The 144,179-nt window shown below is 36.4% G+C and overlaps 8 protein-coding genes, 2 long non-coding RNA genes and 1 pseudogene across 21 annotated transcripts; 6 read left to right on the top strand and 5 right to left on the bottom strand.

The window, feature by feature from the left end:
* Positions 1-17,916: 17,916 nt before the first annotated feature.
* Positions 17,917-20,657, bottom strand: LOC110779159 (B3 domain-containing protein LOC_Os12g40080). Its single transcript, XM_021983689.2, has 5 exons — positions 20,250-20,657; positions 19,847-20,120; positions 19,672-19,761; positions 19,000-19,464; positions 17,917-18,323 (listed from the first exon to the last, which is right to left on the bottom strand). The coding sequence occupies exons 3-5, from the start codon at positions 19,711-19,713 to the stop codon at positions 18,075-18,077; spliced, it is 756 nt and encodes a 251-aa protein (XP_021839381.2). The 5' UTR covers positions 19,714-19,761; positions 19,847-20,120; positions 20,250-20,657; the 3' UTR covers positions 17,917-18,074.
* A 1,602-nt stretch (positions 20,658-22,259) lies between these two features.
* Positions 22,260-31,841, bottom strand: LOC110779158 (eukaryotic translation initiation factor 3 subunit A). Its single transcript, XM_021983688.2, has 14 exons — positions 31,687-31,841; positions 31,262-31,319; positions 29,945-30,426; positions 28,262-28,477; positions 26,747-27,115; positions 26,613-26,642; positions 26,264-26,491; positions 25,989-26,150; positions 25,205-25,426; positions 24,927-25,124; positions 24,641-24,847; positions 23,633-23,713; positions 23,173-23,374; positions 22,260-23,010 (listed from the first exon to the last, which is right to left on the bottom strand). The coding sequence occupies exons 2-14, from the start codon at positions 31,305-31,307 to the stop codon at positions 22,649-22,651; spliced, it is 2,805 nt and encodes a 934-aa protein (XP_021839380.1). The 5' UTR covers positions 31,308-31,319; positions 31,687-31,841; the 3' UTR covers positions 22,260-22,648.
* Positions 31,842-58,718: 26,877 nt separating this feature from the next.
* Positions 58,719-61,399, top strand: LOC110779017 (B-box zinc finger protein 24). The gene is made up of 3 exons (XM_021983546.2): positions 58,719-59,238; positions 60,504-60,818; positions 60,945-61,399. The coding sequence occupies exons 1-3, from the start codon at positions 59,056-59,058 to the stop codon at positions 61,164-61,166; spliced, it is 720 nt and encodes a 239-aa protein (XP_021839238.1). The 5' UTR covers positions 58,719-59,055; the 3' UTR covers positions 61,167-61,399.
* Positions 61,400-63,625: 2,226 nt separating this feature from the next.
* LOC130469705 (uncharacterized) lies at positions 63,626-68,462 on the top strand. Its single transcript, XR_008930062.1, has 3 exons — positions 63,626-63,790; positions 65,918-65,987; positions 66,692-68,462. It is a non-coding gene; the product is annotated as an uncharacterized lncRNA (long non-coding RNA).
* Positions 68,463-76,195: 7,733 nt separating this feature from the next.
* LOC130469522 (protein FAR1-RELATED SEQUENCE 5-like) lies at positions 76,196-80,640 on the top strand. The gene is made up of 7 exons (XM_056838867.1): positions 76,196-76,313; positions 76,872-77,280; positions 77,374-77,462; positions 77,929-78,052; positions 78,268-78,445; positions 78,741-79,299; positions 80,576-80,640. Exons 1-7 carry the CDS (start codon positions 76,196-76,198, stop codon positions 80,638-80,640), a joined length of 1,542 nt encoding a protein of 513 aa, XP_056694845.1.
* LOC110779016 (uncharacterized) lies at positions 80,094-83,722 on the top strand. 2 transcript variants are annotated; one of them, XR_008930061.1, is made up of 6 exons: positions 80,094-80,430; positions 80,576-80,642; positions 81,169-81,576; positions 81,685-81,784; positions 81,950-82,021; positions 83,394-83,722. XR_008930061.1 is itself a non-coding variant. In XM_056839134.1 (5 exons), the coding sequence occupies exons 2-4, from the start codon at positions 80,640-80,642 to the stop codon at positions 81,781-81,783; spliced, it is 510 nt and encodes a 169-aa protein (XP_056695112.1). In that variant the 5' UTR covers positions 80,094-80,430; positions 80,576-80,639; the 3' UTR covers position 81,784; positions 81,950-83,048. The 2 variants fall into 2 exon arrangements, 1 of the variants encoding a protein (XP_056695112.1); XM_056839134.1 differs by lacking the exon at positions 83,394-83,722 and having other exon boundaries at positions 81,950-83,048.
* LOC110777917 (60S acidic ribosomal protein P2-like) lies at positions 81,827-86,872 on the top strand. Its single transcript, XM_056838866.1, has 5 exons — positions 81,827-81,907; positions 81,950-82,021; positions 82,162-82,263; positions 86,051-86,290; positions 86,398-86,872. Exons 1-5 carry the CDS (start codon positions 81,827-81,829, stop codon positions 86,422-86,424), a joined length of 522 nt encoding a protein of 173 aa, XP_056694844.1. The 3' UTR covers positions 86,425-86,872.
* A 3,803-nt stretch (positions 86,873-90,675) lies between these two features.
* Positions 90,676-94,941, bottom strand: LOC130469701 (uncharacterized). Of its 11 annotated transcripts, XR_008930050.1 has the most exons (7): positions 94,573-94,941; positions 94,331-94,381; positions 93,212-94,242; positions 92,927-93,034; positions 92,597-92,770; positions 92,405-92,488; positions 90,676-90,945 (listed from the first exon to the last, which is right to left on the bottom strand). It is a non-coding gene; the product is annotated as an uncharacterized lncRNA (long non-coding RNA). The 11 variants fall into 11 exon arrangements; XR_008930052.1 differs by having other exon boundaries at positions 92,927-93,126; positions 94,331-94,941; XR_008930054.1 differs by having other exon boundaries at positions 92,927-93,126; positions 93,276-94,242; positions 94,331-94,941.
* A 19,253-nt stretch (positions 94,942-114,194) lies between these two features.
* LOC110777915 (uncharacterized) lies at positions 114,195-118,919 on the bottom strand (annotated as a pseudogene).
* LOC110777914 (probable inactive leucine-rich repeat receptor kinase XIAO) lies at positions 114,439-115,683 on the top strand. Its single transcript, XM_021982494.2, has one exon. It carries the CDS (start codon positions 114,439-114,441, stop codon positions 115,681-115,683), a length of 1,245 nt encoding a protein of 414 aa, XP_021838186.1.
* Positions 118,920-130,820: 11,901 nt separating the features above from the next.
* Positions 130,821-132,532, bottom strand: LOC130469521 (uncharacterized). The gene is made up of 3 exons (XM_056838865.1): positions 131,823-132,532; positions 131,524-131,735; positions 130,821-131,464 (listed from the first exon to the last, which is right to left on the bottom strand). Exons 1-3 carry the CDS (start codon positions 132,530-132,532, stop codon positions 130,821-130,823), a joined length of 1,566 nt encoding a protein of 521 aa, XP_056694843.1.
* Between the last annotated feature and the right edge of the window lie 11,647 nt (positions 132,533-144,179).

Here is a 144,179-nt window from a genome sequence, read left to right as displayed (position 1 = left end):
TGCTTAGTTCTTCAATGATTTTAGGATCTTGGAATCATTTTATTCACACCTGCCGGAACACATAACTTGAATAAAATGCTTAATAAACATTGAATTATGCATGTATGCTAGAATTTAAGTTTATTAAGAGAAACTGTGAATGGTTATTTATTTGTTTATTCTTTTCAATTGTAGTTTTTAATATGGCAAACAACAATTCATTCAACATTCGATCAATTCTCGAAAAGGAGAAGTTGAACGGGAAAAACTTCCTTGACTGGCAAAGGAACTTGCAAATAGTTCTTATGCAGGAAGAAAGGAGTATGTCCTAGAAGAGGCGATGCCCGAAGCCGCAGGCGACGGGGTCACTCAGGCAGCCCTCAATCGTTGGATTGATGCCAACAAGGATGTGAAATGTCTAATGCTCGCAACCATGAGTGCGGATCTGCAGAAAACGTTCATCAACTCAGATGCTTTCACAATCATCAGTGAGTTGAAGAACATGTTCCAAGATCTGGCTCGAGTCGAAAGATTCGAGACTCATAGGCAAATTCTTGAGACCAAGCTTAAGAAAGGCGAGCCCGTAAGTCCACATGTTCTCAAAATGATTGGACTCATTGAGAATATGAGTCGGCTGGATCAGCAATTTTCTCAGGAAATGGCTATAGACACCATCCTCCATTCTCTTCATAGCGGGTATGATCAGTTCAAACTGAACTACAGTATGAATAGTCTGGACAAAACGCTCACTGAGCTTCACGGTATGCTGAAGACCGCTGAAAAGACGCTCAAAAGTGATAAGCAGGATGTGCTTATGGTGCGTGGGGGCAAGTTCAAGAAATCTGGAAAGAAGAGGAATGCTAAGAAAGGTGGCAACAAGGCCAGCCCAACTAAGCAAACTGGCGCCAAATCTGTAAAGAGGAAGGTCAGTGAACCCACTTCTGAATCCAAATGCTTCTACTGCAAGAAGAAGGGGCATTGGAAGAGAGATTGCTTGAAGCTAAAGGAAGATCAGAAGAACGGAACAGTCGTTCCATCTTCAGGTATTTTCGTTATAGACTGTATACTTGCTAATTCAACTTCTTGGGTATTAGATACAGGTTGTGGCTCACACTTATGTTCCAATCCACAGGGACTAAGAAGAAGTAGAAAGTTAAGCAAGGGTGAAGTCGACCTACGAGTGGGAGATGGAGCACGGATTGCTGCATTAGCTGTAGGAACTTACTATTTGTCGTTGCCCTCCGGGCTAGTTTTGGAACTGGAAGAATGTTTCCATGTTCCAAGTCTTACTAAAAACATCATTTCAGTTTCTTGCTTAGATTCTAAGGGATTTTCCTTTTTTAATAAAAGACAAAAGTTGTTCGTTTTATTTTAAAGAGATGTTTTATGGATCTGCTAGATTAGTCAATGGACTTTATTTATTAGATTACGACAAACAAGTATATAACATAAATACCAAAAAGGCCAAAAAGGATGATTCAGATCTCACCTATCTGTGGCATTGTCGATTATGCCATATAAACTTGAAACGCTTAGAAAGACTTCAAAAGGAAGGAATTCTAGAACCATTTGACTTAGAGGATTATGGTAAATGCGAATCATGTTTACTTGGCAAAATGACAAAGCAACCTTTCTCTAAAGTTGGAGAAAGAGCAAATGAACTATTGGGTTTAATCCATACAGATGTATGTGGACCAATGAGTACAAATGCTAGAGGTGGTTTCAGCTACTTTATCACTTTCACTGATGACTTCAGTAGATATGGTTATGTCTACCTAATGAAGCATAAGTCTGAATCCTTTGAGAAATTCAAGGAATTTCAGAGTGAAGTAGAGAATCAATTAGGCAAGAAGATTAAGGCACTGCGGTCAGATAGAGGCGGTGAATATCTGAGCTATGAATTTGATGACCATCTGAAAGAATGTGGAATTCTATCAGAATTGACTCCTCCTGGAACACCACAATGGAACGGTGTGTCGGAACGGAGGAACAGAATCTTGCTAGACATGGTCAGGTCAATGATGGGTCAGGCCGAACTTCCATTAGAATTTTGGGGACATGCACTAAATACAGCTGCACTCACTATAAATAGAGCTCCGTCTAAAGCTGTCGAAAAGACTCCATACGAATTATGGTTTGGAAAGCCTCCAAATGTGTCTTTTCTTAAGATTTGGGGATGTGAAGTATACGTCAAACGATTAATTTCAGACAAACTTCATCCAAAATTTGACAAATGTATCCTTGTGGTCTATCCAAAGGAAACAAAGGGGTATTACTTCTACAATTCATCTGAGAACAAATTTTTTGTTGCTCGAGATGGTGTCTTTTTGGAGAAAGATCACATTTCCAAAATGACAAGCGGGAGAAAAGTAGACCTCGAAGAAATTCGAGTCGAACAACAAACTCTAGAGAATGCTCAAGATGACATTCAGGATGAAACTCAGAGATCTTTAGAAGAATCTGGTGAGAATCATGGTCAATCTAGAAATGTTACCCCGCGTAGATCGCAAAGATATAGATCTCAACCGGAAAGGTACTTAGGTATTTTGACGAACGAGAGCTATGACGTTCTATTACTTGAAAGTGATGAACCTGCAACTTACAAACAAGCTATGACGAGCCCTAGCTCCAAGCAATGGCAAGAAGCCATGCAATCTGAATTAGACTCCATGTCTGAAAACCAAGTGTGGGATTTGGTCGATTTGCCAGATGGCTACCAAGCCATTGGAAGCAAATGGGTTTTCAAACTGAAAAGGACAAGGATGGGAAACTTGAAGTTTTCAAAGCTAGATTGGTTGCAAAAGGTTACAGGCAAGTCCACGATGTGGATTACGATGAAACCTTTTCACCAGTTGCAATGCTAAAGTCTATTCGGATAATGTTAGCAATCGCTGCATATTACGATTGCGAAATATGGCAGATGGATGTTAAAACTGCTTTCTTAAACGGCGTTTTAACAGAAACTGTGTTTATGACACAGCCTGAAGGTTTTGAGGATCCAAAGAATGCTAAAAAGGTATGCAAGCTAAAGAAGTCAATCTACGGATTGAAGCAGGCATCCAGGAGCTGGAATATACGTTTTGATGAAGCAGTCAGTGACTTTGGTTTCATCAAGAACGCAGACGAATCTTGTGTATACAAGAAGGTCAGTGGGAGCAAAATTTCTTTCCTAGTATTATATGTCGACGACATATTACTTATCGGAAATGACATTCCTATGTTGATCTCTGTCAAGATTTGGCTTGGGAAATGTTTTTCGATGAAAGATCTAGGAGAAGCACAATACATATTGGGCATCAAGATTTACAGAGATAGATCTAAAAAGATGATTGGACTTAGTCAAAGCACTTATATCAATAAGGTGCTTGATAGGTTCAAGATGGCGGACTCCAAGCGAGGCTACCTACCCATGTCTCATGGAATGACTCTAAGCAAGACTCAGTGCCCAAAAACACTTGATGAGCGTAGACGAATGAATGGGATTCCATATGCATCATTGATTGGTTCAATAATGTATGATATGATATGTACACGCCCGGATGTTGCGTATGCACTCAGTGCTACGAGCAGATACCAGTCAGACCCAGGAGAGGCGCATTGGACTGCTGCCAAGAATATTCTGAAGTACCTGAAAAGGCACAAAGATGACTTCCTGGTCTATGGTGGAGATGATGAATTAATTGTTAAAGGCTATACGGACGCAAGTTTCCAAACCGACAAAGATGATTTCAGATCACAGTCTGGGTTTGTCTTCTGCCTCAACGGAGGAGCAGTAAGCTGGAAAAGTGCTAAGCAAAGCACCATTGCGGATTCTACAACTGAAGCGGAGTACATTGCTGCACATGAAGCAGCAAAGGAAGCTATATGGCTAAGGAAGTTCATAGGTGAACTTGGTGTAGTCCCCTCCATTAAAGGACCAATAGCCCTGTATTGTGATAATAACGGAGCTATTACACAGGCAAAGGAGCCTAGACACCACCAGAGAGTCAAGCATGTACTTCGTAGATTTCACCTTCTACGAGAGTTCGTTGAAAGAAAAGAAGTCGAGATAAGCAAAATTGGAACTGATGACAACATATCAGATCCATTGACTAAACCTCTGCCGCAGGCGAAGCACAACTCGCACACTGCAGCTATGGGAATCAAGCATATTGGAGAATGGCTTTGATGTCTCTGTTTAATGTTTTAAAGTTTTAGAGTTTAAATCTTTGTAAAATATTATTGGTTAATCATTCACAATAAATGAATAGAATTCATTTTTCCATTTAATTTGTGGTTTATTAAATGATGAGTCCCTTCAATTTGACGATATATTCAAGATAGACTGTCAGGACCAGTCCTGTGACTAAGAAATGTCTATCAAGTGAACTTGAATGTCAAAAGTTGAAAATGGTCCCTAGTCGGAGTTTTCTATAAAATTGGACGCATAGAAAACGTTAGACGACTAGAATGCAAGATGACTAGTAGTTCTGTTTCTTGAACTATGTGGACATGGCAATGTCATAATCATTTGCATAGATACTTACTTTGGGAAGACTAGTATCGGACAAGACCTATGAAACTTTACTGTAAGAGATGAAAATCTGTCATAAGTAAATTTCATTAAAATTATTAGACACTAAATCCTCAATACCTGAGTGATTTGAGATTACTTGTTTGAGAACTGGTTGCTTTGACGTTGACCAACCGTCGCACCGTAAAAGGAGGCTATAAAGGCAACGCTCAGGTAATCACCTATCAAACTAAGTCTAATCTCAAGATCGCAAGATTGGGATTGTCCTCCCATAAATCGGGATGAGATGCTTAAAAGTTGTACAAGGCCACTCGGAGAGCTAGAAACTGTGAAATGCATGGCCGTGCTCGGATGAATCATAGGCTATGATTATCTGTTTATTTGATCAGTTGAACTCTGAAACCGAGGAACACCTCTGGACATAATAAGGATGACAACTCTTACCTTATGTTCAAGAGCAAGCATCGAGCGACAAAGGAATTAGGAAATGCACACTTGTCCCTAAGGACAAGTGGGAGACTGAAGGAAATAATGCCCTTGGTCCAAGTATGCATTCAATGATAAGTCTAATAAATGCGGTTCAGTATTAATTAACAAGTTAATAATTCAGTGAGATCAAGTGAGCTGAATGCCTAGCTAGAGGCCGCTTCAGTTCAAGTGGAATTAATCCACAGCTTACTCTTGACTGAACCCGTAGGGTCACACAAATAGTACGTAAACGGATCAAGTATTTAATGGCATTAAATACTCCATCTATGGATATTCAGAATCGACGGATCTTGGTTTCAGTGGGAGCTGAGATCGTCACAGGCAAGAAATGAATACTCCGGAAACGATGATATTGCCGGAAACGGAAATATGGATCGTATCGGAAATATAAATATTATCCAAGTCGTAGATGTTGCCGGAAACGGAAACATGGTACATATCGGGAAATATTATTGGAAATAGAAATATTGCCGGAATCGGAAATATTGTCTGAATCGGAAATATTATCGGAATCGGAAAATAATTCCGGAAACGGAAATATTAAATATTTGTTCGAAACGGAAATTAATTCCGGAATCGGAAATGTTAAATATTGTTCGTATCGGAAATGAATTCCGGAATCGGAAAATTAATCGGAAGCGCGTCGTACGAATTAGCATCGGACGAGCTTGCTAGACGAAGGCCCAGCACGAAGCCAGGCCCACATCCAGCAAGGGAAACGCGCGCCACAACACGCCAGCCCAAGGCTTCGCCAGGCCCACCGCAAGGCAGGCCCAGCGCGCGCCCAAGGCTGCGGCAGTCGTGGGCTGCGATGCTCAGGCTGTGCGCGCGCGCGCATGGCGCCCCTCGTGGGCTGCTGTGCGTGCGTGGGTGTTTGTGTTCACATACGAAACCTAAAACGTACAGGATTCGTTTAATGATTAAATTCCTAATTCTATTTGATAAATTAATTAAATAAGAGTTTCATTAGGATTCTAATTTAATTAATTCGTATCCTAATAGGATTCCAATTCTCTTTCCATACCCCTATAAATATGTGGCCTGGGTTCACAATTTATAACGAGTTTTCAAGTATTCAAAGTGAGTTTTTGAGAGAAAAATTCAGTCACATATCTTGCTCAAAAGTGCCGAATATTTTAGTACCTTAAGGGCGATTCTAGTTGGTCAATCTTAAGGTGGATCCGGACGTGCTGTGGACTATCTACGGAGGGACGACACTTGGAGTCCTAAAGACTTGTTCTTGTTCGGTTCGGGCGCAGCTAGGGAAGGCACGCAACAAAGAGTATGCATCTAAATTATGCTATATGATTATGTGTAAATAATATGTATTCCTGGTTAAATGGTTTTTCCGCATGATTTATGAATTGTCATATGTATCATAACCTAACAGTGGTATCAGAAGCCTCTTATTATTTTCATAATCTAAATTGCATGAACATGGTTAAATATTACAAATTTGCAAGAATTAAAAGGGGTGATTAATTTTCGTAATTGTTAATTAATTGCAAATTGCGTTTATTTAATTATACGTACGCAGTTTTTCGGCAGTTTCTTCGTTACTCATCCAATTGTTCATGTTTCTAAATTATTTTGTGATTAGTTTTGAATTTCTGAATGTTTAGGTGATTAATATCTGACTTTTTTAATTAATTTGTGAAAATTTTCTATATTTTTGGATTTACTGATTTTATGAATTAATTCATGATGTTCTATAACTTATAGTTATATGTTCTGAATGTTTGAACAGAGAAAATTCAAATGTCGGAAATGAGATCAAACGCGCCCAAACAACAGAGTTATATCGCACTGGTAGTTCTATTGCCGAACAAGCACTTGTGAATGACGTCCTTGTAAATGTTGGGTAATATTTTATAATCTCAATTCTTTAGAACATGAAGGTTCAACATTTAGAACATGAAGGTTCTCTATTTAGAACAAAAATGTTTAATGTTTAGAACATGAAAGTTACCTTTTATAACACCAAAATTTAGGTATAGTGATGGTTCAATTATTGAGAAATGAAAGATATTTGAAAGAATTAGATCTTATTTGACTACATTTACCATATTTGAACCTTGTGCATGACTATGTCATCAAACTAACTATTTTTGGCTTTTGTGTCTAATAATAAACGCGCCAAATCTACGGAGCCTATTGTCCCTCCATCACTTCTGAACGACATCATGAACAATTTAGAGTAATATTTTATACTCTCAATACTTTAGAACACGAAGGTTAAGAATGTAGAACATCATAGCTCACTGTGTAGAACATCATAATTTCATATGCTCTAATTATAAGTGCACATGTTCTGAATTTGATGAGAATAATATTTCTCCCAAACATATTAACTTTTGATCAAAGGATTTTCATATATTCTTCTTGCCTCTATGTCAAACTTGAGTTTCGTTCTTGAGTAGCTACTGCATTCCCTAGGACTAGTAGTCTAACACTCCTAGCATGGAGGATTACTACTTAAAATTGTTCAAATCTATCATGTATTTAGGATTACATTTCTTCATTCTACTCTCTCTATTAGGACCATGAACCCAAAGCATGTAGTTGTAAGAATTCAAAAAGACAAAATTCTGAATTAAAAAAGTATGTGAGTGAGAAGCTGTTGATGAGGTATGCCTTGAATTCAAAAAGTAAATGTTTAGTTGATGAGGTATGCTTTGGATAGGTTTATAGTTTGTTGATTACTGGGAGAAGTTGTTGACAAATGGTGATTTTTTTTCTCGAATTAGGCTAAATACTTTAAATTTGTTTGTGTTTGCTTAGGATTGTTAGGTTATTGATGAATAGTACCCCGCATTGCCAGGCATCAAATCCTTGATCCCATTCTTATGCATTTTTTCTAACTTTTCTTTGGATGTTAAGAATTCTAGATGCACTTTCTTGTGAAATTTCTGCATGATCTGCATTGAAACTATTAGTCATAGAAAGTAGAGAATTTTGTGTAGATTCTCAACATATGTTAGTCACATGCTTTCTTAGAAGTTAAGGTGTTTCTTTCATGTACAATCTCTTACTTTTCATGACAATAACAATTGAGGTTACGTGGGTTAACTGATTGTTGTACGTATATCAACTATTTGAGAATTAGAAAGTAAAGAACTGCCACAAAGAAAATTAGGTCATACTTTCATGTTCTTTGTTCTTAGGAAACAATTAATTCCTTTATCTGCTTCAATTTTATCTTTTACCAATTTATGAAAGGTGAGATTAACAGAAGATAATACTCATAGTTCATTGGAAAGGACAATTGTTCATTGCTCAAGCCTTCTGATGTACAAACTTTGTGGTTCTTTTTTGAAGTGATTATGCAATTAGTTATTACCGTCATTAAAGTTCTCAAGTCTAAACTTATTTATTTGGTTTTCCGAAGGAATTGCCTACAACAATTGAAATGGTCATGTTATGCAACTTGTTTTGTTTGCAAAGATGTAAGCTCATGTTTGATGCTTCTAATGCATTTGTTATTATCAGTGGTTATATTTTTTGTTAGAACATATAGTTGAACTGGTAAGAACATGTAACTTAACCAATTAGAACATATAGCTTCATAGGTTGGAATATATAAATTCAATTGTTAGAACATATAACTTATCTTGTTAGAACATGTTGGTTCACTAGTTAGAACATATAGTTTCATTGGTTAGAACATGTAACATATGTTGTTTTTGATATAATATCCATATTATAAACATAACTAAATTTTGGTTGCGTTTGGTTTAAAGGAATTACCTTCTATGTTGATATTTGGTTATGGTTGTTAGCTGCTGTGATCTGTGCAATTGAGCTTTAGGTTTGGCTAGCAGTTAGTCCGAAAGTAAATTAAATCTCTCAAATAGTAAACAAAATCTCTCTAAAAGTAAACTAAATAACAATGAAACATCATCTCTCACTGTGTTAGAACATATAGCTTAACTGCTTAGAAAATGTAGCTTAAATGATTAGAACATATAGGAATAATGTACAATGGTAACAATCCAAAGAAAGGCGAGAGAAGCCATTAAGGAACATTAAGCCTATTGTATTTTTTTCAGTTTTCCTTTATGTTGTGTGTCTTTTTTAAGGGATTTGTAATTAGGGGGGGGAGTGAGTATGCAGGCATGTTGATTGTATTAGGTGAAAGTGGGAGAGTAGAGAACCTCTTGAACGTTCTCAAGCAATACATGTTTATAAGCTTTAAGCATTTATCAATACAAATTACAATCTTTCATTTAAATATGAGTTTGAGTGAGTGAGTTTGTTGCATGATGACAAAAAGAACCACCTGAACATTCCCATTTTGATAACAAAACCAGGTTCATAAGACCATTATCCATTTATTGCTCATGTTAGTAACCAATTTGGGAAGAAAAATAAGTGTATCAGTGTAGATAAAGGTACAAAAATCTTGCAGGACAAGTGCAGTGGTCTGTTTTTCTGTATTCTAATGGGCTAGTTCCCAGATGAGTGTAATGGATGTTCAACAACGTAACAGAACATGTACTTTGTTAATGCAGAACATGTCCCTTAACTAGTTAGAACATATTGCTCAACTTGTTATAACATATAAGTTTAATTGTTAGAACATATACTTTAGTTGTTAAAACATGTAGGTTTAATTATTAGAACAATTAGATGAAATGCATAGAACACATGGTATTGGTCCTTGGTACTTATATTAAATGAGTTCAGAACATAATTTTAATTACTGCAGAACAAAAGATAAGTAACTTAGAACATATATACTTTGTTAATGCAGAACATGTTCCTTAACTAGTAGAACATATTGATCAACTTGTTAGAACATATAAATTTAATTGTTAGAACATTATATGCATTATTTAAGAATATTTCTGTTCTAAATTTCATAACAAGATGTTCTGAAACTAAAAGGATATGTTCCAATATTATTTTCTTGTATCTAATATGTTCATGAAGTTGCTTTGGGTCTGATTTTATGCCTATTTTTATGACAATTTTGGCCAGGTTAGCTATGTTGTGTTTTCATGTGCGACATTATGGGCTAGTATATTTGTTTCAAAGATTGGTGTTGGTCTTAAGTTGTTGCATAGTTGCTGGTGTAGGCTATTTGTTTTGCAGGGAGGGTTGTTGCAGGTCAGTCTAGGGTGGGAAGTGGTTCTGCTCTGTTTGGTTGTTGCTATAAGCTTTGTGTGTGTGGTGCTGTTGTAAGTAATGGTCGTCAATGCTTGATGTTTTGGGACAATGCCTATTAGCTCAATTCGTAGAGCTTTGTGCAGTTTCACAATGATGTAGGTTCAAATCCTACATAGGCAACTCGTTTCAAATCACGGTATTTATCCATGAACACATACGAGATTGTGATGTCTTCAGTTATGTGTTGGGTGTAGTTATGCATATTGTGTTTGTTACTTGCATGTGTCTGTGCTCGGTCTTTCATGTGTATCTGCGTCAATTCATAACATTTAGTTTCCGAATTCATAAAGTTTAGCTTAGGAATGCAGAACATTTAGTTTGGGAACTCATAACATCTAGTTTAGGAAGTCAGAACATTTACGTTGGGAATTCAGAACATCTAATTTGTGAATTCAGAACATCTACTTTGTAAATGTAGAACATATGATATTTTATTGTTTCTAATATTCAAAATTTAATTCACTGCAGTTTGAGCAAATGAAGAGATTGAGGCTTGAGTATTGTGGCGAGATATTGGCACACAAGAAAAATGATGAACATCATGTTATGGTTCCGAGTTAAGGAAATGGGAAACAAAGAATCAAATTTAACGGGATCATAATGTCTTTGTAACATCAAATGTTGAATTTCTTGTAAATACTTTATGTTGAATTCGTAAAATTAGTAAACCATCAATTTATATTGGATGGTTTTGATCAACTTGTAATAGATTCATTTGCTTGAAGTTTAATTTGACTAATAGACTTGTAATGTGATATGCTAATGAATCTATTAAAAAAGAAGTCAATTACTTCACAAGTCTACTAGCTAAACCATGTTCAAAAGATCGGTAAAAAATATATTCTATTTTTCTATGTAGAACAAAAGATGTGAAAATTTAGAACATGATCAACAACACGTAGAAAAAAAAGGTGTTTAATTTTAGAACATGGTCAACAAAACCAAAATACGGTTATAATAAAATATATAAAATTTATACAACAATTTGAACCGCAACACTATGTCCATCCAGAATGATAATTAAAATGTAACACTAAAAATAAGATATAAAAAAATAATGTAAAAAAGAGTACAACGTACATAATTTTTCAAAATTAAAAATACAAAACATGTAACAAATAAAATCATCAACTCTAACTGCACGACAAATATTGAAATCGAGTTTTGTTTGAAGAAAACGAATCAATGACAAAGTCCTGAAAATAACAAAAAGGATTAGTGTCAAGACAACTAAACAAAAAATAATAAAGCTACTATACAAATTAGAACATTATATATGTATATTTTTTAGAACATGATGTATATTGTTTAGAACAGTAAGCATGTTGTGTAGAATACAATGAAAAGTTTCCTAGAACATGTTGTGTAAAGTTTAGAACATGTTGTATATTGTTTAGAACATGTATATTTTTTAGAACACGATGTACATTTATTTCGATCATGAAAGAAATAAAAACAGTTATTTAAATATTCAAATCATATTATAAAAAAGTTATAAAGTTCACTTCACTTTTTCCGGGAAATTTCGAATATCATGGTAACCAAGATCCTCACATCCTCTATATAACCGAATCTATACAAGAATGTGAGAAAACAGTTCATAACATATATAATAATAACATAGAACATATGAATAAAAGTGCAGAACAAAAAGAGCAATTATTCAGAACATCAACATTGTCAGTTGCATTGTAGTTCAGAACAAAAACATCGGTTATTCAAAACATTTAAAACAATCATCCAGAACAAAATGAACAATTATTCAGAACAGTAATCTGGAGAAATATTAATAAGAAAACGCACCAGATTCAGTGATTGACGATTGCGGACTATGAAAACTTCTAATTACATAGCACAAATAGATAGCATAAGGATTAATGTGAAATTAAAAAGCATGAAAAACACAACAATGATCAGACAATATACATAATCGAATCAAAGAACAACATGATTTCGAATATTGCACAATTACATGAATTCACAAATCCATGTTTGAAATTCAAACAATACGATTTCGCAAAATATGATCGAATTCAAATAAAAAACAAAAAATTAAGAAGGAAATTGAATCAGAGAACAAATAATCTTTCCAAAACACAATCCAATTCAAAAAAATCGTTCTAAAATCATAAAATTAATCACAGATAATCATGAAAATAAAATTTGAAAAATTAAACAAGAAAATGAAATAATACCTTTAAACTCATGAAATCTGGAAATTTGGTGAATATATTTGAGAATCTGGAGTGAAATCGCAGCTATTAGGCCGAAAGTGAAGTGAAATTCGACCTTGATTGAAGCTCTAATGGTGGCACAATGAAGAGAGAAAATAGAGGTTTATAGTTTTTTAGAGAAGCAGTGAGCGTGAAAAGGGAGGAGAATGGCTGGGTAATAGTTTAATAAATTTATAAATATGCCATTACTAATCCCTTGATTTTGAGCTATTAGATTAGAAAAGATCCAAAGGCTCAGATTAATTCTCACATAAGATTGTGTTCTCACATAGAAGGGGTGTTCTCACATGAGCCTTCCTCTATATATATATATATATATATATATATATAAAGGAGGCATTTTTGTTGAACTATTAGAGCGCCACGTAGGATTACTAATGGTTTAGGCCAATGAAAAATAAGATTCCTAATTTATTTTTGAATTAAAAAATTGAGTACCACATAGATATTTAATTAGGTGTCATGTATATATATTTTAATTAATTAATTAATTACTAATATATATAACTCCATCCAAAATCAAACACTCTAATAATTTAAAAATAAATCTAAAATAAAAATCATCCAAAATCTAATATATATATATATATATATATATATATATATATATATATATATATATATATATATATATATATATATATATATATATATATATATATATATATATATATATATATATATATATATATATATAGAGAGAGAGAGAGAGAGAGAGAGAGAGAGAGAGAAAGGCATATTTGCTGAATTATTAGAGCGCCACATATATAGGATTACTAATTGTTTCGGCCAATGAAAAATAAGATTTCTAATTTATTTTTGAATTAAAAAAATCGATTGCCACGTGGATAATTAATTAGGTCCCACGTAGATATTTTAATTAATTAATTACTAATATATACAACTCCATCTAAAATCAAATAATATAATAATTTAAAAAATAAATATAAAATAAAATTCATCCAAAATCAAACAATAATCTAAAAAAAAATCAATTTAAAATCAAACATTAATCCTATAGGCATATTTGCTGAATTATTATAGCGCACGTAGGATTAATAATGGTTTCGGCCAATGAAAAATAAGATTTCCAATTTCTTTTTGAATTAAAAAAATCGATTTCCATGTAGATAACTAATTGGTACCACGTAGATATTTTAATTAATTACTTACTAATATATAAAACTTCATCTAAAATAAAAAACTCTAATAATAAAAAAATAAATCTAAAATAAAATTCATCCAAAATCAAACACTAATCTAAAATAAAATAAATAAAATTCAATTTAAAATCAAACATTAATCCAATATTAAAGCACCATGTAGGAAATCTAATGGTTTCGGCCAATGAAAAATAAGATTTCAAAATTAATTTTGAATTAAAAAAGTTGAGTGCCACGTAGATAAATAATTAATTTCCACGTAGATATTTTTATTAATTAATTATTAATATTACGCATATACTATTTCATCCAAAAACAAACACTCTCATAATTAAAAAAAATAAATCTAAAATGAAATTCAATGCAAAATTAAAAACTAATTTAATCTAATACGAAGTATATAAAATTGGTATATACATAGGAGTTTTATTTAAACATAACAATTTAATAGAAATCGTGCATCGCACAGGCTAAAATCTAGTCAAACACTAATCTAAAATAAAATTCAATCCAAAATCAAACATTAATCCAATATTATAGCGCTACGTAGGAAATCTAATGGTTACGGCCAATGAAAAATTATATTTCTAAATTATTTTTGAATTAAAAAATATCGAGTTCCACGTAGATAAATAATTTGGTGCCATGTAGATATTTTTATTAATTAATTATTAATATTACACATATAAAATATATTTCATCCAAAATCAAACACTCTAATAATTAAAAAATAAATCTAAAATGAAATTCAATTCAAAATAAAAAATTAATCTAATCTACTACGTAATACATAAAATATAGCAGTTGGTATATATAGAGGAGTTTTATTTTCACAAAGATCTTTTTATTAAGTAATTATTAATATTACGCATATACAAGTTCATCCAAAATCAAACACTCTAATAATTAGAAAAATAAATCTAAAATGAAATTCAATAAAAAAATAAAAAATAATCTAATCTAATATATACAATATAGTAGTTGGTACTCCCTTTTAAGGGATACACTTGCCTTTTTCGGCCGTATTTATTTAAGAGATACACTTGCCATTTTTAGTAACTTATCAACCCCACCATTTAATTAAATAATATATCTAATATATCTTATGTCCCACCACCATATTAAACAAATAATTTCAAAACTACACCCACCCCCCACCCCTCTAAAACGACATGGTCTCATTTGTTTTAGTTATTAAATATCTACCATAACCCCACTTGTTTTATTACTTTATTTCATTCAATTTTTTTTCTTAATATCCGTGACCGGCCAAGTGTATATCTTAAATAAATACGGAGGGAGTATATATATAAGAATTTTATTTTAATTTAACAATTTATAGAATCTGTGCATCGATTTGGAGATTATTTAACAATTTTAATTTAACAATTTGGAGAGTATTTAGAACGTCCACGTAGGATTTACACGTCATTATATATAATTGATTAATATTTTAGGTTTATTATAAAAATAAAAATATAATATTAGAGTTTTAGCATGTTTACATGATAAGGGGGTAGATAATTAATATCATAAAAGATAGATTTCAACAAAAAAATTATCCTAACTCTCTTCTACCTTTTTGTTAGTATATATATACCTATAGGCTCACGGCCACCAAAAACCCTACTTCTCTTCGCTTCGATTAAATGTCTAGAAGCAATTGTAATCTTTAGTCGTGGCATGCAGTCCTCATTGTCATAGAGTTTGCAATAACGAGTAACGGTGGTGTGTTGGCATGTTGGGCAACAGCTTTGATTGATGCAACACTGCATTTGCAGCAACAGTGGAAAGTGGAAAGTGGTGTTAGAATTAGGGTTGATGTAGCAGTGCATTTGCAGCAACAGTGGAAAGTGGTGTTGAATTAGGTTATTGCTTCAAGTATGATATAATATGATATGCTTTATGAAAATGCTTCTCATGTGAATTTAGATGTAAATGTTTAAAAATGTTGAATTAAGTTATTTCTTCAAGTTTGATATAATATGATATGCTTTATGAAAATGCTTGTCATGTGAATTTTATGTGTTAATGTGCGTTGCAAGATACAACTAATGTTAATTGCTCATCCATAGCTCTAAAACTGAGAAAACGAGCAAAAATAATATCCTTGATTGTACCATATATAAGCTCATAATAATTATAATTGAATATTGAAGCTTTAATTGATAAGTGAGTATCATACATATCAATTAAGCTTCTATCACCGTATGATACTCACTTATCAATTAAACTCATACAACTAACTGACTAAGCTTCTATCACCTAAAATAAAGATCGAGTACCTTTTTACTAGGCTATATTCCAAACTCAATTTTAGCCCTGGAATTATGTAAGGTACCAGTTTATCTTTAAAGTATAAAGTAAAAAGAGTAAAAATGTACTCTTTATTAGACTATATCTTAAACTTATTATTAGACTATAAAAACCTCCGAATTTTGGAATGAACAAATGAAAAAGCGGGCTAAAATTGAAAAGAGATCTCAGAGCATTTCCGGCAAAAGATAATAAGAGATAAATTTTGCTAGGAAGTAAAAAAGATAAATTAAACTTTATAAAAGATAATAACAGAAAAAATACTTATTCGTTTTAAAAAATAAAATATAATTACAAATGTTATCAAATCGATCCTACGATAAGTTAAGTATTGGGATTAAAAGACTACACGTATTTAATTCTCATATACATTCATCTGGGTTTATTATCGCTTAAAGTTGAAAAAAAAAATCTCAAAAAAGAAATTTGAAAAAAAACCGTGTATCGCACGGGCTTTAAATCTAGTATTAATATTTCTCTCTTTTTTGTGGTCCCAACATTTAATCACATATAATAAATAATTCACTCATTACCTCACTTTCATCTTATTTTAATAATTTTTTTTTTTGACGGAGAAGAACAATTTCATTAATTCAAAGAAAATACATAACTGTTACAATCAAAACAATTATTATTCTGCATCCTAAAGCACATCTCGTACTCCACCGCTTCTAGCTTAACGCGAGCAGTGATTTTCGATGTTTTCGCATCTTTCCAAGTAGAGCCCTTCGCAATATGCGCACGAATTGTTCTGATTGACGAGTTGATGATAAACCCTAAACCTGTATGAATCCAAATCTCCTTCCCAATTATTGAAACCCTAAAAAAAATTCCCATCCATGGATGAGAATCAAGAAACTAGAAAACTCTAGGAAAAATCCAAATAAATTGGGACCAACCCAAGAATAAATTGGGAACAAATCAAAAAGCAAGGAGGTCAACCTCTTTCAAATATACAACACAGATTCTGGCGAGTCAAAGTGAGGTACTGAAGAGCACCCCCAACAGAAAAAACAAAACAAGACAATACATAAAGAGAAAACAATGAAAAAACAAGAATAAGGGTCGGAATTAGACAATTTTCGACCTAAACGGCAAAAAAAATAAAACCCAAAAGGATAAAAGAGAAGAGAGAAAAAGGGAGAGAGAGAGGAACATATTATTTTAATAAATTCAAGTCATTATCCTAAAACTATTTTAATTTAACTATTTAAAGCAAATGTGATAGGTAGGAGTATTTGAATGTATGAGCATGTGAGAAAAATAGATGCTCGGGGTAACAATTTCGTGTTACGCATCAAATACAATCTAGCAAATTATACACCAAAAGTTACACACACAGTTTTTCACAAGTTGCTGAACAACGTAAGCACCAAGTATTTCACGATGGACAACAAGTGGCGATGCCAGAAAATTCGTACTAAGGGTTCGAAATTCAAAATCAAGCCATCTTTTTATATAAAATATTGAACAGTACTTTTGATACCGTACATAAGATACATTAAAAATTTAACAACACAATTTATAGTCTAAAATACAATTAGAACGCAAAAAATGGGAAGAAAAGATGCTATAGTTGCATTTAGCAAATTTTCTTATTTTAAAAGCAACTTTATATAGGAATTAGTATAAAAAAATATATAATGTTTTAGGAAACCAAATAAAAAAGAGAGGAGGGAAAAAACAGGAATGGGATTCGATCCCCTGACCTTTAGTTTGGTTAGTAAATCAAAAACCACTACAACACCTCTTTTGATTATGTCATAAACTGGGTTTACTATTAGTTGACTTTTTTTTGTTTTGTAAAATCTGCCAGTTTTTTTGTTTAGCTAGTAAGGGTTCAGTTGAACCCACTGAACCCTTACTAGCACCGCCCCTGACAACAACACGATGCGATTGGCTCGGCTTTAGGCAAGTCTTTCACACATTACAGAAAATACTGTATAGTGATAAGAGACACGAGATTAGGAGTAAACGACTTAGCCAGTCAGTTCCAAAAAACCGGCCTCCGGTTGAAACATTCAAGACCGTCTAAAGAACTGACAATTAGAAATAGACAGAGAACAAAGCTACCAAATTCCAACAAGTTAATTCGATTACAACATCAAATCTAACTAAATTAAAGGCTGAATAACATAAGCACCAAGTATATATTTCATGATGCGATTAGCTCGGCATTTGTAAATTGTAATGGGTTAATTAATAGTAGCATTAGCGAAATACCAAGACTTTCAAGGTATTTGGAACATTGTTGACGAGCTCGAACACACATACGTCTCCTTGTATGATGGCGTTGTCATGAAAGAACTTTGAAATCCCTCCTGTTAGCTTGCAATGAGAGCCTGTAATGTGGCGGTATATAATCAACTTGGTATTCAAGCTTTTCTTCCCCCCTTTTAGCGTTATATTGCGCTTGTCACTTCCTCTCATGTACGTCTCCACCCAACGGAGTGGTATGTTCTACAAAAACAAACAAGTTACCCAGTTAATTACATTTTATAAATAAAATAAATTCATACTTTCTCCGTTCATTTGTCCTCGCAACGTTTGTCACTTTCACGCATGTCAATGCACAATTTTGATCATTATTATCTTTAATTCCCTTTAAGCAAAAATTATAAAAAGTTAATATTTTGAAAATACGCATTAAGACGAATCTAACAAGATCTCACATGACTATGTTTTATAATACGTATAAATCACCAACAATGGTCTAAGTATACTACTCCCTCCATCCCTTAATACTCGCACCGCTTTTCTTTTCGGACCGTCCCTTAATACTTGCACGGCTTCTATAAATGGAAACATTTACCAATATTATATTATTTCTCACACTTACCTACTAACCCACCTACACCCCTACTCCCTACAAAAAAATCATTTAAAAATTCACATCCCCACTCCTCACCTCTTACACATTTCCCACCAACTATATTAAAAAAAAATACTTCACTATCAACTAACGCCTATTAAATTAATAAGTCAATTTAAGTGTTTTAAACTCCGGTGCGAGTATTAAGGGACGGAGGGAGTATATGAAGAGTGTAGAAATTACAAACGTTGCGAGTATTAAAAATCAGAGGAAATATAACATAACATAAGTTCAAAAAACAACTAAAGTAAGATAAGATTATACCAGTATGTTGTATTTCATGTAACCAGAAGTGATAGCGATTGAAAATGATGGATTTCCAGCAAAAGCACTTGTATAAGCTTCAGCTGCCATAACAGCTGCATCTCTGGGATCCCTCGTTGGCGGCCTTGGCTGTTTCGGCCATGAATCTATGTCTTCTGGTTGAGTACTCGCACACGCTTTGGCTGGCACTTTGGATGGTTTGATGATTTTTCTGGGATCGCTTGAACTCGCACGAATTATGCAAACCTTAAGCTCTTGACAGGCGATCAACTCAAACATGCATATATCACCGACTTTCAACTTGTTATCTGATGCAAAAACTTCCCATCCAGTGCTCAACTTGGCATGTCTACTACCACCACCGGTAAAGCTCACTTCCCAAGTTTTCTCAATATTGTCAGTTAGTAGCTTGAGCGTGCAAGGTGACTTGTCCAAGTATGTCTTTGCAAATTCACTAGGTATAATCTGCTTAATTAATTCACCAAAGTATACTTAATTAGCTTGATCGATCACTAATTATTGTTTTGGAATTCCTAATTCGTAGTAGATGACAACTTGACAAGCAATGTAGGTGAAATATGTATGCAACAAACATTTTGTAACAACTAACACTAGGCATCTTTAAATAAGTACATAATCAAGAATTAACGAACTACTTAAGCGAACACTAACCACGCCAGCAGTAAACTCGTGATTGAGAAAGGTCGGCTCCATTTACCATTTTAATCGCCAAGGATGGACAAGAGCTATCCGTCTTCATGTCTACAACCATAAGTTAAGCGAATATAAAGCAAGTCAAGTTTATTTTAAACAAAACGAATTAGGATTAAGTAAGTTCTGCTCGTACCTCTGTTTGAGTTTGATTGAGGGTACTCAATCTCGGAAGCGGTGATGTTGAAAATGACGACGTCGAATCGGTGATTCCCTTTGAATTTGAACATAATGCAGTCCCCATGAGACAACGAGTAGTACTCAACGAATTCCGGCCAGCCCTTTTGCACCAAATACTTGTCATTTGCTCTTACTAATTCAAATTCCCATATCTTACCGCTTGGATCGTCTACGTATATCACTTTCCACAGATTTTTCCCATAAACACTCACAAATTTCCTTGGAATTTCCTACAAACAAATTAAACCCGCGATTATTCATGATTATCAAACTTTAAATAATTCAGATGGAAGCAAATAATTAAATAGTACGAAATAGTATAGAGAGATTAGAGTAGAGAGAAAGGAACAAATACATACCAATTTTTGGAGATCGAGCCGATGTTGGAGTATCAACTTGAAGAAACAAGCAATCTCTTCGCCCGCCATGAAATTATCCTTGCCAGTTTTTTTTACCTACTGAAAAACTCTGTTTTATTACTTACTGGAGTACTACTTGGATTAAAGCTAGCTCTGTGTGAGTTGGTAAAAATTTTGCTATTTTTTTTAAGTGGAAATATTAATGATTAGCTATGTATAGTACGAGTATTGCAGGGATGGGTGTTAATTACTACTCGTACTAGTACCTTATCTATTTCATTATTAAGGAAAAAAGTTGTGCAAAAGAATCAGCAAAAAGATTTTGGCTACTTTTGATAAACACCAAAACATAAAATTTATCAGGTACACTATGTATCCTTCTTGAATTTGTCTGCCAATTAATTGATGTATCTGTTTGCTTCAGCTAAAGATTCTTCCTCTGTTTTTTTTTTTTATTGTAATAATACCGAATACTCCGTCCGTCACTAATTATTTGCAGGCCAATTAACAAAGGAGAGTACCTCCATACCTTAATACTCGCACCGGTTTGATTGTTGTGGAGTTTAAGACACTTGAATTGACTTATTAATTCAATGGGTGTTAGTTGATAGTGGGGTATTTTTTTAATATAGTTAATGGCAAATGGGTAAAGGGTGGGAGTGGTGAGTGAGGGATGTGAACTTTTAAATGATTTTTTGTAAGGAGTACGGGTATAGGTGGTTTAGTAGGTAAATGTGAGAAATAATATAATATTGGTAAAAATTTCTATTTATAAAAGCAGTTCATGTATTAAGGGACGACCCGAAAAGAAAAGCGGTGCGAGTATTAAGGGACGGAGGGAGTATTTAATAATGTTCAAGAAAGAAAGAAGGGTAACATCCCAATTTTCTGCGAGTTTTCAAGCAAATTTGCTACGGATTGTTTGTTGGAGTTAAAGCATGAATTTATCTAGGTACTTATCAGTTATCACTATCATCCTTACAAACATTATTATAAAATTAGGAAAATGACCAATAAATGACAAAAATTACACTCATCCTGTGTTTGTGTAGTTGAACACATAATTTTAACTAATCAAACACTTCTAACTTCTAAAACCTAATAACTTGCAACAAATTTGACAATATTATTATTACCATTAACGTATACATGATGTGTCTATCAGTCTATGTAGTACCAATGGGGTTTTGACCTAGTGTTTAAAACTGAGACTTGTGTATAATAGGTCTCCGGTTCGAATCTTTCGCCCCCATTTCCCATTTGTAATTTGTAACACACACACAAAAACAGTGTAGTATGTTTTTTATTATTAGGTAAGAAAAATCAACTCTACTAAACCAGCATCTATCACAAGCTAACCAACTCAGCTACACAGATCTACGTTTAGCCACTTTCAAACATTTAACAGTTGATGGGGTCAACCCTGTGTCTAGGTAGTACTTGTACTTTGTATTTCATGTACATTAATTAGCTTGTACTTTGTATTTCATGTACATTAAGTATCTTGTATTTCGTAGTTGTGTAGGATTAATACGAGTACCTTACAAAAAAATTGGCAATATTATTAGTACCTTTATGAAGAGGATGATCACGCTAATTTCTTTGCACAGTTTTGAAGAAAAACTGATGATATAAAATTATAAATTATGCTTTCAAGAAAATGAGTTTAATTACAAGAGAAATTGGAAAAGAGATTATTTTGGTTTATACAGTAGTAACAAAAAAAAAAAAGGATCTTTTCCACATTTATAGTGCAAACATTTTAAATACAAAGTTTTAACATCAGCAGAATTGGAGAATGTTGAATTGTTGATGGCTCCTTTTGGTTTACAATTTATGGCTCCTTTTGGTTACAGAAGATTGCCTTAGCTTTTCCGGACTATATACACGTCATTGGTCCCGTTATTCTTATCAAGCCTAACTCCAACAAGATTTTTAGTTTGAGACTACTTCGACTTACATGTTTGAACTAAACGTAATTAAAAAACAAATCTCCTTTACAATCACTCATAACATCTAAAAATAACCATATATAATAATTATTTTAAAAATTATCCATCAAAAATTACTTCGTAATATACAAAGTTAAACGAAACATGTTAAAATTTACCAAATGCTGATTACGGATTAGAAAAGTTAACTTGATGTTACAATGTTGCCGGGCAAAATTCTTCGAAAAAGGGAGAATTGAAGCCTCCCTTTCATCTCATTGAGAGTTTCATCAATCATTTTAAATGCCTCACACCATGTCAAAAAAAAAAAAAAAAGGTTCTCTCATAAATAAGATTACATATAACTCGTAGATAACTAACTATCCACAAGCGAAGATTTGGATGATAATTTGTGATCTTGTGCCTTTGTGGGCCTTGAACAACCCACATCCTTAACCACGGTGATCATCACCAAGTTGGCCTTGAAGCACCCCCAGCTGGACCACGGCGATCAGAACTTCGCCACCTATCAGTGGCTGGAGCTGGTGCCGACCCAGCTGGTTTCTCCCGCAAGTGCCTGGGAACATATTTTGTAGGTGCTGGAGCAGCAGAAGCAGCAGCAGCAGTAGCAGCTGCTGCAGCAGGTATGGCCTCTGCCTGAGGCCTGGCAAGAGGAGTCTCAGAAGACCGAGCAGCCTCACCAGCAAGGATCTGATGTCTTCTCAGCTTCTCTTTTTCTTCAAGCTCTTGCTCTCGTTGCCGTTGTTTTTCTGCCATTTCATCTAGCTTGGCTTGACGCTCAGATTCTTCCTTTCTTCTTCTCTCAGACTCTGCGTGTTTGAACGCCCAAAAATGGTAAATATATAAACATAATAAGTCGTTCAGATTACATGTACTGACAAGGTCTTTAAGTTAGCAAGAAACTTAAGAATTTTAAGCTGAGAGGGAATTGGAGCTGGTTAGTGGCATGAAAGCAGAGGGTGTATGCCTACCTTCAAGCTTCCGTGCTTCTTCCTCTTCCCGCAGCTTGTTTAATCTTTCCTCTTCTGATCTCAAATAGAAAATCATCTTCCGTTTAGCTAACCTTTCTTGTTTACGTGCCAGGCGAATTTGATGGAAATGTTCCTCGCGTTCTTTTCTCAATCTTTCGAATTCAGATTGACGGTGGCTCATTAGGGATTCTTGGAAAATCCTCTGAGAATAAGAATGGTCAGACACGATCATAAACCAATGTTGATCACATTAATAAGAGACAAGCACCGTGTTATCTATTTCAATTATATCTAGCAAGAGCAAAACCAATGTTGATCACATTAATAAGAGACAAGCACCGTGTTATCTATTTCAATTATATCTAGCAAGAGCAAAACCAATGTTGACCTATTTCATATGTTTCTGATAACAAGCAGAGAACAAATAAAGCAATTGCATCCCTAATGAGGACTTGCTAACCTTGTTTTCCATTACACGAGCTACTCTCTTCTTTTCTTGAAGGTCACCATCATGACGTTGCCTGCTGAGCTCAACCTCAAGCTGTAATGTTATATTCAAGACTGATTAGACTTTCTGAAACTGGTCAAAACAGGACATGCACTTTGAGCAAGGAATTTAAGTTTACAGCAGGAAAGAAGAATAATAAATATGAAGGCAATTAAGTTACTTCCTGAGCATCTTAACATATACATAGTAGATATGAAGAGTCTCAGAGCCTTGTGTGGCACACTGTAAATAAAATTTGAAGATATGGACTGAAAAGGCACAGTCGAATGTCTGTCCCTTATTATACAGTATACATCCCCATGAATCCCGGGTTTGTTTAACCAGAATAAACTAATAAAAAGCAGTGCTTTCAAGGAATAAAGAGAACATAAGCATTTCATATCTATGACTATCACAAACAAGTGATAAATACTGCAAACAGGCACAAGCTAACCAAATTGTTTGTTGCCTATGTACAAACTGCCAAACTGCTTGCAGTCTCTACAATTCTCAGAAAATAAGGTTTAAAAGTAATTATATGAGAATAAACAATAGAAAGTTATAAAGAGTATACTTATATTAGAGAACAACATAAAAAGAAATGGTGTCCCCGAAAAAATAATTTAAGAAATGAAGTCAAATTATTAATTTTGGAAACAAAAAACAAGATACCATAGGTTTAAAAAGTTAAAGTTATCAAAAGATATCTTGATGCTAAACATGTACATACACGTTCTAAAACCCTAATTAAAAATAGTTTGACGGAACATTGCTTTTAATAGGTCTAAAATTATTAAATAAAAAATTATTAATTCGCAATTGATTTCTCATACTCTGCTTCATGTCATGCTAATTTTTTAAAGGAAAACCTGTTAGCTAATGGGCAGTTATTTACTTATTTTTAAACAGTAACAGTGGGTGTACCCTGTATCTACATACTATAGTTCCAAGTACGTAAAAAGAATTCGAGTTTAAATCAACCTGTTGCTCATGCTCATGCAGAAGCTGTTCCTCAACCAAGCGTTGTTGATATGCAGATTCAATTAATGGAGCTGCCTCCTCTCTCTTAGCTCTCTCAAGATAATCCATTTGCTTGCTCAACTTCAGCAGTTTTTTCTCCATTTCTTGTTTCTCCCTCAGCTGCTCGTTGAGAGCCAACTCCATCAATGCTTGCTTTGTCAACTTATCCTGAAATGAAGTATATAACACACTTTATAACACCAACACGCAAATACATCAAGTAGATGTTCAAAAAATAAACACTCACCCCTTCTATAAGTGGTTTCTTCTTATTTTTGGAGAACTTTTCCTGAAGTAGGGCTTTGGCTTCTTCAATCTCACGTTCTTCGATTTCCTTTTGGATGCGCTGAATTTTCCTCTTCTCAAGTTCAGAAGCAAGCCTTTTCTGTTCAGCTTCCACATTACTTTTCTGTAGCTGTAATCTCTTTGACTCTTCCTCACGTTCCTTTTAAGACACCAAAGCAGTCAAGTCTCTAAAACGGGAACAACTGCCTGAATTAAAGGTAAAGCAATGAGTGAACAAACCTTCTCTAAAAGCTGGCGTTCTTGTTCCTCTTTGCGCTGTTCAATGATTGTTTTACGAGCAAGAAGCTTCTTATGTTCCTTCTCCACAAGCTCAGCTAAACCAGGCAAAGTATCTTCGATTTTTGATGCTTTGTTAAGGGGAGGATATATCATGGACCTTGCTTTATTCAAAGATTCAGCAAGCGCTGTAAGGTGATTTCTCACGGTATCAGATTCAAGATCCTGCATCAAACATCATCATTGGTCAAACTACTTTACCTGGTGACATCAATATATATTCAAGATCCTGGATACCACAATCTTAACCGACGCAAAAGACGTAAAAGACCATCAATAAATCCGAATGTTTGACGACTTAGAAGCCCTTGACTCAAGAAAACAGTAGCTTTGAACATCCTGAAAGACTTCTCTTAATAATGGTGATTCATAAAATGGTAACATAAAATCACATAAAACCGATCAGAGAAAAATTCTCTCTGTATATGGTTATTCTAACTCTCCCTTGGTAGAAAAGTCAGATATAGTAAACAAACACCAGGTATAAAAGCAATTACGATAACAAAATATGAAATTGATGTGAGGCTGAAAGAATGTCCAATAACTCCTAAAGATATAACCCAGCAACTAAAATATACACACCAAAAGAAAGAGACAATGAGAGGTGGAAAAAACACTAAAATCTACTGAAAACGTCAGGATATATTGGACAAACTTTAGGACAAAACCAATGTGTCAAAAAAAAGTTAATTTACATAATGCATCGGCGCCAGACACAAGAGCTTACCAGAATACTAAACGAAACAGCGCCATTCATATGGTCAACCTTCATCGTTAAGAACTTATGTTTGACAGCATCTACAGAAATCTTTTCCACAACAGAAAAATCAAAAAATGGAATCATCTGGGACAAGCTCTCAATGGTCATCGTCTGGTAAACTTGGGACGCCTGCAATGTGAAAAATAGGATATCAATGACACTGAGGGTAGCTATAGCAGTGTACCAAGGTACACTAACAAAATACACTTGGTAGAGATGCAAAAAAGAGCAAAACATTGCACCTGTTGCAGCAATCTAAGAGTTGCTAGCTTTTCCAAGGCAAGAACATACTTTGACAATTGCACTTCAGGTACAGAAGAAGCTGAAGCGAGTTTCCCGCCAAGCTTAGAAATTTTGTTCAACAAGGGCTGAACTTTTAAAGACAAATCCAAGGGCAGAAACTCATGCTCTAGGAGATGATAGAGATCTTTAACTTCTGGAAGTACACAAGACATAACACCTTTGGAGACCTGCCAATTGAATAAAGAATAAAGAGATTAGATGACATGAAAGAGACCAAATTTCTGCCTCGAAATCTTTCAAGTTTTCAACATTGATTATCTAAAACAATGACCAGTTGGAAGGTCATACCAGTTGCGAAAGAAGAGCTGAGCGTGAGAGCTGTCAGAATTAGAAAAACAATAGAGCTATCAGATTGGGAAAAAGTGTATATAAACACAAAAATAATAAGCAAAACAAACTAATGGGTGGACAACCTAACTTACCACTTCTCTGCTCTCAGGTTTGGGATCAAGATTAAAATTAATAAGATTAGACATCCTCATATTCCGCTCTTTCTCATTTTCCAGTTCCAAATGAGATGCACCACGTGTATGATCATAAGGAAGAACTGAGAGGGCAGCCAAAACCACAGATGATGCTATCGTCTGCAAGTCCTTCTGGCTTAAGTTCTTGTTGAAGTTCTTTTGAAGCAAGAAAAGCTTCAGCCAAGCATATGCATGATACAGATGGCTTCCTGAAGTCCAAAAGATTTCAGTGAGCTTAGCATAGTAAACGACCATCAATGAAGGCTTTGGGGTCTTCTTAACCATACACATCAAGCCATGGATATCTTCAACAGAACGAAACGCTTCCTGAAGGAGGAAACAATGTCTTAAAAGAAAGTAAAATATTCGTAACCGACCAAAATGTCAGGAGAGCACACAAAAACAAAAATTAAAGCAAACAACATTGCCTGGTATGAGGGTCATTATTCTTTGTCTTTGGATTATTATGAACCATATTAAAATGAACCTTCACAGTTTGTTTGGTAACTTAACATTAATGAGGAAAACTAAGTTAAAGTGTAGAAATTAAATAATTCCTCAATTTTACCAAGTTTGTTTATTAGGAGAGAAAACTATGGAAAGTAAATGTGTGGAAATATGTGGAAATCTTTTTAGTTAAAATTGAGTCATTTAGTTTTCCATAGATAGCCGGCCCCATCATTTTGGGACTAAGGCTTAGTTGTTGCTGTTGTTGCCGTAGTAGTTTTCCATAGTTTCCTTTCCAAATCGAAAAACCTAGGAAAATCTAAAATTCTCCTATTAATTTCAACAGTTTTCTTCATTTAACTAACCAACGATGGAAAGCTAGTTAAAAGCTTTACTATTCAATAGTTTTCCTCATTAAATAATCACGCAAGTGTAAACTAGGGAGTAGTACATTTCTTAAATTTTGCATTTCCACATATTTCCATAGTTTTGATTTTCCACGTATTTCTCCACTAATCGAATTCCCAAACACAGCATAAAACTGTATGCACTTCTTGTTCATTGTGAAGTACAAAATTGTAATTCTAGTTCGCTCAATGACCTAATAAACACAAATTTCTCCATTATGGCAGGGCTAAAGTTGCATTCTTGCATACATCTGAACCTCTGTTGCCTAACCCTTGGTACCAGCCCCAACAGAGGCAGTGGTCTAATGTTGATGATACCCAGAAATCATTAATTACTGATCTGGAAAACATGGAATGACATTCATGAATTTATAAAACCACCAAACATGAGTCAAAATTGCAGAAGTTTTGTTTTTATGTAAAAATAATGTTGTACAGAAGCCAACATGATTTTTTTAAAACCTCTAAATTTACATCAAGGCTTAAAGGGACCAGCAAATGTGCATGTTTAACATTAACCACATGAAATCGTGAGTCAGAAAGGAGGCATATAATTCTTAAAGAGATTGGTAGCTACAAAACTTTTTTGCAACAGAAAATTGCTTGGACATTGTCCTACCTGCCAAAGTTCAAGTTCAGTGGCAATCTTTAGCTGCTCAAACCTCGTGTCGAGATACAATTGCAAGCTTTCTGGAGCTGTCAGATCAGTCCTGTCACGTTGGTCCTTGTATTTATTCAGATTTGACAAATGGTTCCTGATTATTTCACAGAGTCTACGAAATTCTGTGGTACGTTTGTATTGCTTGCAGAATTGAAAAGCACGATGTGCCGTCATCTGCAAAACAATAGAGCACAATTTAGCCCTTAAGTACTTTATATAATACATAATACAAAGGCAAATTTGTTAAAAAGGACCTTTTATAACCCAAATTTTGCGAGAAAGGACCTTATATAATTTTTTTTGTGAAATAACACCTTAATGTAAATTTTTTTGCGAGAAAATGACCTTATATAATTTTTTTGTGAAATCACACCTTAATGTAATTTTTTTTTGCGAAAGACAACCAAAAATAAATTTCCGGCATTGACTGAGCTTTTTCGGCCATTGACTTGCACAGTAGAAGCACCTGTGACTTAATTTTGCTAATCACACCCGATTTTCCTCCAAAATTCTAAACTTTAAAACCTAAAGTTGAAAAAAAAAATCGAAATAAAATCAAGTTTGAAAATTCAAGACTCGGGAGAATCAATGTCTTTAGCCAACGTAAGCCACACGTGCTGCTCACGAGCAAGTCAATGGCCGGAAAAGCTCAGTCAATGCCGGAAACTTCCCTTAGGTCTTTTCTCGCAAAAAAAATTACTTTAAGGTGTGTTTTCACAAAAAAAATTATATAAGGTCCTCTCTCGCAAAATTTGAGTTATAAAAGGTCCTTTTTGGCAAATTTGCCTAATACAAATCATAAAATAACTACCATAACAACTGTGACATTTTAAAGTCAGATAGAGAAAAGCAAGGAATGCCTACTTATAATCATAACCCAAATAATAGAAATGGATCAAGGAGAAAACATCCTTGTTATGTTTTGGGGATAACAAAGTCCTTTATTGAAAGGAATCAAAGGATACATATGCATAGAATACAGCAATTGTGAAAATGCATCTTCCCAGAGAAGTGAAGCGTCAAAAACAGCAAAAACAATTTTCAATACATACGCACCTTATGAGGCAAGCTGGTCAATTATAGCACACTAACATGAAATAACAATTACCAAGCCCATCCTTCATAAAATAGATGTAATTTCGTTCTAACAGCAAGAAACTGCAGGTCATCCTGTAAATAAGGGATTTAAACCATAATAACCCCATGTTAAGACCTTTTCTAAAATAACCCCTATGTCTGCACCCCTTCCTAAACTAACTTTATGATTCAGGGAGCTTCGCATCAAGAGACTGTAGCACAAATGAAGAAAATGAATAAGTAAAAATGGGAAGGGAGGGAATAGCACCGCATAACTATGTGCAACAGTAAAAGCCACTATTTTATACTCAGCTAATTCTGCATTGAAGTCTCGGAATTTGAAGATTGCTCAACATATATCAACCTTATCAAGATTCAAAAAAAAATCAAACCCTTAATCAGATTGATGGATCTATAAACAGGAGTCTTATAAACCCAACAACAACACTGCAGTGATATGGTTTTTTTTTTTTTAAAGCATATGAAGTATTTCATGAAACAAGGAAAGCATAAAACAATGTTGATAATTGGAAATATATTATAAAAAATCAATAGGAAACTTACAGCATAAAGATTCTCCAATTTAGAATTGTTACGTAATATTTCCAAAACAGTTCTGTATGTCTCCCAGAGAAATTTGAACCAAGGTGTAACAAGTTCACGGTCAGACCTGTCTTTTCCCTTCTCTCCACTAACATAGCTTAGCATTAGATCCTCAGGACGCTTATCTGCCTCAAGATCTTCAACATCAAGTGCTTCTTCTAATGCTTGAGCTTCAGTACGAGCAACCTCAGCCCTCTCAGTTGACAAGTGCATGAAATGCTTAATGACTTCCTCTAAAGAGTTCACATTCACTTGTTGGCAAACAATGCGGTATTGGATTAAACCATCTTTGGCATACCTACCCTTCCTCATGTCGACACAAAGTTCTATGTATTTAAACATGATCTTTTCCAATGGTTTCTGCCATGCTCTGTACCTTTTCGAGGTAATAAGGTCGTGAAGCGCCTGCAGCGCATCTTGCTTCTGACCAACATTGATCAGCTCTACATAAAATGAAAGTAAAAGGATATAAGACGAGAGAAAAACAGCGTAACACACCAGATAACCAAAACACAGTTTGCACTTTAAGGGGAATGTAATAAGTTAATAACATCCCAGAAAAAAGATACGCATACACATGCGGCAAAGAAAGACGAAAGGAAGCCCATAAAAGTGTCAATTTAACGGCGATAAGTCAATCTGTAAATGAGATTCCAAAGAAGATAAAATATTAAATAGTAGGGAGTATACACAAATGTAGCAAATGGATTGACAATTGGCGACCAAAGTATCAAAAAGGTTTATAGATCAGTGTGGAGAGAATGAATTGATTGTCAAATTTCATTACGAAAAGCTAAAGAGATCATCAAATAACTAAAACAATAAACTCTTTTCTGATGGTAAGTGTTCATTTTTTAATTCACCAGCTAGAATATGCTATTAATCCCCTAACTATCTATTATAGTGAATTCGCAAAAGAAAATAAACTTCACAAAACAGTAACAGTAAATTCCATCAAGATAAATCAAATCCAGCAGAAGAAGGCAGATGGACAGTTGAAGTTAAGCTATTGTAAGTACTTGTTTGATTATATGTAGGAAGCTGTATTTCATCCAAAAAAGTTGCAATGCAAATTATGTTTTACCTTATGTTTTACCTCTTAGGAATTGCAAAAAAGGGACTAGAGAAGTGACTTCATAGGTTAGTGTCAACCAAACCATTGCACATAATTTAACTTCTTAATAAAATCGCCTATCTATATGCCCATCAAAAAACCACTAAATTAACCCACGGGTACATGTTTACATTGCATCTTATCAAAGAAGAAAAAGTACTCACCTTCGGCTCGCTTTAAAGCATTTTCTGGTTTCGCAAAGGTAGACATATTGATCAACTTCTGCAAAGCAAACTAATCGCTATGAATACAATAGAAACTTCAAGCTAAACTCAAACATATAATCATGAATGTTTACAAATAAGCTAATTTAAACATCTACATTGTTAAACACATGCTTTCAACATAATGTCACTCCCAAACTTTCTGAACAATTAACCCTATGTTCTACAAAATCAATCCATCAAACCTAAATTATAAACATCATCAATTTGAAGCATCAAACGCATAGCTTGAACAACTTACTAATCAATCAAGGAAGTTTATCAGAAAATTAATTCTTCTAAAGCATGAAGATTGTAGAACAGATTTTATTAATAATTATTATTACTACCATGAAAAAGGGAAAAAAAAAACTCATAAAACTTACCTGCGAAGAAACGGAGAGGTCGCCGGAGTTGAAGAGAGAGAAAACTAGAGTTTACAGTAGAGAGAGAAAGGATGCAAGAGAATTTTGGGCAGGCTAACCCTAAATCTTGAAAAACCCGTTTACGTTTTACTACCGCCGAGAAAAGGAAATAGTGACCCGTTTATGAAGGCTCGGATAGTCGGATCTATATCAAATCAGTTGGAAGTTGGGCTGACCCAAAACATATACTCCATCTATCTATTATTATTTTATTACTACTCCCTCCGTTTCTTTTTGTTTGTTACCTATTCTTTTTAGGGTGTTTCATAATGTTTGTTCACAAATTCTTGTTTATAATGGGTGTACAATAAATATTGTACACCGGAGTAAAAGTTGACTCAAAATGCTTAAAAGTTACATTTATATAGGTAAAAGTTATCTATTTTTTAGTGATAAATTTTTTCATTTGAATAAATATTATTTCTTCAAAATCACCAATAATGTATAAATTAATCATTTAACCCTTTAAAATGTTTATCTATCAACTTTTTTATTTTATAATATAAAAGTTACAGAAAAATAGGTTAAAGTTATGAAAAACTGCATAAAAGTTATCTGGGTGTACAATAAATTTATTGTACACCTTGTGCGCGCAAGACCTTTTGATGTTTGTTACATGAGAGAATATTTCATTTTTAAACTTATTATTGTTGTCATTTTTTGTGCCAACTTTTAATTTTAATTGGTCCAATTTTTTCAACACATTAAATTTCTTTACAATTTTTCAAGTAGGTTAAGTTAGCAATCTGTGTGTTTTTTCATTATTGGTTCATTTTGATAAATAAAACAATCTTATTGGTTGTTGTAATTGTAATACCCTGAATTCTTAAAACTAGATTAATTATGCTTAATCATTTTTATTTAGCTTAAAATCGTTTTAAATCCTAAAATTCGAACTTTATTTTTAATTAACGAAGTTTTATTTCGCTTGAATTTTTAAATATTGTTACACTATTTGTTAATTTTCAGATTCTATGATTTAATTTCAAATTTACGAGTTTAAGCTACTTTTTAAAATATTAGTTATTTCGTAATTGATTTCGAATTTTTAATAATTTCAAAACGTTCTTATTTATTCGGAAACTAAATTCATTTTTCGTTAACGATATTTATATAAAGGATTATCTAAAACTTAATTTTTATTTAAACAATTCTATTCAAATTAATTTCCTAAAAATAGAAATCAATTTTCTGAATTTTTTTTGCCTAACTAAAGTGAAATGACAAAACAACAAAATGCTTAAAAAAAAAAAAAAAACAAAAAAAAAAAAACAAAAAAAAAACTTCATTTTTTTTCCCTTTTCTTGCTCTTCACGTGTACCAGGAAGAAGGAAGCAATTCCTTCCTTCCTCTCTTTCCCTCAATTCGGTCTACATTCAACCTTGAGCCCCAAGCAAATTCAACTTCTCACTCACTCTACCTATCATTATAATCAGCCAATTTCTTTTAATTTTCTCAAAAATCAAAATCAGTTATCAAAACCGATTAACACCTCCCATTTGCTTCCCTGCTTTGTTCGAACAACCACCACCAAAGCTTCCCTCCTTCTTCCTTTCACGGCACCACCGTGCTGCAACCACCCAACCACGCAGCCCCATTCCCGACCACCCAACACCGCACGCACCACCGTCCCCTGCTTCCCCTCTCCTCTTCGCAACTCCCCTGCTTCCCCTCTCCCTCTTTTCTCTTCGCAGCACCACCCCCAACAACCACCACCACCTCCAGACACCTTCGTCACCTTGCCAATCGACCACCGCCACAAAACAACCCGGCGAGCCTGTTAGGTTATGATACATATGACATTTACATAGATCATGCGGAAACAACCATTAACCCAGGAAACATATTATTTACACATAATCATATAGCATAATTTAGATGCATACTCTTTGTTGCGTGCCCTCCCTAGCTGCGCCCGAACCGAACAAGAACAAGTCTTTTAGGACTCCAAGTGTCGTCCCTCCGTAGATAGTCCACAGCACGTCCGGATCCGCCTTAAGATTGACCAACTAGAATCGCCCTTAAGGTACTAGAAAATTTCGGCACTTTATGAGCAAGATGTGTTTTAATTTTCTCTCAAAAAACTCACTTTTGAATACTTTGAAACTTGTGTATAAATTATGACCCCTAGGCCTTTATTTATAGAGTTATGGAAAAGGAATCGTAATCCTAGTAGGATGCGAATTAATTGGAATTAGAATCCTACATGAATTCTATTTAATTAATTTATCCAATTAGGAATAGAAATTTAATCATACACTGACTCTTGTAGATTCAGGAATCACGCATGAGCACAAACTCACACACACACGGCAGCCACAAGGGCTGCCCATGCGCGTGCGAGCAGCAGCCCGCGCAGCACGGCCCACGCAGCCGTGGCCCTTGGCGCGCGCTGGGCCTGCCTTGCGGTAGGCCTGGGCGCTGCCTTGGCTGGGCTTGTGGCGCGCATGCTTGCTGGGCGATGGCCCCGGCTTCGTGCTGGGCCTTCGTCCGGCAAGCCTCGTCCGATGCTAATTCGTACGATACGCTTCCGATTAAATTTCCATTTCCGGAATCTATTTCCGATACGAACAATATTTAATATTTCCGATTCCGGAATTAATTTCCGTTTCGAACAAATATTTAATATTTCCGTTTCCGGAATTATTTTCCGATTCCGGCAATATTTCCGATTCTGACAATATTTCCGTTTCCGGCAATATTTCCGATTCTGGTAATATTTCCATTTCCAATAATATTTTCCGATACGTACCATGTTTCCGTTTCCGGCAACATCTACGACTTGGATAATATTCATATTTCCGATACGATCCATATTTCCGTTTCCGGCAATATCATCGTTTCCGGAGTTTTCATTTCTTGCCTGTGACGATCTTAGCTCCCACTGAAACCAAGATCCGTCGGTTCCGAATATTCATAGATGGAGTATTTAATGCCATTAAATACTTGATCCGTTTACGTACTATTTGTGTGACCCTACGGGTTCAGTCAAGAGTAAGCTGTGGATTAATATCATTAATTCCACTTGAACTGAAGCGGCCTCTAGCTAGGCATTCAGCTCACTTGATCTCACTGAATTATTAACTTGTTAATTAATACTGAACCGCATTTATTAGACTTAACATAGAATGCATACTTGGACCAAGGGCATTATTTCCTTCAGTCTCCCACTTGTCCTTAGGGACAAGTGTGCATTTCCTAATTCCTTTGTCGCTCGATGCTTGCTCTTGAACATAAGGTAAGAGTTGTCATCCTTATTATGTCCAGAGGTGTTCCTCGGTTTCAGAGTTCAACTGATCAAATAAACAGATAATCATAGCCTATGATTCATCCGAGCACGGCCATGCATTTCACAGTTTCTAGCTCTCCGAGTGGCCTTGTACAACTTTTAAGCATCTCATCCCGATTTATGGGAGGACAATCCCAATCTTGCGATCTTGAGATTAGACTTCGTTTGATAGGTGATTACCTGAGCGTTGCCTTTATAGCCTCCTTTTACGGTGCGACGGTTGGTCAACGTCAAAGCAACCAGTTCTCAAACAAGTAATCTCAAATCACTCAGGTATTGAGGATTTAGTGTCTAATAATTTAATGAAATTTACTTATGACAGACTTTCATCTCTTACAGTAAAGTTTCATAGGTCTTGTCCGATACTAGTCTTCCCAAAGTAAGTATCTATGCAAATGATTATGACATTGCCATGTCCACATAGTTCAAGAAACAGAACTACTAGTCATCTTGCACTCTAATCGTCTAACGTTTTCTATGCGTCCAATTTTATAGAAAACTCCGATTAGGGACCATTTTCAACCTTTGACATTCAAGTTCACTTGATAGACATTTCTTAGTCACAGGACTGGTCCTGACAGTCTATCTTGAATATATCGTCAAATTGAAGGGACTCATCATTTAATAAACCACAAATTAAATGGAAAAATGAATTTCTTTCATTTATTGTGAATGATTAACCAATAATGTTTTACAAAGATTTAAACTCTAAAACTTTAAAACATTAAACAGAGACATCAAAGCCATTCTCCAATATGCTTGATTCCCATAGCTGCAGTGTGCGAGTTGTGCTTCGCTTGCGGCAGAGGTTTAGTTAATGGATCTGATATGTTGTCATCAGTTCCAATTTTGCTTATCTCGACTTCTTTTCTTTCAACGAACTCTCGTAGAAGGTGAAATCTACGAAGTACATGCTTGACTCTCTGGTGGTGTCTAGGCTCTTTTGCCTGTGCAATAGCTCCGTTATTATCACAATACAGGGCTATTGGTCCTTTAATGGAGGGGACTACACCAAGTTCTCCTATGAACTTCCTTAGCCATATAGCTTCCTTTGCTGCTTCATGTGCAGCAATGTACTCCGCTTCAGTTGTAGAATCCGCAATGGTGCTTTGCTTAGCACTTTTCCAGCTTACTGCTCCTCCGTTGAGGCAGAAGACAAACCCAGACTGTGATCTGAAATCATCTTTGTCGGTTTGGAAACTTGCGTCCGTATAGCCTTTAACAATTAATTCATCATCTCCACCATAGACCAGGAAGTCATCTTTGTGCCTTTTCAGGTACTTCAGAATGTTCTTGGCAGCAGTCCAATGCGCCTCTCCTGGGTCTGACTGGTATCTGCTCGTAGCACTGAGTGCGTACGCAACATCCGGGCGTGTACATATCATAGCATACATTATTGAACCAATCAATGATGCATATGGAATCCCATTCATTCGTCTACGCTCATCAAGTGTTTTTGGGCACTGAGTCTTGCTTAGAGTCATTCCATGAGACATGGGTAGGTAGCCTCGCTTGGAGTCTGCCATCTTGAACCTATCAAGCACCTTATTGATATAAGTGCTTTGACTAAGTCCAATCATCTTTTTAGATCTATCTCTGTAAATCTTGATGCCCAATATGTACTGTGCTTCTCCTAGATCCTTCATCGAAAAACATTTCCCAAGCCAAATCTTGACAGAGTTCAACATAGGAATGTCATTTCCGATAAGCAATATGTCGTCGACATATAATACTAGGAAAGCAATTTTGCTCCCACTGACCTTCTTGTATACACAAGATTCGTCCGCGTTCTTGATGAAACCAAAGTCACTGACTGCTTCATCAAAACGTATATTCCAGCTCCTGGATGCCTGCTTCAATCCGTAGATTGACTTCTTTAGCTTGCATACCTTTTTAGCATTCTTTGGATCCTCAAAACCTTCAGGCTGTGTCATAAACACAGTTTCTGTTAAAACGCCGTTTAAGAAAGCAGTTTTGACATCCATCTGCCATATTTCGTAATCGTAATATGCAGCGATTGCTAACATTATTCGAATAGACTTTAGCATTGCAACTGGTGAAAAGGTTTCATCGTAATCCACACCGTGGACTTGCCTGTAACCTTTTGCAACCAATCTAGCTTTGAAAACTTCAAGTTTCCCATCCTTGTCCTTTTTCAGTTTGAAAACCCATTTGCTTCCAATGGCTTGGTAGCCATCTGGCAAATCGACCAAATCCCATACTTGGTTTTCAGACATGGAGTCTAATTCAGATTGCATGGCTTCTTGCCACTGCTTGGAGCTAGGGCTCGTCATAGCTTGCTTGTAAGTCGCAGGTTCATCACTTTCAAGTAATAGAACGTCATAGCTCTCGTTCGTCAAAATACCTAAGTACCTCTCCGGTTGAGATCTATATCTTTGCGATCTACGCGGGGTAACATTTCTAGATTGACCATGATTCTCACCAGATTCTTCTAAAGATCTCTGAGTTTCATCTTGAATGTCATCTTGAGCATTCTCTAGAGTTTGTTGTTCGACTCGAATTTCTTCGAGGTCTACTTTTCTCCCACTTGTCATTTTGGAAATGTGATCTTTCTCCAAAAAGACACCATCTCGAGCAACAAACACTTTGTTCTCAGATGTATTGTAGAAGTAATACCCCTTTGTTTCCTTTGGATAGCCCACAAGGATACATTTGTCAGATTTTGGATGAAGTTTGTCTGAAATTAATCGTTTGACGTATACTTCATATCCCCAAATCTTAAGAAAAGACACATTTGGAGGTTTTCCAAACCATAATTCGTATGGAGTCTTTTCGACAGCTTTAGACGGAGCTCTATTTATAGTGAGTGCAGCTGTATTTAGTGCATGTCCCCAAAATTCTAATGGAAGTTCGGCCTGACCCATCATTGACCTGACCATGTCTAGCAAGGTTCTGTTCCTCCGTTCTGACACACCGTTCCATTGTGGTGTTCCAGGAGGAGTCAATTCTGATAGAATTCCACATTCTTTCAGATGGTCATCAAATTCATAGCTCAGATATTCACCGCCTCTATCAGACCGCAGTGCCTTAATCTTCTTGCCTAATTGATTCTCTACTTCACTCTGAAATTCCTTGAATTTGTCAAAGGATTCAGACTTATGCTTCATTAGGTAGACATAACCATACCTACTGAAGTCATCAGTGAAAGTGATAAAGTAGCTGAAACCACCTCTAGCATTTGTACTCATTGGTCCACATACATCTGTATGGATTAAACCCAATAGTTCATTTGCTCTTTCTCCAACTTTAGAGAAAGGTTGCTTTGTCATTTTGCCAAGTAAACATGATTCGCATTTACCATAATCCTCTAAGTCAAATGGTTCTAGAATTCCTTCCCTTTGAAGTCTTTCTAAGCGTTTCAAGTTTATATGGCCTAATCGACAATGCCACAGATAGGTGAGATCTGAATCATCCTTTTTGGCCCTTTTGGTATTTATGTTATATACTTGTTTGTCGTGATCTAATAAATAAAGTCCATTGACTAATCTAGCAGATCCATAAAACATCTCTTTAAAATAAAACGAACAACTATTGTCTTTTATTATAAAGGAGAATCCCTTAGCATCTAAGCAAGAAACTGAAATGATGTTTTTAGTAAGACTTGGAACATGGAAACATTCTTCCAGTTCCAAAACTAGCCCGGAGGGCAACGACAAATAGTAAGTTCCTACAGCTAATGCAGCAATCCGTGCTCCATTTCCCACTCGTAGGTCGACTTCTCCCTTGCTTAACTTTCTACTTCTTCTTAGTCCCTGTGGATTGGAACATAAGTGTGAGCCACAACCTGTATCTAATACCCAAGAAGTTGAATTAGCAAGTATACAGTCTATAACGAAAATACCTGAAGATGGAACGACTGTTCCGTTCTTCTGATCTTCCTTTAACTTTGGACATTCTCTTTTGTAATGGCCTATTCCATCACAATAAAGACAGCTTGATGTGGACTTGTCCTGCTTTGATTTAGCATTGCCCTTGGACTTTCCACCTTTCTTGAATGGTCTCTTTCTAGCCTTGAGTAAATCTTTGGCTTCACAGTCCAGTACTATTTCAGCCTTTCTGACAAGGTGAATAAATTCTGCAACTGTTTCTTCTCTTGGTTCACTTAGGTATAGTTGCTTGAAGCGACCAAACCCACTGTGTAGTGAATTGAGCAAGACAGAGACTGCCATCCTTTCGCTTATTGGTGTTCCTAGTAGACTTAGGCGATCAAAATATGAACACATAAGATCCACATGGAACCTCAGTGGGACGCCTACCCTCTGTTTAGTGCGAAGGAGCTGAACATGTGTTTCTTGGACCTCCATCCTATAACACCTGTTGGGAGAACTAACCTTTAGCCCAGACATTGATTCAATCAACTCATGGACGTTCAGGTCTCTGTCCTCCGTACTTCCACGACAGATATCCCTCAGATTCTTGATGAGCGTAAAAGGTTCATAAGCTACAAACCTTCTAGCCCAATCATCAGGGATATTGTTCAGCATGAGACTCATAACCTTTTTGAGATCCGCATCCCAGGCGTAAAATCTCTCAGGGGTCATGTCTCTGGCATAGTAGCTTGGCATGGGATGTGATAGTACATACTCAAGTCCATTGAGTTTGACTATTTCAACTAGCTTAGCTTCCCATTCAAGAAAATTTGTCAGGTTCAGCTTGACCATAAGCTCAGAACCCATGATGATGTTTTGATTGTTGTTTGCCATATTAAAAACTACAATTGAAAAGAATAAACAAATAAATAACCATTCACAGTTTCTCTTAATAAACTTAAATTCTAGCATACATGCATAATTCAATGTTTATTAAGCATTTTATTCATGTTATGTGTTCCGGCAGGTGTGAATAAAATGATTCCAAGATCCTAAAATCATTGAAGAACTAAGCACAGTTTGTCGACTTAATCCTAGAACATCTTAGGTAAGCAAAAGCCTTTTGCTAATAGTCTAGAAACTATTCTTGGTTGATAGGTACGTCTAAGAACTTATTAGGTAAACCTATCGAATTTGCCACGACATAAAAGGACTCCTTACTTATATCGTTGAGTTTCACCAAAACTAACATGTACTCACAATTATTTGTGTACCTTGCCCCTTTAGGACCAATAAGTAACACCTCGCTGAGCGAAAACTATTACTAGATTGATGTAAAGGATATCCAAGCAAGTGTATATTTTGGCATGACACCTTTTAACTCAATTTTTAAGTTTGGAACTTAAGGCTCTTACTATGTTGGTTAGATTTTAAGTGAACTAAAATCCTTAATCATGCAACATAATCAAGCTTTTGATCTCATGCATTTTAAGACATATTTAAAGCAATAAATAACTTAAAACATGCATAAGATATTTGTGATCTAGTATGGCCCGACTTCATCTTGAAGCTTTGACTTCAAAGTCCGTCTTGAAAATCTCCGTGGGAGGCACCATTTTCTTCAAATAGGATAAGCTATAACTAATTACAACTATTTGATGGTACGCAGACCATTTTGAATTGAAAAATAACTTTTGATGCTTTAGACCAATTACATTCAAATTAATGGTACGCAGACCATATTTTCTATCCTATTTGGGCCATACTAGTCACTTCATAACCTGCAAAACAGTACATATACAATATATACCATTCACCCATTCATTATCATGAATGGCCCACATAGCTGGTTAGTAAAACACATTATGCATCACGTAAACATTTGCAGCAATTAATCAAGGGCACCAATAATCTACCAATTATTCAGTCCTTATTAATTCTAATCAAGTTGTTTTAACCTTAAGGATTTGTAGACCTAATCAAGAGTTTATGACTAAAAAGCGCTCCCACTCAAACCAATAAATTCATATGCTTTACTAATTTTAAACATAAAATTGTATTTCTAGTCTAACCGGAAACATACAAATTTAATTAAAATTTAAAGCTCATATTAATTTATAATTGAATCCAAAATTTAATTTAATTTCAGTCGCATTTAAATTAATTCATGATTTTAATTTTAGTAAAATAATTAGAATAAATTCCATTTATTATAATTATAATATTCAAAATTAAAATCCAAGAAATTAATTCAAATTATTAATTTTAAAATTAATTAAAATTACGTGAACTGACATTTTCAAATTAAACATTCAAGACGATCTAATCGTAACGCAAACACCCTACGCGTTGCACGCCCATGGGCCGTACGCACACAGCCATTGCTGGCCATGTGCGCGCAGCCCATGCGCTCGTCGCATAGCTGCTGCTGTCCTACCGCAAGCCTCCGCACAGCGCCCCATCGCACGCGAGCTATCGCTCGCAGTGCGCGCGCGCGAGATCGCTCGCTGGGCGCGCTGGCTCGCTCGCTGTGCGCGCGAGCCATCGCTCGCTGGGGCGCGACATCGCTCGCTGGGCGGGCGACATCGCGCGCTGAGCGCGCGAGCCATCGCTCGCTGGGGCGCGACATCGCTCGCTGGGCGAGCGACATCGCGCGCTGTGCGCGCGAGTAGTGCTGGGCGCAGCGCTCGTGGCACGCGAGCTTGCGCTCGCTGCGCGCGAGGCTGCGCGCACTTGTGCGAGGCAGCGCGCGTTGTGGCGCAGCTCGCTTGCTGCCCACACGCGACTGCCTTGGCTCGCCCCTCGCCCATGCCCATTCGTTCATTGCTCGTGGCACACGACACAAGGCAGGGCTGCTGCCTTGTGCTCGTGCACTACGCCCTTGCTCATTGCATTCGTGCCGCACGGGCGACGAGCTCCCTTGCTCGTCGTCGCATGCCCGCATTATACAACACCCCTTAAGGGTAACACGAAGCGTCCATTGCTTCGTGCGTGCAAGTTATTTGAACGAATCGCATAAAAATTTAAAATTTATATTTAAAATTAATGACAAATTAATAAATAATATTAATTTCATAATTTTAGGGCGAAAAAATCGAAAATTTATTATCCAATTGATTTCCGATTGATATGGATTCAAGTCTAGGTCATAAAAATTTAAAATTTATCGTAAATTTACAATTTTTTATGGTGGTTTTTAATCATAGGTTTCTAATTAAATTACAATTAATTATGAAAATCAAATTAATTCTAAATTATTCTAATTTTCAACAAATTAATCATAATTACAAATTAGATTGCATAATTAACAAGACTAGGCATTCAAACTTGTTAAACATATGCAGTAGGTCAATCAAAAATTCAAGATTTATCAACAAGAATCGCAAATATTTAATTTAACATCTTAAATTTACGAAATTTTGCATTCGAAAAACTAAAACCTTCGAAAAGTCATAGTTAGGTTTCGAATTTGAGAATTCTGGGTTCGGCAGAAAAATACTTTTTTTGTCAAAATTTTAGAATGCCTTTTACATGCGGAATTGACACAAAAATCACTCAATTCGGATGAGTAATGAAGAAACTGCCGAAAAACTGCGTACGTATAATTAAATAAACGCAATTTGCAATTAATTAACAATTACGAAAATTAATCACCCCTTTTAATTCTTGCAAATTTGTAATATTTAACCATGTTCATGCAATTTAGATTATGAAAATAATAAGGGGCTCGTGATACCACTGTTAGGTTATGATACATATGACATTTACATAGATCATGCGGAAACAACCATTAACCCAGGAAACATATTATTTACACATAATCATATAGCATAATTTAGATGCATACTCTTTGTTGCGTGCCCTCCCTAGCTGCGCCCGAACCGAACAAGAACAAGTCTTTTAGGACTCCAAGTGTCGTCCCTCCGTAGATAGTCCACAGCACGTCCGGATCCGCCTTAAGATTGACCAACTAGAATCGCCCTTAAGGTACTAGAAAATTTCGGCACTTTATGAGCAAGATGTGTTTTAATTTTCTCTCAAAAAACTCACTTTTGAATACTTTGAAACTTGTGTATAAATTATGACCCCTAGGCCTTTATTTATAGAGTTATGGAAAAGGAATCGTAATCCTAGTAGGATGCGAATTAATTGGAATTAGAATCCTACATGAATTCTATTTAATTAATTTATCCAATTAGGAATAGAAATTTAATCATACACTGACTCTTGTAGATTCAGGAATCACGCATGAGCACAAACTCACACACACACGGCAGCCACAAGGGCTGCCCATGCGCGTGCGAGCAGCAGCCCGCGCAGCACGGCCCACGCAGCCGTGGCCCTTGGCGCGCGCTGGGCCTGCCTTGCGGTAGGCCTGGGCGCTGCCTTGGCTGGGCTTGTGGCGCGCATGCTTGCTGGGCGATGGCCCCGGCTTCGTGCTGGGCCTTCGTCCGGCAAGCCTCGTCCGATGCTAATTCGTACGATACGCTTCCGATTAAATTTCCATTTCCGGAATCTATTTCCGATACGAACAATATTTAATATTTCCGATTCCGGAATTAATTTCCGTTTCGAACAAATATTTAATATTTCCGTTTCCGGAATTATTTTCCGATTCCGGCAATATTTCCGATTCTGACAATATTTCCGTTTCCGGCAATATTTCCGATTCTGGTAATATTTCCATTTCCAATAATATTTTCCGATACGTACCATGTTTCCGTTTCCGGCAACATCTACGACTTGGATAATATTCATATTTCCGATACGATCCATATTTCCGTTTCCGGCAATATCATCGTTTCCGGAGTATTCATTTCTTGCCTGTGACGATCTTAGCTCCCACTGAAACCAAGATCCGTCGGTTCCGAATATTCATAGATGGAGTATTTAATGCCATTAAATACTTGATCCGTTTACGTACTATTTGTGTGACCCTACGGGTTCAGTCAAGAGTAAGCTGTGGATTAATATCATTAATTCCACTTGAACTGAAGCGGCCTCTAGCTAGGCATTCAGCTCACTTGATCTCACTGAATTATTAACTTGTTAATTAATACTGAACCGCATTTATTAGACTTAACATAGAATGCATACTTGGACCAAGGGCATTATTTCCTTCAGAGCCACCCTGCCTCCGCCCAGAACCGCCCTCAACTCCCCTGTTTTGTTCGGCCATTTCGTGCCCTTTCTCTCTCTCCCTCGACGTTCCGCCACCACCAACCACCTATCGCCACCGCCTCACTCACCAGCCCAGCCTCCGACACCGAGCCGCCCAAACCCGAGCCCATCCGCCTTCCTTTTTCCCTTCTCCCCTGCTTCCTTCGAGCATCCTTCCCCTGCTTCACTTCCCCTGTTCTTCGTACCCAACTTCAAAAAAAAAAGGACGAGTTCCAGTAATTTGGAACTTTGTTTTTATTTCTGAAATTAAGCCCAACCCCTTTGTTCTGGCCCAATATCCCAAAATAAGCTCTTTTTATTTATTTATTTATTTATTTATTTATTTAAACACTCATATTAATCAATTGTTATCATATAAATTTCATGATAATTTCAGATTTATGTTTTGACTGAAAATTTGGATTTAAATAATATTTTCGTTAATTAATGAAATTAAATAAAATTCATGTAAATCGATTTATGAAATTTTGATTGAAATTTCGTTTAATAATATTTTTAAGAAATTATAAACATTCATATTTTTATTAAATTCATCATTTCAATATTCACTATTTATAAAATTATTATTTATAAATTTATCAATCTAAATGTTTTATGGAAATAAATAGTTACTTAAACATTTAAATAAAATAAATTATTAATAAGGATTTAAAATATAATTTGACAGATTTTTGGGAATAAATAATATTTCATTAATTCCGAAATTATAAAATACATATTCATTATTTTAAATCATATTAGTTTTAAAGAAATTTATCGTTTTAATAATTAATTCAATAATTTGATACTTTGAAAGAAATCGGACTCGGAGCTCAGGACGAACGAACCAAGGAAAAAGGCCTAGCAATCATGGAATTGAGGTAACGGTTATTGCTAGTACCCGCAATCCCTTCGAAATGTATTTATGAATAATGTTGTGAATGATTGATGTTTAATAATGATGTTCTATGATTTGCGGGATTACAAGTATGATTTGATTGAATTGTTATATGATAATGCAGCTTTATGCAAAGTATTGCTTTAATGAATTATTATTCCTGAAAGTAATGATTTTATGAAATAACGAGATTTAATGGTTTTATTGAACCACCCTGAATGAATGAGTTTTTCCTGATTAATGTTCAACTAAAAGAAATGTAAACATGATAAATGAAAGTGTAAGAACTGGTCAAGTTCCCCTGATATGGAGCCCAGGCTCCCCCTGATAAGAAGCACTGGCTTCCCCTGATATGGAACCAAGGTTCCCCCTGAAATGAAGCACTGGCTTCCCCTGTTATGGAGCATTGACTCCCCCTGTTATGAAGCACTGGCTTTCCCTGTTCGTAGGAGACGTCCTACCATGTTTTCCTGTAAAGTCATGACGACCAGAATAAATACTATTAAAAGGAAAAAGAGTAATGAAATGACGTTCCTGAAATTAATGTTCCTGAAATGATGTTTTTGAAATGATGCTTCTGAAATATTGATTTATTAAATGTTTTACTATATTCTATTCTCCCTGTTTATTAAATAAAATGAATTGAAATGATGTTACGATGCTAGGGTAACTTGTTACCGAGTCTTCGGCTCACCGTTTTATTTTCCGTTTTAGGTACTGCTGGGGACCACGGAAACGAGTAGTGGCGAGGATTTCACTATTACCAAGTTCACCTAAGTTAATGTTAAGTTGTAACAAGTTTAAGTAAAGATTCTTGATTAAGTTTCGTACTTTTATTAAGGAATTGAGAAGGATGATTATGTGAATTTTGGAGTTTAATAGCTTATGATTGATAGTTGCCTTGTAATTCCCAAGAGGGAGTTACGGCGGGTAATGTCCCGACCGAATTAGGTTAATTCCGCTGCTAATTATGATTAAATAAGTGATTTAGAGGTCGGGTGTTACAGTAATGATTAGTGGATTGTGGTTTTACTTGGGTTTATTTTTTTAATATAAATGATGGAATCTAAAGCATTTAAAATAAAAATAAAATAAAAAAATATTTATTATACGTTAATAAACGTGCAAAAGTCCAAACGTAACAAACAAAAAGAAACGGAGGGAGTATATACTAAAAGAACACACAAGGAATGACACGTGTCAATTCCCGGTGCGATTTTTTTCCGCCAAAAATCACTTTCCAAAAAAGTGTATCTGTTTTATCTTATTTTTATCCTCTACCTTTTTTTTATAAACAATTTATGTATGGAAACAAAATTTAGTTTATAAATTATGGCAATAATAGATATGACGTAATAACAATTATTTAAAATTGGTAATATTTTAGTCAAATCGCTATATTAGTAATGAAAAATATATCACTCAATATTTTGGTCAAATTACCATATTACCATTTTAAATATGCATATTAGATGAATAAATTTAAACGAGTATGTTAAAAATGTTATAACTATGCAGTAGTTTGATAGATATTCAGTTAAATATTTTTGTGACAAAAATGGTCAAAATTCGTGTGTGCACGAGATCTAATCTAGTCCGTGCCTAAATGATTGTCGAAGTACAATTTTTATGTCATTGATTCTCATTATCCTATAAGAATTAATATAGTCATGTAAGATCATGTTATATTAGTTTCACTGTATATTTTTTGGATATCAATTTTTTTTTTATAATTGTACGCGTGTAGAATTAGATATGTCTACGTTTTAAGTCGTGGTCTAGGAGACCGTGAAAACTCAAATGGAACAATCTTTTAGGAACGAAGGGAATATACTTTAGAAAATGAATCGAAACGATGCGTCCATGCATCCACGGAAAAAATAATCGGGTGAGTTTAATTAATTCACCTAATTTTCACTTATTTTTTTCTAAAGTTCTCTTGTTTGATTTTATCCAATCTTATTGAATTTACATGAACTTATATAAACTTATTTAGTTATAAATTATACATGAGTAGCCCATATTTAATCTTCGCGTGAGCTAATATTTTATTTTATTTTGAAATACTGAAAATAAGGTGAACGTAACATATCCTCGCGTGATCAAGTTTTAAACTTGGGCTTCGTTGACATGGTGTCCCACTTAGTATTAAAATCAAACATAAAAATTAGTACTCCAGTGGGTTAGTCTTGACAAACCAAGACTCAGCTTAAGATCAAATTTGAGTTAAATAAAATACGAAGTAATACAATGGTACTTCCTCTGTTCCGTAAATATTGCACCATGTTGATTTCACGCTTCCCAATACATGACTTTAACTCGTTATATTTAGAATTATGTATAAAGTAAAAGTTATAAAAAAATAATACTCACTTATTACGTATATTTTACAAAAGATAGTAAAAGGCACAACGTGAATAGTGTAAAAGTCAACATCGTGCGATATTTCAGAAATAGATGAAGTATTATAATTGTGAAGTCTTAACGTACTTTGAAGGGAGAAGAAATAATGTTTTCTTAGTCTACAAAAGACTTAACAATAAATTTAATTATTGAATGAGTTTAATGTTGACATGATATATGAAAAAGGTCTTAACACGAACACCCCTTAAAGATAGTAAAAGGCACAACGTGAATAGTGTAAAAGTCAATATCGTGCGATATTTCTGAAATAGATGAAGTGTTATAATTGTGAAGTCTTAACGTACTTTGAAGGGAGAAGAAATAATATTTTCTTAGTCTACAAAAGACTTAACAATAAATTTAATTATTGAATGAGTTTAATGTTGACATGATATATGAAAAAGGTCTTAACACGAACACCCCTTAATTTTGTTTTTATGTTTTACACCTTTATTACAACAAGAACAGAGCTAAGGGAAAGAAAGTTAAGAATGGCTCATGTGATTAGTTATACTTCAATCACCCACTTACACATAGGGGTGTTTGTGGCGTGCTAAACCCTCATGAAACTATGTTTTGGTTCAGGAACCAGAAGTTTTGATTCATTATTTCCATGAACTGCAATCGTGCCATTTAAATTGGTTGTCGTTAGAAGTTTTGATTCATTATTTCCATGAACTGCAATCGTGCCATTTAAATTGGATCGTTAGAAAGGTTGACCGTGATTTCGATACGATTACCCTGATAATCATGAACGAGTAGTCAATTATTTGTAATTATTTTTTATCGATTTTATCTTATTTTAATATAATATATTCTTACAAAAAATTAACATTTTGAAATTAAAGACCATGTCAACCAAAAATAGGTCGAAACAAAAATTAAAATTACACTTAACGAAAGTTCATACAAAATTTCAAAAGTCCCTCATTGTAATGTTGTAATAGGATAAGAAACACTTACCTAATATGGTATTGGCCTATCACAGACAAAGTAGTTTTATACTTAAATAAAATGTTGTATGGTCTATAAACTATCATAATTTTGTCATTTACACTTAAATTATATTAAATAGTTTAAATCAAAAAAATATTTTGGTTCTTTCGATTAACATTCTTGTCAAAAATTGTAACAGTTACAGACTCGTTTAACCACTTTTTACGGTTTGATTACAAAATCTTTTAATTATGCGATTTTTTCGGTTTAATTACCTAATGTTAGGGCTTTCTATATCTGTTCCAATCCGATAAAATCCGATGTGATCATAAAATATTCATGTTCAATCCGCATGAGTACAATGATTCCACACAAAATATTATCCGTTTATATCTGAACCGATTTATACGATTAATACTCGATACGTAATCATCCAATGACCCAATTTTGACAACCCTACTACCGCTTAGTCCGATATTTTGATACAATTCCGCGGTTTTTTTAACTGGAATTTAACACCTTTACTTGCACCCAGTTTGTAATAAAAAAATAAGCATTCTAAATAGACAAGTGTTGCAATTTTAAGGAAACCTATGAAGTACAAAGCGGAGTATATTGTTCCACACATTTATATTTAGAGGTGTTAAAGAGTGATTCGAGTCAGATATTAGTCGGGTCTATTTAGATCATCCATGATTTGGTCAGGCGATTTTTTGGTAGTAGCTAGTGAGATTCATTATTTTATAAGGAGTGCAAGAAAGAATAATTAAGAAAACAGATAAAGAGCCCGAAATTTAACGCAATTCACTAACAATGTGTTAACTACACCCACATGCAAAGGAGAGGCAACCTGTTGTGGGTTTTTCCGATCAGCTGATGACAAGGAGGTTTCCGGTATGACACAACACGATCTCAGCTCCGACCTGCAAAACAATAATATTCCTCTCGGAATATTCCCTCCGATGCCTAAGTAAGTGTTGGTTTTTAGAGAGAAAAACTAGAGAGAAGGCAGAGCATAAAATATTTGTGGTTGTTGTGAATTGAATGTCTTTGTCCTTGGGATTTAGTGCTTTATATAGTACTCCCTCCGTCTCTTTTTGTTCTTTGTGTTTGGTGTTTTTCACGCGTTTTAACGATTAATTAATTTGCATCGAGATTCCTCAATTTTTTTATTTAAACAAGATAAAGTACGTTTATTTATAATGTTTTCACTTCAATCAAAATTCTGATATTGGAAAATGAGAAAAAATTAATGTCCCAATGAAAAAGTGTGAGAGATTAAATGACCCAATGAATTTAATTGGTTAAAATAATAGTTGGACACAAATTTTGATAGAATACTAAGTCATTTATGTGATAATATAAAAGGAAATGTAAAGAACATTTTGAAATACAAAAAAAAAACGTAATGAACAAAAAGAGACGGAGGGAGTACTAGGTTAGGAAGGAATGACCTAGAATCCTTTCAATGTGATTGGCCGAGCACTTAGGGGCTGACACGTGTCCCTAAGTATTAAGGCATCCAGCCTAATATGGACATAAATGGGTCTTTGGGCCTCTGTGCCACTAAGTAAGCAAATTAGTCTTTTCCCTTTATATTAACAATGAGCAATTCTAACTAGATGTGACAGTGGGCTCAGGCCTGGTGCCGTGGAGTCAGCCCCTCTGTTGTGTAAGGTCTGCCACGTTACATAACCTTTAGCAGCCCATGTAGGACTACCAGGTGGCATAATTCGGGCCACGTGTCACTCTTTTAGTGGCACAGGTGGCATAGTAATTTTGCCTACAACACAACCTTTATTGATAATGCAACTAGCTTTTGAGCCCGTTCTTTGAACGGGCAAAGTGGTTATTAAGCCATCTTTTAAAGTATTAATTTTATTGAGGGTTTGTGATTTTGATTAGTGGGAATATAAATTTATATATGAGTTAAATTTAAATTGAAAACTATATAAATTAGATGGTGAAATAATATTGAGTGTTAAAGAGTGGGATGGAGTGGAACAGGTTGAATGAATATATGAATTAAATGGTGAATTGATGTTGAATGAGGAAGATGAAGGGGATGAAGTGTTGATTCGTTGACGCTACAAAATACTTCGTATAACAAAATGAAAAATTGGAAAAGAAAATTATTGACGAAAAATGGGGTGACACGTGTCATTTAATGATCTATGAAATATGGGTGAGTTTTTTAAATACTAGATATAGTTTTCTGGATTATGTTTGTTTACGTAATAAAGAGTTTTTGTGTAGATTACGGCTCTGTTTGACAAGCATTTTCAGTCATTTTGAATGATTAGGTGCTAATGATATAAGTTTTCTTAAATGATTAGAAGTGTTTGTCGAAGAGCTGAAATGCAATTTAAGGTGAATAAGATGACTGATCTTGAAACGTTTCAAGATTAGTCACCTGAAACTTTTTTTAAAAATAAAATAATTAATACACTAGTCTAATATAATCACAAGCTTAAGCATATAATTGTATGGTTGATCCTTATATAGATCCCCAGATACGCAAGAAACCCCCAAAGAGTCACCGACTCGAATCGACAAAGATTGATAGCAAGCCGTCCTGGAAGCAATTGTGGTGGTTTCTAATAAAAAAAATTGGTTGAGTGTAGCAATGGTGCGATGATTATTATTACGGGGGAGCAAAGGGGGTTAATGGAGTGTAGGAGAAACTCCCAGAAGAAGAAGAAGATGGTGCTTGGTGATGTTTGGGACTTTGGCATATAGTTATGCGTTTGACAGAGGATAACAAACAAAGAAGAAGATTCATATTATAAAAATACTCGTATTTTTCAATTAAAATAATAAAATCTTTTTTTGAAGGTAAAATAAATAAAATTTGGGACCGAGTAAATTTGTTTAAAATAGGACACTTTCTCTATAAATAAGTAAATTTAAGTAGGACATTTGGCCCATTTAACTTGAAGAAAAGGTGATTTTTGGTTAAAAAATGTTTATGAAAAATACCTTCTAAACAAGAGATTGTTCGTAGTTAATCCAAAGATGGGATGTTTTGAGAATAACGAGTAAATGTAATCCATTTTTCTGACACATATATATACGGGGTATATCATATTTGTAATACTATTTTTCAGAAATGTTACACTCCGTATTATATTTGTAGTTGTTCTTACAAAGAAAATACCCCGTATCTAGTTAATTGTGAAAATGCATAGAACATTAATTAAAGTTACTACTCCCTATTAAATTTCAGATGCTTAAAATATTAGTTTTGCCAAACAGTTGATGCAAACACCTACCTTATCAGGTTCAACACCTTATCAGTTTCAGCTAACTTATCAGTTTTAGCTCAATTTCAGCTAGTGTTGCCAAACATAACCTACATTATTTGAAATCCCATTTGTCTTGTAGCTGATTGGTAACTTTCTGAGGGATGCAATTATGTTATATAAAATGCTTCCAATCAAATCCAAGAATCAAAAGATAAAAAAAAAAACTATTTAAACTGCCACATTACTGCATTAGATTATTAATCCACGAATTAAATCCTGTTTTAGTTTGACAAACATAAATTAAATTAATCTTCTTTATAGAAAAAAGTTAGTTGTTCTTGGGTGCAACAAACGCCACCAATACTTAATTGACTATCAACATTCTTTCTTTTGTTCAACCACTTTCAGTATGCTATACCTGCTGATATAAATAAACGTTTCAAAAGCTAACAGTTCTGTTATATGATCCTCTTATAAGTTAACGATAATGCAAAATCCTAGGAGTGGAGAGGTTATAGAGTTGAATTTACTCGAAAACTACGAATTCATCGAAGAAACCGATGTATGGCAGATCGTAATTCATCCTATGAACGAGGAGTATGGGAATCGATCATGTAAAGACCCTGAGTTTTGGCATGCAAGGCAAGCATTTCTTAGCAGCTATCATTTCTCTGAAGGAGGGGATAATACTACAAGGTACAAGGTTCGAAGATCAGTAAGGAAAATAAATGGGGTTGTTAAGGAATTTTTGTTGGGGTTTTACCGTCGAAAAGTCGTAATGCAATTGAGGAAGTTTCGGACTAAAACATACCGTGCTAGCTTGGTTCGTCCATCTTTACTTTTTATTACATGCTTTATACCTTGGAGGAGTAACAAGGAATAGTTGTTACTTGTTAGTATGGCTTGTTATAGTGGTTACCTAGAAGTTTCAAAATGCTTTCTTTTACAATTTTCCTAATTAACCCCCGCTCCCTGTTTCGTAGGGGTTTTGAGAGGGTGAGATCGTTGTACTAGAAAGGTTCGGCTTGTTTACTTTTTCTTCACTATCTCATCCTAAATGTGACTGTTGCGCGCATAAAACTGAAAAAGAGATACGTATTATAACTTGTTCGCGTTGTTGGGTACCTAAGCTATATCTAGTTTGGTTACTTGTCCTTTATGTTCTTTCTCATATGTTTCTTACTGTAATATTTTACTTACAACAACCATCGATCTTTGCTTTTTTTTTATTAGTATCCAAGTATTCTGTGCTAACCCAAGACACTGCAAAGGAGAGGACCATTGACGACGGATGTTTTTGATCGAATAAAAATCGAGTCACTATTTTCCATATTCAGTCTCTACAAGTCTACTTGGTTACTAATAGCCTTCCATCGTGCCAAAATATCCTACAAGACTAAATTGTGTAAATTTTTTGTTTTTATAGTCCCTCCGTTCCTAAATAAGTGTCACTTTTTCATTTTTGACGTTCTCTTATAAGTGTCACATTTCTATTTTTGAACATGTACTTTTCTCACTTTTCCATTCACTTTTCACACTTTTCCATACATTTTTCCCACTTTTCTATAAATCATAATTAATTTTACTTACACATTCTACACTTTTCCACTTTTCAATCCCCACATACACTTTTATTTGTACTTTATTCAATTAAACAATTACGGAGTATCTACTTTATCCTTTCCCCCAAAAAAACATTCTCAATCATTAACTCTTACCCACTTTACAATTTTCTTAAGCACCGTGCCGAAGCCTAAAAGTGACACTTATTTAGGAACGGAGGGAGTACTATTTACACTAAATCTTTGGTCATCTTTAGTAATTCATATATAAGAAAAAGTCGAGTGCCACGCAAAAAAAAAATTAGGTGACACATAGATATTTTTATTAATTAATTACGCATACTACATATATACAACTCCATCCAAAATCAACCACTCTAACAATTAAAAAAATAAATCTAAAATGAAATAAAATAACAATCTTATTTTAACTTAATAATTTAATAAAATCCGTGCATTGCACGGGCTAAAATTTAGTACTTCCTCCGCTCATTTTTATTCGCAACGTTTGTCACTTTCACGCATGCCAATGCACAATTTTGATCATTAATGTTTTTAATTCTCTTTAAGCAAAAATTATAAAAAGTTAATATTTTGAAAATACATATTAAGACGTATTTAACAAGATCCCACATGACTATGTTTTAATTTACGTATAAATCACCAACAATTAAGGGTGTCAATTCTCAATCCGACCCAGTGAACCCGATGGGTTTGTCCGATCGTTTAGAATCCGAACCGTTTAGAACCCGCGAACCGAGATCCAAAATCCGATCCAATCCGATTATATTCGACCCGAATCCGACCCAACCCATTAATATTGATCCGATTAAGACCCGAATCCGATAACAGACCGATTGGTGACAATCCGAATCCGTTTAATCCGAACTGAAGCGATTTGAAACTCGTTTATGATCCGATCCGTTGAACCCGAATCCGTTCCAACCCGAGGAAAATCCATATAATCCGATCCGTTTGCCCCGTTTAATCCGCCAATTTCGATCTGAACCCGTTTAACCCAAACCGTTCACGACCCATAGGAGAACATTAATTATGTTGCACTACCAATTAAGCGTATGACTATTAGTTATGTTGTGTACTTGTACTTCATTCACTCTTCATATACTCTGCTCAAATGAAACTAGCTTGTAATTGATGTAGATTTAAGGCGTAAAGAACTTTCAAGAACGGATTTAGTATTAAACTAAGTTATATACTATATACTCAATAACTTATATTACTGATCTTACATTCTTATTACTTTTAAAAGTTAGTTATCGTTTTCGTCCCCTAATTAATATATAAGTCATCGGCATTATAATTATATAATTTGGACCAAATGGATCCGACTCGGATTCCAACCCGCTACCGAATAACTCGATCCGATAACAACCCGAACCGATATGAAACTGAATCTGATGAAACCCGGCTAAATCTGTTTCAATTCGACCCGTGTTAGTCCGATCCGATATGAATTCGACCAGATATGAATCTGAACCCGTTAACAATCCGTCATGTTCCAATTAGATCCGACCCAACCCGACTACAATACGCCCGTGCATAAAAAATCCGACCTGATCCGATCCGTTAAGTTTTCAATCAGATCCAATCCGACCCGTTAGCCAAATTAATCCGTTCCAATCCGATCCGTTAGCCAAATTAATCCGTTCCAATCCGATTCGTTTCAACCCGGATCTGATGAGTCAGACCCAAATCTGATCCGTTGATCCGATTTGAAACCCCTACCAACAATAGTCAAAGTATGATATGTGAATCACAAATTCTTATTTACAATGGGTGTACAATAAATATTGTACAGTACACCGGAGTAAAAGTTAACTCAAAATGCTTAAAAGTTAAGCATATATATGTAAAAGTTATCTATTTTTCAGTGATAAATTTTTTCATTTTAGTAAAACTTATTTCTTCGAAATAACTAATAATGTATAAAATTAATCATTTAACCCTTTAAAATATTTATGTATTAAATTTTTTTTACTAATATAAAAGTTAATCAAAACTAGGTTAAAGTTACAAAAAAAAGGTTTAAAGTTATCTTGGTGTACAATAAATTTATCGGTTTTTTCATGAAATACCCCTGAGGTTTCACGAAATGCACCAAATACACCTGCGCGTTTCAAAATACATAATATACCCCTATTTAAACTTATTTGCACCAAATGCCCCTAGACTTAACGGAAGTCTAACTCCGTTAACATTAACTCTTGATTAATCTAGCTAATCCTAAATTAACCCTAATTAACTACTGATTAGCCTAATTAATCCTAATTAACACCTAATGAACCCTAATTAACTCAAAATCCCCTCTCTCCTCTCAATCTCACATCTCCTTTTTCTGGGTATCAAAATGGTGAACCCATCTTCATCAAACTTCAATTGCTAACTCAAATCCCAAAATATTTGAACCCAGATTTTCGAATAAATTGAAATTGTGATTTGAAGTTTGATGAAACCGTGCACCCGTATCAATTTCGTGCGGCCGCACATGAACATGGTGCTGCCCCTATTTCTGGGCTGATTTTTTTTGCGAATTTGGGGGGTTGGATTCGAAGGACGAAGAACAAAGTTGCACAGCAACATGGAACAAACAACCCCTATTTTTCTGGGCTGATTCATTTTTGCGATGGGGCTGTTCGGCGGGGGGAGGGAACAAAATAGGGCAGCGAGCAGCACATAGGAGGAGGAATATGAGCTCCGATTAGGGAGGGGGATGTAGCGCAGAGAAGATAGATTAGAGAGAAATTAGAAATTGGAATCGGTAGCTAGAATTTCAGTTTAGAGTTGGGGATTTTTCTTGCTTCTTCGTTCTTCTCATTTTTGATTCTTGAGTATTCTGATTTTGTTCAAAAATAGCAGCAACATCGTATGTAAAGGGACAACAGCAATTGTTAAGGTAGATTAGAGCAATTTGGAGTTCAAATTTGAGTTGGATTTTAGTTTTCTGGGATTGGAATTCAGAAACTTTCAGTTTCTTTTTCTCTCTCCCTCAGTTCTGTTCTTTATTTTCAGAATATCAGTTCTTCAATTTTGGGCTTCAAATTCAATTATTAATAGTATAATTAACTCTCTCTTTTATTATTTAATTCTCTCTTTAATTGGTTGTTTATAGTTTTTTATTAGTTTATGCTTGATTTTGTGATTTGAATTGTAATTAGGTTATTTGTTAGCTAGAGTTAATTAGAGGAAATTAGAGGTTAATACTAACGGAGTTAACAGCCATTAGTCATTAAGGACATTTAAGGGCATTTGGTGCATTTTTTTTAAAAAAAGGGGTATATTATGTATTTTGAAACGCGCAGGTGTATTTGGTGCGTTTCGTGAAACCTCAGGGGCATTTCATGAAAAAACCGTAAATTTATTGTACACCTTGTACGTGCAAGACCTTTTGTATGTGAATAGTGTATAAATCACAAACGTTGCGAGTATTAAAAATATGAGGATGTATTAGATATAACAGGGGTTGAAGTTTAATCATACATATTTTTTTTTTTAATTTTTTATTTTTTATTTTTTTTTATTTTTGTCAAGTGTGGAGACGTATGATTCCCCTTCTTATACGATGGAGCACGGTCGATTACTTCGTGCCAATGCCGTTCTTTTTCCGTGTTGGGTGCCGTTCCTCGATGCCACTACCATGCATGTTTATCAGTTTATATAATAGCGATGAAGATTGGTTTGTGAGACGAAAAGGGTAGTTTCCACTCTGCAACAAATAAGGCTGCCGACAACAATAAGCTTGAGAAATACGGAGTGTTTGAAAAGGCAAGTCTTTGATATCCATGTTGATGGTCCCTCTTATCATTTTAGTGGCTCTAAGATTCTAAACTTAGTACTCCGTATAATTTGTGGGGGTGGAATGGTGGATTAAGAAGGGTGTTAATTCTGATAACGTACAAGAAGTCAAGAATTATGATGACATGTTTGGGCATCTTTTCTTCTCATTGTCCTACTTAGTTCTACTTACCCCGTTTTGGAGTAGCAAATATAGGAAGATCTTCATGTAAGCTAATTAATACTTTATTAGTAAATAGAGATATAATTCCTTAGAGAAAAATAATTAATCAAAAGGAAGAACTACAACAGTTGAAGTAATATTTTTGCTTTTTTAATTAATTGAACTAGCCTAGACTTGATCAAGTTTCGGGCCGGTTTTTTGTGCCCAAACCCGCTATTTGGGCCGGGTCAGGTTTTCAGGCCATTTGGACCGGCCCAAATTTATAACTTAAAAGTAGTTGTAAGTTGCCAAAAACCCGTTCGTGTCTAAAAAATATGCCCAAACCGGCTAAATTTTGGGCCGGGACAAGCTTATGTTGATCAGGTCTAAACTAGCCTGATAAATATACTAATAGTAAATATTAGTTGAAATGGAACTGATATGAAACTGAAATGGATAAATTACCTTAAATTCAAAGGTAGCACGGATCGAGTATATGAATAGTTAAGGAATTACTGGAGTCTAAACTAATTAGGCAACTGATTGTACGAATTGTTTGACAATACCTACTTAGTTAACTGACAATTGATTATTTAAGCTATCAGATATGAGATATAAAAAAGAGTCATGCATCACGAGTAAACAATTTGTTCATTTTGTTACTCAAAATATTTAGTAATCAAAGCAGTCAAAGAAAATATATCTTATCTCTCTTCATTAGAACCACAACTTGGTGTTTTTTCAAATGGACAAAGGGCATTGCAATTTAAGGAAAGAGAAATACACAAGAAATGGAGATGGTGACACACATCAAACTACTTAACTAGTTATACTCATGTATATTGATATTTTTCTTCTTCTAAAAGGGTAAAACTAACAGATATTGAGGCACAACTTTTAGGTCCTCAGTCCTACTCCTCACACAAGTCTCGAGTTCTCGACCATCAACATTCATTGTTTTTCGTGTATCAGAAGGAAAGTTATAATTACTACTACCACATTATATGTCTTCAATGCAACTTTAATTATATAAGCACTCTCAAAATGTTGTTAATTAAACTGAATTCAGTGCTAACATATTTTCCACCATCAATACGAAGTGTCAATTATACAATCGTACATAAAAAAAAATAAAAAAATACTCCGACACTTTTTTTCCTTCCTATCGCGAGGAACTCACAAATATACACATGATTCATTGATTTGTCAAGATCATTCTCCTAAAAAATAAACTTCAATCACTTAAATAACATGATAACCAAGCCCTAAGTAAAAAGTTATGAACTTTTTATCCCTACATGCTACATTGTTGCATAAAGATCCTCTCTATAGCTAAGCAATGAGGTCACACACACTCCACTATGGCATCATTTTGAATTACAACCACACAAGCACACAAACAAGTGTGTAAGGGATATTAGATTTTTAGGAGTGTTTGTATTCACATAACATGACTCATGAACAAGATGCACTTGTCCAACTTTCTATAATTTCTTGCAAATTAGATGACATCAAATTAAAAACTTTATAATAAAAGCTTTCCCAACAACAAAATCTAACAACTCATCAACAAATAAATTTAATTTCCCAAACAATTTTTTGACCACAAAATTTGTCAAGTTTTCTAATGACCACATATGAGTGTACCCTACTAACATGTGTTGGACTAATTTGTGCCCTTAATTTGATCCTCAATCCTTATCTTTTAATTCAGACAAACCACATCAAATTCTCCACCATTCACGTCTGCTTCTCTCTCATATAATTTTTGTGATTAATAAATACTACATTTTGCTACTCAATTTTATTTCCTCTTCTTTCCTTTCTTATTATCTCTTACAAAGCATACACAAAAAGTTTAGCTTGATATTAGGGATTTTTTCATCTCTTTTGATAAAATAAAAATCTGGGTTTTGTTAATCAGTCAAGTTTCTCATCTGGGTATCTTTTAGTTTTTGGAAATTTGTATTTTTGAGGGAGAAATTTGGTTGTTCCTAGAGAGAGAAAACAGAGTAGAAACAGGGGAGGAAAAAAACAGAGTGAAGAGTAAAGATGAAAATTCAGTGTGATGTTTGTGAGAGAAATCCAGCGACGGTAATTTGTTGTGCAGATGAAGCGGCCCTTTGTGCAAAGTGTGATACAGAAGTTCATGCAGCAAATAAGCTTGCTAGTAAGCATCAGAGACTTCAGCTTAATCAGCTTTCTAGCAAACTCCCTACTTGTGACATTTGCCAGGTAATTTCACTATGAGTTTCCATAAATTGATTTGACAGCATAAACAATTTTAATATTTAATCTTATTGAAAGTAACTATTTTGTTGATTATAGTGATGTATGTTGAGAATATGATTACTTAGTTGATTTACCTCACTGTTAAATACCAATGATTATTTTTATCCGGTAGGTTAGTACTCGTGTGACTCACTGATTGTACTAAAGTTTTGAAATTTTTAGTGAACACAACTTGGAGCAGGATGACCCTGATCCTGATCTATTTAGGTGTACTGAAATTTAAGGGGCTAAACTTCATAAAATGATCTTGTGATTTGTCCAAGATTGTGTACTTAAATTATAACCTTGATTTGGGAAGTCTAATTAAATATTGTCACATGATTTGAGACTTTTGGGGTGTGGAAAAAAGTAATTCAAATATGGTGATTTGTTAATTGTGTTAGCAATCTTTTCAGATCTATTTGGAAATTGGGACACACCGGCACACTAGGAATTTTATGAAGATTTTCTAGGATGAAGGGTTGCAATTTTATCACCCAAATGAGTCTTTTTTTTTTTTTTGGAGGGAACCCAAATGAGACTTGAGTTGACTAGGAAGGCTATCGATTTTAGGGTTTAGGTTTAGGTGGTAATCGGGTCTTTTTGACTGTGTCTATTCGGATCGGGTTAAGTTTATGTGAAGAATACATCTGGTTGATTTCGGGTTTGTGCCGGTTGGTGTTGGATCGGGTCTATTTGGGTCGGGTCAAGTTTATGTATGTGAAGAATACATCGGATTGATTTCGGGTTTGTGTCGGTTCGTGTTGGATCTGGTCATTTCATATAGGCTTGTTACAATAAAATAATCTAGACTCATCGGTGTAGGTTCACTTGGATTCAGGTAGTGTCAAATTGGGTCATATACAATTCGGGTCGAGTGATTTTGGGTAACGGCCCTGGCTTGGTTAATTTGGGTCGGATAATTGGGTACGGGTTAGTTTTTCCGGTATAGGTCTAGAGTTGAATTTTTCATTATGCTTTATACTGAGTATGAACTAAAGCCCTCGAAGCTTGTTGCAACCATGTTTTTTTACCTGATCTAAAGACAAGAATCCTATTATGGATCTGTATTCTGTCTGTATGACTGTATGAGACATTGAGATATACAAACCATTTTAGCAAATTTGTAGCAGTTGCAACTTGCAATGTATTCAAGAAAAGATTAGATAGTGATACTCCATTTGTTGCAATCGAGTAGGATCGCTGACGGGTGCATTCTGTATTTTCAGGAAAAGACTGCATTTATTTTCTGTGTAGAGGACAGAGCCCTTTTCTGTCAGGATTGCGATGAATCAATTCATGCGGCTGCTACTCTAGCCGCAAACCATCAGAGATACTTAGCCACTGGTATACGTGTAGCACTGGGCTGCCTCTCAAAGTGCAAAAATGAAACTGAAAATAACTGCACAGAGCCATCCAACCAAAATGAACAACAGGTTGCCTCCTTAAAACAAACAGTTCAACAGCCTGCCGCCTTTTCACCTCCCTCATCATGGGCTGTAGATGATTTCTTGGAGTTTCCTGATTTTGAATCTGCCAATAAGGTTAGGATCATTAATTAATTTGCTACCATCAAATAACTAAATCCCCTTTAATTTGTGTATTCTAAATTAAGTAAAAATCTTTATATTTGACAATGTATTTGTTGTTGATAATGTAATTATGTGCAGAAACTAGGAGAGTTCGACTGGTGGTCAGATGTATTCGGTGAGCAAATTCCTCACGAAGCGTTAGCAGCAGCTGAAGTACCTCAACTTCCAATGTCGATACCAAGCAGCAATACAATACAATACAGACCTCCTAAGATGAGCATGCCCAACAAAAAGCCTAGAATAGAGATAAGTCATGATGATGACGATGAGTACTCAATCGTCCCTGATCTTGGTTACTAGCAAACTGTACTTAAGCCTCTAGCTTGCCAATAGCAAAGTTTTCGATGATTGCTATAGTACAATATGCTAGTAATTAATAATGCATGTGTAAATGGTTGCAAAAGTTTGGAGCTAGCTGTAAAATTGGATGATGCTTACTAACTATGAGGTTTGTAATTAAATCTTTTATAAGCCTGTACGTGGTTTTGAGGTATGAAAATTTTCAGATAAACTTATTGGACAGGACACTACGTTATATCGGAATCTTGCAAGAGAGTTGTTATTTAGTTCTTCCTACTGCAGAGACATGCTGCTTTCCCTTGAGGCTTTCCCTTAAGGCTCCGTTTGGTAGGACGTCAAATATTTTCAATGAAAATGATTTTCCCTTTTTCAATCATTTTACGCTGTTTGGTTGGGTAAGGGATGTAAAATAATTTTCAATGACTCCCTCCAAGGTGAAAACCCTTTTCAATTTGTAAGGGAAGGAAACCACTTTTTCTTCTTTTTTTCCTTACTCCTCTCTCCTTTTTTCCCCTCAATTTTCACCATCTTCTCCCATTTTCCTTTAAGGTACCAAACAAAGGAAAACTAGTTTGGAATTGTTTTTTTCCTTGAAAAATATTTTTCATGAAAAATTAAATGAAAACGTTTTACACCCTACCAAACGGCAAACAGAGCCTAAGTGAATAAAATAAGGTTCCACGGGAACAGGAGCTGAGGCAGTCCAATTTTCTTAAGGGAGGTTCTTACTCCTATTTCTTAGAGCCTACAACTTAGGGCAAACAGAGCCTAAGTGTTAATTTTATAGGTACGTCAAAACACTAGCTACTTGATCTGTTAGTGTAATACCCCGAAATTTTAAACTCGATTTATTAAAATTAAAAATATTTATTAACTTAATTTCGTTTTAATTAAATTACGAATAATCGAATTTTGTTATTTTAATCGTTTTTACGAATTATTTTTAAGCGATAAATTTATAAACTGAAATTATTTATTTTCGTTAACGATAATTTATTTATTTTTAAGGAGTTATTTTAATTAAACATTTTATTACAAATTCTGAATTTTTGCCAAATATTGTGAATTTATTATATATATATAAAAAAAAAAAAATGGAAATGTCAGCTTTATTTTCTTGCTCCCCACGCTCAAACCAGGAAGTCAAAAACTTCCTTCCTTCCCACATTTCAGTCCAAATGCAAATGCTTGGACCCCAAGCACAATTCCTAGCTTGTTCAACACAATTCTCATGTACAAATTCAGAAACTTTAGGTGGAATTTCAACAACAATCAAATTCAATCTCAAACTCACTCCCTTGTTCCCTTCGATTCAGTCCACGAACCACCACCGCAAGCACCACTGCAACCACCAGCCACCACTACTGCCACCACCGTCCAACAACCACCAAAACCACCCTAATCAAGCACAACCGCCGCCACACCCAGCGCAAGCACCACCTCACCTCCCCTGCTCTCTTCGCACTCCCCTGTTCTCTCCCTTGTTTCCTCCCCCTTCGCCCCACCGCACCAACACCACACCACGCACCACCACCAGCAGCCACCTCACCACCTAGGCAACCACCTGCTACCATCGCCGCACCGCCCTGTCACCGCCCAGAACCACCCACGAAACACCCCCCCCATCTCCACTGTCTCTCCTCTCCTTCGCGCCCCTTTCTCCCTCTCTCGCCGTTCTGCCACCACCAGTCAATCACCACCATCGCCGCCTCACCTCTGGCACCGTGCCACACCACCGAGCCACCCAGCCACCTCCCTCCTCTCCTCTCCTTCTCTTTGTGTTCTCCCCTCCCCTGTTCCGCGCCCTGCTCCCAGAAAACCAAAACCAAAATTTGGTTTTCTTTGGTTTTACTCTCCTTTAAAAACCCAAAATCAAATTGGACCAAATTAATTTGGGCCTTGGGTAAGAAACCAACTTATGATTTCAGATTTTCCTAATTTATTAGTTTCATGTTTTAATTTATTTCTATGATATAAATATTCACTAATAAAATTATTTATTATTTTTCAGGATTAATTATCGATTTTAATAAAGGAAATTACTAGTTTTATTTAACAAAAATGGAATTTAAATAATATTCATGACAAACAATTTATAAAATAAATATATATACATATATATATATATATATATATATATATATATATTGAAAATTAGATTAATATTAGTTTCATTAAATTTCAAAAGTATATTTTATTAAAACTCTTTATTTATAAAATTTATTAATTCTAAATCTATGATTTTATAAACTATTGATTTTAAAGTATATTATCGATTTAACTAAAATCAGTTACTAAATGGATTTATCAAGGACAAAATTTAAATAAGATTTTCGTGTAAATTAACTAAGGAAAATATATATATTTCGATTGAAATTTCAATTAATTATATATTCTTCACTAAAATTGGCGTTTAATTATATTTTTACTAAAACTATGAAATTATATATTATTTTTAACATTATTATTAGAAAATTGGTTAATTATAAAGTTTCGAAATTATTAAGTTAAATTATTTATCAATTTGGTACTAATTCAATTATTTAATATTTTTAAAGAAATTGGACTCGGAGCTCAGGACGAACGAACCAACGAAAATCCCTTAGCAAAGTCGCGGAATTAAGGTAACGGCTATTGCTAGTACCCGCAATTCCCTTATAAATGTGATTATGAAATTACAACGTATGATTGATTTATTAAATGAATGTTTTGACATGTTTTATGAATTGCGGGAAATGAAATATGATTTTATTGAATAATTTACTATAATATGATTTGATGGAATTATTCCTTATTTTATGATTGATTATAAAATGCTATCATGATTGATTGCATTTCTTATAAAATATTGTTTATAAGAAACCATGAAAGAAAGGATGTTTGATCTTATGATCCAAAGGAAATATGTTACTTCAACTGAAGTAAAAAGACTAAAATGTAAAATTAAACGAAACATGATAAATGAAAGTTAAATTCCTAGTCCGTTTGGCAGTATATGTTCACAGGTTACGATTCTCGGTCATGCATGTACCCATGGGGCATCCGCCCATTGAGCCAAGGCTCTCATGTTCTCGGGCCAAGGCCCCATGTTTTATGGACAGCGGTCCTGTAATACCCCGAAATTTTTAAACTTGATTTATTAAAATTAAAAATATTTATTAGCTTGATTTCGTTTTAAATAATTACGAATAATCGAATTTCGTTATTTTAATCGTTATTACGATTTATTTTAAACGATAAATTTATAAACGAAAATTTATTTATTTTTCATTAACGATAATTTTTATAAAGAATTATTTTAATTGAACATTTCTATTTTTAGTAAGTTTCAAAAAAAAGCAACAATTTTGGAATTTTTGGCCAAATAATGTGAAATTACGAAATTGCCCTTGAAAGAGCCAAAATTCCCTTTTCTCTTTTTCTGCTTGCTTTCCACGTACAAATGAGTGAAGAAATTTTCTTCCTTCTCCTCTTCCCTTGCTCTCCACGTATGTTCACTCCTCCCTTTCCTAAAAATCAGTTCAAATTCACTCCTTGAACCCCAAGCTATGCATCTTCTCCTTCACTTTTCTTAGTTTTAAAATCAGACCACCAATTTCCACTTTGTTTCCCAACCAAAACGAATTCACAAAATCTGAAAACCATTCTTCCCTCGTTTCTCCATCGTTCGAACCACCACCACCAACAACAACCACCTCAATCACCACTACCACCATCACTTAACCTTGCTGCAACCACCCCGCATCACCTTGACCACCGCCCACCGCCACACACGCACCATCGTCGCCTGCTTCTCCTCATTCGCAGCTCCCCTGCCTCCCTCTCTTTCTCTCGCTGCACCACCAGCACCACGCCGAAACCACCTCACCACCTATGGAGTAATCCCCCGCCTCCACCTTCACCGCGAACCACCACCCCTCCTCCCAGAATCGGCCGAAAATCACCCACAAACCTCCCCTGCTTCTCCCTTCTTCGAGCAACTCACCACCTTCCCTTCACTGCTACGCCTCCGCAAACCACCCACCATCACCTTCGCATCAACCTGCGCCGCCCAGACAACCGCCAAAAACCTCCCTCCTCCCCGTAACTGATCGGAAAACCACTCCCAAACTCCCCCGTTTTCTCGCCTTCTTCGCACTCCCTCCTCCTTCTCTCGCCTGTACCACCACCATCACCGTCTCACCTTCGGCGTTACGCCGAACCACCGAGCCCATTCCAGCCGCCTCCTCCCTCCTCTTCGTGCCTTGCCCCTCCGTGCTCCCTCCCCTCTGTTCATACCTCTCCTTAAACAAAAAGGGAGAGAATCAGTTTCATTTGAAACCTGATTCATTTTCCTCCAACCCAAATTTAAGTTGGGCCAATTTAACCATTTGGGCTTTATGTAAGACCAATCTAAGTTTTCAGAATTTCTATGGTAGTTATGTTTTAATAAATTGATTTTATAATATAATTATTTACTAATAAATCGTTATTATTTTTCAGGTTTAATTATCGATTTTAATAAAGTAATTTACTCGTTTTATTTAAGAAAAATGGAATTTAAATAATATTTTCATGAAAACCGGTTTATGAAATATATAAATATATTTTGATTAAAATTTCGTTTAATAATATTTTCATTAAGTTATGAAATTATATTAAAACTGGTTATTTATAAAATTTATTACTTATAAAATTTATGATTTTATAAAATATCGATTTTAATTTATTTATCGATTTAGTACTAATTCAATGATTTAATATTTTGAAAGAATTGGACTCGGAGCTCGGGACGAACGAACCAAAGAAAGCGAAAATCCTTAGCAAAATCGTGGAAGTGAGGTAACGGCTATTGCTAGTACCTGCAATTCCCTTCTAAATGTGTTTATGAAATCATGACATTATGATTGAATTTATGATCTGAATGTTTTGACATGTTTTATGAATTGCGGGAAATGAAATGTGATTTGATTGAATTATTTATTATAATATGATTTGATGGAATTATTCCTTATTTCATGATTGATTGAATTTCTTATAAAATGATATTATGATTGATTGAATTTCTTATAAAACGTTGTTTATAAGAAACCATGAAAAGAAAGGATGTTTGATCGTATGATCCAAAGGAAATATGTTACTTCAACTGAAGTAAAAAGACTAAAATGTAAAATTAAACGAAACATGATAAATGAAAGTGAAATTCCTAGTCCGTTTGGCAGTATATGTTCACAAGTTACGATTCTCGGTCATGCATGTACCCATGGGGCATCCGCCCATTGAGCCAAGGCTCTCATGTTTTCGGGCCAAGGCCCCATGTTTTATGGACAGCGGTCCATCGTGGAAGACGTTCCACTATGTCATACTCGCCACGGCTAGCATGTGCACCCTAAAGTTATGAATGAATTAAATAAAGGACTTTATAAAATGTTTTACATTATTCTATTCTCCCTGTGTTATTAAATAAAATGAATTGAAATGAATTTTACGTTGCTAGAATAGTTCGTTACTGAGTCTTCGGCTCACCGTTTTGTTTTCTGTTTTAGGTACTGCGGGGAACGATGGAATCGAGTAGTGGCGAGGAATTTCACTTTAATATTATTCGCCTAGTTTATGCTTAAAGTTTTAATAATTTAATTAAAGACTTTTAGTAAGTTGTGTTCTTTTATTTCGGAAATATAAAGGATTATTATATAAATTTTGGGGTTTAATAGCTTATGATTGATGGTTGCCTTGTAATTCCCAAGAGGGAGTTACGGCAGGTAATGTCCCGACCAAAATAGGTTAATTCCGCTGCTAATTATGATTTAATTCTTGGATTAGAGGTCGGGGTGTTACAGTTTGGTATCAGAGCCAAGGTTCTGGACCATAAGTGCTAAACCTTACGGGTTTTTCGCACGAATAGAATTCATTAGGCTTTAAGGAAATAATTTTAAGGAATGAGTCAAAAAGAATGTTCTAAAATCTTGCTAAGTTAAAATGAATATGAGTGTGAGTGTAGGAACGAGATCAAAGGGTTTATTTTATATTATTATTTCGCTTCAAACTGATAAGATATGTTATGCAGAATGTCGACCATCGATGCTATGAATGATGTCCCCAAGGGCTCGCAAAGAGCACCATGATAACCACATTACGCACGAGGATTATGCCATATTGTGATTTCTTTCCTATTGCTTGTGAATTAGAAATTGTCATATGATATTCGAGAAAGTTGAGTTTTAGTATTCTTTGACCTATCTATATCTGATGTAATTTTGGGAATAAAATGGTTGAATATGAAGCTAATATAAATTGTTTGAGGCATAGTGTGACCAAAACGCCGAATGAGGATATGATTGCATTCCATAAGTTTGTAAGAAAACCAACGATGCAAATTGTCACCGCTTTGAAAGCTCCTAAAATGACCGATGGTGAATTTTTCTGGTTATCCTTGTAGTGTGGTCGATCACCACTCACTGACACAGTTATCGTTTGAGAATACATTTTCCAGAAAAGAAACCTAGTATGCCTCCACCGAGAGAATTAAGAATTTAGCAAGATCCACCCCTATTCCTAAAACACCTATAGAATGACACCAACTGAGTTGCAAAGAATTGAAGAAACAATTAGATGATTTACTTGGATAAGGGTATATTCAACTGAGTGCTTCACTTTTGGGAGCCGTGTCATATTTGTAAGGAAAAATGATGAAACTTTGAGGTGATGCATAGATTATAGAGAGTGGGACAAGAATAAATATCCTTTATCCCGCATTGATGATTTGTTTGACCAACTCCGAGGTGCGAAAGTGTTTTCAAAGATAGATTTGAGGTCTGGATACCATCAACTTTACAATAAACATGAGGATATTCCAAGGACAGCTTTTAGAACCAATTATGGTTACCATGAGTTTGGTGTAATACCTTTTAGGTTAACTAATGCATCAGCTGTATTTATGGATTTAATGAACCACATTTTCAAACCATACCTAAATAAGTTTGTAGTTGTTTCCATTGATGATATTTTCTAAGAGTAATAAGGAACACGAGGAGCATCTGAGAAAAGTGTTAGATATGTTGATTGAAAACCAGTTATGTGCTAAGTTGTCAAAGTGTAAAACAATTGGCTTAAGGAAATATCGTTTTTAGGTCATATTATTTCTGAGAAAGGTGTATCTGTTGATCATGAGAAAGTAAAAGCAATCGTGGAATACCCTAGACCAACCAATGTTCGTGAAAGTATGAAATTTTATGGGTTTGGCTGAAGATTATTGAAGATTTATTTAAGATTTCTCTAAGGTTGCCTTACCCACAATCCCATTTGTTAGAACGAATATCAAAATTATGGGGAATGATGATTGTGAATTTGCAATTCGAGAACTTAAGAGACGTATCACCATTGCCTATATCCATACCCTTCCACCGGAACTGAGAGATTTTTCTATTTATAGCAATGTTTCCAAACATGGAATAGGATGTGCCAAAATGAAGAGAGAAGGGCCTAGATTATGCTTCTCGCCAACTCAAGTCCATGAACGGAACTAACCTACTTATGATCTCGATGTACAATACCATCCTAAGAAAAGCTAATGTTATTGTAGATGTTTTAAGTCAAAATCTTACCTAAATCCGATCATACTTTTTCCGGGCCAACCAAGATGATTTGTTAAACCTAGAAGTCAAGTTGTTAAGAATAAAGGAAATGATTGTTTAAATGCGTTAAGTTAGTACCAAGACCAACTTTGATTGATGAGACTAAGGAAATATTTGTTATGGAAGTCATGACTATTACGTTCGAGATTATTCCAAACCTCTATCGTTAACTATAAGTATTAAAAGATTGTCTAATGGCAACGACCATAGAACTAATGACATTGTTAGTATTCCCCAGCAACCCGTGACTGGAAAAAGGTCCTATGACGAAACCACTTGGAAAAAGGGAAAAATGATACCAATGATGCTTGTAATGTTTTTCTAATGATTCTTTAATCGCCCATGTTACTCGTTGACACTCCTCCATTTATAATTTATCATATATGATCAGAGTTCATACCAAATAGGTTGATATGGGTAGGTTGTTAAGTACTAGGTGACCTGGGAAAGTTTAGGCATATTGAGATGTTGTAATGTAAAGATTATAGGTTGGCAAATATGAGGACTATTGAAATTTATTCATGAACAAAATGAGAGTAAGTTACTCCAATGACTAAGGGACAAAAGATCGGAATTGGAAGTATATCAGACAGTTATGGAAAGGAAATTTCACTTGCCTGTCGTAAGTGCCCAAATATATTTCAAGAAGGAAACATAATAGACTCTAATAAGAGAACAGGATTTTAGATTTCAATGAGATGAGATTAGTTAATTTGGGATAATCATTTGAAGAACGATAACATGAAGATGTCACCTTGGGAGCCCCAATCTTAAGTATAACGAAACAATAGCGTATAAGTATAAGTTAGAGAGAATCAAGCCAAGTTATGTTCATGTGTCCCGTATCAGTGAAACTGGTACAAAGTAATTTGAAGGTTCGTTGAAGAATATACAAGAAGTTCTAAACCAAATACCATAAAGATTAGCTGAAATTATTTTGGGATTGCCAGTTGTATGTAAGATCTTGGTGAATCACAATTAAGACCCGTGCTTTGATACATTTAGTGAACCTACCTATGGATACTTTAAGAATAATGGAGAACCCTAAGGAACAGATTTGAGGAAAATACAGGAGTTCATAAAGTTGTGAAAAATGTCAAGTTGGCAAGAAACTAGTTTCGAAGGATATGAAATGACAATCTAGAGTGGACCACTTAAACAAATCTATGCTAAAGTATCTACCGCATATTTTGAGTATATGTAGAAACCTCGACCAGGCTATGATCAAGGATCGAGTCACGTAATTTGGGTTGAGCCCTCCATTGTTCAAAGAATTTGACTTAGCGGAGAGAATATTGAACATCATTGTTTTGAAGTGAAATCAAAGAAACGTGTGTTGGAGGACTAAAAGATTATTGATATGCCTCTATTAAGGAAGCTAAGAAATTAAACAGAAATGTTATGAACCATGTGAGTTATGATAAAAGACCTATCTGAGTTGACACATGAATAAGATTTTGAGGATTCTACCCAAATAAGTTATCAAGAATTAATCTGTCAATAAGGTTGATGATACCAATGAATGTTAGAAATTCGAAAAGAACTATGAATGATTGAGGAATGCAATGGAATTGGGATTAAGGAATCAACATATGACATGTCTATAGGACCAGGTAATATGAACTAAGTTTTTTTTTTTTTTTGAGAGCTAGATTGTTTCGGATAAAGGCACGCTCGATGGCTTAGCATTATCCGCAAAATCCGAGGTTTGTCGTCTTAGAATATAAAGGATAAGTAACAAAGTCATATGTCTAACGATGTATTCCTAGTCGCATGATTGGACTCGAACCCCTGCAACGAACGTAGTCAACAAAGTTATTTAGCGTAGAAGAAAAGATCGAAGTTCGAAAGCAAAACGAATCAAGTAATGAAGGTTAACAACGAGATTCCTGCAGCAAAGGGACCCAATAGCAAAGGAAAGCGAAATATCTTCAAATAGTTGCCTAAGAACGATATGATGCACGAATCTCCATGTTTTCTGTATGTATCAACCATGCTTATGCGTGAGATCGATCGAATGATTGGTTATGACATGTATGTTTTCAACGAATGACGAATAGAACGAGTAAATGGCAAGTTTGACTGAGCTCCAGCTTCGAGGACGAAACTTTTTCTAAGGGGGTAAGGATGTAATACCCCGAAATTTTTAAACTTGATTTATTAAAATTAAAAATATTTATTAACTTGATTTCGTTTTAAATAATTACGAATAATCGAATTTCGTTATTTTAATCGTTTTTACGATTTATTTTAAACGATAAATTTATAAACGAAAATTTATTTATTTTTCATTAACGATAATTTTTATAAAGAATTATTTTAATTGAACATTTCTATTTTTAGTAAGTTTCAAAAAATAGCAACAATTTCTGAATTTTTGGCCAAATAATGTGAAATTACGAAATTGCCCTTGAAAGAGCCAAAATTCCCTTTTCTCTTTTTCTGCTTGCTTTCCACGTACAAATGAGTGAAGAAATTTTCTTCCTTCTTCTCTTCCCTTGCTCTCCACGTATGTTCACTCCTCCCTTTCCTAAAAATCAGTTCAAATTCACTCCTTGAACCCTAAGCTATGCATCTTCTCCTTCACTCTTCTTAGTTTTAAAATCAGACCACCAATTTCCACTTTGTTTCCCAACCAAAACCAATTCACAAAATCTGAAAACCATTCTTCCCTCGTTTCTCCATCGTTCGAACCACCACCACCAACAACAACCACCTCAACCACCACTACCACCATCACTTAACCTTGCTGCAACCACCCCGCATCACCTTGACCACCGCCCACCGCCACACACGCACTACCGTCGCCTGCTTCTCCTCATTCGCAGCTCCCCTGCCTCCCTCTCTTTCTCTCGCTGCACCACCAGCACCACGCCGAAACCACCTCACCACCTATGGAGTAATCCCCCGCCTCCACCTTCACCGCGAACCACCACCCCTCCTCCCAGAATCGGCCGAAAATCACCCACAAACCTCCCCTGCTTCTCCCTTCTTCGAGCAACTCACCACCTTCCCTTCACTGCTACGCCGCCGCAAACCACCCACCATCACCTTCGCATCAACCTGCGCCGCCCAGACAACCGCCAAAAACCTCCCTCCTCCCCGTAACTGATCGGAAAACCACTCCCAAACTCCCCCGTTTTCTCGCCTTCTTCGCACTCCCTCCTCCTTCTCTCGCCTGTACCACCACCATCACCGTCTCACCTTCGGCGCTACGCCGAACCACCGAGCCCATTCCAGACGCCTCCTCCCTCCTCTTCGTGCCTTGCCCCTCCGTGCTCCCTCCCCTCTGTTCATACCTCTCCTTAAACAAAAAGGGAGAGAATCAGTTTCATTTGAAACCTGATTCATTTTCCTCCAACCCAAATTTAAGTTGGGCCAATTTAACCATTTGGGCTTTATGTAAGACCAATCTAAGTTTTCAGAATTTCTATGGTAGTTATGTTTTAATAAATTGATTTTATAATATAATTATTTATTAATAAATCGTTATTATTTTTCAGGTTTAATTATCGATTTTAATAAAGTAATTTACTCGTTTTATTTAACAAAAATGGAATTTAAATAATATTTTCATGAAAACCGGTTTATGAAATATATAAATATATTTTGATTAAAATTTCGTTTAATAATATTTTCATTAAGTTATGAAATTATATTAAAACTGGTTATTTATAAAATTCATTACTTATAAAATTTATGATTTTATAAAATATCGATTTTAATTTATTTATCGATTTAGTACTAATTCAATGATTTAATATTTTGAAAGAATTGGACTCGGAGCTCGGGACGAACGAACCAAAGAAAGCGAAAATCCTTAGCAAAATCGTGGAAGTTAGGTAACGGCTATTGCTAGTACCTGCAATTCCCTTCTAAATGTGTTTATGAAATCATGACATTATGATTGAATTTATGATCTGAATGTTTTGACATGTTTTATGAATTGCGGGAAATGAAATGTGATTTGATTGAATTATTTATTATAATATGATTTGATGGAATTATTCCTTATTTCATGATTGATTGAATTTCTTATAAAATGATATTATGATTGATTGAATTTCTTATAAAACGTTGTTTATAAGAAACCATGAAAAGAAAGGATGTTTGATCGTATGATCCAAAGGAAATATGTTACTTCAACTGAAGTAAAAAGACTAAAATGTAAAATTAAACGAAACATGATAAATGAAAGTGAAATTCCTAGTCCGTTTGGCAGTATATGTTCACAAGTTACGATTCTCGGTCATGCATGTACCCATGGGGCATCCGCCCATTGAGCCAAGGCTCTCATGTTTTCGGGCCAAGGCCCCATGTTTTATGGACATCGGTCCATCGTGGAAGACGTTCCACTATGTCATACTCGCCACGGCTAGCATGTGCACCCTAAAGTTATGAATGAATTAAATAAAGGACTTTATAAAATGTTTTACATTATTCTATTCTCCCTGTGTTATTAAATAAAATGAATTGAAATGAATTTTACGTTGCTAGAATAGTTCGTTACTGAGTCTTCGGCTCACCGTTTTGTTTTCTGTTTTAGGTACTGCGGGGAACGATGGAATCGAGTAGTGGCGAGGAATTTCACTTTAATATTATTCGCTTAGTTTATGCTTAAAGTTTTAATAATTTAATTAAAGACTTTTAGTAAGTTGTGTTCTTTTATTTCGGAAATATAAAGGATTATTATATAAATTTTGGGGTTTAATAGCTTATGATTGATGGTTGCCTTGTAATTCCCAAGAGGGAGTTACGGCAGGTAATGTCCCGACCAAAATAGGTTAATTCCGCTGCTAATTATGATTTAATTCTTGGATTAGAGGTCGGGGTGTTACAGGTCCATCGTGGAAGACGTTCCACCATGTCATACTTGCCACGGCTAGCATGTGCACCCTAAATTTATGAATGAACTAAATAAAGGACTTTATAAAATGTTTTACATTATTCTATTCTCCCTGTGTTATTAAATAAAATGAATTGAAATGAATTTACGTTGCTAGAATAGTTCGTTACTGAGTCTTCGGCTCACCGTTATTTTGTTTTCTGTTTTAGGTACCGCTGGGAACAATGGGAACGAGTAGTGGCGAGGATTTCACCTTAATAATATTCACTTAGTTTATGCTTAATGTTTTAATAGTTTAATTAAAGACTTTTAGTAATTTATGTACCTTTATTTTGGTAATACAAAAGATTATTATATTAATTTTTGGGATTTAATATCTTATGATTGATTGTTGCCTCGTAATTCCCAAGAGGGAGTTACGGCAGGTAATGCCCCGACCAATTAGGTTAATTCCGCTGCTAATTATGCTTAAATAATGTAATTAGAGGTCGGGGTGTTACAGTTAGTGAAGTAGTGATGATCACTAATCTATATTAATATATTAAAAGGCGTTTGTGAAAACGTATATGTGTCATGTAGACTAGCAAGGATCGAACATCAAACCTCATGGATTAAAAGTTTCACTTCATACCATCTCAACTAGCTACATTATTAGTCATATTTTCACATATAAATGTAAAATACAATCTTTTAAAATTAGGCACATTTTTCAAAAATGTAAATCCGACTAAAAGTAAAACCCGGAGTAACACCCGGGCCACATACTAGTTCACTACCATTTGGCGCAAAACATACCAACTTGGCCGGGCAGCATTATGTTGATTGTATGTCTGCAGGAGGCCAGGAGTCGTGCGCACCCGCGTATAGAGATGGTAATGGGTCCTTGGACCTTACCCTCACCTTATCAGAACAGCACAACGTACTTGTGCTAACTTTTTGTCACCATTTTGTCCTAATCCAAGTTAAGAAAGTTATACTTGACACAATCACCAAATCATCTATTTATAATATGCTATTCGATCACCTTGTGCATGCAATTAATTGCTCACTACCTAGTTGCCGGTTTGCCGCTCAACAATATATTCTTTTCCATCACTTACCGAGTTACCGGTGATACGCGTGTATATGGGTTAGTATGTATGTGTGAATAATACGGAGTATATAATAAAAATAATACTTTCTCTGTTCTATTTTGGTTGTAAAGTTTTTATTTTGAGATGTTTTTCTTGGTTTCAACATTTCTATTTTTGTTTAATATTTACTCACTTGACTTTACCAAACTATCTCATTCGTATCCAATCGCCCACCTTTTCCCCTAATTATACATAAGATTGGGGGCATAAGTACGTGTAATTTACTACAGATTCACTTATGTTGCAAACATTGGGATGGATGACAAAAATTTCAACTAAAACATACTCCCTCCGTTCTTTTTTGTTTGTTACGTATTCCTTTTAGGGTGTTTCACAATGTTTGTTACATGAGAGAATATTTCCTTTTATAAATTTATTATATTATCATTTTTTGTGTCAACTTTTAATTTTAATTGGTCCAATTTTTTCAACTCATTAATTTTTTTTACAATTTCCCAAGTATGCTAAGTTAGCAATCTTTGTGCTTTTTTATTATTGGTTCATTTTGATAAATAAAACAATCTTATTTGTTGTTGTAATGATTAGTGGATTGGAGTATTACTTGGATTTATTTTATTAATAAAAAAGCAAAAGAATCTTTATTATACGTTAATAAACGTGCAAAAGTACAAACGTAACAAACATTTTGGAACGGAGGGAGTACCAAACAAAGTAGGATTTTTCCAAAATTACCACCTTGTAAAGTCCACTTTTTCAAACTTACCACCTTATAAAATTTTAGTTTAAATTTACTACCTTATAAAATCACAAACCTTCAAACTTACCACCTATTAACGAATTTTGTCAATTTTTCCGTTAACATGCAGTAACTTTGAAGGTTTGTGGTTTATAAGGTAGTAATTTTAAATTAAAATTTTATAAGGTGATAAGTTTAAAAAAGTGGACTTTATAAGGTGGTAATTTTAAAATTTTCCTAAAAAGTATATAGAAATTTAAGATTTTTAAAGTACTCCGTAATTGATTGATAAACAACTCATTGTTGACCCTATATGGCCATCAAAAGGTCTTGGGTGCAACAGGTGCACATTAATATTAATGTGCACCAACTCTCACACGTGCGAATTAAATGAGCCAGACTGACTTTCCCAAACAGTGAAAGAAAATTCACGCAAAACAAGAGGAGAGAAGAAAAAAAACGCAGAAAGAGGAGAGAGAAAGAATATACACGAGAGAAGTCGAAATTGAAACGCGGAAAGAGGCCGGAGAGAGAAACAACCTAGACAAGAGAAATCGAAATTGTGAAATTGCGAGAGATCGAAATTGTGAAATCGTGAGAGATCGAGATATCTGAAATTGTGAGAGATCGAAATCTCTGAATTCTCAATAAAATATACAATGGAAAACCTAATTTGAAGTGTGATTCAATCAACTCAAAGCATTCAACTTCCGGTTGAACCTGATATTCAAGATGCAACAATGGAGGACGTTCTCAACAATTGTATAGAAAACAAGGCTTTGGCAGAGGAACCTGAAGAAGAAGAGTCAACTAACGAAATCGAAGCTGAAGAACAAAAAATTATTTCTCATTCTGAAGGTATGAATAATTATGTGTTGGAAAATTAATTATACGTCTGAAGTCAAAGTTATAGTTACGAATGTAAAAGTTAGAGATATATATTCCTGTAAAAGTTATGTAAATGTGTTGGTTTGGCTGTAATATTGGCGTTTGAAAAAGTTACAGATGTCAAAGTTAAAGTTGAGGTTTCCAGAGTAAAAGTTAAGTATGTGAAATTTAAAGTTTAGAATATTTGCTTAGATTTTTAACATGATATTATTAGAGAATTTGCAGTTGTGGTTTTATGCGTAAAAGTTATAGTTTGATGCGTAAAAGTTAGCCTTGTTTTAATAGAGATAAGCCTTGTTTTAGTAAAAGTTATAGTTTTATGCGTAAAAGTTAGACTTGCTTTAGTAAAAGTTAGCCTTGATTTAGTAAAAGTTATAGTTTTATGCGTAGAAGTTAGACTTGTTTTAGTAAAAGTTGGCCTTGTTTTAGTAAAAGTTGGCCTTGTTTTAGTAAAAGTTATAGTTTTATGCGTAAAAGTTAGGGTTTTATGACTAAATTTATGCTGATTTTTAATAATTGCAATAACAGAACCGGTTCATGATATTGTTGGAACGCTGATGGGTTACACTGGAGAAACAGTGGAGGAAGTTCTAGGTTTCTGCGAAAAACATGCTAATGCAATTGGATTTTCCATAAGGAAAGGAAACACGAGATTCAAAATTGGGACAAGAATCGTGCTTGAAAAGACATTTCTTTGTTCAACAGCAGGAATAACAAACAATGGTAAGAACAAAAAGAAAAGAGAGGAAACAATTGTTCTTGTTGTGCCCAAAAAAGAGAGAAAACCAAGGCAAGTTCCAATCACAATAACTGGATGTAGGGCATGCTTGAGGGTGAAAATGAATTCTGAAGGAAGATATGAAGTTGTTAATCACGTGATAATTCAAAACCATGACTTAACTAGAAGTCAATGGCACTACTTGCATAGATCTGAAAGGCAAATAACGGAAGAGAAGGGGGGGGGGGGGGGGGGCAATTGAAACTATGCAAAAATCTGGTAAAAGTTACATTTTGATAGTCAAACTTACAGTTTCAGTAGTAAAAATGTTATTCTGTGTAAAAGTTATTGTTTTGATACTCATGCTTGCGTTACTGCAATCACCTTTCAAGATGAAAAAAGTTGGAAATATAAAAGTCACACTAATCTCAGTGAAAGTATAGCTTTTAAAAGGAAAAGTTAGGTTAGAGATGAATGAAGACAGTCTTTAACTTTTACAACAATTTTCTTAACTTTAACCTACATAACTACAACTTTAACACAAAAAACTGCGAGGTGTGAAATAAAACAAATTGCCTAACAGAAATTAGCTAAAGAAAGGTAAAAATGTAAAAGTTAGACTTTTATCAGTTAAAGTTAAGTTATTAACAATTAAAGTCAGGTTTGAGATGAGGAATTTTATCTTAACTTTAGAACATCTTCCATTACTTTGACATAAAGAACTAAAACTTTAAAAGAAAAAAAAAGTTAAAGTTAGCCTTTTTGTACTAAAAGTCAAGTCTAAAGAAGTAAAAGTTGAGTAAAGTTAAATAAAACCTTTTGCCTAAACTTTTATTTTATTTACATTCTTTTATGCACAACTGACAGGTCTGTCATCCACGGCTTCTTTTAAGTACATGGCAATTGAAGCTGGAGGAAGAAAATTTAGGGCACTCGAAGAAAGACCATCTAAATTACTGGACAAGGTTAAAAATGAAGCAAATATAAGGAGGTGATGCACAAGCAGTAACTGACATAATGAATTTAGAGCTTGAAGGTGACCCAAACTTCTTTTTTAGATTTAGATTGGATGAAAAAGGCAAATTGAGGAGTTTTTTTTTTGGAGGGACTCTATGATGATGGAAGACTATGGAATTTTTGGAGATATAGTAGTTTTTTACACAACCTATAGAACAAACAGGTATAACCTAATTTGTGCTCCAATAGTTGGAATAAACAACCACTGAAACAATTGCATGTTTGGTTGTGCATTCATAATATAGGAGATGAAAAGATTGAGTCGTTTGTGTGGCTTCTACAAACTTTCAAAAAGTCAATGGGGGGAAAAAGTCCAATATCAATCTTTACAGATCAGGATGCAGCAATGAACAATGCCATCAATCAGGTAAAAATCCAGGATTTATTCTTAAAGTTGTAGTTTTCTGTGCTAAAGTTATAATGTAATTACCAAAAGTTAGTTAAACTGGTAAAGACCTTTTCTTAATTTTTATTACACTGTACTAACTTTTATATTGATATTGCTAACTATTAACTTGAGGGGAACCTGAAATATTAAAGTTATGCCGTTTTGAGTAAAAAAAGTTAAAGTTTCCTTTTTGTATTAAAAGTCAGGATTGATGTAGTAAAAGTTAGGAAAACTTGAATAAAACATTTTACTTAAGATTGGGTTGTATATGCAGGTCTTTCCGGATGCAAGACACGTATTATGTGTATGGCATTTGCATCAGAATGCTATTACAAGATTTGGGGCATTGAAACGATATCCAACTTTTAAGAAGACATTCAACTATTGCTTGTATAAGTGTGTCACAGAAGTTGAATTTGAAACCAATTGGAGATCAATGCTGCAAGCATATGAGCTGATAGGGGAAGAATGGTTTACAAATGTATACGATTTGAGAGAAAAATGGTGCCTTGCCTTAAGCAAAGACTTCTTTTCAGCTGGGATTTTGTCTTCACAACGAAGTGAAAGCACTAATCACGCCATCGGATTTAGAGCAAACACAACTACAAGTTTAACTGATTTCTATAGATTGTTCAAAGGAACAATACAACGCTGGAGAAGTGTAGAAAAGCAAGTTGAATTCTCTTGTAGTAAATCAGTTGCATTCTTGGCTTTACCACTATCTGGATTGCTAAAACATGCATCAGAAGTTTACACGTTGTCGCTATTGAGAGACTTTGAGGAGGAATTTGGATATTCGATTGCAACAACAGAAAATTTAATTTGGACACAAGGTAAATATCAGAAGTTAAAGTTTCCCATTACTGAAAAATTATAAAGTTAGTCTTTTGTTGTAAAACTAGATCACTCTGGTTTGTTTCTCTTTCCTTCCCATTCCATGTATCCAATTGGGGACAAATGAGTCCCTCAAAACCCTTTCCTCAAATTTTCTCATCCAAACACACTGTATCAATACAATCTGCAGTAAAACATGTTAATTTTAACTAATCCTCTAACCCATCCAAAATACGACCCCAAAACCGCACAAAACTATGCATCAGAGATCAGATTCTTTAAACTCCAATGAAAATAAGTGTTCTTATGCTCTATGCACGGTGATTTTTTTGGGTAGAAGAGCTTACTTGATCCATGAAAAGCAAAGAGTGCCAAAAGTGTTGTGGCTCAATCTCAATCCCCTCAAACATGCCCCTGTGGAAAACAACTAATTAATCCCAGAAACACATGACAGATGAAATAAACCATAATCAGATATATCACCTTGTCTGTAGTGCTTTTAGTAGACTATCACTATAAGCTCTTGCTGCAGCTAATTACTATACTAGTATTAAGACTAACCACCCGTAGTAAAAATCATAAGATGAAAATCTATACTCACTACAACAAAATGAGTAATTAACGGCACCTAATTTACAGCATTTATGCAAAAATGCTGTTGTTATAATCAAATAACAGCACAATACTTTTTACCGCTATTAAAGTTGCTATTTAATATCATTTTAATTCTAGATTAATATAATACAGCGTTTTTTATTATAGTGCTGTTGAAACATATGGAGTACCGTACTCTACTACTCTTTACCCAAAGGAAAAAAAAGGACAATATAACCCACACAAAAAACCATTCCCAATTCGAACCCACAAATCCACGATGTATGCGGTTCATCAAATCTCATCTCCCCAAGAACGCTAAACTTAAATTTTCATTCCCAATTCGATCCCCCAATCGAAAATTTTAAGGGCTCCTTGCAATCCAAAATCGCCGAGTTTCCTTCAATCCAAAATCGCTGAGTTTCCTTCAATCCAAAATTTGTAGAGTTCATTTGCGGTTTCGCGGTTCTTCTTGTTAAGTTGTGCTGAAATTTGCGTTTTACAGGTTTATCAATTAGGAATTTGCGATTTGAAAGGTGAATTGCAGTTTAATTGCGATATACTGGTTTACTTTTGTTGAATTTGGTGTTTTTTCCCATAATTTATAAATTTTGATAAGTTTTTCCGATGATTTTAGCTGAAGATCTAACTTGATCTATTTTGATTTTTTTTTGTTTTCAGGGGATGCAGTCCAAGAGAATTTTCAAGGAGCTCAAGGAGAAAGATCCTCCTACTTCTCGGACTGATGGTATAATACATTAAAAATCTTGTAAAATAGCGTTTTTATGCAAGCTGTGAATTTGATTAAAAAATTTAATATATACTTCATATTTGCCTGCTTTGCTGATAATTTTGGGATATAATTCCCAAACTTATGGTCTCTAGAGGTTTGGTTTACTAATTAGGGGCCTCGTCCTTGGTGTGCTCCACCTAAATTTCTAGTGAAGGTTGGATAGGTTGGTTTTGGTAATGTTATTAACCAGTGTATTATTGTCTGTAGATTTAACTATTTAAGTTACCGTGTAGACATTTCTTTTTTGAACTTTTTCCATGGGTCAAGAAGTAGTTTTCTAGCTGAATTTGGTTTTTTTTCCTTATTATTGCAAGTCCTGAGTCTGTCAGGTCATATTGTCGCGCAATCACGTTCAAACCTTAATTACAAGCTGATCTGATTAATCAATCAGTATGAAGTTTTGTTTTCTTTTGTTAGTATCGTGTGTAAAAGTATAATGCAAGTTATCCTGTATGAATGACGATGTTCTACTGACGTGCAGGAACATCCTGATGTTGATACTTTGAGAGCAACTGGCTGTCCAATCTATAAACAATTGTGCATAATATTCTCAGAATCTGGTAAAAGTCAAAACAGAAATGGATATGTTGAGAAGCAGGGAGGAGGGTTAGATCCTGTGAGTAACATTACAGAGGACTGCTCAACAGAATCAGAAGGAGTGGCTTGTGTGGGGAATGAGAAAGAGAAGTCTCCTCCATGTGTAGATAACCCTCAATCAGTCAACCGGAAGAGAGGAAGGAAGGGGCTTGAGGATTTGATGGCGGATGCTATTTCCGAGATGGCAGCTGCATCAAGAATGAGGGCAGAAATAATTCAGCAACGCAATCAGATATTTACCATATCCAAGTGTGTAACTGCTTTGGATGAGTTGCAGGGCATTGATGAAAAGGTTTATTTTGATAAATATGATTATATGTTCAAGATTAACTATATATGCTTAAGAATCAATAGTGAGTTTTTGTGTTTGTTTTTGACATTGTGTGGTTGATCATTGTAGAGTTTAGACACATTGTATCAAGATGAAGGTGGTGGCGTTGGTGAGCGGTGGGAAAGACAGTTGTTATGCCATGATGCAATGCATCCATTACGGCCATGAGGTGCATTTCTGTTTCTTTCTGTCTTTTCATTGAACTTGCTTAATGGGCATCAGTAAGACCTCTTTGATTTCTGTATCTGATGATACCTGTCATGAGTATTCGAGGAGTTATGATGATTATATGGTTCATTTATTGGGTCTAAGTTTCTTTGATTTTCTTATATAGATTGTGGCCTTGGCTAATTTGATGCATGCGGATGATTCGATTGATGAATTGGATAGCTTTATGTATCAAACTGTAAGTTTCCTCTTTGTTTTTTTGCTTAGATTTTCTTTTGTATTGTGACTTTAGGCATGGTAGGAGAACTGTTCTTCATTTTGACTATGAAAAATACGCATTGAGTTACTTTATTTCTTCTTCTGTTCCCTCTATTATAGTTTGTCTTCTCTTCTAATTTCATCATCTCCCCTTTCCGCACCTTATATCTGAATTCTTCCGTTTTCCTTGGATTGACTGGATTACTCTCCTTCCCTTTTCTGGTTAATTTGTGTGTGCGCGCTATGTGAATTGTGAATTGTGAGGCGCCCAAAGCCTTGGTAAAAATGTCAGCTAGTTGCTGAATTGTACGCACATGAGTGGTTGTAATAATCCCTGATGTCAAGAGCTCACGAACAAAAAATGACAATCAAAATTAGGATCTTAAACCCTAGGCTGTGATACCATGATAAAATAAGAGAGAGTAGGAGAGAATTATATTTTGTGTGTATTTCGTTACTTCTATATATGTGAGTACAAAGCTTTATATACTAGAGCTAAAATACATGATGACCTAGTGTATATAATAAGCAAACTAATTACAAAGCTTCAAGGTAAAAGCCCAAGCTACAACATAAGTTGTACGCCGCTATGATGGGCTTTTCCCATACACTGCACTCGTAGCTCCAATAGACCCAAAACAGTAAGATTGATGGCTGAAAAGAGGGAGTAAAGAAAGAAGAAGGATGATTAAGGAAGAACAAGTGAGATATGACTAATGCTATTCGAGTTGATTAATCACCAATTTCGAGATGAATGTTACTCTCCCAATTACAACTATCTGACTACTTTCCACAATTCTCAACATGCCTTCTCTCTCCCTAATCTTCTCTATTTATGGAACATCTTATTCGAATCTTCGCTGCATATATCTGGATTTTTCTTGTATCATGTAATTGAAATATTCCTCTTTTTACTACTAAATGATCCTTCTCATTTTGGGATGATGATTTTCTTCTGTTTCTTTAAGTTATGTCGTTTAAAAGTTAAGTTTTTTTTGGTTTTGTTTGCATAGCACTTTTTGGTTTTCGAACTGAAAAAAGGATTGTTGAAGAAAATTAAAATGAGCACCAAGTGGATACAAATACAAGTATGTCCTATGATTTATGTTTATTGCAATTTTTATTTGTTTTTTAAAGTATTCAAAAGTAATTGATTGTATTTTGTTTGTGTAGTGTCCTCGGCAAAAGAATGTCATGGATTCTAGATATTATGACACGAGATACATGAAAGAGATTATCGACCATAAGCAAACTTGAATATTTGAAGATGTATGTATTTTTCTTTGTTCAATTAAGCCTAGACATTATTATATGCATTGTCACTAATTAATGTTAATTTTCTCATTTTGTAGTACTTTCATGATTGCAATGTTCCAAATTATGATTAAGGACAAATTGATGAAGTCAGAGCTCAATGGACGCGTCATGTTCTTCTCGTGTGAATATTATGGTGGATTAATTATGTTTTTCGACTGGAATTTCACTAGAACGCTTTAATTTTAGTTTATTGGTTTGAAATTAAAAGAAGTATTATATGACAAGGATACTTCTTTCTGTTTTCTAGTGTGTTTTTATTCTACTGTGTATTTAGGCACATATGATTTTAAGTTATGCATGAGACATTGAGACGCTTATTTGATATGATAGAAATGAAGTTAGATCTTATATATATTCAATTTGATTACCCTGTGTAGGCTCTAAAATGTTTTTATATGTTATTACAGGTATTTAATAAATAAAAATTAAAATTAAAAAAGAGCCCGACAAAATAAAAAATTGCACTTAAATAACAACGCTTTTTTGTTGCAAGCTATTAATTAATTTTAATTAAATTAATTATAAAATTTCCCGCCATACCGAAGCTTTAATAGCGCTCATATATTGAATGCTATTAAATGATATAATATTAATAGCGCTTTTTAAAAGCGCTGTCATTCTTTTAACAGCGGTGCTAATTAACAGCGCTTTAAAAACGCTGTCTTTCATTCAAAAAAGCGCTATTAAAAGCTTATTTTGTTGTAGTGACTATTATTAAATCTCCAAGGTAAGTAATTCCCCGTTGCCATGTGTCACTGTGATTTGGCAAGTGAAATGACGATGTGCCATGTCATGTGAACACAAGCATTATTCAAATCTGTGATCACAAAAATGTTATTATCAATGTTTGAACCCATGACATCTCATTCATAATGTAAAGTTTTAACCATCTCAACAATGATATAACGTATGACTTTAAAGTAACGGTTTTTTCATAAAATGCCCCTGAGGTTTCACGAAATTCACGAAATACCCCTGCGTGTTTCAAAATACATAGTATACCCCTATTTATCTGTACTGTTCATTAAATGCACCTGTACTTAACAGACGTTAGTCTGCCGTTAGCTGCGTTTTACCATTTTACCCTTATTTTGTATTTGGTGCGATTAAGGATGAAAAACCCTAAATAAAATCCCCCAAAAAAAAAATTCATCATCTTCTTCTCTTTCTCTCTCATCTCCCATGTTCTTCCTCCTTGAATTCTACTCAAACGCTACAAAATCTGGGTGGATCTTCAAATTTTCTGCGAGAATATTAACCCCCGGTGCAATCAAATCGGGTTTCAATATCTCCGGGGTTTAATCCATTGGGTCCCCTCCCTGAAAATGACGCCGCCACCGACGCTAGTTCAATTCCAACAATGGTTCCTTTAAAGTTAATTGTCGTCGTCGGTGACCGTGAAGAGGAAGCATATGATTTAATAAAATCTCCTTTGTTGGATCCAACACCAACGGCTGGGATTAATTAAGTGATCAGCATCTCCTACTAGTCCCTCACCGTTAGAAGCTCAGTTTGCAAGAATCATCCCAACACCAGCAGCTTTCTGCACAACCACCCCCTTCGCAACCCTCAGATTTCTTCCTCTATCACAAATGACTTATCTTAACCTTCACTTCTTTTGGGTCAAGAGAATTCTGCATACACAGAGACTCAGAAAGAGTACCCGTTTTACCCGGGTATTTGAGATGCAAATTGCTTTTGTTATTTTATATAATCATTGAGATTGGTGGGATTATTGGAAATTTGAAGTTTCTAGTTTTTGAGAATGGAGAATTTTTGGTTGTGTTAATTTGAGATGAATTTTTGTGGAAATTTTAATTCAATTTCTGTAAAACATGTAATTTGATTTTGTCTATTTTTCCTTCCTTTTAGTGATAGATTCCAGAAGTGAATCTGTTTTCTACAGGTCTCTTGTTGATATTGTGAACATTACTTTTCACTTTCAACTGCCATTTAGAAACTCTCGGATGCAGGACTTGGATCATGAAAATAAAACTGAGACCTCTCATCGAGTGACAGTTCATCTGATTCATTGCCGCTAGTACTTTCATGACCCGCTTGCATTTGCAATCTATCAAATATTCTTGGTTGTGTTCTGATGCACGTATCAGCATCTGTAAAAAGGAGCAAAACTAAATCGTATCATAAACCACCAAATTGAACTCCGTCAAGATTTGGGAGAAATCACATGCTTGATTTCCCACTGCAACAATTTTTTTAAAGAACAAATTCCATATGCATTTCAAAATAATTGCACAAACCTTGCCACACTTAACAGCCACCACTCACAAGCGGTGGGGATGATTGCCACAATTAAGTAAAGCAAAAAAATGTTACTTAACTATACAACGGGTACAATTCCTACATTTGTTCCGAGCTTCAATCCGGAATGAAACTGCAAAGTGGGGTTGTAGAGGGAATGGGACTGTACTTTCCTATTCTCAAAGGAGTAAACTAGACCACCTAAACTTATGGAGTATTACATAACTAATTAACATGAAAATAAAGCCTTGGCAGTTGGCCCTGTTGTGTCAGGGAAAAGGAAGTGTCTTAATGAAGAACGACTGAGGATTCTTTCTTGCATTAGATGCCAAATATAGCTTAACCCGTGTTCCTTTGCGTTGGTCTATGTGTTTTTGTTTAAGCCTGGTGATATTACTGCTGTATTGATTATCCTGTAACTTAACTTTGTATTTGTTCAATTGCAGTGGGTGTTGAGCCTGATGAGGCCAGACTTCAGTTGTTCTTTGACCAGGTTTCTGGTAAAGACATCACAGAACTAGTTGCTGCTGGAAGAGAAAAGCTTGCCTCTGTCCCTGCTGGTGGAGGTGCAGTTGCCGTGTCAGCTGCTCCTTCAGGTGGTGCAGGTGCTGCTGCCGCAGAGGCTCCAAAGGAGGAGAAGAAGGTTGAAGAGAAAGAAGAGTCAGATGACGTAAGAACAACTCTATATCATCCTCTAAATTGTGTTTGTGTTCAGTTTTTTTTAGCTACTGAAGAGTGTTATCGTACTTTGCTCACACTTGAAATTTTTTGTTGCAGGATATGGGTTTCAGTCTCTTTGACTAAGTGGGAAGGAGCTGATGTTTACAGCAAGTCTTTGCATTTTAAATATAGCTCAAGTTTTGTTTGCTATTTGGAAATGTTCTAGATTTATTTTGAGATTTTAAGTTTCTTTCTAGCTAATCAGTGACTGAGGCATTGGCAGACAATTAGTTATATTGAATTATGTGTTAAATGGTGTTGATCCAATATATATCAGCTTTTGGCATCCTTTGACATTCTATTAATGCATAATTGCATCTTGTTTTAACCTCAAGTCCTTTTTTCATGAATCCTTCTTAATGGATAAAATCAGATTTATTTACAAGATGATGGGTGCTTGATCATTTTAAGTGTTTTGTTTTACTAGTTATGAACAATCAATAGTCCTGCATATCGTTTCTACCTGTGTAAACTAGCCTTTTACAATGCTGCAAATTTGTGAAAATGAAATTTATATTTGTTTGGAGAGAAAGGAGTGTGAACAATGTATGTGTATAGTAAACGAATTTTATTTGTGGAGAATGGAGTACGAACAACGTATGTGCCTAATAAACGAATTTTGTTTGTGGAAAAACTGAGAAAGGAGTGCGATTGTGCGAACAATGTATGTGCCTAATAAATGGAGTGAATTTGGCCTTATAGTACATAATGTCGATATTCTTGAACATGAGAATGTACTAAAAACAACTTAACAAAATTGTGTGTATGATTTTACTTTTTATTACTAAAAACAACTAAACAAAATTGTGGGTATATACACACAATTTTGTTAAAATTGTGTGGGTATATATCATAAGGTAAAATTGCGTAAATTTAATCCCTTGCCTTTGTTATAGGAACTAAGTTTTAGAGTAATGTCGTAATGATAAATGAGATGTTGTAAACCCCAAATTTTCCTTAGTAACATTTTTTTTTTGTATCAACGAAAATAAACATGTAGCTTGTCTATAAAACATGCCGATGTATCCATATCTGTCACCAATGTGTAAATGTCACTAAAGTTTACGACACCGGGAATATATCAGAAGGGTTTCTTCACAAAAAATAGATGCCCTTGTTTATAGAAGCAAACTAATGCTACAGTCTACAAAATCAAAATTATGTGTAATAAGTCTACTAACAACAGCCAAAATTATGAGTAAAATAAAGTTATAAGCAAAAAGATAGCATACAAGGGGGTCAATCCAACCGTGGGAAAAAAATGCATATGGTCTACAGGCTCTACAAAATAAAGTAATAGAACAAAAATTTGACTTATATGAAAACAGACATACAGTTCTGTAAATCACAATTTGAACAAAGTCATAAAACCAATGAAATTTAATCTTCACTTGGACTATTTGATAACATAATTCTAGTTTCTCTGTTCAAGAGTTGGTGCTAAAGATGACAATAAATAACCTACTCCGCAATGCTTGCTGCCTCTGCATATGCATCCTGGATATTCTCAGTCATAAAATCAGTCTTCCTCTCCAGTCTCCACTTCTTCTGCCTTCCTTCTTCAGCGACCCAATAACAAATCAATCATGTCTTGACAAGGATCGCGAGGATTACTCAGAGTAATAGACCTTCCTTCACTGGATAATAACTTGGTCACAGAAGAATCTGAAGAGAGTGGTTGATTGTTAACCAACTTATTTCTTTGCAAGACATGAGGTTCTTCTCTGATCCAGTCTCAGGGTGAGCTCTAAGTTGACGTCCGATATCTGGTTCAAGTTCCAATTTTTTGACTTTTGAACTCCTCCCTATCAGCATTCACATACTACACATTTCCTGAAGTGACTGCATCTTGTAAGCATCTTTGTACTAGTTGTTTCAATACCCGAAATGCAGGTCCACAGAAGGTCGACTCATCAAAGTCATATTGTTCACTGGATGTACATTGATCTGAATCTGTGTCTTGCTCAAAACCATGTAAACCACTGCCCTCTATTTCATTCATTTGGCTGCTCTTCAGAAGGGGATTAACAACCAAGTGATGTATCTGCAAAGAGAAAACACAACAAATAATATTAATCCATAACTCTAGCACACATGGGGAAGCTATAAGTAGGGTGTAATTTCTCTGAACCTTTAGCTCCACGGAAATATTTCTATATGCTCCAAGCCTCCAAGGTAAACAAGAACAGGTTGATTGATGTTAAGATATGTTAAGATATTAGATATTATTCTGTGAATATTCTGTAGAGTCCTAACTATGGTATGTTACCTAATGTGTACCTAGGGTTTAGGTAACTGAGTTGTACTATATATACGTGTGTGATTAATGAGAATGATACGAGATTACACAATATTTGACATGGTATCAAGAGCCTAGGTTAAAAATCCTAGTTTTTTTTTCCGCAATAATCTGAGAGAGTGTAGCCGAGTATTGAGAACAGCGAATTTCTTCGCTTGTTGAGTATCGAGATTAGGAGTTAACCATTCCTTAAGTATCACCATGAGTTCCGATGAGGAGGCACCATCAAAGGTCATCGCCGCCGCCGTCGACCTAGACTACTATCTCGGGTCAGGCGACGGTCCCGGTATTGTTATCACCCCTGTGAAACTAAGAGGAGCATGGAACTACGATGAATGGGCCAAAGCCGTTCGTCGCTCGATGATTTCAAAATTCAAATTTGGATTTCTTGATGGTTCTGTGAAGGAACCCATTACGGACGCAACGAAGATGAAACATTGGATTGCGGTCAATTCGATGGTGGTGTCTTGGATCACAAACACCATAGACGAGAGTTTGCGTTCGAATCTGGAAGATTTTGATATTGCTCACGAGTTGTGGTGTCATTTGAGGACGCGGTACTGCGTCGTGTCGGGAACTAGGGTCTGCCATATTAAGATGGCTCTGAGTGGCTGCAAGCAGGGCACGTCTGAGGGCGTCATGGAGTACTATGGCCGCTTGTCGAAGGTATGGAAGGAGTACGTACAGTATGCACGAGTTCCAAGGTGTATATGTGCGGGTTGCACGTGCAACATAGCGAAGCAGGTGGGGGACATTCATGATGAAGATCGTCTGCACTATTTCTTAATTGGCCTAGACGATCACTATGAAGCCATTCGTGCACAACTGTTAGCAAGATCGCCGTTGCCAGGCCTCGACGAGGCATACCAGACGGTTATGAATACCGAGACCATGCGCGCCAAGGCAACGAGAGGTAAGGAGAGTGTCATGGCGTTCAAGGTCGAGACTAAGGGTCGGTCGAGGTCGGGAGATGCGAGTGACAGATTTTGTGGTCATTGCAATCGTGAGGGTCATGAGGAAGAAACTTGTTATCAGCTGATTGGTTTTCCCGAATGGTGGGATGAGAAGAAACGAGGTGGTAGAGGGCCTGGACGAGGAGGCAGGACGTCGATTAGAGGAGGCAGAGGAGCTCGTGGGGCAGCGTCGTCGACCAGTGGTGTCGCTCGCGCCAATGCCGTGAGTAATACCACAGCAGGGGCGACAACCACTGTGACGAGTGGAGGCGGATCGCAGGGAGCAGTGACGACAACCAATCATGAGCTTGTTGGTGTGACGAAGGAGCAAGTTCAGCAAATTGTTGACATCTTATCACGACCACCAAACAAGTTGCAAGGTAATCTTGATTTACGATGGATTGTTGACAGTGGGGCCTCACGTCATGTGACGGGTGATATTTCAATTCTGAGAAATATCAAAACATCGAGTAATCAACAGGTTGTGTTACCAGATGGTCAACCTGCAAATTCAAATCAATATGGTTCGGTGGTCTTGGAGGATGGTTTTGTGCTCGATAACGTTCTATTTGTGCCTAAATTGAACTGCAATTTAATTTCTGTAACTCAATTAAGTGACGAATTACATTGTGCTGCTCAATTTACTAAAAAAATGTCACTACTACAAATCCCGTACTTTAGAGACGCTTTTTCGGCCTTTTATCGACGCCTTAAATCGTCGAGATATTTCTGCTCGGCGCTTTTCGGAAGCGTCGTCGAAAAGTGAGTCGAGAATTTCTCGACGCCTTTAAGCGACAATAACCTCGACGCTTTTTGTGGTCATGTCCTTTTGTCCAGCGTCGTGAATCTCGACGCTCTTCTGCGACTAGAAATTTTATACAGCGTCTATAATTTCCCACTTACCCGCCAAGCTCAAAATAGACAAAAGCTTTATTTTTGCGACGCGTTTGGTTGTCGATAACTTCTTTCAACCGGTTATATGTTTGAACTAACAGTACTATACCAAAAAAAAGTCAATAATAGACGATTTAATATAAAATAAATAAACTCTGTTATAACAATCTAGCAGCAACAGATTGCATATCAACGACTTTAACAGGAACATGTTTTATTTCCAAAAATAAGAATATACAAATATCAATTACAAAGGTACACATACATAAAAAAATCCCTCACATATAAAACCTATTACTTATCAAAAACATTATCTAAAAAAATATATGATCAATGATGGAGCAGCAACAGGGCGTCGAATAAATATAGGATCCCAACTCGATGTCCTTTCTAGCAACCTTAGCTTTATGGCAGTCATCCGTTTCTCTCCTGTCAATTTCCTTAGATTACAGTAACAACCTATAAGGAATAGTAGCAATTAATAAGTATTAGCATGATATCATCTATTTTATTCTAATGCTTAGACTATTTCGAAAATAGCACAACCATATCAGGTAGAGCAGAACCTGTAAATTTTGACAAGGAATAAAATTGGAAGAGCAGAACTCATATTTGGTGCCAGCACTTAGTTTTAAGCTACAATAACAACTCCAATATTATGCATCCATAACAAAAACAAGAATCAACAACCAGACATGTATATGATAAATAAAAGGGGTCGTTCAGGTTTTGTGGAGTTTGGTAACCATTGCGGTAGAATACCACTTTGTTTTTTCAATGAAATAAAAAGTTATAATTTAGCATATATCTTGTATTGCATAGCATATTATTATCCCATCGTTTTAACTTTAGAACTTCATGAATTTGCAGAACCATTCTATAGTACTATTTGCTTATACAATAAAGAGAACACCGAAAAGTTATCAGAAGACTTCATTTTCAGGCTAGCTTACAGATTAAACTTATTACGAGGTCCTGCTTTTATTGACAGAGTCATGGACTGGATCTACACCCCCCTCAAGCTAAGAGTGGTATCAATGACACCTAGCTTTTTCACTAAAAAATAGCTTAATAAGTCGACTAATTTTGGACTCATACCACAACAGAAAGGTTTCGTCCTTACCCGTATGAGATTTTATCCAATGGGATAATAAATTCATTTTTTCTCTATGCTTGTCTTCCTATACATGAGTAGCAATGTAAAAAGCACTATAGAAAATTTGAGAAGATGCATAATTTAACAAACACAAAATCTATGAGTAAAAGAAAGCATTGTGAGTCCATTTATACTCTTTCACCCAATTTTATAGTACATTTTGTAGTGTAATTTATAGGGCTAAATTCATGATTCATACATAATAAGCTTGCTGGTTCGCAAAGCTGTTAGAACCGGATATGTGAGATTGATTTTAGGAGTCTCGAGCTTCTTTTCCACCACTCTGATAGTTTATGCACTCATATTCAAACCGACTTTAACAAATAGATTAAGAAAAATCATTCAAATAAGTAGAAAATGAGGAATAGACCTACAGAACTAGGAGATGTTGTTCAAGGATCACTTGGTCATTAAACTAGCTCAACCAAGTACCTGAGAAAGACGCACACACTATATAAACTATAATTTCAGAACATAATGAACACAACTGACCAGAACAGAGCAGGTCCTGATAATCTGAGCACCTTAGTAATAAAGACAACATAACATTAGCATACTACTTCAGTTACAAACTAGAGTTGAATATAAACATGAAAGCATACATTGAGAGTTGTTCAAAATAGTATTAAAAGGGATTCGCATAAATTGAGGAGAGGGGTTTAGTTGAAAGATGGTTGGATAAGGGATTCAACATAATGATAACAAAATCCATCAATTGAGAGTTGTTCAAAATAGTGTTAAAAGGTATTCGCATAAACTTACTCTTGAAGCACACACAATCCTATCTTGCAGCTTCTGAACATAATTTACAAAACACGCAAGCTAGAGTGATGCTGTAAAAATTTCCTAAAAAAAGCCAGGGAATTATGAATTAATAAAGATTTTTTTTTTTGCATTCAGATGTTAATCAATCTTTTTATTTTTATTACAAAGGAAATCAACTCAACAACTTACCAAACTCAATTACATCCAAAATCTAGTATCATCAAATTAATCGCATTAGTCAATGCTCTCTCAATGCCTCATCAGAATCTTGAGGGTTATCATTGGATCAGAATTTGTTGTCCCGATGGTACACGTGATAAGACCTTGAGGGTTGGGCCTTGGTACATTGGCTGTCGAATTTTCCTGGTTTTATTTCAAGATAAAATTAGAACAAAAAATATATACGAGAGTGATTAGCACTACATTAGAAAATATCATGCCTTGATATTTATCAGAAGGAAACAATTTTTAAATAGATTTTTGTGAAAATGTAAAATAAATGGAATCAAAACTAATTACCTTGATCTCCAGTGTATTCATTCAATCCCTTGTGGGAAGAGCAAGTTCATGATGTTGAGCCGCTTGGTCATCTCCATAGCTGGCAGGCCTGGAACAGAGGCAATCCCTCTGGCCATTGACAAGTGACAGGTCATAAATTGGAACTGAATAGAACATGACTCGAAACAAACTGCGAGGCTACTTGCAGATTGAACCTACAACTATGATTGAAGAGAACAATATCAGATGAAATAAGGAAATGCGAGAATGAGGTTGCTTTTTGTCTGGGGAGTTTAAGAATCAAACCATGTTATGATATCTGGAGCATATAGATGATTATTCAAATCAGTTAAAAGGCTTGAGGACAGACCAAAAATTTCCCCAACGCTGTACGTACCGCGTCGAGCTCATGTCGTCGAGAATTAGCGTGTTTTGTTGTAGTGAACACATGAAATCCTCAGATAAAACCCTAAAGATGGAAAAAAATAAATCTGAAAGAAGCTAGTAATAATAATTGAATAAATCGGTACACATACTGAAAAACTGAAACGAAAGATATTCTTCTCATATCTGCAAATTCAGTAACATCGTACAGAGAATATCAAACAATTGTTAAGCCCAGGCAGCTTAATGAACTCAATTACTGTAGAATATGACCGTAATTTCGCTATTGGGAATCATGTGGTGCTAATGGCCATAAAATTTAAGCCAAATATGGTCAAACTATGAAATTCATTTCATTAAACCAATAAATGAACCCATATTCATTGACAAAATACAAGGAGACAGAAAAATTGCCTTCCACTAAAGCTTCACTTCAATCTCACTTGAGTCTCAAGACAACAAATTGCTGTAAATAATGCCCATATGTTACTGTTTTTGGACACCCAAAGAAGATTCAATTCAAACTTAACAGACCATAAAGCATCATCCAATCAAATTAAAAGAAGACAATTTGAACATCCCAAATATCTGATTTAACATAAATATAAAAACCAAATTTGTTGAAAACTAGTTCACATCATTTAATGGAATGAATTAAGAACAACAAAAGAAAATCCCAGATATAGATCAAAAAGAATATAAATGTTCCTCCTAACACAAATATATAACCAAAATTGTAATATCTAAAAATAAAGAACACTTAGGCAGTGATCGAGAAGCACAACCCCACCGTTCTCCGGCCTTGATCTTCTCTTCAGCAATTTTAGAAATAAACTTACCCTAAATAACAACAAGATGAGAATTAGGCAGAACATCCTTACCAAGAACCTTAAAAAAAAACCGAACTGAGTGACATCAATGACTGAAGCCTTCTCTTGTTTGTTGGCCTTCTCCTTGATATCATCAGGAACCATTGACCAGATAAACTATAAATACACAAATCTAAATTTAACTCGAATATTTAATAATAAATTTCATTACCTCAACCAAACACGATTAACGATTTCCCAAGCTACCTTCCAAATCTTCAATCTAGTAACAAAATAGTTATAAAAAAACCAATAAATTACCCAAATAAAAAACGAAACCAATCTTGCCAAATAATGAATTAAAATCCCTAGAATTGAACAATAGATCTACGAAGAGGAAGGATTAAAAACGAAGATATAAAACATAATTTGATATCGCAAATTAACAGCGGAATACACAAAATTACAAGTTACATCAGCAAGATAAGCTTCAAACGTAGGGAAAACGCGAATAGGAACCAAAGAGCCCTCGATCTGTGGTTGAAATCAGTTGATGGATCTGTGATTTTTCGAGAATACGAATTGATGAGAGAGAAGTTGATTAGTGGGAGGCTAGGGTTCAGTTAACACGGGGTGGGAGTGGGTGTTTTTCCCCCAAAATTTTTGAAGCGGAGTACTATTAGTCTACCACGTGCCTAGCATGTGCCAAGTACTCGACGCCTTTCTGTGTCCACTTTTAGAGAAGACGACAAACCGCGTCGAGAAAATACGCGGACCCAAATTTTCACCAACGCTGTACCTTCGGCGTCGAGCAGATATCGTCGAGAATTAGCGGGATTTGTAGTAGTGTGTGTGTTCTTCAGGACCGCTCGACGAGGATGGTGATTGGCGTGGGTGATCGACAGGAATGACTATATTTTTTCTGTGGGGCTCCAAGGGTTCGTGTGCTAGCAGTGGAGTGTGTGGTCGACTTGTGGCACCAACGTATGGGGCATCCGTCGGAAAAAGTATTGCAGTTACTTCCTCCTGTGAGTCATAATGCCCACGGGCGAAACAATGTAGGGAGAGTTTTCCAAATAGTGATAGTCGTGCAAGTCGCCCATTCGACCTTGTTCATCTTGATTTATGGGGGCCTTACAAAACACCCTCGTCGAGTGGGGCGAAGTATTTTCTTACCATTGTGGATGATTATTCTAGGGGTGTGTGGATTTATTTATTGTGCAATAAAATGGAAGTTGAATCGTCGTTTCTTAATTTTGTTGCCATGATTAAATGTCAGTTTAATCGATCCCTGAGAGTTGTTCGCAGTGACAATGGTACTGAGTTTAATTGTTTGCAAGGTTATTTCTTTAAAAATGGGATTATGTTTGAGTCGTCATGTGTTGGGACACCTCAACAGAATGGGAGAGTCGAGAGGAAGCACCAACATATTTTGAATGTTGGGAGAGCGTTACGGTTTCAAGGGAATCTTCCTATAAAATTTTGGGGGGAATGTATTCTGGCTGCTTGTCACTTGATCAATCGTACACCTACACCGGTCCTTGACAATAAAACCCCTTATGAGATGTTATTTGGAAAACCACCATCGTATGTGTCTATCCGGGTATTTGGGTGTCTGTGTTATGCGTATAATCTTCGGAGTAAAGGGGATAAGTTTGCGTCTCGTGGTCGCAAATGTGTGTTTCTGGGTTACCCGTTTGGCAGGAAGGGATGGCAACTGTACGACCTGGAGACACACGAGTTCTTTGTCTCAAGGGATGTAAAATTTCATGAACGGACGTTTCTATTCGCAGACACGTCGACTATGTTGCCTGCAATGCATGATGGTGGTGGGGTGCTTGACCAGTGGGGTTTGGATGAGAGTGGGACTGGATGTACTCAGGAGGTGTCGCCTGCAGGTGACAATGAGGAAGTGTCGTCACCTGCAGGTGCCACAGAGGAGGTGTCGTCGCCTGCGGGTGACACGGAGGAGGTCTTGTCGACTGTGAGGGAGGAAAAACATGATACACCTAGTCGAGGTGAATCAGACGTCCGATCAGGTGTAGATGAGACGACGGGTAGTGATGAGAGTGAGACAAGGCAGTGTGTGGAGGATACGGAGTTAGGAAGGGGGAAGCGTGTGAAGTTTCCGTCGACAAAGCTGAAAGACTGTGTGATACATACAATACGGGAAAAATATAGTACTTCCGACAAAACACCTACGGCGTCATCACCCTCAGGTACTCCTTATCCTATCACATATTTTGTTAATTATGAGCGTTTTTCGTCAAAGCACAGGCATTATATAGCAGCATTGCAAGAAGGGCAAGTTCCTAAGAGTTTTAAACAAGCGATGCAACATGAGGGGTGGCGTCAGGCAATGGCTGCTGAAATCGACGCGTTGGAGGAACAGGGGACATGGACGTTGGAAAATTTGCCGGAAGGGAAGAAAGCACTGGGGAGTAAATGGGTGTATACTGAGAAGCGTGATGAGGATGGGAATTTGTTGAGACTGAAGGCTCGATTGGTATGTTTAGGGAATCATCAGGAGGAAGGGTTGGATTATAATGAGACATTTGCTCCCGTCGCGAAGATGGCGACAGTTCGAACTTTCCTAGTTGTCGCAGCTGTCAAACAGTGGGACGTGCATCAGATGGACGTCCACAATGCGTTCTTGCACGGTGACTTGGAGGAAGAGATCTATATGAAGATTCCTCCTGGATTCAAGAAGAATCACTTTGACAAAGTGTGTCGAATGAGAAAGTCGTTGTATGGGTTGAAACAAGCACCTAGATGTTGGTTCCAGAAGTTGTCGACGGCATTGACGCACTATGGATTTCGACAGTCGCTATCCGATTATTCGCTCTTTACTCTGTCTAAAGGTACGTTGCAGCTGAGTGTGCTCATTTATGTGGACGACATGATTATCGCAGGCAATAACAAGTTTGCGCTTGAGAGTTTTAAGGCATACTTGAAGGAGTGTTTTAAAATGAAAGACCTCGGGGCTCTGAAGTACTTCCTTGGGTTAGAGGTGGCACGAAGTAGTCAAGGGTTCTATGTATGTCAGAGAAAATATGCCCTCGACATCATCTCAGAGGCCGGATTGTTGGGAGCCAAGCCTATGGACTTTCCCATGGAACAGAATCATAGGTTGGCATTGGCAGACGGGCCAGACCTGTCGGACGGTGAGCAGTATAGGCGTCTGATCGGACGTCTGGTTTATTTGGCTGTTACGCGACCAGACGTTGCCTACTCTGTACATGTCCTATCTCAATTTATGCAAGCACCAAAGGAGGCACATTGGGAAGCAGCTTTGCGAGTAGTGAGATACTTGAAGAAGTGTCCGGGTCAAGGTATACTACTTCGGTCGGACAGTGCGTTGCAGTTGGAGGGGTGGTGCGACTCGGATTGGGCAGGGTGTCCAATGACGCGTCGGTCGGTGACTGGATGGTTTGTGTCACTTGGTATGTCGCCAGTTTCTTGGAAGACCAAGAAACAACATACTGTTTCTCGGTCGTCTGCTGAGGCAGAATATCGATCGATGGCAGCTCTGACGTGTGAGTTGAAGTGGTTGAAACAACTACTACGCGACTTGGGGGTGACACACGACCAAGGCATGAGGATGTATTGCGACAGTCAGTCTGCGTTGCATATTGCACAGAATCCGGTGTTCCATGAAAGGACAAAACACATCGAGTCAGATTGTCATTTCATTCGAGATGCAATCAAGGAAGGGATCATCAGTCCGTCGTACGTGTCGACGAAGGTTCAGTTAGCAGATATCTTCACCAAAGCGTTGGGGAAGGCGCACTTTGAGTTTTTTTTGAACAAGATGGGCATTCGAGATCTACATGCTCCATCTTGAGGGGGGATGTTAAGATATGTTAAGATATTAGATATTATTCTGTGAATATTTTGTAGAGTCCTAACTATGGTATGTTACCTAATGTGTACCTAGGGTTTAGGTAACTGAGTTGTACTATATATACGTGTGTGATTAATGAGAATGATACGAGATTACACAATATTTGACAATTGACCTATAAAATGCCAAAGATAATGAGTTGCGTAAAATATAGAACTGGTGCCATATGTGGTCTGTTAATGCTTTTGAAGCGAAAGATAGGAGATAAGTAATAAATTTCTGTATGTATATAGGTTTAACATCATAATCAGACAAGAAAACAACCATGGGAATCAAGGAATGCCAATGTACATTAAAGAGAAATGAAACAAAAGAGCACCAGCTACAACATAGGAGCTTTTTCAACACATGCAAATAGTATTTGGATTATTTATTCAAACCTCATCAATGAAGCATGCATCCTCTTCACTAAAGCCACCAAGATCTGGAAGACCGTCATTAGAAATCCAAAGTACCTGGAAAAATCAGAGCTTGAAAGTCAGAATAAACCAATAATGGAATCACTATATAGAGCATTTCACTGCCCTGGCAGTTCTATACTCCCTTAAAGAGTTTCTGGCTGTCTTTTGCTCATTTTTTATATCCTTTGTCTTTCCCACATCCATGTTAGTATTGTCATATTGTGTACCCTAGAATCGACAAATCTGAGACCAGACACCAATCAACAACCTAAGATTTGATGCTGATGAGCAAAATGACCCATTGATGCTAGAAACCCTTGTAATAAAGTACCCCAAACTTCAATTATGATCCGACGTACAAATATTTACATCAAGCAAGAACACGATACCTGTTGTTGATCCCGTAATGCTCTTGAGAAGAAGATATCTATAGTGTATATAATCCAATCAAGTTCAAGGTTTCCCAGGGGTACCTGCATACAACAACAACAACAACAACAACAAAGCCTAAGTCCCAAAATGATTTGGGGTCGGCTAACATGAATCGTCGTAGGAGATCGTCATTGTCACCAATCATACCAGAAAGGAGCAGGAAGTAAAAAAGAAAAAACCAATTAATGAAAGGAAGATAAGAGAAAAATGTATATATATTATAGAAGAAATATTGTAAGAGATAATAACAATAAGTAAAGTTTAAAATAAATGAATAAGTAAAATAAGTACATTTCAAAATAGCTTGTAAAATTAAAAAAAATATATATATTTAAAAGAATTTTAAAAATAATAATAATAAAAAAGAAACACAAACATGAAAGCTGTGAAAGTCAAATGAAGTTATCAATGTATATTCCCCCCTCAACTCTGTCCTATCAAACGCCATATTTTCCTCAATCCCAAGAAAGCTCATATCGTGCTCAATCACCTTCCTCCAAGTTTTCTTAGGTCTTCCTCTACCCCTGGCAATTCTATCACTTTGCCACCCTTCTATCCTCCTAACCGGGGCATTACTTGATCTTCTGCTTACATGTCCAAACCATCTTAAACGATTTTCCATCATCTTAAACTCAATCGGTGCAACCCCTACTTTCTTCCTAATAATCTCATTCCTCAAACGATCTTTTCTTGTATGCCCACACATGCAACGTAACATGCGCATCTCCGCCACATTCATTTTGTGCACGTGACAATGTTTCACTGCCCAGCATTCCGTGCCGTATAACAAAGCCGGTCGAATTGCCGTGCGGTAAAATTCCCTTCAATCTTTGGGGCATGCCTGAATCACATAGGAACCCCGTGGCACCTTTCCACTTCAACCAACCTGCTTTGATTCTATGGGCCACATCGCCATCCAATTCTCCATCCTTTTGGATAATAGATCCTAAATAACAGAACATTTCAGAGCCTTGGATAATTTTCCCATCTAAGGTAATCCACCCTGTCTCTCTATCTTGGACTCCACTAAACTTACACTCCATATATTCCGTCCATATATTCCGTCTTGCATGACGGGAAAAATAGTTCAGTTTCAGTTATGGACATTTAATGCAGAGTGAAAGCTCCAGCATTAGGCATTGAACACTTGCACGGGAATATCTTGAGAGAGAAATCCTCTAATTTAACCATTGAGTTGACGATGCACATCTCTGCAGAGCAATTTTTGCTGCCACAGTTTGCCAACCAACAGCCTGCACACAGCCTGATATTAATCACCATTCATAAAAAGCTAAAAGCATGCATGTATATTGAGGAACAATTAAATTGAGAGTAGTACCGGGTAGTGACTATCGCGAGCATTGGCAGGGATGCTCACACATGGAAGATCATTTAACGCTTGTATTTTGATTTCAAAAGATGAACATTTAGACACTCGATGACAACAAGGCCAGGTCTGTAATTCCAAAATAGTTCAAGCATTCCGACTAGGTGAAAAAGATTTCAACATTATCAACGCCGTGAAGTTGTTTATAATCTTTAACCACCAATCTAGCTTTTCTTTTGTATGTGTATACAATATTATCTTTGTATGTTTTGAAAATATTTTTGCAACCAATGGGAGTGAACCCTTTATGCAAATCAACGTTGTATGTTTGGAAAACATGTTTGCAACTAATGGGAGTGAACCCTTTAATCAGGTCAATTTTGTGACCCATAGAGGTCTGTTTGTGACCCATAGAGGTCTATTTGGTGATCCTTTGTGATCTTCCTTTTGATGAGACCCATAGTGGCTCATTCTTTCAAACCCATAGAGGTCAGTTTTCGATCCAAAGTGGTCAATTCTCAAAAGACCCAAAGGGTCGAATTCTCAAATTGTTTTTCTTTTGATCAATTTCTATCTTCAGCTTTCCTTTTCATAGCTGAATTTCTCTCTTTTCAATCCCAAACACATTATCCTTCTTTCTTCACCTTGGAGTTTTGGTGTATGTGTGTGATTGATTGTTGATTAAGGGTGTGTTTGGAGGACATGAAGCTGATTCGTGGTTGTTAGATTCAACCACATTATTCTGATTGGTCAGTTCAATTTGTATGAAGTATTCTGGTGGTGTTCTCCTTTGTCAAGTTGTTGGTCATGGTAAGGAAGCAACCATTGATGCACATGAAAATTTCAGATGCTAAGTGTTGAAGAAACACAAAGGTTATCAGTGTTCAGAATTTCAGATAGCTCATTTCTTCAAAGCAATATTGGACACTGCAGTTTGATCTGAGTAGTTGGTACATCAGCAATAGCCAACATCGTTCATGAGGAGTTCTTGGTGCAGAGTTCAGTCTGTTTCAAAGCTTTCAAACTGAACAGTTTGAGGGGGGGGGGGGTATTGGAGTATATAACATAGTATAGAACATTAGCTTGTAACTAGCTTGTAAATACTTAGTATAAGTACAGTAGTTTGTACTATCTTACATTCAATTACGTCATTAATAAAAATGTATTCCTTTACTTTCAGGCTACAAGCTCTCAAGCTTTAACAACAATGGCTACCTTCATCTTCCTTATTTCCTTCTCCTCCTTCCCCTAAGCTCACAAATTCAACATATCATGTGCAGATTAATCTCTCTATCTTTTTATTGTAGCAAATTGAGATCTATGAGTATACTATAGAAATATAAAAATAAAAATCACCTGTACGAGTTTCACACACCGTGCAATTAACTTTCTATTATCATTTTCCGAATAAATTGGACAGGATATTATAGTAGTTGCCGGAAAACTGACTTTTCCCGGCCACATATATTTGTTTTTCATCCATATAAAAATATATGGTTAGTTGTAGAAAAGTGAGATGCAAAAACTAGTATAGAGTACTTTTAAAAGTGTTAAATACGGGTCTGGGCCGCACCCGTCATTAAGAGAGAGAGTCCACTTAATAAGACCGTAGAAAGTTCCACCTTAAAACCATATGGTAATAAGGGGAGTAACCCCTTAGCCTTATTAAGTGACTAACTATCTCCTCTTTTATCAATGTGGGACTCTCTCACGTGTTGTTTCATGGGTCAGATCTTAACACAAAACATCATATTTTCCGTTAACCAAGTAGTTGTTGACTTGTTGCCTTGGCTCTGGTTAAGTATTTTCGGGTCGGATTTGAGTCGATTTTTGACAAGTCTATGGACAACCATGAAGTGAAGTCGATAATTCATTGTCTACAATTTCTAAGAAACTTGCGAAAAAATTCCATGGAAAATGGTTTTGTAGTCTTCTACTCTTGCCCATGATTTTTTTTAATATTATTTTGTATTGATTATATATTTAATTAATTAAATCAATGGTCCTATCCTGATTTTGTACTAAATATGAACGATCATGATCAAAAAAATTCAAAGGCTACCAATTTAGGGTAGCCATTGTAAAACTGTCCTAAAATTATTACTTCATATATAAAATTAGGAAAATTTGGTAATATTAATCCAACCTTTGGCCGATTTTCTTTTATTAATCCCACCTACGACATATTTTTTAATAATCCCACATTTACTACCCGACGACTTTTATTGGGCTTAAGTGGCCGGTAATCGGTGACAAAGTCAACGAGATGGTGATGAATTGATGATGATGACTGAATATATCGAGAGAGAGTACTGCCATGTAGAGAAATAATGCCGCTTACAACAGTTTTATGACCTGTTGGGCCCAATAAAAGTTGTTGGGTAATAAAGGTGGGATTATTAAAAAATATGTCGTAGGTGGGCTTAATAAAAGAAAATCGGTCAAAGGTTGGATTAATATTACCAAATTTTCCTATAAAATTATTACACGGGGGATCATGTAAGATAAAAAACTGCAAATCTTTCCATTGAAGTCAATCATATTTTGCACAAAATTTGCGAAGAACTTCGGTACTAATTAAACGAAAAAGCCGAAAAACTAAACATTAATCAACATCAGAATTCAAGATCGATCATTGAACTTGACTAAGTAGTAAACTGTCTAGTAAGGAAAATGTTTGGTTGACCCTAAGGGTTGACAACCCCTAAGATACATATAACATAAAATAATATATAAACATAATTAATTGAAGAGAGAGTGTGTTGCATGTAAAGTTTCAATGCATTTGTAACCAATCAAAATTCAATATTAAAAGGGTTACCAACCCTTAGGGTCACTCTATCATTGTCCGTCTAGTAATCACTTCCTCGTCTTACTCGCCGCCTTTAATCTTGATTGGCCCCTACAATACTTGCGAATGTGGCTGCCATACCAAAGCTCAAACTCGTCATCATCATCATCATCATTCTCAGCATTAACATTAACAACCTTACTCTTTTGTTCTTCTTCCTCCTTTTTCTTCTTCAAGACATTTTGTTCATCATCCTTATCACAAGAAGCAACAAAACGAAGACTACCCAAGAAATCCTTCATGGAAAGATTGTATCGATTAGTGATTTCATGATCAAGATCGTCGCTGTATTTCTGAATGTTGTCGTCGCCGATTCGAGAGAGTGCCAAATACCGATTTTGATTACTCAAACATGACTCCATCTTCTTCATTTTCCATTCTAGGGTTTTTCTTTTGGTTTAATTATGGCTTAATTGATTATGTTATTGATTAAGTCTGGCTAGGTACTTATGCTAGTAGTAGCCTCGTAGTAATAGGTAACGCGCTTTTATTAACTTCACAAATTTCAATTCGGTTTAGGTTTTTACTTTTAAGGATGACATTTTCTATTCGGTTTAGAAACTAGCTAACTTATAGAATAAGGTATTTATTGATGACTTACATTATCTATCTCTAACTAACTATAACAATATGGAAACTTTTGGGATAATAATTCCACAGATCGAGTACGTACAAATTTAGATATCCTAAGTTGAAGATGGGTATATTTACCGCGTTTCTAAATACATGTAACAGTTTGAGATACTTTTACAATATTTACACATTAAATCATGCCAATAAATTTTGAAAACGGAATAATGTTACTAAAAATTAGGGGGAAATTGTAAATTTATGTGGTAGTGAAAAGTTACCATAAATACTAATGTTGCAACTAAAAGAAAATTGTCATACTAAAAAAGTACGGAGTATTACAACTACTATTAGAATCGGAGCAAATATTTGAAAACGAATAGTGTCAAGTCAATTTTATCAGTTCGTTTGAATGAGTACACAAAATAGTGGGTTTTTATGGTTCCAAAATTCCTTACGTGATTGCTTGATATATTCATCAAAATTTTGGGAGATTCTGACACCGGGTCCTAAAATCTCCAAATTTGTGTATAGATTCATAGCTTTGATAAGTTGGACTTTTTCGGACACCAGATGATTAGAGGCCCAGTTGATTCAGTGATTCCAATTTATATACTCTATGGGTCACTGGTAGATATATTGGGTGTTTAGAACAATCAATTTTGCCTTTTAAGTGCAAAAGGTTTTGCACGCATCTGGTGTACCATAAGTTTATTGTACATAGGGGTGTATGTGGATTGAGAAAAGTCCAAAGTCCAATCCAGTCCAGTCCAAACTTGTCGGACTGGATCGGACTTGAAAATTTTTGGATCGGACTCAAACTCAAATTAACAAGTCCAATTATTTTTGGACTGGACTTGGACTCAACCTTTTGGAGTCCAAAAATCCAATTAAGTCCAAAGTTTTAAGATTTTATTTATAGATAAACATATGTAATTTGAAAACTATTGTGAAATATGTGATTTTTAGGCCTTTATGTGCAACAAAAAACAATCAAATATTACCCTATATATAAAACCCATAACCCAAAAATATTCTATCAACCTCTTTCTCTTTTCCTTTCTCTCGTCGGTTGTGATGGTCGATTATTGAGCTTTAATATTTCAAAATTTTGTTTTTTTAAGAATTGGAACCTTTTTTGGCTAAGTATTTAGACGTGTAAGACATAATGTTACTTGCAATTATATCTATTTCTTAATGAATATTTTTTTTCCCTTTATGCAAAACTGACATGTAGTTATAAGTGTTAAAGATTTCATACCCAATTTTTAATACTCGTAAATTCTATTTTATGTGTATTATTTGCATTCTTTTTTGAATTTAGTATTATTTTCATTTATGTTCAAACCAGTTGAGTTTAACTTTTTAGAAAAGTTTTTTTTTCAAAAAAAAATCGGATTGGATTTGACTGGATTTGTACTCAAGATTTTTTTCATAGATCGGACTGGATCGGACTCGGACTCAAATATCCAAGTCCAAAAAATTTTGGATTGGATTTGGACTTGGCAAAGTCCAATCCAGTCCATCCAATTTACACCCCTAATTGTACATCAAGGTCACTTTTACCCACTTTTTGATTAACCATTTTATATATATATATATATATATATATATATATATATATATATATATATATATATATATATATATATATATATATATATATATATATATATATATATTGTTTTTTTATGGATAACCATTTTAAAGAGGTACTCCCTCTGTCCCTTAATACTCGCACCGTTTTGACTTTTCGCACTATTCACATAATTCACTTTGACCATATTTTATTTCTAGTATATGAAAACAAATGTTAATATATAATATATTGTTGGATTCATCTTAATATATATTTTCAAAATATTAATATGTTTACAAGTTTTTATAACATGTAGTTAAAGATATTGGTGGTCAAAGTTATGCATTGGCAAGCGTGTCAAGTAGAAACGATGCGAGTATTAAGGGACGGAGGGAGTATATGATTACCTTTTATACATTATTAATGATTTTGAATGGATAATTTAATTAAAGACAAAAAAATTTATCATTAAAAAGTAGATAACTTTAATTTTACATTATATCATATTAACTTTTAATCATTTTGAGTTAACTTTAACTTTTTTTTACAATATCTATTGTACACAGACTTTGTGTCTTAAATGACGTTTTAGCTGATTTTATTACAAAACGCATGTTATTGAATCAAGGTCATTCCATTTCTTTTACTGACCAACTAGTGGACTTTTATTATTCAAAATTCTTATTTACAAAGGTTGTACAATAAATATTGTACACTAAAGTAAAAGTTAACTCAAAATGCTTAAAAGTCAAGCTTATATAGGTAAAAGTTATCTATTTTTTAGTGAATTTTTTTTTCATTTTAATAAAATTTATTTCTTCAAAATCACTAATAATGTATAAAATTAATCATATAACCCTTTAAAATGTTTATCTATTAACTTTTTTTTACTAATATAAAAGTTAATCAAAACTAGGTTAAAGTTACAAGAAAATAAGTAAAAGTTATATTGGTGTACAATAAATTTATTGTGTACCTTGTGTGCGCAAGACCTTTTGAAACATCTTTATAAGACCATCGAACATATTCCTCAAAATTTTAGAAGTTTCCAACACCGACCCAGAAATATAGTTAAAAAGATGTATAATAACTTCCATTTTTGGATATTTTGAATTTTCCCGGACCCCAAAACGTTACGGGTAATTCCTATATACCCATGCCTATTAATTGATTTTCGGATGATGATAGAAGTATACAAGGTGTGCAAGAGCATCTTGCACACCACCACTTATAATTTGTCACATCAATTTTAAAAGATTCTATCTCTTTTGAAAATTTCAAACTGAAATTTGAAATGTGTTTTGAAATTTAATTTTGAATTTCAAATTTGTTTTAAGTTCCCAACACAATCAACAATTAATTATCTTTAATTCCCCATAAAAGCAATGAGTGCATTCCCCATAAAGGAAACGAGTAACCAAAAAATTATCTAATATTTTGATCTTTTCATGACTAAAATGATCCCGTAAAATGGTTTTGATCCGCAATTAAAAATTTGGTTACTTAGCCTCTTGAGAAGAATCGAACACGGGTTTGCGCAGTTAGTGTAGATGTTGTAACAGCTTAGTAGTGCCCATTGTAGCAAGGGGTATCAGCACGTAAGTCATCGCAAACATAAATCTTTTAATCTAATTTTACCGAGTTTGAGAATTCTAAATATGATTTATGTAAAGGTGAAATGATCCTTTATATTCGTAGATAATATTATAACACATTCATGTGTTCTAGCTATTTTTTCTAATCTTGGTGGTGGGTCATAATTTTGTATTATAACAAGAAGTGAACAACTTACTCAGTAGATGTTTATGAAAATGTTAGGAGTTACACATCTATTTTACTTGAGTTTATTTTTATTTAAATTTAATTTCTTCAAAAGTTATATAATCTTGTGTAATCTTAGCCAAACTTAGTAATTAAAGGCTAACTCTTCGAAGTTTGATCTAAACAATTCATTTACAACGTACGGAGTTATATTTTTGGATAACGTTACTATTTTACAGGTTTAGACATACGGTAATAAAAATTTCATTTGGAGATTGATAAACATTTGCTGGCATCATTAAGTTTTATTGTAAGCCTTTGTGTAATCAAAAAAATATGTAGTATATAATTTTTAAAAAATAAATTAAATTTTTAACAACCAACTCTTTTTTGATATTGAGGTAAATTAATTATCAGATAGTCCCCATAAAGATAACGATTTACCAAAAAATCATAGTTAAAGGTGAAAAAAATATTCAATATTAAGTTTGATGTTTTATTTACTAAAATGATCCCATAACTTGGTTTGTCGCATTTAAAAATTTGGTTATTTTTTCTCTAGTCAAGAATCAAGCACGGGTTCTCGCAGTTAGAACGAGTAGATGTTATAGCAGTGTAGTAGTGACCCCCTTAGCAAGAGGGATCAGCACATATGTCATTTCAAACGAAACTTTTTAATACTCCCTCCGTCCCAAATTAGTTGTTACACTTACCTTTGCACAAAGTTTTAGGTGATAAGTGGTTGTTTGGTTATCAATTGTTATTTTATTGAAAAAGTAGATGTGATAGGAGTTAATGGGGTATTTTTTTAATTAAATGAGAGAGGGTGTGGGGACAAAAAAAATATTTTTGGGAAGAGAGAGACAATATAATAATTGTGGGGTCATTCCTAATTTAGAAGTGTAACAACTAATCTGGGACGGAGGGAAAAAGGAAAGTGTAACAACTAATCTGGGACGGAGGGAGTATAATTTTACGGAGTTCGAGAATTCCGAATAAGATTTCTTTAAAGGTGAAATCATCCTTTTTAATCGTAGATAATAATACAATATTCGGTCCTAATTCAATAAGGGGTTATTGGCAAAAAAAAAAAAGTTATTATATTTTTACTAGGAAGTACTCCGTGTGTTTTTTCAATGAAAATTAAATTTTATAAGTATGTATTTTAATACGTGGGATCAGTTTATGTATTATGAATTCTAAACATTCGCTGCTTATAAAACCTTATCTATATTCTCAAAATCTCAAATATATTATATATTTTCTAGCACAAATGGATGTGCTGATACCCCTTGCCAAACTAGTACGGAAAAGGCTTCTAGTACGGAAAAGGCTTCTAGTGACGCTTTATAAATGTCTATTACGACGCATTAAATCGCCGCAAATGCTTTTACCGACGCTTTCATGTATTCTAGCTATCTTTTCTAATCTTGGTGGTGGGTCATAATTTTGTATTATAACAAGAAGTAAACAACTTACTAAGTAGATGTTTATGAAAATGTTAAGAGTTACACATCTATTTTACTTGAGTTTATTTTTATTTAAATTTAATTTATATATATATATATATATATATATATATATATATATATATATATATATATATATATATATATATATATATATATATATATATATATATATATATATATATATATATATATATAATGTTGTGTAATCTTAGCCAAACTTAGTAATTAAAAGCTAACTGTTCGAAGTTTGATCTAAATAATTCATTTACAACGTACAGAGTTATTATTTTTGGATAACGTTACTATTTTACAGGTTTAGACATACGGTAATAAAAATTTCATTTGGAGATTGGTAAACATTTTCTGGTATCGTTAAGTTTTATTGTAAGCCTTTATGTAATCATAAAAATATGTAGTATATAATTTAATTATCAGATAGTCCTCAAAATCTCAACCCAACACAAAAGTGTACTAAAAAAAAGTGGGTTTCCATCTTTTTGCACATGTCACAATTAAAATTTTTGTAAGTTTTTCTCTTGACAAGAATCGAATATGGTGTACATCCAATATATTGATTTTTTTTGTGACTAACATGATCCCGTATAATGGTTATTAACGCTTTTAAAAAATTAATTTTGGGATTTTGTTAAGAATCGAACACGGGTGTGCGTAATTAGAGTAGATGTTAAAGCAGCGTATCCGTGATCATTGTGACAAGGGTGTATCAACAAGTTAATTTTTGGAAATGAAATTGTTTTAATCTAATTTAATTAGTTCAGTTTATGATTTTTATGTTATGATTTCTTTAAAGGTGAAATGATCTTGTATGATCGCAGTCAAAGTTAATACAATTGTGTTGCAGTTAAGTTTTCCAATCTTGGTGGTGGATAAGTTATTTCGTATTATAAAAGATGTGAACAATTTAGGTTATTATAAAAATGTTAGGAGTTACATGTTTATTTTAGTTGAGTTTGCTTTAATATAAATTTAATTTCTTTAAATGTAAAATGACCCCGAATAATCGTACTCAATATTAATAAAAAAACCAACATGTAACCTAACTTTTCAAAGTTGCAACCTAAAAAATTTATCTACAACACAAGAAGTCGTTATTTTTGTTGATCGTAAAAAATTAAATATCATACAGGTTTAAACATACGGTAAGAAACAATCTTCTTTGGAGATTGTTAGCTATTTTCTGGTATCACCATGTTTTATTATAAGCGCTTGTGCAACCACAAAAATATGTAATATATATTATAAGAAAAAACCAATCTTATATCTCCAATAAACCCCTTTTTGGTATTGAGGACAATAAATTATCTAATAGTCCACATAAGAGCAACGAGTTGCTAAAATATCCATATTAAGGTTGAAAAAATGAACGTCCAATATTTTGGTTTTCTTATGACTAAAATGATCCCGTAAAATGGTTGTTAACACTTTAAAATTTTATTGTTGGGTTTCGTTAAGAATCGAACACGGGTGCACGCAATTAGAGTAGAATAGTAGAAGTTAAAGCAGCGTAACAGTGACCATCATGACAAGGGCGTATCAGCACGTTAATTTCTGGAAATGAAATTGTTTTCATCTAGCTTAATTTAGTGTGGGATTTTTATGTTATGATTTCTTTAAAGGTGAAGTGATCTTGTATAATCATAGTCAAAGTTAATACAATTTTGTTGCATCTAACTTTTCCAATCTTGGTGGTGGCAAAGTTATTTTGTATTATAAATTATAAACGATGTGAACAATATGTTACCTTAAAAATGTTAGGAGTTACACATCTATTTTAGTTTTAGATTTTGCATGCTATTATATTTTGGAAATCGTTATAGATTTAGGTGAATAAAATTATTTATGATGTCCTCAAAAAACGTAATCAAAATATAAATTATGTGACACAAATTTTGATTTCTTTAACATTAAAATGATCCCGACAACTATAGGTAACGTTAAAAAACGCAAAGTAAACAAGAAAGGCGTAAAACACTTCATTACAAAGTACGAGCATCAGATTGGACTAGCAATATGGTAGCAACACACAACGCATTAGACATCAACAGGCATCATCTCAACAAAAGTCAATCTGAGCAGACATGTCGTTGCCTAAGCTCAACTGATTGAACCTCCAGCGGTGTATAAATATCAAACAACGCATCACAACCCCGAGAACCAACTACCTACCCAACACCTTCACCCAATCTGACTGTTGCCAACACACCAGAAACAACCGCAACACAACCTGCAGAAGCACAAAAGCAGCAACATAATTTGAATCTAAGTTAACCAAGGACTTGTTAACAAAGTTGTATCAAACTTCAAAAAAACTACACAGTCTAACTAGAAACCCCTGAATAGACTCCGACTCCAACCCAGACTACAACCCAAAAAACCACATTTTCCTGCACATGAGATAAACACAACCTAGCTAAGCAAAACAAATCAACCATCACAGAACCTAACACTGCAGCCAAACTACAAACCAACCCTCCTAGCTATAGTCAACTAAAGTCACAACTCACAACTTATAGTGACAACGATAGGAAATAAAAAAAAAAGTGTTAATATATCACCCGATTTTCTCTACTACGATTAGAGTACAAGTTAAAAACTTTTTTTTTTGAAGTTTTAATTTTTCACCCCTGCAAGTAAAAGCTTTTAGCCACTCACACCCAGAGATATACTAGTTGTTGTAAAGCTTTGCATACACATTAAATATATAAAAGGTGTGAAGCAAAAACCTTTAATAAACCCATTTAGTAAATACGTATAGGAATCATAGTTTATGGCATGCCAAATTGCCAACAACGTCTGAAAATTATGCTCTATAGTATTATTTGTCACAGAGGAAGATGAAACCCAATCCTGCAACTTAGAACAAAAGTTTGGGTTTGGTTAATCCCAAATACCTATGATATGGTTAGGCTATAGCTCTTCGTTGACATTCGTTTTTTAATTTCATAGCTTTGTCTTGATATACATATATATGATTCCTTACTCAACAACAACAATGCAGTGAGCCCACATTTTGGTAACCCAAGGAAATATTTTAGTTCAAGTACTTCAGGGAATGTGAACAAGAATAAAGAAGCAAGACATCAATTGCATAAAAATATCATTAGTCTTACAGTTACATTAACGGTTTTACAGGAAAAAAAAAATCACTCACAAATTCGATTACAAAACAATCTAATCTTCAATGACAACGTAAATTTTTTGTTTCAATCAATAACAAAAATCAGATATAAAATAAGACAATTACTTGAAATTTCAATCCCAATTAAAATTTTATAACCCATAATTATATACAAAACCAAAAACAAAAGAGTAACACTTAAATAATTGAAAGAAAATTCTAGATATTTTCAGTTAAGCATTTTGTCGAACACTTTGTATGCAATAACAATTTTCAACTTCTTATAGAACAACTTCACAAATATAATCAATCAACTCATTACCTTCAGTGTAAAAAAGAAATAGGAGATAATCAAACAAACAAACTCACCCGTCAATGGCAATATGAAGTGCCAGAAATAGTGTTCGCGATTTTAGCAGACAAATCTGGTTTTTAACAACAGTCACAAAACTGAAATCCCATAAAAAAATGGAGGAGAATTTCTATGGCTAGGCTCACCATATAAATATCCAATTTATATACTAAAACGTCGATTAAACACACAAAGGGCGTGTTCGGCGGTAGCTTTTGAGGTAGCGGGTAGCGTTTTGACCGAGTCAAGACGCTACTTGTAAAATTTGTAAGTGTTTGGCGAGGTAGCGATTTAGGTAGCGGTTAGCGGTAGAGGTAGCGGTTGAGTAGCTTTTATCAAACGTTAAAATTAGTAGCGTTTAAGGTAGCGGGTAGCGTTTGACAAATTTATAATAAAGTTTTAAATAATATTTCACCTTTTATTTTATTTTATAATGTCAACCGCTACTTTTACCGAACACTCATATCAGTTACCCGCTACCTTTGACAGCTAACCGTTACCCGCTACTATTGATCGCTACCCGCTACTCCAACCGTTACCCGCTACTGAACCGCTACCCGCTACTGAACCGCTACCCGCTACCCGCTATCGCTACTTTTGCCGAACAGGGCCAAACTCATTACCATTCGAAAATTATTTCACGAATTATTTATGTAAATGAAGATGAAATAGAATTTAAAAAAAATAACTTGTAATGGCAGAAATTGAATGTTTTCTCTGGTTATTAATGCATAAAGAAAACTTGAAAAGAAGAAAGCTTGAAGAAGATGAGATGTCATTTACAATTCCTTGTGGAGGGAAGGCGATAATGTTGGCGCTCAACCAAAATTATCCCGCTCTCAAGAAGCTTATGGCACAATTTTGTGAAAAAAAGAACCGCCCAAAAACTCTCACTTATTTTTTGTGTCCCCCTCTTTTCTTAGTGGGATTTATGAGGTGTCCAAATATAAGTGGTGGTGTGCAAAATGCCTTTGTACACCATGTGTATTCCTAACCTTTTCCTTGATTTTCATTCTTTTATCCAACTTTTATGTAGACCAGTGATCATATTATGGGTTATGGTTTTATGGACCTTATGCTGATGGGTTGTAATGTTGTATACTTTAGTTTCGTCACTGTGGATTCCATTCAAGCTACGAAGTAATACGTTCGGCTCTTAAATTGTCCAATACTCCAATTGTACCTCTTTTCTTATGGAACTTAATTGTAAGTTTTTGCTCTGTTTAAAACCATAGTTTTATATATGGCGTTTTGTTAGACACCGTTCGAAACGATGATGTGACTGTCACGAGCATCTGTGAGGGCAGGAAAAGTGCAGAAGATGGAGCCCTACGAGAAAATATCATTATGTTGGCTAAGAAATCCACAATCTTGACATTCTTTGGTGTTAAGTCATTCCAATGTTATGTGTGAGAGCAAATCTTTTCACAAAGCTCATTTGCACATAAGTCTGCAGTTGTGAATGGCATTGTTCCTACACTCCACCCGCCAGAATTCGATTAGATTGTCTCTTTTTCTTCTAGGTTAAGTTCTTGTTTTTGTTTTTGTCCTTTTATCCTATGTAAAAAAAACATTTTTTGGTGTTTGTCAATTAGGTTACATCACTTCAGCTTAAACTACATCACAAACAAAACACAAAAAGCATAGAGAACTCTAATTGGGTGAAAACTAACAACGACCTAACCCGAAATGACTTATTTTGAATGATCCAACCTAGACCCAAACTATAACCAAACTTGATACTTCCTAGGGGTTACATGTTGATCGGCACACGGATTGAGGAAGGAGAGTTAATCAAATAATAATACTCCGTAAAACAAGTGGGGTGGGGTAAATATTTTAATCAACGAAACAGAGTGGGGATTATAATATTTTTGAGGGGTGGAGGGCGAGTCTAATGAAAACAATTGTTTAGTGGTGGCCCCTAGAGAAAGTTAGATATACGGAGTATTAGATAATTAGGAGGTGTGTTAGAAAAGTTACCAAAAATGAAAATATGGCCCCTAAAAAAAGACGGTCGGAAATAATATATGTGACCCCTGAAAAAATAGGGAGGAAATAACACATCATTAGAATCGAAATTTACCAACTCAAACCAAAACTACGCAAAAAATATCTTTTTTCCATAACAAACAAATGGTTCACTATTGACAAACCAAATCAGAGGGCTCAGCTCATCACCCAAATATTGCACATCATATAATAACTAAACATACACCAAGAAATAGAGATAAAAGAAAGCAAAAAAAATTTGATCCAAAGAAAGACAGAAAAAGGAAGTGTTCTAACAGATCAATTAAGAAAGAAGTTTAGGTTGATCTAACCTCTTCAAATGATGCCTTTATTTATTGCAGACTGCCAAAACAAATGATTCACCATCTTCCTAAGCTTACAAATAATTGATAAAATTAACAGGTTCTTGATATGAAGTATCTCATGCTACATTCTTTTTCTCTCTCTTAATTTCGAGTAATTCAATATATAAACAGCTTCACTGCATAATCTTCATCAATTCAACCACATTTACTACAACACAAACCTTAACTACATCGATGGCACATAACGAGAACCAGAAGATGTCTTATTACTTGTTCATGGCGGTCATTCTTGCCATTTTCAGATCAATATCAGTTCACTCGATCACCTTAAGCACAGAAGTCGATGTCCTTCGGGCATTAAAAGAAGGGATTGATCCAAACTCCATTCCCAGCAATTCATTCATCAGTTCCTGGGATTTCGCACTTGACCCTTGTGAGAGCACAGGGGCCCACTTCCTCGGTATCCTCTGCTCAATTCCAGAGGACAACAACTCAACCAGCCGTATCACGATACTTGACTTAGATGGTGTTGGTTATGATGGATTTCTCACTAGCGATATTGGTAACTTGACTGAGCTCACCATCCTTAACTTGAGCAGAAACAAGTTCAGAGGACCAGTTCCTGACAGTGTTACTAAGCTCAGCAAGTTAACTTCACTTGTCATGTCTGATAATTTCTTTACTGGAAGCTTACCTCTAGGATTAAGAAGACTGAAAAGGATCCAAGAACTGGATATCTCCCGCAACAAACTTACGGGGTTGATACCGACTTGGCTCACCAATTTTAGGAGTCTCGAGTCCTTAAAAATGGCCAGCAATGGATTTTCTGGACGTATTCCTAATTTGGCAGGGTTATGGCAACTCCACACATTAGATCTCAGCAGTAACCAACTATTTGGTATTCTTCCTCAGCTTCCTACAAGCTTGAGAACATTGTCTTTGAGCCACAATGTACTTTCAGGGAGTATTCATTCAATATATGAGCTCATAAACCTTAAAATGCTGGATCTGAGTGATAACAGGTTTAGCGGCCGAATCAGAGGAATCGTGAGCTTACCACAGGTTGTTAGTCTGAATTTGTCAGTCAACTGGTTCACAGAACTTCAGGTTCCTAAATTTGCAGGTGAATCCACACATCTTGAAGTTATTGATGTGCAAGAAAACCGCCTAACAGGTCACCTGCCAGCAAATTTGGCTACAATGGAGAAGTTAACAGCAATATACCTGAGTCACAACCAGCTTTCTGGACCTATACCAAAGAGTTTTGGGGTGAGACTTGGTGCTCCTTGGAGGCATGTTTTCTTCAATCACAACTTTCTGGTGGGAGGTGTACCTGCAGAATTTAGTGTCCTTAAGGCTAAAGTGACAGGAAGCCTAGCACACAATTGTCTCAAGTGTCCCAAAAATGTTACCATGTGCAATGGAGGTCAACGCCCAGCTCCAGAGTGTGCAGGACAAAGTGTCCAATTTTTACAATAGGAGAAACTCATCAGCTAGCATGCACAAGTAACTACAATATCATCATTTAAACATAATCGCTTGTCACGAGATAAAAAAAAGCAGACAATAATAACTGTGTATTGATAACAAATCATTTATAGTCAATAAAATCCATTACTTCACAGGAGTGTATTTTACTTGTACTATGCCATCAAACTTCATGATTCCTTGTGTGAATCATGTCACATCTTAGCAGGTGGTGAATCTTAATAAAGAATGAAAATTTATCTCTAACCAAATAAGAAAATCAGACTAAGCTGATACAGAAGTGGGAGAACCAAAGGGGAAAACAGACGCTTAAATTCATGAAGCCTAGAACTGTACAATGATCTGCAACTGTAGCATGTATTCCAGCAAAAAGAAATTAAGCAACATAAAAAGTGGGAAATGAGCTAAAGAAAGAAAGAGCAAGAGAAAGTGATGCCTACTTGAATCATAACTTTTTACTTCAACTTCACAGTCTTTACCAAAAAGGTCTTTATAGAAAGACATGTCCGAGGCATCAAAAAATAGTATGAGTAGCTCCAGAAACTTCATCTTTGCGAAAATTTCATCTTTCAATATTGATATAAAACGAAGCCAATTAGAACAAATATTTGCGAAATTTTCACAGGCATCCTGTAATATATAATCCAGCCAAGAGATCATAATATCTATGATCTTGGCTAGTTCTTTGCTTTTCTTCACCAAGAGAAGCAGAATGCAGATATGTCAGATGGGAAGTAACTCCGACATCCAATAAAAATTACTGTTTTCATAGCTATTCCCGCTTCTCAACATATAATCAATCAAACTGGAAAAGCCTTTACTTCATCACAGTATAGCATGAATTACAGATAGTTGACAAACAAAGGCGTCAAAAATAGAATAACTAACTCTCTCCTTGAGAATCCACAAACCCTCAATTAGTTCGTGGACTTCTCTAGTTCTCTTTGCTCTTCAAATTAGCTAAAATGAAAGGGACTATATCCACTGATGTGAGTAACATGTTATCTTTATGATTTTTTTAGTACATTAGATGATTTAAATTACTCACTATGTCATTTTCTCATTTTCTCATAAGCAACTTGAGTCTAAAAAGGTTAACTAATTTTCTGGATTCCCTTACCTTTCTCCCCAGCGGGAGGCCAGAGATCATACTACTTGTATCGTTCTCTATCATTTGTGAGTTATTAATTGAACCAGACCATTAAATATGGGTCCTCACTCCTCAGTACACCATATCATAACGGACAAGAGTACATCAACATTTGGTGAGATAATGGAGAAAAAATATAGCTGACTGCTCTTCCCTAAAAGTTTCCCTAAAGTATAGCTGACTGCTCTTCCCTAAAAGTTTCAAAACCAGCCACGATCCCCTTCCAATCCCTCAAGTTTCAGCTCTCTGACAGATAGACAAGGAAAGTGATGTTTTTTTACATGCTAACACAGTTGATATTATCGCCTCAAACCATCAAGACCATCAAAAAATATTTCCTATATCCAAATATTAAAATCAAGTAGCAGGAGGTAAAATCTTCCAACAAATGCATCAACTCTTCACCAAAAGATAGGCATTTAGCACCTCAAATATAAACTTTGTTTCCTCATCTCTTGATAAGGCAATGACATCTGAAACTAATAGCATTGTGAACATCTAGAAATTTAAAGTACAATGTAAGATAACTAAGATCCAACACATGGGGAAAATTTATCTTAAAGCAGTAACAGAATAGTGGAGTTTCTATGACATGGTGTTCAAGACCAGCAACAAGCAGAAATGTAGGCACTAAGACACATATGAATAACTAACAGCATTTTACTTTCCGCAAAGACCCAGCAAAAGGGCTCCAGAATGACATAGACACAGAATGCCATGAACGGGATATATAGGTCTATTTGGAGAATTCAGAAAAGTGACATTTCAAACAGTCAAATCACAAAAAAAAAAAATAGAATCAAAATAAACAAATACCTCAAAATACTAGTAATTTGTTTTCACTTCAACACTCTAGATAAGCTCCAAGCTACTGGGTGATTAAATGAAGGAACAACCAAATGGTCATTATAGAGATGCTTCAACCATGTCTACCATTTCATTTCAACAAATAAGCAACAACTTCATTACCCCCCCCCCCCCCCCCCCCCCCCCCCAATTTGTAGTTTTGCCGGAAGAAAAATTGCAGGGGAGAGTTTCCCAAAAAAGGCAAGACCAAATTCTCCAGTTTCCTCTTAATATTTCTACATATAGCATGATATAGCCATTTGGAAATCATTCAAATAACTTCCCTGACGCACCCATGTCTAGGAGCTGCGATTTCAGCAGCTCCAACTTCTTATGTTATAAATGAACTAAATGAAACAGATGCAGAGATCCTACAATCTATGACCATGCAAAGAGAACCTTAACCAGTTTAGTTTGACATCTGCTGAGATAAAAACATGTTCTGGAAAAACGAATGTTGCAAGAATACCATTTATAAGCCAAAGTCAAACACCTTAAGATCACACGGAAAATAAATGAGCTAGTATCACAATATAAAACAAGAAGCCAAAAATTAGCAAAGAAGCCGTTGCATTCATAGGAAAAAAAGATTTGATAACCTGAGTTACACAGATAATGGAAAACCAAATTTTCTTTTTCCTGCCATCTCACATTAAGTCAAAGGCAGTAAGTACCTACTCCCTTCTTTCATCCAAGCAAAACTAGCAATAAACTCAAAGCAACAAAGCTCTCATTTACTATTGGCATTTGGCAGCTTCTTTGCACAGTTGATATTCAAGTATTAATCTAGTCTAGGACATACAATATTTATCTCTGTACAATTATAAATGCATTATATGCATACAATGTCATAAAGTTTAAATATGAGACCTTTGAAGAATATAGAACCACAACATATAGAGTATTAAATTCAATCAAGGATTGTACTTACTTTAATTTGTACAAACTCAAAGGTAGACCTTGGAAATATCTGCACATACGCGCACAAACCACCTTGGATAATTTCAGAACCGGCTGCAGAGAAATGGATTGGCAGGGGATTAGCAGGAAGTGTCAGCATACCAGGCTGAGATCCCACATTGTTATGGATATCTGCAATAGAATCTGAAAAATGGAAACAAGCTTTAAATTTAGCAATTCAGAATGGAAATGGTTCCAAGAAATTTGATTATACACTCACTAACTCACTTATTGGAAACATAAAAACTATTACCTTAGAGCCCCAACCCATTTATAAGCTAATAAAAGTACTTTGTACTTCAAATCCAGGAACATAATTTACTTTCTAAAATAACTCAAGCCACATCCTTAAATTAACACAGTGGAACACTATATAAGAACAAAAGGTTCTGCACGCACTAGGTGCACTAAATTTATTTTATCTCGGAGTAACTTTTAACTAAATTTTCGTAACTTTTAATATGCTTTGATTAATTCTTATATTATCAATTTATTTTTGACGGATAAACATTTTAAATAGTTACATAATTACTTTGACGGGATAATTTTATTGAAGCGAAACATTTTATCATTTTACATTATACTGGGGTAACTTTTAAACATTTTTACTTAACTTTTACTCCAATGTACAATAAATATTGTATACTAGCTTTTAATAAGAAATTGTGATATTAGAAACGTATATAATAATGCCAATTAATAGCCCTAAAGAATGAATAATATTGGGAAGCCATGCATGAAGTCTCGATATGACCAACATATGATCTCAAACTTAGGCTTCTTCGTCAACAACAAAACACAGAGGAGTAGCTTTGGGCAATATCTGAAGAAGTTTTAAACAGCAAAGAAAAAGAGTACCTTCGGAAAGGGGTAGCTAATATAGTACAGCTATATGAGTACTTCAAATTCTCAGCAAAAATGCAGACCATCCAAGAACTAGATTGAGATTTACAAAAAAAAAAAAAGGCACTTTTTAGTAGCCTCATTGTTACACCATGACGACTTGGTATCGATCATACAGTTGATAAGGCCTAGAGAGATCAAGAAACAAAATTTTGCAGTTTATATCGATAAGCAGTCACACCAAACAATCACAGGTCGACCCATATCTCATAAGTAGGCCTGGTTATCGGGCGGGGCGGGTCAGGGTCGGTGCGGGTCAAAAGAGGGTCGGGTATTGAAAGGGTCATTTTTAGAGGGTCGATAATGGGCGGGTCAAAAGCGGGTCGCGGGTCAATAGCGGTCATTATTGGGCGGGTCAATAAACGAGCAATGAAAAATGAAAAACAAAAGAGCCATGTGCAAGTACAAGTAAATACGAAGCTATGCATGTAATTTTTTGTATCATTACTATTTTTATTTTCAAACTAATTGTAGTATAAGTTTGACCCTATAATGACCCTATCCAATAAAGGCCCTGTCCAATAAGAGCCCTGCCCAATAAAAGCCCTATTAACTGGACCCTAACCCTATATCCATTGGACTACCCTGTCCAATAACCAGGTCTACTCATAAGTCATACCAACAATACACGAACTAAATACCCACGTGATCTCTTAAACATAATCAATTGCATATCAGTAACTAATGCTTCCCAATATTTTCTTGCGGAGTTGTTTATTTATGTTTATAATACTATAAAAACGTTAAAGCAATACTCAAGCCAGTTAACTGTCAATGCTGGATTCTAAAAAGTCTTCCATGTAAGACTATGGTCTTACAACATCAACAATGGTATTCTACATTAACCAAAGATGGGTTGAGCCTAAACTAAGCTTTAGTGAGGCAACACGTTACACATACAGAGTGTACGCAACTATATATTCCAAATTTCCAACTCTTCCAAGCTTAATCTAGTCCATACTCCATAGACATGGTTTGCTTAGCAAAATAGACTAAGATGCCGCAAATCCAGGTCCAATTAGGATGTCCTGACTTCTTTCATGAGATTATTTGCTACAATCCTAAATTTTAAAGCAAACAAGAGAGATATTCCACTAACATTGCTCAACCAAGAAGTGAACCAAACCCGAAATTAGCCGGTAAAATCGATCATATTCGACCCAGTGCAAAAATCCAAGACAAACAGCCCCCTAAACACACTCTTTCCCAAATACACTTAACAATTAACATGATTACATGAACAATAGTAGATATTTCCAATAATTTCAAATGTGTATACAAAAGTTACTTTGTAACATACCCTCAGCAAAAACATTCAGAAATCATGATTTCTAATTCTTACAAACCCTTAACATGAATTGCGCGATGAAATTTAGCAACCTAAACAAATTGGAAAGTAACCAGCATAGCATGATGATAACTTCGACGACGAAATAGTTTGAAAACAATACCTGATTTCCTGAAATAACACCAGTGCTGATTATTAGCATTTCAGCTGTTTCTCCCTCTCTGGAAGTCAATGGAGGAATTTTTGGAATTACAAGTACGGAATATACTTATCTTTCACTTAGGGGATTTTATATTTTTTACTTGTCTTTTATCTTTTTGCATTTAATATTTTTTTACAGTAACTTTCTTTACCTTGAGGTTCTTAAAAATACACGTATTCTCATAAATTCCTCTTCGTTTTAAAAACTAGTCTTATATGCACGCGATGCATCGAGATTATATAAAAATTAAAAAAAATGTGTTATAATAATTAATAACCATAGATAATACTCCCTCCATATTTATTCAAGAGATACACTTGTCTTTTCCGGCCGTATTTATTTAAGAGATACACTTGCCATTTTTAGTAACTTATCAATCCCACCATCTAATTAAATAATACATCTAATTTACCCTATGACTCACCGTATTATTAAACAAATAATTTTAGAAACCCACCCCACCTCCGATCCCCAAAATGACATGGTCCCCACTTGTTTACTTGTTAAAATATCTACCCAACCCCACTTGCTTTATTATTTTATTTCATTCAATTTTTCTTCTTAATAACCGTGTCCGGCCAAGTGTATCCCTTAAATAAATACGGAGGGAGTATGTAAGAATTTTTTGTCACAAAGTTCTATCTAAAGAAAATACGATGTGATCTCTATTTATAACAATCTAAATAGTGAAACAATGTAATATTCTTGTTGCCTGAATCACTTTAAATATTAATATCAAAATAAAGAAATAAAATAATAGAAAATAGTGTGTATTATTTGTTTATTTTACTCCCTACTTGCTTAACAACATGAACTGATAACCTTCTTTTTGTTCCAAATTAAGTGATTGTTTTTATCCTTTGTTTATCCTTCTCTTGTGACCTTCAATCTTTCATACTTTGATCGTACATTATGAAAGTATAAAACTAATATATGTAGTACTTTCTCCATCCCTGATTGTTTACCACATTCATCAATAATGTTTTATTAAGAATTGGTTGTGTGAAATTGGGAATAGATAAAAGTGGTGGACCAAATGTATTTTATGTGAGAGAAAAGTGGTGGTCTCATAAAATAAAATTTTATGATAATGGGTTAACTTTTTTTAAAAACGGCCTTAATGTAAAAAAAAGGTCAAACTAAAAGGGGTAGATGGAGCATGATTTTAACCATACCATTATGACTTTTTATTTATTTATTTTTTATCTCACCACTAAAGGCCTTGTTCTTTTCACTTTGTCATTGCTACTTATTGGATCAAACCTTATTAAATCAGACCAGACCAAACCAGCAACATTCATACCAGACCATACCAGACCAGACCGGACCAGAACTTTTTACTTCACTTTATTACTTATTACATTATACTTATTTTATTTTATTATTCTTATCACTTTTACCATCATTGTTACTATTATTATTTATCATGATTCAATATTACCCCAAACTATTCTTATTAACATCTTCAATTTCCATCTCCTTATTACATTCTACTTATTTTATTTTATTATTCTTATCACTTTTACCATCATTGTTACTATTATTATTTATCATGATTCAATATTACCCCAAACTATTCTTATTAACATCTTCAATTTCCATCTACCTATTGACCTTGATTCAATTACATTCTTCAATACCAACTCTTTTTTTTTTTTTTGCTACAATATACAATGTTGCTACAATAAACAATTTTGCTACATTCAACAAAGGGATTATAGACAGTTGAAAATGAAAGTTATTACTGCCTCCCCTTCATTCAATAAACACCACCTACCTATTCAATATAGTTGCCTTTTTTCCCTTAAAAAGCTCATCAATTAATTGCAACTAGAGATTTCTGTCAAAAGCTAAACAAAATGACTATTCCTTTTTTTGAAGTATAACTCCAACTCCACCTATCATTATTCAATGAAACTAGGTTATCCTCTTTCTCTAAAGTATTATTGTACTACAACTCCTCTTGTTAGCAGCCTCTTTTTTTTCTTGGTTTTTCTCTCTCATCATGTCTTCCTCTTGAAGATGGTAGCTTGACGTCATTTGCAGCTAACGATCGGTGCCGCACTACAATCTCGTAAGTTATTTCAACTGCACACTATCATGTGTTTGTTATTTTTTGCTAAAACATAATTTACATACTCATATGATTATTTGATCTACCCATTTCAATTGCACTAATGTTTGTATCTGATTATTTAATCTCGTAAGTTGTCTGATTATAACGATCTACCCATTTCAATTTACATACTCATATAATATGATTATTTGATCTACCTATTTCAATTGCACTAATATGAGTCTGTATCTGCTACCCATTTCAATTGCACTCGTGTGTTTGTTATTTTTTGCTAAACTATAATTTACATACTGTTTATGCCAAATTTCGTCTAGGGGCGATCTTTGGCTTAGGTCGACACTAACTAAGCGATAATAAAATAAGGGAAGACAAAAAGAGACACGACACAGAGAAGTGTTGACGCGGAAAACCCAGGAATAAGGTAAAACACCGCGGATAGCTATGAGGCTATCAATCCACTAAGTTTCCTATATGATTGTTTGTATCTTATTCTAGAAATCAATGTAACAAAATATAAATAACGAATACAAGAATGATTTGAATGCTTTTATGGCTTGAGAGTATGAGAGCTTCAGTTTCTGTCCCCTCGTTTGTCTTCGTCTTCGTCTTTTTATAGGAATTTTCCAACGGTCTGGTTGGTTGAGAGAATCCCACAAAGATAGGGATATCTTTGTTGCACGTTTCTTTGGTCTTCAACTGACTCCACGTTTCTCGCGCATGCCTTGGACTCGTTCCTGCTATCATGACGGCGCTGCCCATCGTGGGCTTTAGGTTAACTTATCTTTATTGGCCTGCCCAGAGACGACGCGTCTCTACGTTCCTGCGCGTTGTCGTCTGTCCTTCGTCGTCTATGCCTCGTCATACGACGCCACGTCGGACGTATCTTCCTGGAACTATGCTTACCTGCGACACGACAGAACCTGGTTGACACGACATGATCAAACGTTAGTGCGGTTATGTCGTTAGTCCAAAAAGTGGGATACCAGTTTGCCCCCAATTGTGAATTTGCGGAGTCATACAGAGCGAAAGAAACAATTCAAATTTAAAAAATAAAAAACCGTCTTCAACTGCCTAGTTCGTGGGACATACCGTTCGGAATTCCAGAGTAATAAATATCGATTCGCGACATGCAATAAAGTTCTTCACACCAAGATTTTTCAAAAAATTTCTAGATCCGAAAGCAGGAGAGAGAAGAGGGAGAAAGTGAAGTCGATTTTCGCACTGAGTTTGCTCGATTTCAGGTAAAATTTGCTTTCTTTTTTCGATTTTCTTGTAGATTTTTGTAAGTGAGATGGGTAGATCTAAGTCGGTTGTAGTGAGAGGAAAGGGGGAGTCGGGATCCACTCGGGTTAAGTCCCTTAACCCGATATATTCTACTGTGGTGGACCCGGCGGCGTTTGTTGAACTTGCTGGCTTGCCGCCGTCGGCGGAAGTGAAGATTCTCGGCTCGGACGAGGAGGCCTTTGACTGTCCAGAGGGGTATGTGGTTATGTACGAGTATCCGTTCATAATTGGCTTCAAATTCCGTTTTACTCCTCTAGTTAGGTCCTTTATCGAGGTTTTCCATTTGAGTCCGGGTCAGTTGATGCCCCAGATATGGCGGGTTTTCACGGTGGTGCACGGAGTTACTGCAAACTGGCGAGCGCCGTTTGACCTGTCTGACTTGATGTATACTTACGACCTAGCGCTGCAGAAGTGTTGTAGGTATACCTTGGTCACGAAGAAGGGGAAGACGAACTTAGGTGTTGGTTTAGGTGTGAACGACAGGGGTTGGCAGAGTCGTTTTGTCTTCGTAGGCAAAGATTCTCTGGGAGATAAAGGGCGGTTTCTGGTCGAGGGATGGACGACGGAAGGTAAATGTGTTGTTTTGTCTTTGTTTCTCGTCGTTATACTGAACGTCGCCTTACTTGGTTTTGTTTTGCAGTTGTCAAGGCGTCGTCGTTGACTGAGTTGAACGCTGATTCTGAGGATAAGTATCGGAAATTCTTGGGTTATTCTGTCGAGGATAGGTCTTTTAGTCGCGACGGGGAGTTTTTAGACGAGCAGGAGGTGAACCGGTCAGGCGACATCGCCGAGGAGGAGGAAATAGACGAGGAATCAGGTCAACTGACTCGTCGTCGGAAAAGGTTGGATTTTCTTGAAGAGGTAGTGGCAAACTCGTCGTCCGCCGAAGGTGAAGTAGGCGATATGGCTGACAACTCAGGTATTTGACGTTTGTTTATTTCGGGGTTTGTATATATTTTTGTTTTTGCTTTGGATAGTGTTTGACCTTGATCTTTTGTATTGGGTGTAGAGCACACTTTGTCGTCTAGGCCTGTGTCAAGGATGTCTCAGAGCGAGATTCAGGAGCGTGCGAGGAAGCGATTGAGGTCGTCCTCGACTTCTGTTGGACAAGGTATGACGGTCGTACCTCGGTTTTCTGCGATAGGTTCGTCGGCCGAGACGCCTGTCGTCATAGGAGCCGAAGGCTTTCATCCGATTGCTTCGTCATCGCCCCCGCAGCCGTTCGAGGCGTCGTCTGCTGTTGTCGACGTTGGTAAAGTGTCTGCTTCGTCGGCCAAGAAGCGTCCTGCTGAGACGAATCCTGTCGAGGATACGGTTATCACTTTTCCCCCAGGCTTCTTGGGTGATGAAGAGGCGTCTGTTATATGGCCTTTCGCTGATCGCTTGATCTTGCCTACGACGTATCGACGATATCACGAGGTGGATCTTCTTCCTGTCGCGTCGGACGCCGCTGAACTTAGTCTGCGGGTGAGTTTTATTTAGTTTTTTCTTCTTTTTTGTTTGCAAAAGATGTGTGTTGTGTAAATCTGTTTTGGCATTGGTTTTGCGCAGGCGTCGCAGGCTGCCTTGGCTGTGCGTAGGCAATGTTCGTTGCTGTGCGACGAGGTGACGAATGCGAGGCAGCTGACGGCGACGGCGAAGAAGGCGGCCGTGTCGTGGGAGGCGAAGTGGAAGGCTGCTGAGAAGAAGGTCGTGGACCTCGCTGCGGTGGTTAAGGCCAAGGGTGATCAATTGGAAGGTAAGGATAAGCAGTTAGCCGACGTGGCTAAAGATCTGGAGAAAGTGAAGGAAGAGCTGGCCTCGACGACGGAGGAGTTAGATGGATTGAGGAGCTTGTACGACGCCCTGCAGGAGGAGGCGAAGGACGTCGAGGCTCTCGCTATATGGAGGACGCGGGCGCAAATGATGTACTCCTGCTTGATTGGGGAGACTAGCCTATGGCCGTGTCAGAAGGAGGTGGACGACTATCTGGCTAATGGCGGTACCATGGCTGATCTGTCGGTGCCCGTGGTGGATTCGGAAGAGTTAGCGAAAACGGCTGACACCGCCAGTACTGAGGCGACAGAGGTGGATGCTGCCTTGTTGGTGGTGGATGCGCCTGTTCTGGAGCAAGAGGGGGAGGTGTTAGCTGTTGGGTGCGAAGAGGAGGCTCTTGTCGTCGTTTCTCAAGACGAGACGTTGGACGTGGCGTCGGTGGAGGTGCCAGTCGTGACTGACGCCGTCGTGCCCCCAGAGCAGGAGTCGGAGCAGGAGGTCGTCCTCTATACAGGAAGAAGGGATGTAATAGTTTGTAGTTTTTCGAATTTCTGTTGGTTTTTGTGTTTGGTTTGTGAATTTCTTTACTCGTCGTCGATGGCGACGACGAGGTGGTTTGGATGACTTGTGTTTTGTTTTCGTGTTTTGGATGTTTTTACTCGTCGTCGGTGGCGGCGGCGAGGTGTTTGGATAGTGCTTTGTGTTTGTATTTCGGAAGTCGTGGCCTTAGGGGTCGCGCAATTTGTATTTTGCTATATAAGTGTGTTCCTCTCTTTTTCTTATTTGCGTGTGTTCTTTGTGACTCTTGTGTTTTGAAGCTTTCGTCGTGCGTCGTGTGGCATGTGTCTTACGGGTAACAAATATTGAAATGGTGGCATTACATGTATGTAAAACCGTACCTGTATCGGTTGCTCGTTGTTAATCACTTGGGATTCATTTTCTGTCATGCGTCGTGTGTTATCTTCTGCAAAAGAAAACATGGGTTGCTAGGAGGATTGGCCGTTGGGGATGCCAACGGCCCTCCGATGCCTAAGTCAGTAACAATTCCAAACAAATAAAGCGATGAAAAATAAGGAAGAAGGTAGAAACGATGGTACGACAACTGATAAAATTGGCTACGACGGATATTTTAAAAGTGATAGAGTTTAAGATGTGTAGCGTTCCAGCTTCGGGGGACCGACTTGCCGTCTTTGGTGACGAGCCTGTATGCCCCCTTTCCGACAATTTTATCGATCAAGTATGGTCCTTCCCAAGCTGGCGCGAGTTTACCTGCATTTAATTGTTTTGTGTTTTGGAACACTTTGCGCAACACCCAGTCGCCCTCCTTGAACATTTTTACTTTGACGTTTTTGTTGAAGCATTTTGCCACAATCTGCTGTTGCGACGCCATTCTTATCAACGCTGCTTCTCTGAAGTCTTCTGTGTTGTCGAGGTTTTCACTAAGTTCGACGTCGTTCTGCTCTGGCGTCATGAGTCCATATCGTGCACTGGGCAACGTCACTTCGGGGGGTAGTACTGCTTCGCACCCGTAAACGAGTGAGAAGGGAGTCTGTCCCGTCGCCGTCCTAGGCGTCGTCCTGTTGGCCCATAGGATGGATGGCAGCTCTTCTGCCCATCGTCCCTTCTTATCGTCCAGCCGCTTTTTTAGCGATGCGATGATTGTTTTGTTGCTGGATTCCGCCTGTCCATTTGCTTGGGGGTATCTTGGCGTTGACGTCTTTAGCTCAATGTTCCACGTCTTGCAGAAAGCCCTAGTCTTGTCGCTGATGAATTGGGATCCGTTGTCGCATATGATTTCTGATGGCACTCTGAATCTGCATATAATGTTAGTCCATATGAACGAACATACCTCTTTGTCTCTTACCTGTTGGAACGCACCTGCTTCTATCCACTTAGAAAAATAATCTGTTAGAGCGAGCATGAAGACCTTTTTTCCTGGGGCGACGGGTAATTTACCGACGATGTCCATTCCCCATTTCATGAAAGGCCACGGAGTTAAGGTGGGGTGTAAAAATTCAGATGGTTTATGTGTCATACCTGCGTGTCGTTGACATTTGTCGCACTTAGCTACGTACCTCATTGCGTCTTTGAGCATCGTTGGCCAATAGTATCCGTTTCTTTTGATTCTGGTTGACAGGCTTCGTCCTCCTTCATGTCCGCCACATTCTCCTTCGTGGTATTGCTTTTGTAGTCTTTCCCATTCTGTTTTTTCTGCGCATCGCATCAACATTCCGTTCGCTGATTTTTTAAATAATATACCCTGCAAAATAACATATCGTGAAGCTTTGAAAAGTATTTTCCTGGCTTCGAGCTTGTCGTCGGGTAGGGTTTCATGTGTTAGGTAGTCGAGGATGGGCTTGGTCCAGCTGTCGGTGTTTGTGGTTGATAGAACGAGGCTGGCATCTTGTGGTATGTCTTTTTCAATAGCGGGTGACAATAGGTGTACTAGAGGTATGGTCGATAATGGCGACTTTCTGAGTGCGGATCCTAGGTTGGCGAGGGCGTCGGCTTGCGTGTTCAGGTCTCGTGGAACTTGTTTAATGGAGAGGGGTTTGAATTTGGAGGCTAGCTTTTTTGCTTTTTCGAGGTACAAGGTCATTTTCAGGTCTTTAGCCTCTTAGTCGCCGTTGATCTGGTTGACGATTAATTGTGAGTCGCTAAAGATGTTGAGTCCACTTGCCCCCAATTTTTCAGCTAGCGTCAACCCGGCGATTAATGCCTCGTATTCTGCTTCGTTGTTTGTCTCTTTGAAGTCGCAGCATATGGCTTGTGCTATCATGTCCCCTTGTGGTGACTTTAGCACGACGCCTAGACCTGCACCGCGAAAGTTAGACGAGCCGTCGACGAAGAGCGTCCATATCTCTTCTACGTTATTGATGAGTTTGACTTCGTCGTCCGCTATTTTCTCCAGGTCGGGGCTAAAGTCTGCCACAAAGTCTGCTAGTGCCTGCGATTTCACCGCCGTTCTTGGTTGGTATTTGATGTCGAAGCTTCCTAGCGCCATCGTCCATTTCTCCATTCGACCTGTTAGTTCTGGTCTACGCATCACAGACTTGATTGGATAATTAGTCATCACCACTATTTGGTGAGTTTCGAAATAATGCCTTAGTTTTCTAGCTGCAGTAACGAGTGCTAAAACGAGTTTTTCGAGGGAGGAATACCTGGTTTCCGCTTCTAGTAGCGACTTACTTATGTAGTAAATAGGTAGCTGTTGCGTTTCGTCTTCTCGGGCTAGGACCGCGCTGACTGCTGTGGAGCTGACGGCTAGGTACAGTTGTAGGACTTCGCCTTCTTTGGGTTTGGACAGGAGGGGTGGCGACATCATGTATTTTTTGAGGTTTTGCAAGGCTGCTTCGTGGTCGTCGGACCAGTCAAAACCTTTATTTTTACGCAAGACGTCGTAGAATAAACGACACTTGTCCGACGACCGCGAGATAAAACGATTTAGCGCCGCCACTCTTCCTGTCAAGCGTTGTACCTCTTTTATGTTCCTGGGGGATTGAATGTTGATGATTGCGCGCACCTGGTCGGGGCTAGCCTCGATTACTCTTTGGGTGACGATGTAACCTAAGAATTTCCCTGCAGACACTCCGAAAGAACATTTAGTTGGGTTGAGTTTCATACCGTATTTTCTCAATATGTCGAAGGATTGTCGTAGGTGTTCGACATGGTCGTCGGCCTTCCTTGATTTTACTAGCATGTCGTCGATGTAGACCTCCATCGTGTCTCCAAGTTGGTCTTTGAACATTTTGTTGACCAATCGTTGGTACGTTGCACCTGCATTTTTCAGACCAAAAGGCATGACTTTATAACAATAAATACCTCTGTCTGTTACAAAAGATGTTTTCTCCTGGTCGTCTGGGTGCATAAGGATCTGGTTGTATCCGGAGTAGGCGTCCATAAATGTTAGCAGCTCGTGTCCAGCAGTGGCGTCGACCAGGGCGTCGATGTGCGGCAACGGGAATGGGTCTTTAGGGCATGCTTTGTTGATGTCTGTGAAGTCGATACAGACTCTCCACTTTCCATTCTTTTTACTGACGACGACGACATTTGCTAACCAATCTGGATACTTGACTTCTCTGATTTTCCCGGAGTCTATCAGTTTTTGGACTTCTTCGTCTATGATTTTATTTCTCTCAGGTGCGAATTTTCGCCGTTTCTGTTTCACTGGTTTGAAGTTGGGGTCGACATTGAGTTTGTGGGTGATGACGTCTGAACTGATTCCTGTCATGTCCTCGTGCGACCAAGCGAAGCAGTCCGAGTTTTCTCTTAGGAATGACACTATCTGACTTCTGATATTGTCAGGCAGCGACACTCCGATCCTTACTACTTGGTCTGGCTTTGCCTGATCTAGCATAATTTCGTCGATCTGTTGGTCGTCGGGGTCGTCTACCGTCGACCCTGGCTGTAATTGCTAGATGGATGACTTTGATGGTTTCGGCGCCGTTTCATAACATTTCTTTGCGTCCTTTTGCTGTCCTTTGATTTCCATGACTCCCCATTTGGTTGGGAACTTGATTGACTGGTGGTATGTCGACGGCACCGCCTTCATTTTGTGGATCCATGGTCGTCCCAAAATGACGTTGTATGCTGATGGGCAGTCGACGACGTTGAACTTGGTCATCACATTAACACCTTCTGCGTACGTAGGCAGCGATATCTCTCATACTGTTTGTAGCGATTCTCCACTGAATCCTACTAGGACTGTCGACCTTCTGATTATACTCTTTTCGTCTAGTCCCATTTCCTGCAGAGCCTCTAGGAACAATACGTTTGCTGAACTGCCGTTGTCGATCAATATCCTTTTGATGAGAGCGTTGCCTATTGGGAGCGATATGACTAGCCCGTCATGGTGTTCCTGTATTGTGTCGGTTGAGTCTGAGTCGTCGAAGGTTATTATCATCGTTGCTAATGACTTGTCGAGTGCTACTTCGTCTTCGGTCTGCCCCTCTTTGACGGCTTCAGATTCGCCCCTGTTGATTTTTTTAGCTGCAGAAGAAGTTAGTCCACATATATCTGAACCACCAGAAATAACGCTTACCACTTTTTCGAACGTGGGCGGGGCTGGTCTGTCGCCGCTTGGTGCTGGGTTGGGTTGGGAGCTGCTATCCTTGTTGTACGTCTCCTTTCCTTTGTCGCTCAGTAGGTCCTTCAGGTGGCCTCTTTTCAATAGATACGCCACCTCCTTTTTGAGGGAGATGCATTCCTCGGTTGTGTGGCCATTGTCGCGGTGGAAGTCGCACCACCTGCTCATGTCCTTCGTAGAGTCTGGTCTGTCACTCTTCTTAGGCCATCTGACGGTACCACCTACACTTTGAAGGGCACACTGTTAGTATCATCATATTGATTGACATTTTGTACCTGACCCTGGCGGTTGTATGGTTGGTGTCTCCAGCCGTTGTTCCTTGGGGTGTACGACCTCCTGTCGCTGCTGCCCCCTGCTGGTCGCTGAGAAACCATTCGTGTAATCTCGTCGTCTTCAATCCGCATCTGGGCAGTAGCACAGGGATATTTGGTTAGTTCCCGGTACAGCTCTGAGTTGGGGACGAGACCTCTCTTGAATGCTTCGATGGCTGTCCTGACATCACAATTTTTTATGCTAATTTTTTCACAATTAAAGCGGTTAAAATAATCGCGTACCGACTCGGTAGGTCCTTGGACCAACCGATAGAGGTCACTTGTTTGTTTCTCCAACTGGCGACTGCTGGCGAATTGTTGGTAGAAGGCGTTGATGAGGTCGGACAGGAAGACGATAGATCCAGGTGTTATGTTCATGAGCCATTCCAGGGCTGCTCCGTCGAGGGTTCCTCCGAAGGATTTGCACATGACGGGCTCGACCAGGTCGTAGGGGATGCCGATCTGCCACATTCGCTGATTGTAGAAGTTGACGTGTCTGTATGGATCAGACGTTCCGTCATACAGGGTGGTCCAGGTAGGGAGTCGGAGCTGGTGTGGTACCGTCACCCTAGCGATCGCTTCACAGAACGGCGATGCTGCATACCCGTCGGTCGGCTCGGTCTCCACGGGCGTGGGTGCCCCCGGCAGTTTGGTCATCAGCTTCATCATCAACGAGCATCGCTTCTTCATGTGATTTTCCATCTTATTTAGGCGCTTGGTGACGGGGTCCGGTATTGCTTCATCCTTTTCCTCATGTGGCTCCTCGCCGTCGGACAGGTCTTCAGAGTCGCCAGTCATCTCGAATATCAACTTCTTCGGTTTTGCACCTGGCTTGTAACGCGATTGATACTTGTTACTTTTCACGGATTCGAGCTCCTTCTGGAGGTTTTCAATGGAGGCCCTTTCTTGGGCCAGCTCTGCTTGGGCCTTCTCGTAGGCCGCTTTCATCTCTGCGAGCGTCATCTCTTCAGTAGTCATGGTGTGTAGGGTGATTTTGTTGAAACCTAGTTAATGTCCCCACAGACGGCGCCAAACTGTTTATGCCAAATTTCGTCTAGGGGCGATCTTTGCTTAGGTCGACACTAACTAAGCGATAATCAAATAAGGGAAGACAAAAAGAGACACGACACAGAGAAGTGTTGACGCGGAAAACCCAGGAATAAGGTAAAAAACTGCGGATAGCTATGAGGCTATCAATCCACTAAGTTTCCTATATGATTGTTTGTATCTTATTCTAGAAATCAATGTAACAAAATATAAATAACGAATACAAGAATGATTTGAATGCTTTTATGGCTTGAGAGTATGAGAGCTTCAGTTTCTGTCCCCTCGTTTGTCTTCGTCTTCGTCCTTTTATAGGAATTTTCCAACGGTCTGGTTGGTTGAGAGAATCCCACAAAGATAGGGATATCTTTGTTGCACGTTTCTTTGGTCTTCAACTGACTCCACGTTTCTCGCGCATGCCTTGGACTCGTTCCTGCTATCATGACGGCGCTGCCCATCGTGGGCTTTAGGTTAACTTATCTTTATTGGCCTGCCCAGAGACGACGCGTCTCTACGTTCCTGCGCATTGTCGTCTGTCCTTCGTCGTCTATGCCTCGTCATACGACGCCACGTCAGACGTATCTTCCTGGAACTATGCTTACCTGCGACACGACAGAACCTGGTTGACACGACATGATCAAACGTTAGTGCGGTTATGTCGTTAGTCCAAAAAGTGGAATAACACATACTCATTACGTACTTTGATAGTTATGATATAATTTATTTTTTTATAGTGATATAATTCATATTTGATTGAAATAGCCTCGCAATTTTAGTTGATAGTTATGATACAATTCATATATTTTTGAAATAGCCCCTCAATTTTTTTGATAGTTATGATATAATTCATTCTAATAGGTAGTATAGTTTGAATAGCCTCGTAGTTTTTTTTTCCTGATAGTTATGATATAATTTATTTATTTTAAAAATATTTAGGTAGTGTATTCACTCACTAATGGCTCCTACGAAGAGAGTGTGTTGGACTGACGAGGACACCAAAATATTTTTAGAGATATACATTCAATATCAAGTAGGGGGAAATGGACAAAAGACAAATTGGGGCAAAGTTGTAACCAATTTGAACTTATCAACTGGTAAGGAATTTGATGAGAGGCAAGCTAGAAACAAGTATGATGATTTAAGAATGATTTTCAAGATTTGGAATGAAATGGAATGGAAGTGGACCGGACTTGGCTTCGATCCTGTTACTGGTTGCCCTCAAATTGACTTAGATGAGAGATGGACCTCCTTTGTTTAGGTATATAGTAATGATAGTTACATACTACTTATTATTGGCTTAGTTTGTGTAGTTAATTAACTAAATTTTTTGTGCAAAATACAGAAACATAAAGGGGTATCAACAAGGTTCCTTAGAAGGCCTTTACCTCATTTTCCATTGCTTCATAGCCTTTACGCGGGATCATTTGCAAGTAGCAAGAATAGTTATTCTCCGGCGTGTGAGGAAGGAATGAATGGTGGGAAATCACTACTTTGCAAAGGCACCGGGGATAGTAGTGAAAGTTCTGGAGATAGTGATGATGATTATAGTATCCCATTAGACCATGAGAAGGGTGATTCTGATGAAGAGAGAAAAAGTGCCCCAAAAACCAATAAAAGGGGGAAACGTAAGAGTGAAGGAAGTGTTAGCGATGCCAAAAAGTCTAAGAGTGATGTTCAAACTTGCTTAGATATATTGAAAATGTCAATTAATGACGGAGGATCCAAAACACCTATACAAGCTAATAAGTATACACAAGTAGCTGCAGCCCTAAATGGATTGAGAGAAGTTAAGAAAATGGGTGAAACATATGTGTTTCAATGTATGCAGTTTCTAAGACACAACGATAATGGTGACTATTTTCTAGCACTATCATCTGATGAAAAAAAAATATCATGTTCTTGAGGACAACTTTTGACCTTAGTCATCCAAGCTTTTGACCTTAGTCATCCAAGATAATCAAGATATTTTGGTATTAGGTACCATAGTATTAAGTATTAGGATAAATTGGATTAGTGGTATTGGTATCTATTGTGTTCACTTTATAATACACCTAAAATTTCTTTTTGGTCAAGGTGTTGTTTATTGTAGTGGATATCCATTAATGGAAGTGTAGACACCTACTTTTGTCCCCATTCCCGCAAGGGAAAGGTTCGATGATGAAAACGTAAATCTCCACTTGACAACGCATCTCCTATGAAATAAACGAATCTCAATTCCCCTTTTCATTTCACCCGAAACCTGCTATTTATGGAAACCTGCTAAAAATAGTAACTGTCGTAAAAGGTAGCTTCTAAAAGTGGCAAATCATAAAAGATAGAAACCTGTCAGAATTAGGTGTTGCATTCCAACATAAATCCTAAATGAGATAGAAAACTGCGAGAATCCTATTCCTAATATGATTTGGAAATAAGAGTTACGTATTAATTAAAATCCTGACGAGCCTAGAGTTCGTAACGGGCCCAGACGCATTCCGTCATAAAATTGATACGCGCTAAAAGACTCGGTTAAGTCTTAAACTCTACGGATTTCAGGAATCCGAATCTGACTAAAGAAAACAGCCCAGACCCTATTTTCAACGCCTGGCTCTGGGCGCCGAAATCTTCGGCGCCCAGGCCTGGGCGCTGAAAATACCTGGGTACGTGTTTTTTCCTAATTCTTTGTGGATTAGAACTCTGCAATTCTATCTTTCCACGAACTCTTCCCTATAAATAGGCCCCTAAATTCGACGTGAAAAGAACACACAACAACACACAATTATATTCTGAGTATTGACTCCAACCCTTAGCCTAAGCCTCTCGCTGCGAAACTGTTCACGCGTTCTGTCGCAATCGATCCATAAATCGAACAGAACGTATCCTGTCCCATAATTGAGATTCGTTAAATAAAAAGGAGAAATAGCAAAGTCAAAGTGGTTAGTTTTGTGAGAACCGTGACGCACCTCTCAAGGGTGCGTCGTAATGTGTCCCTTTTCGATGATTTAATTGCTTTCCTCGCCCTTTTTATGAACTGTTAAACTAACCTAATCTGATTGTTCTATCACGCCTAACAAATATAACATTTTTGGGAAATCGGATTATCATGCTAGGTCCCTTAATACTATTTAAATCAGATAATCACGATCGATCTAGTATTATATGTTGCATATTGCTAAAATCAACTCAGATTAGTTTCATAGTTAACGCATGTCCCTTCAATTATTTATGCTGAACTAGTAAGGATATCCTGCCTCTGGAGTTATCGACGAGCGAAGTACTCCTCTCGGTAGTTACAGTCCCCCGAACCCTCAATCTCTACCTTGCGGGTGTATGTTGAGAGATCCCCACACCAGGGATCACAAGGGAACCTACGGCCGTCGTGGTCAAACATAATTGCACTCCCTTTATGTCACGATAACCGGGTTTTGTCAGTTTTTCTCATTGTCGTTAAAAACTGAATGGCGACTCCTATATTACTAGTCAATTGGGTGTAAACTCACAGGAAATCCAATTACACTTGATTGAATAAAAAGAATCGTCACACCCACGAGGGACGAGGTCACGCATTAGCCTCGTGCTTTTTCGACCCCCTCACAGTGGAAACTCCACTGGGGATAGTGAAGGAAATACTCGTGCTTGTGGGTAATCAAAATAGCCGAAGGGTGAAACGATCCTACCCCTCGTTTATTTCCCCATCAAGTTGGGACGACCTGAAAATCAGCATATTAATGTGAACGGGCAGAACCGCATAACGAATCTCGGCTCCCTCGGGAGTTGGGACTAAGGATACCTTTTTTCGCCAATAGGGGGTGCATACGCCGCGCATGTTTCCCACTCGGTACTTGTGCAGGTAGTACACCTATCCCGAACCCAATCGCTCGCCCATTAGGTCCCTCTCGCCTGCATGCCCCCTTGGCTTGCACTTGCGGGTTGGCCTCTTGAGCGAAATTTGTCTGTTGAAGACACTACCTCGACCGGGGCATGTGTTGGATCTACGATAGAAGCGGTACCAAGCCATGCGCAAACAAACTACCCATAGAAGCCTATCATAAACTACGTGGCATATTTAATTTTCAAATCCATGTTTGTAATGTAGTTATGTGTAGCGAAATATGTGATTGTGTGTGACAAACTATCCTAGAAAACCAACGACCTTAAAAATTTCCCAAACATTCATAGACTAATTTGCCAAAGAGTTATACCGAAACACGTGTTCCGTAAACCCGAATGATCGCCACAAAATAAGCGACGCTCGGGATGGCCTGTAACGAATCCCACAAAAGCTGTTACGCGTAAAGGACGTTATTAGGCAAGCACGCAAATCGAAGTCGCATAAAGAGAAGACAGAAAACGAGAACCAGCCAGGGACGAATTTTCAACGCCCCTTGCTGGGCGCCAGAATTTCTCACGCCCCTCCCTGGGCGCTGAAGTTGCTGCTTGGCCTTCTGGTCAGGCGCAGCAGCCTCGGTGCCCGCGCGAAAGGAAAATACGTAGCGCAAAAAAATGTTCATAAAAAGAATTGCTACGAGGGCATAAGAAAAGCACTCGATTTCAAAAGCGACTCGCAAAAAATTAATAACTCTTTGTGTCGTTGTTAGGCCTCCTACGAGGACTATACGCGGCACCAAAACCGAACGTGCTAATAACTATGAATGTCACACGGGCAAGTGTTTCGAAAATCCAAAGAATGACCAAAATGAAAAAAAACCAAAAAGTGTACCGACAAAAGAAAGAGTGAAAAACCAATTTAGAGAGTCGAAGTCTAGACTAAGTAATGCTTGAAACTTTGGGAACCTAAACTTTAGCTTATCTTATTCCTAGGACTGGTCCTGCCACTTGGTGCCGATCAGGGAATCAACGGTTAGTGCGTCTCGAAGATACATCGCCAACACCAGGTTTAGTAACTCCAAGCTCCGTCCGTCGTCCCTCATTTCAAGGATCTCCGCTTCCCCAACCTCGATTCGCACCTTCAAACATGTCCATCGAAGATTTGCGAGACCAGATGGTCCAAATGACCCAACTTATGGGCCAACTGAAAATGGAAAATGAAGCTTTAGCGGCTGCGCAAGCCAAAAATGACCTCGATAACGAGAAGAGGATTGAAAAAATGGTCCTACAGAAAACCATGGGGAGCAAATACTTCTCTCTCGATCCTGAACCTTTTCCTGGAAAATTACCAGAAAAGTTCAGTTCATCTGACTTACCAAAGTTCAAAGCCACGGACAACCCCCGTGATCATCTTCTGAGCTTTGTGAATACCATGAACTTAAAAGGCGTGGACAAGTCCATGTACTTACCTGCCTTTCCTTTGTCCTTGGAACCTGTGCCGCTCAAATGGTACTATCACCAGGACCCTAAGCTCTTCCCCACTTGGGAAGACTTTGTCAATGTCTTCATCAAGCAATACTCGTCGAACATGGATTTCCAAGTCACCATGCGTGAGCTGGAAGTTCTCTTCCAAAAGAAAAATGAGGGTTTCACAACCTACTTTGCTAGATGGAGGGACCAGGCGGCCCAGCTAATCAATAGGCCTCCCGAAACAGAATTGGTCTAAAAATTCATTGACAACCTGGACCCGGCTTACAGACAACACCTTAGGTACCTGGGACTCAACACTTTCAAAAGAGTTTATGATGTGGGAATAAAGATCGAGGACGACCTCGCCAAAACCATACAGAGCAAACCCACATATAAGACCAACACCTATAATCGGGGTAACACATCCCAAGCCCAAGAAGTCCATGCTGTAGAAGAGACTCCCGCCCGAAGAAACCCTGCAAGATGGGTCCGAGACCGAAAGTTTGCCCCACTCGGGTCAAATTTGGTACAAGCCTTTGAAAGACTAACCAATCAAGGAAAGTTGAGACCTATAGGCCCTACCCGTGACCCTCCTGTCAAAAGCAAATATTGGGTCGAAGGTACTTACTGCAAATTCCATCAAGGAAATGGGCATGACACTGAAAACTGCTGGAATCTAAAACATACGATCCAGGACATGATAGAGGATGAAGTGATACCTCTCCCTAACATTGGCAAACCCAACAACAACAAGAGCCCACTCGGCTCTTGTCACATCTCTCTCGACCAACCAGAGAATTTCGACCCCACGGTGTATATTACACCTCAAGGTGCACCACTCGCTGTGGTCCCTATGGATCGAATCGAGAGGGAAGTGTGCGGTGTGTGGAACGATGATGCTGAAGATATTTACCTATCTCAAGTCTCGGGCCAGGACTTCTTCACTGAAACTTGGCCCGGGTATGCTCTCATTGACACCACCCCTCAGGAGCCCGAGGTCGACAACCTCACCCGATCCGAAAGAATATACCAACCGGATATTCACCCACCTCCTATGGATGACATCCCGGTTAGGCAAACTCCTGAGAATGGACGGTACGCCACCGTCGCGGAAGTCATTGAAAATCCTCTCCTGAAACAACTAAAAAGAACCAAGGCCGAGATTACCATCTGGGATCTTATGTGTACTTCAAAGGAACATCGCGAAAAGCTTATTCGCTCACTTGACCTCATCTCAGTACCTACAGATATCACACCTGACTCATTGGTTAGCCATGTCACGAGAGATGCCGGAGAAAAGGCCATAGTTTTCACCGATAAAGACTTACCCAAAGAGGGGGGTGCTCACAATAAAGCCCTTTACCTAGTGGTTGGATGCAAAGGACAAAACATCCCACTAGCGCACGTAGATAATGGTTCGGCGGTTAACGTCTGCCCATTGCGAACCGCCCATTGCTTGGGGCTAGGAAACGATGACTTCCAAACCTCCACACAAGGGGTACGAGCTTATGATAACTCCTGAAGGCCTGTATTGGGAAAAATCAACCTTGACATACAAACCGGGCCTGTGGCACGCACCACGGAGTTTCAAATAATCGACATCAAGCCCACTTTCAACCTCCTCTTGGGGCGACCTTGGCTCCATGACTTAGGAGGTGTGGCTTCTACCTTGCACCAAATGGTTAAACTTAACCATAACGGGGTAATACTAGAAATCCGCGCCCCTCCTCTCGACGTCAGTTGTACTATGGTTGGAACGGCCGAAACTGCAGACGACCTTTATGGATTTCAAATGGAAGAAACAATCCAGTTCATCGAAGATTATGATCCAGCATTCCTAGACCCGCATGCATCCCGAGTCATCCCTAGAATGCTGTTAGCTCAAGGTTATTTCCCAGGAACCCCATTGGGCATAAGGAAGAAGGCATACACATTTCATCCTTTTCCCAACAAATCTACTCCCTTTGGCTTAGGTTATGAACCAACGGAGGAAGATATTGTTGACCGCCTATCTAGGCTACGCCTTAACAAAGCCAAACAAACCACCCTCCTTCCCCCGTATCAAAGGGCTCTTAACGGGATGTTCGTTCGGGAAGGAGAAGAACACCCATGCTGTGATTTCCCTGAACCCTTCCTTCAGGATGGCTTGCTAAAACCCGGATTTGAAATTTTCCATGACTGCCACATCTTGGATGAGGCACCCCACCTCACCAAGACTAAAACAGATGAAATATTGGACAACCAGGCTCTATGGACATTGTTAAACGAATCGAGGCCTATGGAGAACGAGACTGTGATGACTACCCTAGCTTTACAAGATGAAGGTTTCGATCCAACACGGTTAATCTCTCCTGCATCAACGCTAGAAGAGGTCGAGAACGGATGGGTGAAGACATATCAGTGGGTCAATGCAAAAGGAATGGAATTCAAGATGAGTACCGGTGAAGGACCGAAGTTTTATGAGACTAAACCCCAGGCTTGAGCCACATAGAGCACCATTAGTAAAAAGCTCCTAGTAGTTCTTTAGATTGATAGAAAAAAATATTAGAGACTTTAGAGGGTCCTAAGGCCGCTTAGAATATAGGTCAGTTTTATTTCAGTGTGTTTTCCTTACTTTCCGAATCAATAAAGGCGTAATATTTCTCCTAAAAATTTTATTCTAACACTAAATAAACACCAAATGTACTTGCAAAATACAAAAATAAAGAGGCGGCCCTATAGGCCCAACAAACAAAGCCCACTCGGTTTTGAAATAGTGCCATGGGAACCAATTCCCGAAACCCACAAAATAAACCACACTATTGAAGGAAATAATGCCCTTGGTCCAAGTATGCATTCTATGTTAAGTCTAATAAATGCGGTTCAGTATTAATTATCAAGTTAATAATTCAGTGAGATCAAGTGAGCTGAATGCCTAGCTAGAGGCCGCTTCAGTTCAAGTGGAATTAATGATATTAATCCACAGCTTACTCTTGACTGAACCCGTAGGGTCACACAAATAGTATGTAAACGGATCAAGTATTTAATGGCATTAGATACTCCATCTATGGATATTCGGAATCGACGGATCTTGGTTTCAGTGGGAGCTGAGATCGTCACAGGCAAGAAATGAATACTCCGGAAACGATGATATTACCGGAAACGGAAATATGGATCGTATCGGAAATATAAATATTATCCAAGTCGTAGATGTTGCCGGAAACGGAAACATGGTACGTATCGGAAAATATTATCGGAAATGGAAATATTTCCAAAATAGGAAATATTGCCGGAAACGGAAATATTGTCAGAATCGGAAATATTATCGGAATCGGAAAATAATTCCGGAAACGGAAATATTAAATATTTGTTCGAAACGGAAATTAATTCCGGAATCGGAAATATTAAATATTGATCGTATCGGAAATGAATTCCGGAATCGGAAATTTAATCGGAAGCGTATCGTACGAATAAGCATCGGACGAGGCCTGCCGGACGAGGGCCCAGCACGAAGCCAGGCCATCGCCCAGCAAGCCAAGCGCGCCACACGAACAGCCAAGGCCACGCCAGGCCCAGCGCAAGGCCAGGCCCAGCAGGCCGAGGCAGCGCGCACAGCGCGCGCAACGCACGCAGGAGCTACGTGGGCTTGTAGCTCGCGTAGGCCTCGCTGCGTGGGCTGCTGCTCGCACGCACGCGCATGGGCGGCCCATCGTGGCTGCCGTGTGTGTGTGCGTGAGTGTTTGTGTTCATGCACGATTCCTAAAACATGCAGAGTTCGGTTAATGATTAAATTCCTAATTCTATTAGATAAATTAATTAATTAGAGTTCTTGTAGGATTCTAGGTTTAATTAATTTGTATCTGAATAGGATTCCGATTCCCTTTCCATACCCCTATAAATATGTGGCCTGGGTTCACAATTTATAACGAGTTTCAAAGTATTCAAAGTGAGTTTTTGAGAGAAAAATTCAATCACACATCTTGCTCAAAAGTGCCGAAAATTCTAGTACCTTAAGGGCGATTCTAGTTGGTCAATCTTAAGGCGGATCCGGACGTGCTGTGGACTATCTACGGAGGGACGACACTTGGAGTCCTAAAGACTTGTTCTTGTTCGGTTCGGGCGCAGCTAGGGAGGGCACGCAACAAAGAGTATGCATCTAAATTATGCTATATGATTATGTGTAAATAATATGTATTCCTGGGTTAATGGTTGTTTCCGCATGATTTATGTAATATCATATGTATCATAACCTAACAGTGGTATCACGAGCCTCTTATTATTTTCATAATCTAATTTGCATAAACATGGTTAAATATTACAAATTTGCAAGAATTAAAAGGGGTGATTAATTTTCGTAATTGTTAATTAATTGCAAATTGCGTTTATTTAATTATACGTACGCAGTTTTTCGGCAGTTTCTTCGTTACTCATCCAAATCGAGTGATTTTTGTGTCAATTCCGCATGTAAAAGGCATTCTAAAATTTTGACAAAATTAGTATTTTTCTGCCGAACCCAGAATTCTCAAATTCGAAGCCTAACTATGACTTTTCGAAGGTTTCAGTTTTTCGAATGCAAAATTTCGTAAATTTAAGATGTTAAATTAAATATTTGCGATTCTTGTTGATAAATCTTGAATTTTTGATTGACCTAATGTATATGTTTAACAAGTTTGAATGCCTAGCCTTGTTAATTATGCAATCTAATTTGTAATTATGATTAATTTGTTGAAAATTAGAATAATTTAGAATTAATTTGATTTTCATAATTAATTATAATTTAATTAGAAACCTATGATTAAAAACCACCATAAAAATTTTAAATTTATGATAAATTTTAAATTTTTATGACCTAGACTTGAATCCATAATAATCGGAAATCAATTGGATAATAAATTTTCGATTTTTCGCCCTAAAATTATGAAATTAATATTATTTATTAATTTGTCATTAATTTTAAATATAAATTTTAAATTTTTATGCGATTCGTTCATATAACTTGCACGCACAAAGCAATGGACGCTTCGTGTTACCCTTAAGGGGTGTTGTATAGTGCGGGCATGCAACGACGAGCAAGGGAGCTCGTCGCCCGTGCGGCACCAATGCAATGAGCAAGACATGGTGCACGAGCACAAGGCAGCAGCCCTGCCTTGTGTCGTGTGCCACGAGCTATGAACAAATGGGCATGGGCGAAAAGCAAGCCATGGCAGTCGCGTGTGGGCAGCAAGCGAGCTGCGCCACAACGCGCACTGCCTCGCGCAAGAGCGCGCAGCCTCGCGCGCAGCGAGCGCAAGCTCGCGTGCCACGAGCGCTGCGCCCAGCGTTGCTCGCGCGCACAGCGAGCGATGTCGCGCGCCCAGCGAGCGATGTCGCGCGCCCAGCGAGCGATGTCGCGCGCACAGCGAGCGATGGCTCGCGCGCACAGCGAGCAATGGCTCGCGCGCACAGCGAGCTATGGAGCGCGCGCAGCGAGCGCTGGCGAGCGCGCACTGCGAGCGATGGCTCGCGTGCGACGAGCGCTGGCGCGCGCGCAGCGAGCACCACAGCGTGCGATGGCTTGCGATGGGAGATGCAGCAGCTATGCGACGAGCGCATGGACTGCGCGCACATGGCCAGCAATGGCTGTGTGCGTGCGGCCCATGGGCGTGCAATGCGTAGGGTGTTTGCGTTACGATTAGATCGTTTTGAATGTTTAATTTGAAAATTTCAGTTCACGTAATTTTAATTAATTTTAAAGTTAAAAAAAAATTTAAATTATTTTCTTGGATTTTAATTTTGAATATTGTAATTATAATAAATTTTATTTATTCTAATTATTTTACTAAAATTAAAATCATGAATTAATTTAAATAACGACTGAAATTAAATTAAACTTTTTGGATTCAATTATAAATTTATATGAGCTTTAAATTTTAATTAAATTTGTATGTTTCCGGTTAGACTAGAAATACATTTTTATGTTTAAAATTAGTAAAGCATATGAATTTATTGGTTTAAGTGGGAGCGCTTTTTAGTCATAAACTCTTGATTAGGTCTACAAATCCTTAAGGTTAAAACAACTTGATTATAATTAATAAGGACTGAATAATTGGTAGATTATTGGTGCCCTTGATTAATTGCTGCAAATGTTTACGTGATGCATAATGTGTTTTACTAACCAGCTATGTGGGCCATTCATGATAATGAATGGGTGAATGGTATATATGTTGTATATGTACTGTTTTGCAGGTTATGAAGTGACTAGTATGGCCCAAATAGGATAGAAAATATGGTCTGCGTACCATTAATTTGAATGTAATTGGTCTAAAGTACCAAAGTTATTTTTCAATTC

This window comes from Spinacia oleracea, chromosome 3, assembly GCF_020520425.1.
Source record: "Spinacia oleracea cultivar Varoflay chromosome 3, BTI_SOV_V1, whole genome shotgun sequence".
Classification (NCBI taxonomy): Eukaryota; Viridiplantae; Streptophyta; class Magnoliopsida; order Caryophyllales; family Amaranthaceae; genus Spinacia; species Spinacia oleracea.
This window is presented reverse-complemented; position numbering and strand designations above follow the sequence as displayed.

What these genes read in the sequence shown, in the direction of transcription:
- LOC110779159 (XM_021983689.2), bottom strand. Translation starts at nt 19,713, where the DNA reads ATGGAGCCGACCTTTCTCAATCACGAGTTTACTGCTGGCGTG. An exon ending in ACGAGTTTACTGCTGGCGTG is followed by an intron (nt 19,465 to 19,671) that starts GTTAGTGTTCGC and finishes TTAATTAAGCAG; the next exon opens with ATTATACCTAGTGAATTTGC. An exon ending in ACATGAAATACAACATACTG is followed by an intron (nt 18,324 to 18,999) that starts GTATAATCTTAT and finishes TTGTTTTTGTAG; the next exon opens with AACATACCACTCCGTTGGGT.
- LOC110779158 (XM_021983688.2), bottom strand. Translation starts at nt 31,307, where the DNA reads ATGTCTACCTTTGCGAAACCAGAAAATGCTTTAAAGCGAGCCGAAG. An exon ending in AACCTGAGAGCAGAGAAGTG is followed by an intron (nt 26,643 to 26,746) that starts GTAAGTTAGGTT and finishes TAATTCTGACAG; the next exon opens with CTCTCACGCTCAGCTCTTCT. An exon ending in AACGCCAGCTTTTAGAGAAG is followed by an intron (nt 25,125 to 25,204) that starts GTTTGTTCACTC and finishes GTGTCTTAAAAG; the next exon opens with GAACGTGAGGAAGAGTCAAA.
- LOC110779017 (XM_021983546.2), top strand. Translation starts at nt 59,056, where the DNA reads ATGAAAATTCAGTGTGATGTTTGTGAGAGAAATCCAGCGACGGTAATT. An exon ending in CTACTTGTGACATTTGCCAG is followed by an intron (nt 59,239 to 60,503) that starts GTAATTTCACTA and finishes CTGTATTTTCAG; the next exon opens with GAAAAGACTGCATTTATTTT. An exon ending in ATTTTGAATCTGCCAATAAG is followed by an intron (nt 60,819 to 60,944) that starts GTTAGGATCATT and finishes AATTATGTGCAG; the next exon opens with AAACTAGGAGAGTTCGACTG.
- LOC130469522 (XM_056838867.1), top strand. Translation starts at nt 76,196, where the DNA reads ATGGAGGACGTTCTCAACAATTGTATAGAAAACAAGGCTTTGGCAGAG. An exon ending in AATTATTTCTCATTCTGAAG is followed by an intron (nt 76,314 to 76,871) that starts GTATGAATAATT and finishes TTGCAATAACAG; the next exon opens with AACCGGTTCATGATATTGTT. An exon ending in TACTTGCATAGATCTGAAAG is followed by an intron (nt 77,281 to 77,373) that starts GCAAATAACGGA and finishes TCAAACTTACAG; the next exon opens with TTTCAGTAGTAAAAATGTTA.
- LOC110779016 (XM_056839134.1), top strand. An exon ending in TGCAGGGCATTGATGAAAAG is followed by an intron (nt 81,577 to 81,684) that starts GTTTATTTTGAT and finishes TGATCATTGTAG; the next exon opens with AGTTTAGACACATTGTATCA.
- LOC110777917 (XM_056838866.1), top strand. Translation starts at nt 81,827, where the DNA reads ATGGGCATCAGTAAGACCTCTTTGATTTCTGTATCTGATGATACCTGT. An exon ending in GGAGTTATGATGATTATATG is followed by an intron (nt 81,908 to 81,949) that starts GTTCATTTATTG and finishes TTTCTTATATAG; the next exon opens with ATTGTGGCCTTGGCTAATTT. An exon ending in AGAAAGAAGAGTCAGATGAC is followed by an intron (nt 86,291 to 86,397) that starts GTAAGAACAACT and finishes TTTTTGTTGCAG; the next exon opens with GATATGGGTTTCAGTCTCTT.
- LOC110777914 (XM_021982494.2), top strand. Translation starts at nt 114,439, where the DNA reads ATGGCACATAACGAGAACCAGAAGATGTCTTATTACTTGTTCATGGCG.
- LOC130469521 (XM_056838865.1), bottom strand. Translation starts at nt 132,532, where the DNA reads ATGACTACTGAAGAGATGACGCTCGCAGAGATGAAAGCGGCCTACGAG. An exon ending in CAAACAAGTGACCTCTATCG is followed by an intron (nt 131,736 to 131,822) that starts GTTGGTCCAAGG and finishes TTGTGATGTCAG; the next exon opens with GACAGCCATCGAAGCATTCA. An exon ending in CCAACCATACAACCGCCAGG is followed by an intron (nt 131,465 to 131,523) that starts GTCAGGTACAAA and finishes TTCAAAGTGTAG; the next exon opens with GTGGTACCGTCAGATGGCCT.